Source organism: Dioscorea cayenensis, chromosome 7, assembly GCF_009730915.1.
Source record: "Dioscorea cayenensis subsp. rotundata cultivar TDr96_F1 chromosome 7, TDr96_F1_v2_PseudoChromosome.rev07_lg8_w22 25.fasta, whole genome shotgun sequence".
NCBI classification, from domain to species: domain Eukaryota; kingdom Viridiplantae; phylum Streptophyta; class Magnoliopsida; order Dioscoreales; family Dioscoreaceae; genus Dioscorea; species Dioscorea cayenensis.
The window spans coordinates 11,081,163-11,189,748 of record NC_052477.1 but is presented as its reverse complement, the minus strand read 5'-3'; the positions used below and the strand labels follow the sequence as shown (position 1 = coordinate 11,189,748).

The 108,586-nt window shown below is 36.4% G+C and overlaps 2 protein-coding genes and 2 non-coding genes across 6 annotated transcripts; all 4 read left to right on the top strand.

Moving 5' to 3' along the window:
* Window positions 1–4,429: 4,429 nt before the first annotated feature.
* LOC120265074 (putative laccase-9) lies at window positions 4,430–55,978 on the top strand. Its single transcript, XM_039272990.1, has 8 exons — window positions 4,430–4,579; window positions 4,829–4,978; window positions 5,063–5,308; window positions 53,939–54,090; window positions 54,201–54,445; window positions 54,548–54,676; window positions 54,770–55,753; window positions 55,848–55,978. The coding sequence occupies exons 1-8, from the start codon at window positions 4,430–4,432 to the stop codon at window positions 55,976–55,978; spliced, it is 2,187 nt and encodes a 728-aa protein (XP_039128924.1).
* Window positions 29,191–29,297, top strand: LOC120266074. Its single transcript, XR_005537917.1, has one exon. It is a non-coding gene; the product is annotated as a small nucleolar RNA R71 (small nucleolar RNA).
* Window positions 33,739–33,845, top strand: LOC120266204. The gene has a single exon (XR_005538046.1). It is a non-coding gene; the product is annotated as a small nucleolar RNA R71 (small nucleolar RNA).
* Window positions 55,979–58,759: 2,781 nt separating the features above from the next.
* Window positions 58,760–62,413, top strand: LOC120265782. Of its 3 annotated transcripts, none has more exons than XM_039273744.1 (4): window positions 58,760–59,170; window positions 59,999–60,044; window positions 60,788–60,855; window positions 62,106–62,413. In XM_039273744.1, exons 1-4 carry the CDS (start codon window positions 58,801–58,803, stop codon window positions 62,150–62,152), a joined length of 531 nt encoding a protein of 176 aa, XP_039129678.1. In that variant the 5' UTR covers window positions 58,760–58,800; the 3' UTR covers window positions 62,153–62,413. The 3 variants fall into 3 exon arrangements, 2 of the variants coding, with proteins under 2 accessions (XP_039129678.1, XP_039129679.1); XM_039273745.1 differs by lacking the exon at window positions 62,106–62,413 and adding an exon at window positions 61,914–62,096; XR_005537734.1 differs by lacking the exon at window positions 58,760–59,170 and adding an exon at window positions 59,233–59,283.
* The last annotated feature ends 46,173 nt before the right edge of the window (window positions 62,414–108,586 follow it).

The window sequence follows — 108,586 nt, the reverse complement described above, 5'->3', positions numbered from 1 at the left end:
CTCCAAAACCTAGCTAAAAGCCTCTCAAACCCTAGTCGTGGATGTCTCCAGCGGTGGAGAAAAGAAAGCCAAAAGATGGAAAAAATGATTTTTGAAATCGGGCTGAAATCGCGGACGTAAATAGGGATGGAATCGGGGCATCCACGGGTGTGTGGAATTTCTACAAGCCCGTGTGAGTCACCAGGAAATCGTTTATCTGCGGCATGTGAATAGTAACTAATACAATAAATTGCTACAATGATTTACTACAGTACTTCGCCAAAAAATACTCCAAAATCCACACTTTTCATCGAGGCAACATAAACGGCCACACACACTGTAGATTGCGTTGCATCTTCAAATAAAAGCACATTTGACGACAATCATGCTAACTTTGTAAAAATCGGAACACATGAGTGTGACTGCCTTTGTGCCCTCCAATTTGCATATTTCCTTGAACACCACGGAGATTGGCACATACTCACATGTCTTTAATCACAACTTGTGTCTTTAAGTTTGTTCACTCCAAGATTTCATCAACTAAGTGCACTCGCAATCTACTTTGGCTTCTTTCTTGTATATTTGTCTCCTGACCACCTTTGCACAAAAAAAACAAATACACATGCATTAGCGATAAAATCTGAGAAAAGTAAAGCTCATAGTAAGAAAAGAATACTTCGTATTACTAATATACAAACACTTATCACTTTGATGTTTCACGCAAAGTGCTTCTACACTGACAATCCACAATGCTTTCATAGTATCTCTATAGTGGCATTTATAGTGATTTTACAATGATAACAAATAATACTTTTATAGTGTCACACACAGTGTTTTCTATAGTGTCATACAGTGTTTTTAATAGTGTTTCTCATAGTGCTTCTCACGGTGACAACACACGAGGGGATTCCATAGTACATCTGATCTTGCTATAATAATTGATTACGACCTTCTCTTCATCTAGTCGAGGATCTTTCATCCTGTGCCGATACTACAAGCGTTCTGGACATATGAAACGGCAGTTTAATAAGCTTTAACAACAGTAGAATCAACAGTCTTGTTCTTTGTCTTCTCCTTCTATTGTCTCTCTATCCTCCCATGCTGCTTCAGTCTTAGCTCCTAATTTTTCTGCTGATCTACTCTCTCAAGTTGCTTAGCTTACCAAGCAAATCGATGCCCTGTAGTGTGTTATGTAATCTAGTATTTCTTCGGTTATGTCTGTTGTCTCTGGTATGTCTTCCTTTATTATGCCTGCTGCCTTTAGTATATCTTCCTCCTCCTGGATTTAGATTTTGGTGCAACTCATCATATGACTGCAGGTGCATATAGTCTAGTTTCTATCTCTACCCCTTCCCACTTTTCACTTTGTCGCACTACTAATGAGAGTATTTACCACATCACGCTTGGTGCTGGTCATATTCGATCTATTTCATTTGACATTCCCGATATACATCGACAGCTCTAAATCTTATCTCGGTTAGCTGACTCACTGATCATGGTCTCATAGTAACCTTTTCTTCTTCTGCTTTGATAAGTACTTGTGTATAAGTAATATGAAGTATTCTTTTCTTACATTGAGCATTACTTTTCTCAGATTTTATCGTTTATGCATGTGTATTTATGTTATTTTGTGCATTTAGGGTTGTGGAGACAAGTGTGGAAAAAAGAAACCAAAAAGTAGATCGCGAGATGCAATTTTTTTATGAAGTTCTTGGATTGAACAAACATGAAGACATAAGTTGTGCTCAAAGACATTTTGGGTGTGCACCAACCTCCATTGTGCTCAGAGAGTATACAAATTGGAGGGCATAAAAGGCGATCATACTCATGTGTTTTGACTTGTGCAATACTAGCAAGATCTTACGTCAATGTGATTTCATTGAAGGCGCAATGCGATCTACCGCATGGATGTGAGCCCATTCATGTGGCCTCAATGAAGTATGGATTCGGGAGTATTTTTGGTAAAAGCAATACAGCGATCCACATGTAGTAAAATCACTATAGTAGTTACTATTCATAGCTCGCAGGAAATCAACTCCTGGAAATTCACACGTGGGTGTGGAAATTCCACATGCCCATGTGGATACTCGACTGCAGCCCTTATAAAAGCCGCAATTTCAGAAATTTTAGAGGATTCTTTCCCTATTCTCTTCCTATATTTTTTCCATCTATGGAGGTATTACGTGGCTAGGGGTTTAGATAGGCTTTGGCTAGGTCTTTGGAGTGGTTCCTGACCTTCGATATCAAGTTCCTTTGGAAGATTGTTATGGGGGAGCTTTCATCGGCTTCGATTCAATGAGGTGTGCCCTAGGCTTGCCGAGGGAACCCTTGGAGAAGATGAGGCAACTCCACAAGACCATCGATCTGAGACTACTGAGGGGTTTACTTATTGATTACATGCTTTTTATATTCGATTTTCATTATTGATTGTATCTTGCTCCATGGAGAGCTAAACCCTAGTGGGTGCTTGGATTTGTAAATCCTAGGATGATTTTGTTTCATTAATATTATATTTATTTAATTGATGTTTTATTTTTAGTTCCAACCGTGAATTCTTGTCGCATTGATTTTACCTTAGAGTGAGACTAGGATTGAGAATCTATCTTGGTAATCTTTGTGCATGAGTGAAACACCATGAGGGATTAGAACAAAAGCAAGGTTGGAGAGGGTCGAGAGGGTGAGTCGAGAGGTAGCGGAATGTCCCCTTTCCTTTCTGATGTGATTTATCCTACCTCCATATTCCAGGAGTTCTTTGTGGTCATGATAGAGTGAAGTGCTAAGAGACAAACTTCGCTGGGGATTAGTTGCGCAAGTAACAGAGTGAAGCGTTGAAGTAATCCTTAGTGCTGGGGCGTAGTTGTGACTAGGGGTCTTTCGCTTGGACCAAATGGTTAGATCTATATTAGGAAATAGGGTTTATCACTTAGAGTCCCGAGATCTTCATACAACCCACTACGGTGTGGCGTCGAGAGTATCCCTTTCCACTTTGGGGCATAGTGTGAGGGTTAGTCACGATTGAGTATCCCTTTCCCTTTGGTGCCCCATCTTCTATCGATTTGCCCTCTCCTTATTCCTATTGTGTCTCTTCCTTCTTTTCAGTATCTTCATTTGCACTGATATTTTTCACACAACTCTTGAATCATCTTCACCACAGTTAAATAGCAATTCTTGTGTTTCCAAGCATTATTCCATGTGGATCGACTACCCACTCGGTAGGGGTACTTTATTAGCTTGATAACCCATAGCACTTACAATACGCACTCATAAGGGGTGTGTCATAGCTTGATACATGTGGGATCATCTTACGAGGCGGAGGATTGGGACCGGGCGTGGGATTGGAGGGACTATATCACTTGGACCATCTTCATCATCCCATTCCTCGACCTTTTTGCAATTGTTGCATCTGTGTGTTCTCTCCATCATTGGCATCATCGTCTTGGTCACCTGTCTAGTGCTTGCCTGAATCTCTTAACTACTTCAGGTATTCTTGATTCTAATTCTACTACTTTTTTACATCCATGTATGGGTTGCCGACTAGTTAAAACCGCGACTCTTCCTTTTCTCATCATGTGAATCTCTTTTTAGATTCTTCTTTTAACCTTATTCACTCTAATGTCTGGGGTCCAGCCCCACTCTTATCTCTTGGTGGGTTCTCCTACTATATCAGTTTTATTGCTGATTTCTCCCGTTATACTAGGCTTTAACTAATGCGTTCTCAATCTGAAGTCTTTGCCATTTATTCTCAATTTACACAAATAGTAAATGCTCAGTTCAGCAAACGCATTAAATTCTTTCGCCCTGATGGGGCATGTGAGTATCTCTCTACAATGTTTAAAGAGTTACTCTCTATTCACGTTACTCTGACTCAACAATCATGCCCTCACATACCTGCTCAAAATGGTGCTGTTGAGCGTAAGCATTGTCATATCTTGGACACTGCTCATGTCCCTTCTCTTGTCTTCTACTGTCCCTCAAACTTTTTGGGTTATGGCTATTTTTACCTCTGTCTATCTCATTAATAGAACTCCTTCATCTTCTCTTTCTAGTATCACACCTTATGAGCATCTTTACTCTCAATCTCCCTCTTATGGTTACCTTCGTACCTTTGGTTATACTTGTTTTTGTGCTTTTGCCCACTATTGAGTGAACCAAAATCTCTCCTCGTTCTGCCAAGTGCATTTTTCTAGGCTATAGCTCTGAACACAAAGGCTATCGTTACTATGATCCTTTATCCTACCGTCTTCGCATTTTCCATTATGTAACCTTTCTTGAAGACACACCTTACTTTTTTTCATCTTATCCGAATCATTCTTTTCTTCAGTCTTCCTCTAGTGCATCCTTTTCCTTCCTTGATAGTATTCGAGGTTTTACCATCACTTTGTTAATTTTGTGCATCCTCCTATAATCTCCACTAACATTTCCTTTATTCCTCCATCCTCTGGGTACATTGATGGTTCTGGTGATTCGCCTCCTCTTCCTTGCTGGCTCACCTTCTCCTGAAGATGCTCTTGATACCTTATATCATTACCCAGACTGCATTCGTCATCCTCCTGCTCAGTATGCACTTTCTCTTTCCTCTACCTACTCCCAAGAGTTCCAGGTATTCCTTGTTATTGTTCACTCCCATTGAGAGCCATAGTCTTATCATGAGACTGTGAGTTATCCCCATTGGAAGTAGGCTATGACAGAGGAACTCGAAGCTCTTTAACGCATGTATACATGGGATCTTGTTCCACTTTTCTCTAGTATTACTGCTATTAGCTGTCGCTGGGTCTATCGAGTCAAAAGCCGAGCTAATGGTAGTATTGAGTGCCACAATGTGCATCTTGTTGCTCGTGGTTTCACTTAGGACTATGGCATTGACTATGAGGAGACATTTGCTGATGTAGCGAAGTTGACTACTGTTCATATTTTTTTCACTATTGCAGCTGCTCATCACTGGCCACTTTATCAGTTAGATGTGACTAATGTCTTCTTACATGAGGATCTTTCTGAGGATGTTTATATGACTCCTTCTCCTGGTTTCTCTCATCCTCCTCAGCATGCATGTCATCTTCATCAGGCTATTTATGGACTCAAATAGGCTCTTCACACTTGGTTTGAACAATTTCGCAGTGTGGTCCTTGCTCTTGGTTTCACTAAGAGCTCTCCTAATTATACCTTCTTCACTCGGCAGATTCCTCAAGGCCTCACTATTCTTCTTCTTTATGTTGACGATATGGTCATTTCTGGTGATGATGTTGATACTATTCTTTCTCTAAAACAGCGGTTACACACCGAGTTTCAGATGAAAGGCCTTGGACCTCTTCGTTACTTTTTGAGTCTTAAGGTCATTTATTCTCATCGAGGTTACTTGGTATCTAAATATAAGTACATTTTTGATATTTTTCGATGAGCTGGCATTACTAATCTCCGCACTACCTTCACTCCTATTGAGTTGCATCATCGTCTCTCTTCATTTGATAGTGAGTTATTAACTAATCCTACCCGCTATTGAGCACTTATGGGTGCTCTTATTTATTTGACCATCACTCGGCCTGATATTGTGTATGTTGTTTGCATCCTTAGACAGTTTGTCAGTGCTCCCCGATCTACTCATTATGCTGCACTTCTACAGGTTCTTCAGTACCTCCATGGCACCATCACTTGATCTCTACTTTTTTTGTCACGTCCTCACTTGAGTTGCGCGTATATTGTGATGTTGACTGGGTAGGTGATAGCTTGATTGGAGATTTACTAATGGTTTTACGCATTTTCCTTGGAGATTCACTTATCTCTTAGAAAAGTAAGAAACATTCTACTATTACTCTTTTCAGCTCTCGAAGTTTGAGTATGGTGCTATGTCCTCCATTGCTATGGAAGTTCTTTGGTTGCATCGGATTTTTGATGGACTTTGGTGTCTCCACATACATCCCTCTCTGCTATCTATTGTGATAACCAAAGTGCCATCAAAATTGCTGCAAATCCAGTGTTTCATGAGTGCACAAAGAATTTTGAGGTCTTGGTTCACTTTGTTCATCATCATTATCTTGCTTGTAGTATTCTTCTTCCAGTATCTTGCCTCTACTTGTACGTTCTTTGATTGTTTTACTAAGGCCCATCTGTTGCTCAATTTCAGGTTCTAGTTGACAAACTCTTGGTTTTACAACCCACCGTGAGTTTGAGGGTGCATTAGAGTAATATACATTAGAGTAATATACATTTTATGTATAACATATATGTACCTTGTATCTTTCTGTTCATACATACTCATACACACTCATGTATCTATATATTGGGTTTGTTACCCTAATGAGAACATTGCCTCTTCTCACATTATCTTACATTGTCCATCAAATTTCTTTTGATCTATACTGCTTGTAATTGATAAGAGATCGATTCATTGGGTTTTCTGCTAATCTGAATCTCTTAATCTATGATGTATATGATTTTGATGATTTTTTAAGGAAATTAAGAAAACCTTTTCCTTTTGTAGGGAGTGGTTGAATTACACTTTTGAGGCATTTTGGATATTTTTCCTAATAATAATTCATTCGATGGAATTAAGTTCAATTTTGGTTAAAATAACCAATGATTTACGATTCACCAATCATACAGCAGTAATTCTTGCTTTCATTTATGCATATATTTTTCTGTTGGTAATTCTTGCTTTAACCAATCACATAGTTAATTTATTCTTGTTCCTTATCATGCAATAGGAGGAACTTCTTTCATTAATTCCTTTGCAAGTAACTTGTCTTGATTAAAAGAAAGGGAGATGACACCAAGTTTGTTGCCAAGGTATTTTTTCTTTAATTGGAGAAAAATGTTTTTAGTGAAACTACCTTATCCTCTATATATTCTAATAATAATTGTTTACAACCAAAGTTGAAGGATTGTAATGAGTTATACTATTCATATAAAGCTGTATCTGCTAACCCAAGTTTGTATTTTTAAAGGCAATTCAAAATATTAAAGTCAAATTTATCTCTTGTGCTAGTGACTTTCTTACCTATTTTACTTGAATTATTATGTTTTGGAAATGGTTCCAGTTTGTATTATGTTTTTGTGATGATAAAATTAGTATAAATGGTTTGATATTACCTTTTTGTATGAAATTATTTTGATGTTATTTTTATATTTAAAACTAAGCATGCTATGAATTTTATATTTAAGCATTTAATACTTCATTATTTGACTTTAATTACAATTATAGTGCTTTATTTTACAATGCTTATTTACTTATGTAGGATAACTCATAGTTAAAGATCAAGAGATTTGAAGATAAGGAGGCTATAAGAAGCTCTTTACTTTGTATAATTAAGCAAAAATACATTGTAATAGAGGTAGATAAATTAAATGGTGTGAAGTTCTTTACTTTGTGTAATTAAGCAAATTATATTGTACTTGAGATGCTCATGGCTTGTTAATAAAAATAAATGAAATTGAAGATAGGATATTTATAATTTTCTTTCAAGATTTGTCAAAAGCTTTGCTTATGATTAGCAAAGGAATACACTAAATTCAATCTAGCTAATGAGCAAATTTTAGACGTGGTCATAACTGTCTCTAATGGCAAAAGTCGATAGTTTTGAAGCGGTTATAACCATCTTTAAAATAAATTATTAGTTTTTTGAGGGTGATTATAACCACCTCAAAAAAATTCTAAAAACATTAGTTTTAGTGGTAGTTATAGTCACGAGTGCGAAACCATGGAGGAGTTTAAAAATTATTAGTTTTTGAGGGTGGTTATAACGCCTCTACAACTTATAATTTTTAGAGGCAATTATAACTACCTCTAAACTAGCTACTAGAAACTACTTCCAAAGCTAAAACTTACCCTAATGGTTGATACAAATCGGCTTTAATGTGTAGAGCTAACTTTATTTATCTAGGGTGGTTTATAGTTGGTGAAAAAGACTAGTACTAAAGCTATAGAGGTAGTTAAATCTGCCTCTATAGGGTTTGAAAGCCACTTCTAAAACCCTTTTCTAGCGTAGTGGTTTTTATCTTGCTTTTTAAGATTTACTTAGGGATCATTTCAAGAAACCCTTATTAAAGGTGAATCAACATTTTGAAATAATCCAATCAAAGTGTTTTTACCATTGATAATGGAGATTTATAATGCTTTTGCTTCAAAGGGGTTTTGAATGTCTTAGATCAAGATGTATAATACCACCTCCAATTTAGAGTACCTTCAGGTGATGATATTTCCTCATGGAGCTTCTAATGTAATAAGATCGCGAGCCTTCCTAGCTATATTCTAGAGGTAGCTCCATTTGATGATCCGATCCCTTTCATCAGGCTTCACATCTCCAACACAATAAAAAAAAAAACAAAATGGATAGTTTTTAGTCATGTAATTAAAAACAAAGAGTGAAAATGCATAAATAAAAACAAAGAGGGAAAATGCATAAGAAGAGTTCTTAAGTCAAGGAGGCAAGTAGTTTATTCGATGAGGGCGAGTGAATTCGAGTATTAAAGATTTGTAAACCTTGAACACAATTAGCGGTTTTAGACATCGGCCTCCATAAAATAAGGTAGCAATCTGACTCTCTAGAGATGTTCAGAGTCTGAGTGAGATAAGAAATGACAATATCAAAATCCATTTGAATGACTTCAAGCTTGAGGTATCCTAACATGATGTCTTGGTAGATCTTAACTCTGTAGTAAATTTCTTGGAGAGCTTAAATTCTTCAATTATTTCAATAGTAAGCCTTCGGTTGGTTGTGTAAGTTTGCATAATCCTTGTACTCCATCACTTTCTTCAAGTGGATAGAAAACTCTTTATCACAATCATCGGAGAACTTAAAGTCCTCCTTTGTATGGTAAATTCCATTTTGATTAGCTTTGTTTTTTTGTACCTTGATGTTGGGGTTTAGGAAGTCATCATACTTTTGATTGGGTAGCAATAGATCAAACTCAGACTTTAACTCAAACCAGGTATGCAACTCTTACTTTAGTCTCCCTCATTGTTACCTCTGTTACGATTATGCCCTTGAATGCAAACGAGAATACTTGTATAGGGAATTTCATTTTGTATTATACATTCTTATTATTAATAGTTATTTGTTTTAATGTTGTGATGTCATTTTTAATTAGTTTTGAACATTATAGTTCTTTTGTATTAAGTTAAACTTTCTACTCTTTATGGGATAAAAATGAGTGCACTATAAGGGTTTAGTACTTATACATTTAAATAGTTCACAAATTAGAGAATCTTTAATTAGGTGTTAAGGATTCATAAGAATTTATATGATAAATTCGTTGACAAAGAATGTTAGTTAAACACTATGGGATAGTGGGAGCATTTGTCATAAATACATTAATGGGATTGATGTATTTGAACATGACTCATAACAATCCAATCACATGGGTTTTACTCTTCGACCGTCAATGATTGGGATTGCTGGTTATGATTATTTGAGTGAACCTTAGATCTGAAGTATTGCTTGTGATTATAATGTACTTGTGGCATCTACTCGTTATTAGAGTTGTTTGGCTAAGTTTACCCTTTTGTAGGGCTGACCTCCAAGTGTTATGTCTGGCAGATAATGGTTTTTAGTGATTACCAAAAAGGAATTTGTTCTCTCAAAAGTAAATGAATTAGTATCCTATGCCATCATGAGTAGATGATATTAGCAGACCTTAGCTAAGGTAGTCAAACTAATTGTGTGGGACATGAAGGGTAGTTTGGTAATTTTACTCTACTATGGTTATTTGCATATGATTGAGCTAGTGAGTATGACGATTACCATGACTCTCATTCGGTTGGGACACAAGAACAAAATATTTATACACATATAGTAATCATAATTTGGAAGGTTCAAAATGATCTATTCATTCATGTTCAATTGGGGCCACGTGGCTAGCTAGGTGTCACTAATGTCCTTGATATCCTCCCATTGCCAATTGAAATGAGCTTAGAGAGTCACACTTAAATGAATTAACAGTCAACCTCGTTTTGAGTATAGGGGTGAAATTATCAATTACTTCATTGGATGAGTGAAATTGTAAATTGGTCTAGGGTTTTTGTCATAAGTTTAAATTTTGATTAAAGTTTGATGGAGCTGAATAATTAATCAAATTATAAGGACTTGACGACAAAAATGGTTTTAGTTCTTTTATGACTAGTATTTATAATATGACTTCATAATAGTATAATATTTATCATGTTTATGAAATTTCATGTTTCTAATAGGACTTCATAAAAGGATAATATTTATCATGTTTTATGAAGTTTCTAGAAATATGATTCCTCTCTAAGACTATATGGCAAGAAAAATCAATTCTATTCTCTGGTGAGATAAATCTCCGATCTCCCTCTCATGCTCTAACCCTAGCCACTATTTGTGGATGAAGAGGAGATTGTTTTTGAATTCTGGCATGTGATCTAGAGGCGTGGTATTTTTTTGTTCGGTGCTAGAAGATCTATGACAATCCAAGGAACAAATTTGGCACATCAAAGGAAAGGGTTTAGAAGATTCAGAGGTAATTTTCTAGACCTTTTAATTAAATTAGGATGTTCATCAAATCAATTAATTAATATCACAATTTTGGTTTTGCTTTTGCATGTTTCTAATTATTTTATATAATTTTGTGACATTTATTCCTAATAACCACTCTCTTTATGACCTGGGCATAGGGTTTCTAAATTACATACATTTAGCATAAGTTGTTTTACCTTAACATCGAGCTCTGTAGATCTTGTGAGAAATAAAAAAATAGAAAGGGTAATCATGTATAAGAATTATGAAAAATGTAAGAGTGAGACGAGAATAAAAACCCCAAGAAGTTTTACGTACACGATGTGGACTATAAGATAGTGGACCTGGAGATCGACACTTGGGAAAATACTCTTCGTCGTAGAGTAGACTACTCTTTGTAAAGGACTAATCATGTTACCTGGCACTTGATTGTTCCCCCATACTACTTAAACTCCATACTTAGTTGCCTGAGCTCAAGCACTTATCATGTATTCTATTTTTTATCGGTTTTATTTGCTTGAGGACAACCAAAGCGCTTAAGTGTGAGGATATTTGATAAGTGCTAAATTGATCATATTTTCTATAACATTTACACTGCACCTAGAATGAAATTGTACTTTTTTAGCATCTCATTAGGAAGAAATTTCATTCTTTTGTTCACAATGACCTTTATTTATGTTTTAGGAAGAATGAAGTGAATTCGAGGATGTCTTGAAGCAAAATGAAGCAAGTTGCAGAATCAAGGCTTTACCACGACTCACAATGGGCATAATGGGAACTTACAACGCCCGTTGTCTACACTTACCACTTTCGTGATCAAGCCGTGGCAACATAAGCTCACTGGTAGCAACATAGAAGCCATAATGGCCTCACAATGGTCATTGTAAAGTCTATAACGGCCATTGTCAAGATGTATAATGCCCAAAGACAGTGCAAGGACACAACTTGGAGCCCAAACAACTTACTCACAACGGACATCACAACGCTGTGGTGAGGGCGTGGCGGAGCCGATTACTATAAATACCCTAGTTTTCTATAAATTTGAGGAGATTCTTTTTCCAAAGAGCTGGGGTGGCCGGATTTCTGAAGAGCAAGAGCATTGGAGGCAATATTCATCTATATTTCAGCGGATTCTGATGAGTTTCTCAAGAGATGATCAATGATTATTAGAGTAGGGCGTGCATGACACACATCATCCAGACAATATTGGGATCCACTAATTCCCAATTTTTGGAGAACTATTGTAGGGAGTTAGTCTAGGAACACATTGAACGTTTATTTATTATTTGGTCTTATGGCTCTCTTTGCACTTTGATGGTTTACTTTCTTTGATCCATGAGAACCTAATTCTCGGTGAATTATATATCTAGGTCCCTCGGTTATTGTTTATGAATTTTGATCGATCAATATATATATCGTTCTAGTTTTGATAATCATTGCATGCTTTAATTGTTTATCTTTATTAATTTGGATGAGGAAGATATGCCACTGCATTAATGACACCCATGCTATGATAGATCTATGAATGTTATAAGAAGTTAGGCATAGCTAGGTTTCCGGATTAAGGATTGATTTACCCTAAGACTTAGGGTTTGATTGATTTCTTCTCGTAGGGCTCATGTACTTAAGGCAAACATAGGAGGCTGAGGATGATTAGATTCCATTTGAGTGACGGGGTGGAGGAAATTCATCTTAAGTTTCTATTAATTTAGACCTAGTAGCCATGGCTTATTGGGGCTAGCAAGCCTTTGAATTCTCCCGGTTCGATCCTAGAACATAATTAATACTTAATCCCTATCATAATTAGTAATCAAGATAACCTTCATACATATTCCCGCTCCTTCCAAGTGTGCTTAATGACATCTCCAATTGTATTGTATCCATAATTTGCAATTATACTAAAGAGATAACGTAAACATTTAGGCTATTGATTAAGCGAAAAGGAAGTAATAGGAGCCTCTCGCCGTTCTTGGGGAAATACAACCCTCGTGTTCATCCATGAGATATTACTTGATGACCTGTGCACTTGTGGTATTATAAACTTGATTACAATATTTTATTGTGTACTTGCATACTTATATATTCATATATTCATATTTTCACACACCCAACACCAGTAAGAAAGCGTCTATCAGTAGTTAATAGTAACATTGATAGAATATTTATGTCTTACTGATAAGTGCTTGTGCGATATGAATGCGAAGTGTTCATTCCTTATGTTGAGCATTACTTTTCTCAGGTTTTTATACTAATATGTGTGTTTTTATGTTACTTTTATGCAGGTAGGGTTGTGAGGCCGAGTATGAAGGAAATAGGCCAATGTGGATCATAATGCACCTATTTTGGAGGAAATCTTGCAAAGGGTCAAACGCGAAGACATAGGTCAGGTGTGAGATGCTAGAGTGTGTGCCAACCTCCTCGCATTTGAGTGAGCACATCCATTTGGAGGGGCACAAAGGCAGTCACACTCGAGCATTCCGACTTATGCACATAAGAACAAGAGCTCCAGCAACATGTATATCATTGAAGAAGCAAGTGATTCACGATGTAAACGTGTGCCCGTTTGCGTTACCCCAATGAAAATATGGAATTGGGAAGTTATTCAGGTAGAAGACTGTAGCAGAGCACTGTAGTAACACTGTAGCATGTATTGTAGCAGCACTGTTCACAGCCGGCCGAGAAATCAGAGAAACAGAGAATCCACACGGGCGTGTGGAAATTATCCATGGCCGTGTGGAAATTAAGCACGGGCGCGTGTACCGTCCACGCCCGTGGAGTCGCCCGATTCCAACCCTATTTAAAGCCGATTCAGCCCCGATTTTGGTATTCTTTTCTCCATCTTTTCCCTAACTTGCGATAGGGCTTCGGCTAGGGTTTTGAGGGGTATTGGCTAGGTTTTTGGAGAGGTTCTATGGCTTCGACATCCCGCGTCATTTGGAAGAAGGTTATTGGGAGAGCTTTCGTCGGCATCGATCCGGCGAGGTGTATCCTAGGCCGGACAAAGGATCCCTTGCGACGAGTAGAGGACTCTCCACAAGACCATCGACATGACCATCGAGGGGGTTTCTTTATGGATTCATTGTTTTTAAATTCGATTTCTTTGATTGTACCTAATGAGTGCATGCAATACAAATTTTTGATACAATAAACACATGTAGTAACCTTGTCTTTTAGCATGAATTTCTCTATTTTTTATGCTCTGTTGGCTATTTGGCGTTTATTGAATAGGTAATTAGGCATCAAGAACAAAAGGGAGGAAAATTAGAGTGAATCAGAGTAAAACGAGCATCAAAGTAACTTCCTAGAAAAAAAAAGCATGGCATAAGCACAAGTGTGTTATTGGGTTGCAAATCACTATTAAAGAGAATTTGAAGAACACTGCTTATGTATGGTCTTCCTCCACAGACCATGATCTTTTTTAAAGATCACATGCTTTGTTCTTGGCCTTGTTTATTACTAGAGTCCCGAAAATTGTGAAGATTTCAGCACTGAGGGTTGCCAGCAATCAACACGAGTGAAGCACACAACTTAAGCATGGACTTGCACTATCTTTTTACCTTAAATAAAAAGCCCGATAGCTGGGATTTAAAGGGACTTTTGGCGAAAGCTTCACAGAGGCTAAGGTTTCAAGTGAAGGTCGACTGTCACTAATCCAGGACAAGTTGATGCTACCACTTCTTTCAGTCCTTTGGGTACTAGATTTGACAACAACATCGATCCCAATATAAGATTCCATTATCCATTCGAGAAAAGCTATGTGGGAGTTCTTTATATGTTTTCATTAATATCTCTTGTTTTAGATTTTGTCATGGATTCTTGTATGATAAAAGTCTAAACCTTTGATGGTTCTTTGGATTATTGAACCTTGAGATGATTTGTAGATGATTTCCCTTTTTAATTATATTGACTATTTGAGTTATTCTTATGCATCTTTGATACGCTCCTTGCGTTTACACATTAAGTGCATGGGTAGTAAGAAGTAGTAAAGTGTACCCAAAGGTCGGGTAGATGAATCTACAAAGACTAGCCCACATAGTACTAATTCATCCTCTATTATCTAGCGGGAAGAAATGGATTCATGTTGTTAACCCTAATTAAGAAATTTAAAAGTTAAGAAGGAGAGATAACAAATTTCAGGTAAGATCTGTAGATGAAACAGTGCCTCAGACTCAATACCCTCAAGACATCCTTGTATTGATTTTTTATATTGGCTATTTGTTGAGCATTCTTGGACCATGGAGATTCCTAAATTAGTTTATTCCTTTAGTCCAGTCAATTAACCCTAATCCCATATGGTAATAAATCATTACCGTATGATTGCATAACTCTCTGTGAATCACTCTATTAGGTTTAACTCTAATTCAGAGAGTTTGATATCAGATTCCCTATGTCTAGGTGTGCACTCGACCTCTAATCATGTGAATCATATATGCAATTGGGGCTCTCACACTAACAATTGCAAGCATGAAGCAACCTAAAAGATTCAGAAGAATACTCATAGGAAATACAAACAAAAGTGTATCAAATACAAATAGTCTTGAGATTGATGGCTTGAGACACCAAATGAAAGCTTATCCTCTGATGTTAAGAAGTATTGAATTTTAAACCAAAACTAGATACAACATTGAATTCATAGTAAAAACTCCCTCAAAACTCAATGGATGTGAGGGAACTCCGAGGTTGGAATTGTTAAGATTATGCTCCTGAATGGCAAAGAGGATACTTGTGTTAGAGCATCTCATTTAAATTATGCATTCTTATTAATAATAATAGGAATTTATATTAATGTCCATATAAGTCTTGTGACACCATTTTAATTAGTTTTGAACATTATATTTGACAACGCCCTTTTGCGTGTGAACCGCAAGTGCACGGGTTTGTCGAAGTAATAATACCCTGGTGAGTGGATAGTCGTATCCATAGGGAATAGTGATCAGAAACACAAAGATTGCTATTTAACTAGAGTGAAGATGAATTGATAGTGGTGTGAACAAAATCATTGAGAATGGAAATAAAGAAAGAAGAAGGAAGAGAGCCGCTATAAAGATGACAGGAAAAGCAATCGATAGAAAGTGGGTTACCTGGACATTGCTCCCCCTAGGACAATTGCTTCAAGTGCAAAAACAACTATTATGTCACCTAACTGATGCTTAATGAGTCGTGAAAATCCTAAAATACACAGTCCCAAACCTAAGGTCAATCGTGACTAACCCTACACTATGCACCAATGGAGAAATCACTCAGTCTCAACACCTCACACTGTGTAAAGTTGCTTAAAGCTCTGGGGGCTCCAAGTGATAACCCTATTCCCTAACATAGATCTAACCCTTTGGTCCAGGCGAAAGACCCCTAGTCACAATTAATACTAGTACTAAGGATTACTTCAACGCTTCACTCTGTTGTTTGCGCAACTAAGCCCCAGTGGAGTTCCTCTCTTAACACTTCACTCTATTGTGACCGCAAAGAACTCTTGGAACACAGAGGTAGAATAAATCACACCAAAGGGGAAAGGGAGACATTCTGCTACCTCTTGACTCACCCTCTCGACCCTCTCCAATTTTGCTTTGTCTAACCCTCATGGTGTGTCACTCACTCACAAGGATTACCAATGTAGGCTCTCAACCCTAGTGTCACTCTAAGGGAAAACTCATTCAACAAGCATTCAAGATTGGAACTCAATTAAAGACATCAATTAAAGAAACATAATAGAAAGGTTAAAAAAAACAATATCATCCTAGGATTTACAAGTCCAAGTACCCACTAGGGGTTTAGCTCTCCATGGAGCAAGATACAATCAATAATAAAATTGAAAGTAAAAGCATACAATCCATAAGTAAAACCCCCTTGGTATTCGTGTCGATGGTCTTGTAGAGTGGTTGCGTCTTCTCCAAAGGTTCCCTCGTCAAGCCTAGGACACACCTCACCGAATCAATGTCGACAAAAGCTTCCCCAATAACTCTCTTCCGAAGGAACATAGTGTTGAAAGCCATAGAACCAGTTCAAAAGCCTTGCCAAAGCCCCTCTAAACCCTACCCGCGAGCGCCTCCAAAGATGGTGAAGAGATGAACAAAAGATGGGAAAAAGATTTTTCAAACGGGCTGAAGTCATGGCTTTAAATAGGCTGGAATAAGGCATCCACATGGGCGTGTGGAATTTTCACACGCCCATGTAAATCTGTAGGAATTGATTTTCTGCGACCTGTGAACAGTGACTACTACAGTAAGTTAGCTACAATTATTTTCTACTGCACTTGCTACAGTACTCTACCAAAATACTCCCATATCCACACTTTCATCAAGGCCACATGAACGGGCACACATCCATGCGGTAGATCGCGTTGCATCTTTAATAAAATTACATTTAATGACAATCTTGCTAGCATTGCACAAGTCAGAACACATGAGAGTGACTATCTTTATGCCCCTCCAATTTGCATGTTCACTCAAGCACAATGGAGGTTGGCACACTCATATGTCTTTGAGCACAACTTGTGTCTTCAAATTTGTTCACTCCAAGATTTCATCAACAACGTGCATTCACAATCTACTTTGGCTTCTTTATTCTATACTTGTCTCCACAACCTTACATGCACAAAAGTAACACAAATACATATGTATGAGCGATAAAATCAAAGAAAAGTTATGCCCATTGTAAGAAAAAAATACTTCATATTACTAATACACAAGCACTTATCAATATTCCATGTGTCTTAAGTTAAATGTTCTACTCTTTATGGGATAAAAAGGAGACCACTAAGAGGGTTTAGTACTTATACACTTAAATAGTTTTAGAATAAGAGAATCTTTAATTGGCCGTTAAAGATTCGTAAAAATTTGTATGGCATATACTTTGACAAAGAGTGCTAGATGAATATTATGCAATAGTGGGAGCATATGTCATAAATACACATATGGGATTTGGGTATTCGAACATGACTCACAATAATCCAATCACATAGGGTTTTTACTCTTTGGATATCAATGATTGGAATTGTTAGTTATGATCATATGAGTAAACCTTAAACCTAAAGTATCATGATCATGATATTCTTGTGATGTCTAGTCTGTTAAAAGAGTAGTTAGGATCAATTTACCCTTTTGTTTGGTAAGTAGCAGTTGTGAGTGATTCATCAAGAAGGAATTCCAAAGATATAAAAAGGAAAAAAGATAATTAATGATATTGAGGAGAGTTATTAGGGTTTCCCTGGGCATGGAGAGTGACGATGCCGCTCTTAACGTGAACAACACAATCATTCCAAAGACAACATACATCCTGTAAATCAAGAAGAGTACAATGTGAAGCTCAAACACAAAATAAAGTGTTGAAATGAAATACATAAAGTACTATGATAAATAGTTTAGCAGGGGACTCCCCTTGCCAGTTGTATCAAAAGTACAAGTCCAAAAGTGAATACAAAGTCCGTGAACTGAAATAAAATATTGAAATGTAAAGAAAGGGTGATGATCAGTTAGACTCAGACTTAGTAACATATGGGTCGTCAGAATCAGTGTCATCAACAGCAGCAGCGGACTCATCTCGAGATTGAGGTTCTCCCTCGCTCCCTGAAACATCGCAGCTCTCAGAGTTAGAGGCCTTGGACTCCTTTAACTCCAAACCAGCTGTATTGACCCAACATGTCATGGTGCGGGGGTTGGAGAAGACGGTGGAGGTGATAACTGTACACTAAGGTGGGTAGTGATCCTTATAGTGCTCTTGCCTAGCCAACGTCAGTAGAGTGCTGAATTCGTCGACGATGCGGTATGGCTGGTGGAGGGTCGAGTCGGTGGCATTAAGGAGGAGCAAGGAGTTGGAGGTGATGGAGGAGATGCTGCCACAGTAGTGGGTGCAAGGCCACCAATAACACAAAAGTGGATCTCGTTAGCAGTCCTAATCGGTTACACCATCCTTATGGCCCGGAGGGTGTCGAGGGTAATCGGGGTGCTACCATCCTCGATCCTCGTACCGCTGATATCCTCTTGAAGGCCCATCTATCGAATGATCCGGGTGATGTATGGACCATCAAATATGACTCCCATTATAGGAGCAGCCGCCTAATGATGAAAAGCGAAGATGACCTCATGACCTAGGTGAAGGTGGAACCCATCGACCATGCAGAGAAGGTAGTCAAAGTCTCTCAAGCTCACCACTCTGGTGCTATCTCCAGGTCATGTCAAAGTATAACCCAGGAGATAATGGATGTACCTGAGAAAGGGGGAATAAAGGCTGGTGGCCTTCGCTAAAGGGGAGTCATACCCACTAATGGTGCTAAGTTGGTACTAGTAGGACTCAAGTGACTGCCCCGGTGGGCTCTCGACCAAATGGGCATCATACTCTGGTATTTGAGTAAATGCCTCATCGTAGAGTCCCAAACAAACTGAAAACTTTGTTAGACTCATACGATGCATGGCTCTGAACACCTAGAATTGTGTTGTGTCGGCCCTATGGAAACTGATCATCCCCCGCTCAAGCACAAAAGTTGCTAGGAATTCTAACGTTAGCTCTCTGTGTGTCATATCTGGGATAGAGAAAAACTTACGCCAAGGCCCAACACTCAGGAATCCCCAGACCTCCTTGGCGAGTTCCACATCATGCAAGATATCCCAATCAATCTCCCGGGACTCACTGATGCATTTAGTGCACAAATAATTATATTGAAGCTGATGGGCCGGTACACCAAACCGAGACTTCAAAGTGGCTGCCTAAGAACTGCTCTCGTCCTTGGCCAGCTTGGGCATGGGCCCAGATGTATGTGTCTTCTGCCTCAACATGATCCTTTGCTCAAAGGAGAAAAAAAAAAGATGGGAGAGAGTTACTCTGAGAGGAAAGCTCAAAAACTCAGCAAGAAAACCAAAGTCCAATAAAAAAAATGTGAGATGGAGGCTCGGAAGGAAGAACAAATACGGCGGGCCATGCCAGTAGGAAGAATTAAAAAGAGAAGAATAGAAGGGGAACGGTCGCACTAAAGCACTTCCGAATAGCACGATCATGCTTTTTTACTGGAAAAATCTACAGCACACAAAGAGAATAGCACGACCTTACAAGAAGCAACTTGCCCACGCTCTTTTAAGCAAGGACAGGGGCACGAGCAACAACACTCTCATGCTTGCCCTGGATTTCAAAATTTCTTCAACTCATAAAAACTGCACTACCATAAAGATGACCATGCTTAACCTGGAAAAATAGAGAAGCTACAGAATGAAACCAATTTACTCTATAACAACCACTAACTTAAAAACAAAGCTTTGGAATAGAACCATGAACAGCTATGAGCCGCAAATTTGCCCAAATTGCATGAGAAACTGAGTCTGAAAGCAACAAACAACCAAACAAAGAAAAACAAACAAAAATAAAAACAAAAAAAAATAAAGAGGACACCAAAGTTGCCTCCTAAAAAGTGCTTATTTAACATCACTAGCTTGACGTATCATGTAACGCTCAAGGGGGGACATGGAATTGATTTCCCCATCATTTCCTGTGGCAAGAACAAATGAATAAGGTGTTAATGTTTCGATTTAGCAAAATCTTCCCTCACTTAAAACTAAAGGATACATGCAAGACTTGGGAGTGGTAGTTGGGCTCTTTGTCTTCTTGATGGTGGCAAAGTTCTTCCACCGTTTCTTGTTTTGAGAGGTTCTATGACTGACCAACTGAAGTGCCCTCTCATGATCTTCAATGTTACCTTGGTGGTGAATCTCTTCCACTACTCCATCAAAAGGTTCTTTTTCATCCAGCTATTTGGATAATTCATCCCATATCCACGTGTCCAGCACAAAACTAGAAACATAGTCATCAATTATGTCCAAAGCATAACATGTGTTATTCGAATTCATAGAGTGATGCATAGCATCTCACAACTTAAACACGACTTCATCACCCACTCTCAAAACCATTCGCCCATCTTTGACATTGATAAGTGCTTGTGTATTCATAATATGAAGTATTCTTTTATTACATTGACCATTACTTTTTCTCAGATTTTATCACTTATGCATATATATATTTGTGTTCTATTGTGCATTTAGGGTTGTGGAGACAATTGTGGAAGAAAAGGAACCAAAAAGTAGATCATGGATGCATTTGTTGATGAAGTCTTGGAGTGAACAAATGTGAAGACACAAGTTGTGCTCAAAGACTTGTAAGTATATGCCAACCTCCTTTGTCCTTAACACCAACACACAAATAGGAGGGGCACAAAGGCAGTCACACTCATGTGTTTCAACTTGTGTAATGTTAGCAAGATCTTCATCAATGTGATTTCATTGAAGACGCAATGCGATCTACGGCATGGATGTGTGCCCATTCATGTGGCCTCGATGAAAAGAGTGGAATCGGGAGCATATTTGAAGAAGAAAAAAAAGTTTGGAAATCCGCATGGCTGCGTGGAAAATCTACACGCCCGTGTGGATGCTCGATTCCAGCCCTATAAATGTCGCGATTTCAAAATTCTCTAGAGGATTCTTTTCCCATCTTTTTCCTATCTCTGGAGGCGCTCACGGCTAGGGTTTGGGAGGCTTTGGTTAGGTTTTTAGAGTAGTTCTACGGCCTTCAGCATATTGTTCCTTCGGAAAGATAGTTATTGGGGAAGCTTTCATCAGTATTGATTTGGTGAGGTGTGCCCTAGGCTTGACGAGGGAACCTTTGGAGAAGACAAGGCTACTCCACAAGAGCATTGATACGGACTATGAGGGGGTTTAACTTATGGATTGCATGCTTTTACATTCGATTCATTGTTGAGTGTATCTTGCTCCATGGAGAGCTAAACTCCTAGTGGGTGCTTGGACTTCTAAACCCTAGGATGATTTTGTTTCATTGATCTTTTACTATGTTTCTTGAATTGATGTTTTAATTGAGTTCCAACCTTCAATGCTTGTTGAATCGATTTTCCCTTAGAGTGACACTAAGGTTGAGAATCTATCTTGGTAATTGACAAGGTCCCCTTGCGTATATCCCGCAAGTACACGGGTTTGTCGAAGTAATAATCCTGGATGAGCGGGTATCGAATCCACAGGGAGTAGGGAATAAAAACACTTAATCCGCTTCTTAGCTATGTGAAAAATCAGTAGTGATAAGTGTGACAATGATTCAATTCTCAAAAGTAAAAACAACAAGTAAGAGAGCACGAGTAAAAGAGGAGGTAAGGCAATCGATAAAGATGGGGTACTCAGATAATACTCCGGCTAGGATAATTGTTTCAAGTGCAAGAACCCTCTGTTATGCCTCCTAATCAATGCAATGGTGAGTCGTGGAAATCCTTAAATACATAGTCCCAAATCTAAGGTCAACTATGCCTAACTCTATACGTGTCCCGGAGGAGAGATTAGATAACCTCTCAACCTCACACTCGAATAGAGTTGTAATGAGCTCTAGCGATTCCAAGTGATAAATCTCTTCCAAATTATAGACCTAACCCTTTGGTCCAGGTGGAAGGTCCCTAACCACAATTAAGCCCTAGATACTAAGATCACCTCAACGCTTCACTCCGTTGCACGCGCAACTAAGCCCCAGTGGATGGTCATCCCTTAGACCATTCACTCTATTATGGCAGCAAAGAACTCGGAGGAACGGAGGTAGAATCTATCACGCAGGAGGGGAAAGGGGGCGCTCCTGTACCTCTCGACTCACCCTCTCAACCCTCTCCAACCTAGCTTTGTCTAACGCTCGTGGTGTGTCACTCACTCACAAGGTTACCAACAAGAACTCTCAACCCTAGTGTCACTCTAGGGGAAATGTTCATACAATCAAGCATTCAAGATTGGGACTCACAACAAACATCAATTAATTGAAAGCATAATAAAGAGATTCAATGAAACAAATACATCCTAGGGTTCACAAATACCCAAGTACCCACTAGGTATTTAGCTCTCCATGGAGCTAAGTACAATCAAAGGAATAGAATGTAAAAGCAATGAATCCATAGAGAAATGCCCTCGATAGTCATGTCGATGGTCTTGTGGAAAGTCCTCTACTCGTCGTCCAAGGATTCCCTTGTCCGGTATATGATACGCTTCGACGGAAGCTCCCCTACCAACCTTCTTCCTAAGGAATAACGATGTCGGAGCCGTAGAACCTCTCCAAAACCTTAGCCAATACCTCTCAAAACCCTAGACGAAATCCTCTCTCAAGTTGGGGAAAAGATGGAGAAAAGAATGTTAAAATCGGGGCTGAATCGGCTTTAAATAGGGCTGGAATGGGGCGACCACACGGGCCTGTGGATTTTACACACGCCCATATGGAATTTCCACACGGGAGTGTATAATTTTCACACGCCTGTGTGGATTCTCTAAATTCCTGTTTTCTCGGCCGGCTTTGAACAGTGATGCTATAGTACTTTTGTTTCAATGTTCTGCTATAGTACCTGTCCTAAAATACTTCCCGAGTCCATACTTTCATCGAGGTGACGCAAACGGGTACACGTTCACATCGTGGATCGCTTTGTTTCTTTAATGATGGACTAGTTGGTGGAGATCTTGTTCTATGTGCATAAGTCGGAATGCTTGAGTGTGACTGCCCTTGTGCCCCTCCAAGTGGTTGCGCTAACTCTAATACGAGGAGGTTGGCACACACTCTAGCATCTCACACCCGACCTATGTCTTCACGTTTGAACCTTAGCAAGATTTCCTCCAAAATCGGTGCATTATGATCCACATTGGTTTCTTTCCTTCATACTCGGCCTCACAACCCTACCTGCACGAAAGTAACATAAAAACACACATATTAGTGTAAAAACCCGAGAAATGTAATGCTCAACATAAGGAAAGAATGCTTCGCATTCATATCGCACAAGCACTTATCAAACTCCCCCACACTTAAGCTTTTGCTTGTCCTCAAGCAAAAATTAAACATTCTGTGCATAGATTAAAGAAATATTGGAAGTGCTTGGCCTTAGGTTCACCAAAGTGTATAGAGAGAGCATTCTACAAGTAAAGAAAATTTCAACATTAAATACAAAAAAATCAAAGCTCTAGCTAAAAACTTGAATAAAAAAGGACAACAACCCGAAATCGTGTACGTGTGTGAACTCACTAAAAACAACCCAAGGTATACTCCTCAAAGTTCTAAGTACAAGGGACTTATTTATCTACAAAAGTGACAACAATTTCAAAGATGGTAGTAGCTTCACACATCCTCTAAGGTAGCCCTTTCCAAAGCGGCCGCTAAGGTGGCTTTTACACTTTCGAGGTGGTAGCTCTTTATACCGGAGTGGTAGCTTTCACTCATCCTATGAGATAGCTCTTTCTCTCATTAGGGCATAGCTAGTATCCGACTTATGAGAGTAGCTTCATACTACATAGGTGGTAGCTCTTTCCACCCAAAATGCAAAACAAACAAGAAAACTATTTTGTTCCTTCTTTTCATCATTCATTTTTTTTCAGAATTTAACACAAGAAACAACTATAACTAGTCCATTTAACATCGAACATGAGTTTCCAATAGAGTTTAAAGAGTGAGCAGTGCACTGAGTGTAAATCGGGTAAAAATTCCTAGAAATTCAAGCAAGAACTAGAGCATGAAAACATTCAATGTTAAAAATTCTCCTAAACTCAAGAATACAATCATTGCAACTAAGGTGAACCACCATTGGCTATGTGAGCATGTACAATCAAAACTAATATAAAAGATATGTGCACTATGAAACTCCCCCCCACACTTAAGTTGTACATTGTCCCCAATGTACACATGCAAGCTCACTCATAATGTATATCAATGAAGAATACATGTGGGAGAAGCAATCAAAAACAATACTCCCCGACTTCTAGTGTCGCGCTTTGATGGAGCTAAGTCCTTGGGAGTAATGTTCCGACGGGTTGTGAAGCTCACACGGCCAAGTGCTCGAGACAACTTGGTCGTGCCCATGACGTAGTCTCAATTCCCATGATGACAAGACCATCTCGCACGCATACACGAGGGGGTTCAGTGAAGCTCAATAAAACAAAAATAACTCGAGTATATATAAAAGATAGACAATGAATAAAACTCGAGATGCAAAATGAAAATAAACTCAAAAGAAGAATCCTTTCTGAGTGAACAAGTCTAAAATAAAATGCAAAATAAAGAAAATGCAGAAAAATAAAGTCAAATGTCGGTGTCTCGCTCTGTCGGCTCCTCTCACTCACTGCGGTGTTGGGGAAACATAAGGTGGATCCACTGGTGCTGGTATAGGAGATGGGGATGCAAGAGATGCCGAGGGGGGCTGAGGAGTCCTCGGTCGCAAGACAAATGAGGAGGTGACGTCTCGCTCTAAGATCTGCTGTAATACGCCGAAACGTGCCATGAACTCTGTGTACTGAGCGACCTGCGTAGCCCTAATCTCAGTAATCTCTGCTTGAGCCTCAGCCATCTCTGTCCGTATCACTCCCACCGCACTCTCGAGCCTCTCGAAGCGATCATGGGCTCGAGATGGTGAAAACATACATACGGAGGGAGCGTCCTCTGCCGCCGAAGGTGCCTCAGTCTATATCGGTGCTGACTGAGGCTGGGGAGCAGGCTGGGAAGCCTCGGCATGATCACCCTCACCCTCAGTTATCTCTGGAGCTGGTAGCACCAACGCATAAACCCCTATCCGAACTCTACGGACCATGCCCATCAATCTCAGTGTCTCTAAACTCAGGGGGATAGGTATACTCGTCTTCTCAGCCCCACAAATCGAATCCAAGAGACCAATGCCCAGCACTAATCTCGTAATGTAGGGGCCCGAGAAGATCGCTCCCAGTCTAGCATAATGCCCCTGATGTCTGATGTACTCTGCCATGATGTGTCCTAAGTGAATTGGTACGCGCTGCACCATCGAATACAAGTATAGAAGCTCCTACAGGCTCAGAACGTCGCCATTCACCGATCTGCTCATAATGGCATGTAAGTATCGGTATGCAGGTCGAGAAAGGCACGTGGCCTTGGACACCCCCGGCTCGTACTGACCCTGACCACATAGCACCCTGTAAGCTCTCTGCGGGGTCAAAGCTCAGGGATAATCAGTCGGTAACTGAGAGTACTCCTCAGTATCTGTGAATGTCTCCTCATACAAGCCAAGCAGAACTGAAAACTGAGTGATACTCAAGCTATGGTGGTGTCCAAGTGCTCTAAATTGAATGGTGTCCAAACTATCGAAGCTCGCGTACGATCTATCAAACTCGAATAATGATAGCACCTCCAGTGCAAACTCTCGGATGGTTGGCTCTCTAATCGTCAATAACTGCCGCCAACCACCTGCTGAAACGAGATCCTCGACCTCATTAGTGAACTCATCTCCCTGCTGTAGATCTCTCAGTATACTCGTGTCTAGGAATCGAGTCTCGACAAGCGCTCATAGCAAACCTGATGATCTTGAATTGCGAAACTCATGCCCTCAGGCTCAGGGGATGGCTCAGGGGATGACTCATGGGATGACTCACGCAGCCTCTTATCAGCTTGCTTCTTCGACCGTGTTGCCATAATCTGCAAAATTTGAAACGAAATCGATCAAACAAGTTGATAAACTAAAGCTGCAGAAATCCACACGGCCGTGTGGAATTACCGCACGCCCGTGTGGATCCACGGGGCATGAAAACCGCACGGCCACACCACAAGAATCCAAAAATATGACTTAAAAATACTTCTAACTTCGTTCTAAACATAAATCATCTTTCTAATTGAAGAAACGAAAGCATTATTAACCAGATTCATCTATGAAAATCATGAATTGATGAAGAAAATCATAAATAGGGCTTACCGACAAGTTAAAATGAAAGAACTACGAATCGGCCGGAAAACCTTGCAACAATCCTACCAAATCGGCGCTAGGAGGTCGGGGGTTGATGTGAAAGTGCTCATAGATGAATAGAGGGTGTGAGGGAGAAGAGAAACGACTATTCTTTAAAAAGAACTCGCGCCTCTTGGTGTTTTGTACATCCACACGGGCGTGCGGAAATTACCCACGCCTGCAGCGCTCCCACGGAGAGCTTCACAGGGACGTGCACGCCCCGGGCGCCTCGGGAAAAAGCTCTCATCGACTCGAGCGCTCGCGCACAGGCGTGCGGAAAATACCCACGCCCGTGCGCCCGACCCACAGGAGCAGTCGCACGCCCCTGTGGCTTCTCTAGACATCCGAGAAAAATCGCTAAGTGTTCCACACGCCCGTGCGGAAATTCCACACGGGCGTGGACATTCACATGCCCAACTCACAAGGGCACCCACACGCCCATGTGTTTTCTCGGGATGAAGAGGGCTCCTCTGCACAGTTTCACACGGGCGTGCGGAAATTACCCACGCCCGTGTACTTGTCACAAGGTCGCCCACAGGGGCGAGTTCACGCCCCTGTGTGCTCCTGGGATAATCGGCCAAACTCTGCAAGAATTCACACGCCCGTGCAGAAATTTCCCACGGGCATGCGATATTTGCATGGTCGTTCAGAGGGGCAGCCGCACGCCCCTGTGCCTTCTCTGGATGAGCTCGCAATACAAATCCATGGGCGTGCGAAAATTCCCCACGCCCGTGCGTCTTCACTGGATTTTTTAGAAAAAACCTGCAGGCTCTGCAGAAAGTTTCTAAACATGTTTACACACTCAGAGCCTGCCCTAATTGCAAGTTTTACCAGTGAAAAACATGGAATAATGCTCAAACGACATAACTTCGCCAATTCCACATGAAAACACACAATGAATATTCAAAGCTCACAAGAAAATCTCAGCACAAGCATCTAAAAATCAAGATACCAATACTTAACAAATTATTCATGCAAACAAACTAAACTAGAAGATAAGAAAACAGTAAACACTTGGGTTGCCTCCCAAGAAGCGCTTGTTTAACGTCACTAAGCTTGACGTACCTTGTCTTACCTCACGGGGGTTCATGAATGAAAGTTGCCCTCTTACCCATGGCTCGAAAGCATGATGTGCAAAGTGTCTTGAGGATAGAAGGTGAATTATCGGGCTTCGGGCCACCTAGTGATGCTTCATCCAACTCCTTCGGTTTACGGACGTCTCCAATAGCCTTGGAGTGTTTCTGGTGGCGTCTCCTAGCCCTCTTCATTTTTTGGAGCATCTTCTTCAAGATCCCCGGGGTGGATGGTACTTCTTCCGTTGAACCAAGCATCATTACTTCTTCATAATCCTCCTCTTGGTCGAACAAACCCTCGTATGGGTCCAGATTGAACATTTCCTACATGTATTCATCAATAATCTCATCAGTAGTGTCTAAGAAGTATAAAGTATCATTGAAATCAAGAGAATGCCGCATGGCTTCAGCAAGGCGGTATGTGAGCTTGTCATCTCCGACCCTCAAAGTTAGCTCTCCGCCGTCCATGTCAATCAATACCTTGGAAATCCGCAAGAACGGTCTCCCAAGTATCAAAGGTACATCCGCATCCTCATCGACGTCTAGCACTACAAAGTTAACTGGAAAAATGTACTTGTCAACCTTGATAAGCACGTCTTCAATGATGCCTCTCGGATGTCGCACTATTCAGTCCGCTAGTTGCAAAGTCATCCGGGTAGGCCTAGGCTCACCCAAGCCTAGCTTTTGAAAGAAGGTGTATGGCATAACGTTGATACTGGCCCCCGAGGCCGCCAATGCCATTTGCTCACCAAGATTGCCTATATTACAAGGAATGATGAAGCTTCCCGGGTCTTTCTTCTTGTTCGGCATGTTCTTTTGCAATACCGCCGAGCATGAAGCATCTAAAATCACTGAAGCATTTTCCTCCAACTTCCTCTTGTTAGTCAACAAGTCTTTCAAGAACTTCGCATACTTAGGCATTTGGGCCAATGCCTCAACAAAAGGAATATTGATGTGGAGTTGCTTGAACAAACTTAGGAACTTATTCTACTGTTCATCCCCTTGGTCATTTTTCAATCTAGAGGGATAAGGGATTCTTGGCTTGAAAGGTGGGGGTGCCACCTCTTTCTCTTTGCTTGTTCCCTCTTCTACCTCTATAACCTCGGGTGCGTGTCCTTTTGGCTTCTCACTCGGAAACCTACCTTCAACCTCACGACCACTCCTCAAAGTGATCGCCTTCATGTGCTCTCTAAGGTTGGTCTCTGTATTGCTCGGCAAGCTTCCATGTGGCCTTTCAGAGAGAGACTTCGCAATTTGCCCCACCTGATTTTCAAGGTTATGCAAAGAGGCGGTGTGGTTGCGAAGTGTAGCCTCGACTGATTCAAACCTTTTATTTGCAGATTACACAAATCTAGTCAAGTGCTTTTCTAAGTCATTCATTCGGGTTTCCAAACCTGAGACTCTGTTGTTCACCTGAGGGGCTTGTTGTTGTTGTTGTTGGAAACCCGGTGTCCCCATGGCCTTTTGTGGACCCTGATTACTCCATGAGAAATTGGGATGATTCTTCCAACCCGGATTGTAGGTATTGCTATATGGGTTTCCTTGAGGTCTCATGCCATTACCTACAAAATCAACGTTCTCCACCGAAGAAACATCATGGATAGAGATTGGGCAATCAGAGAGAGCATGTCCTCCACCACATCCGGTGCAATTAGTCACGGCCACCACTCTGTTTGAAGTTAGAAGATCTAGCTTCTTACTCAAATTTTCCACTTGAGCTGCCAATGAAGTTACCGCATCTATTTCATGGAGACCGGCCATTTTTTTCTTCTCCCTAGCATTCCATTGGTAGTTGTTTAACCCCATTTCTTCAATTAACTAGCGGACCTCATCGGAGGTCTTGCTACCTAAGGTACCTCCTGCTGCAGCATCCAGGAGTTGCCTTGTACTCTGGTTCAAACCATTATAAAAGGTCTGAACAATCGTCCACTCCAAAAATCCGTGTCGCGGGCACTTTCTCAAGAGCTCCTTGAACCTTTCCCATGTCTCGAATAGAGACTCCAATTCCAACTGACCAAAGGATGAGATCTCATTCCTAAGCTTTGCAGATTTTCTGGGAGGGAAATAACGGGCAAGAAAAGCTTCTACCATCTCCTCCCATGTGGTAATAGATGCTCTAGGTAATGAGTGTAGCCACTGCTTCGCTCTCCCCTTTAGGGAAAATGGGAAGGCTCTCAACTTGATGGCATCATCCGTTACTCTGTTTATCTTTAACATATCACACACCTCGAGAAAACTCTCTATATGACTGTTTGGATCCTCATCAGCCAAACCGTTGAACTGTGCGGATTGTTGCAACATGTGGATGAATGCCGGCTTCAGCTCAAAGTTCTAAGCTGTAATCGAGGGACACACAATGCTCGATTGTGTCCCCAACACTGAAGGTCTGGCATAATCAGATAATGTCCACTGTTCCTCATTCTGTTCTGCCATGTTTCCAGATCCTTCCACTTCTAAATCAGCTAAATTAGACTGTTCTTGCACAGGCTCTTTCCTTTTTCTTCTAAGTGTACGTTCAAGCTCAGGATCTCCTTCAATCAATATTGAGGGATTCCCTCGGGTCATAACCTGGAGCTGGACCCAAAAAGAAAGAAAAAGAAATCAGAACGATGATAGAATAAGAAGATATGAAATAGAATGTATGGAGAAATACCTAAGAAAACAAAGTGCAAAGTATCTCTAAACGCCTACTCCCCGGCAACGGCGCCAAAAACTTGACAAGGTTCCCTTGCGTATATCCTGCAAGTGCACGGGTTTGTCGAAGTAATAATCCTGGATGAGCGGGTATCAAATCCTCAGGGAGTAGAGAATAAAAACACTTAATCCGCTTCTTAGCTATGTGAAAAATCAATAGAGATAAGTGTAACAATGATTCAATTCTCAAAAGTAAAAACAACAAGTAAGAGAGCACGAGTAAAGGAGGAAGTAAGGCAATCGATAAAGATGGGGTACTTTGGATAATGCTCCGCCTAGGACAATTGTTTCAAGTGCAAGAACCCTCTGTTATGCTTCCTAATCAATGCAATGGTGAGTGGTGGAAATCCTTAAATACATAGTCCCAAATCTAAGGTCAACTATGCCTAACTCTATACATGTCCGGGAGGAGAGATTAGATAACCTCTCAACCTCGCACTCGAATAGAGTTGCAATGAGCTCTAGGGATTCCAAGTGATAAATCTCTTCTTAATTATAGACCTAACCCTTTGGTCCAGGTGGAAGATCCCTAACCACAATTAAGCCCTAGATACTAAGATCACCTCAACGCTTCACTCCGTTGCACGCGCAACTAAGCCCCAACGGATGGTCATCCCTTAGACCATTCACTCTATTATGGCTGCAAAGAACTCGAGGAACGGAGGTAGAATCTATCACGCCGGAGGGGAAAGGGGACGCTCCTGTACCTCTCGACTCACCCTCTCAACCCTCTCCAACCTAGCTTTGTCTAAGGCTCGTGGTGTGTCACTCACTCACAAGGTTACCAACAAGAACTCTCAATCCTAGTGTCACTCTAGGGGAAATGTTCATACAATCAAGCATTCAAGGTTGGAACTCACAACAAACATCAATTAATTGAAAGCATAATAAAGAGATTCAATGAAACAAATACATCCTAGGGTTCACAAATACCAAAGTACCCACTAGGGATTTAGCTCTCCATGGAGCTAAGTACAATCAAAGGAATAGAATGTAAAAGCAATGAATCCATAGAGAAACCCCATCGATAGTCGTGTCGATGGTCTTGTGGAAAGTCCTCTACTCGTCGTCTAAGGATTCCCTTGTCCGGTATATGATATGCTTCGACGGAAGCTCCCCTACCAACCTTCTTCCTAAGGAATCACGATGTCGGAGCCGTAGAACCTCTCCAAAACCTTAGCCAATACCTCTCAAAACCCTAGCCGAAATCCTCTCTCAAGTTGGGGAAAGATGGAGAAAAGAATGCTGAAATCGGAGTTGAATCGGGCTTTAAATAGGGTCGGAATGGGCGACCACACGGGCTCGTGGATTTTACACACGCCCATGTGGAATTTCCACACGCGCTGTATAATTTCCACACGACCGTATGGATTCTCCGAATTCTGCTTTTTCTCGGCTTTCGTGAGCAAAGGCTTTGCTACAATACTTTTGCTGCAATGTTCTGCTACAGTACCTGTCCTAAAATACTTCCCGAGTCCATACTTTCATCGAGGTGACGCAAACAGGCACACGTTCATGTCGTGGATTGCTTTGCTTCTTTAATGACGGACAAGTTGGTGGAGATCTTGTTCTATGTGCATAAGTCGGAATGCTTGAGTGTGACTGCCCTTGTGCCCCTCCAAGTGATTATGCTAACTCAAATACGAAGAGGTTGGCACACACTCTAGCATCTCACACCCGACCTATGTCTTCCCGTTTGAACCTTAGCAAGATTTCCTCCAAAATTGGTGCATTATGATCCACATTGGTTTCTTTCCTTCATACTCGGCCTCACAACCCTACTTGCACGAAAATAACATAAAAACACACATATTAGTGTAAAAACCCGAGAAAAGTAATGCTCAACATAAGGAAAGAATGCTTCGCATTCATATCACACAAGCACTTATCAGTAATCTTTGTGGATAAGTGACACACTATGAGGATTAGACAAAACAAGGTTGGAGAGTATCGAGAGGGTGAGTCGAGAGATAGCGGAATGTGCCATTTTCCTTCTGATGTGATTTATCTTACCTCCACGTTCCAAGAGTTCTTTGTGTCATGACAGATTGAAGTGCTAAGAGACAAAGTCCGCTAGTGCTTTGTTGTGCAAGCAACAGAGTGAAGCGTTGAAGTAATTCTTAGTGCTGGGGCTTAATTATGACTAGGGGTCTTTCTCTTAGACCAAAAGGTTAGATCTATACTAGGGAATAGGGTTTATCAGTTGGAGTCCCTAGAGCTTATTGCAATCCTACACAGCATGAGGCATCGAGAGTATTCTTTTCCACCGGGGTATAGGGTAGGGTTAGTCATGGTTGACCTTAGGTTTGAGACCGTGTGTTTAAGGATTTTCACAGCTCATTAAACATCAGTTAGCAAACATAGTGAGTGGTCTTGCACTTGAAACAATAGTCCTAGGGAGAGCAATGTCTGGGTGCCCCACCTTCTATCGATTTCCACTCCTATCATTTCATTGCGTCTCTTTCTTATTTCCTTTATTTTTATTTACATTGATATTCACACTACTCTTGAAGCATCTTCACTATATTTAAATAGCAATTCTTGTGTTTCCAAGCACTATTCCCTATGGATATGACTACCCACTCACCAGGGTACTTTATTACTTCGACAACCCGTGCACTTGCAGTACACACATGCAAGGGGTGTGTCAGACATCAATCAAAGCTTGCAAAGTTACCAAAAATCATCGCCCAAGGATCAAAGGAACCTTGGCCTTGTCATCCAAATCTAAGATAAAAAAATCCACCGTAAAGATGAATAGGTCCACTTTTACTAAAACAGCTTTAATAATTCCCATTGGGTGACCAACTGACCGATTGGCGAGTTGCAAAGTCATCTTTGTAGGCTTAAGCTCACCAAGCCCTAACTTCTGGAAAATATTGTAGGGCATCAAATTAATGCTTGCCCCAAGATTAGTAAGTGCGTTCTCATCTATTACTCCCTAATAGTGCATGGGATTATGGAAACCTTGCTCAAAGTGACAGTAGCTACCTCCTCTAACTTCCTCTTGTTAGTCAACAACTCTTTGAGAAACTTAGCATAGCGAGGCATTTGAGCAAGGGCTTCACCAAATGGAACATTGATATGCAAGGTATTGAACATTTCAAGGAACTTTTAAAGTTCTCCTCATGTTGATCTTTCTTCATCTTAGCTAGATATGGTAACTTAGGTTGAAAGTCAGGAATGTTAGTCCTGTCCTTGGCTTGATCCTTCTCATTTTTCTCAACATCACCACCAAAGGATAAATCCTTAATGATAACATCTTGGGGTTTAGCATATGTATTCTCACACACTTGGGTTACAGGAGGTGTCAATTCCCTTTCACTTCTCAAAGTGACTGCCTTTAGAGACTCACAAGGATTGACCTCTATGTTGCTTGGAAAAGATCCCAAGGGTCGTTTAAAAAGTGTCTTGGCGATTTGAGCCACTTGGTGTTACAAATTTTGTAATGATGCTTGTTGATTCCGCATCAAATCTTCATACCTGTGAGACGGACATCATTTTCGTGAATATACCATGCTAATAAGGTTTTAAGACTTGGCCCCTTTCCTTCTTGAAGTGGTTGTCGAGGGGGTACAGGTTAAGCTTGTGATGGCTTGAACTGTCCTTCCCTTTTTGTGGTGCACCTCTTGAGGCCCAATGAGACTCATTGCTTGCCATTAATTCAAGTAGTTTCTTGGCATCGTCAGGGTACTTATTGCTAAGAGATCCACCCACTGCGGCATCAATTAGTTGACGAGTTGCATAGTTCAACCCATTGTAGATGATCTGAATCCGTATCCAAGAAGCAAAGCCATGATGAGGGCATCTTCGAAGAAGGTCCTTGAATCTCTCATAAGCTTCAAATAGTGTCTCTGACTCTCCTTGTTTGAATGCCAAAATTTCTTGCCTTAATTTCACCGCATTGCTAGGAGGAAAATACCTTCCTAAAAATTTTTCAACCATATCATTCCATGTTTTGATCGATCCTGGCTGTAAGGATGTGAGCCACCGATATGCTCCATCTCTCAAACTGAAAGGGAATAGACGTAGCCGGATCGCATCGTCAGTCACCCCGTTTATCTTGAAAGTAGAACAAATTTGAAGGAAACGGGAAAGATGATCATGGGCATCTTCATTTGCATGACCATTAAATTGGACTGAATTTTGGATCATGCCGATGGTGCTTGCCTTGATCTCAAAATTGTTTGTAGCGATGGATGGTGCTTTGATAAGTGCTTGTGTGATAAGAATATGAAGTGTTCTTTCCTTCTGTTGAGCATTACTTTTCTCGGATTTTAACTCTAATATGTGTGCATTTATGTTACTTTCATGCAGGTAGGGTTGTGAGACTGATTATGAGAGAAAGAAGCCAATGTGGGTCGTAATGCACCAATTTGGAGAAAATCTTGCTAAGGTTCAAACGCGAAGACATAGGTCGGGTTTGAGATGCGGGAATGTGTGCTAACCTCCTCGTATTCGAGTTAGCACAATTATTTGGAGGGGCACAAGGGCAGTCACATTCAAGCATTCCAACTTGTGCATATAGAACAAGATCTCCATCAACATGTCCGTTATTGAAGAAGCAAAGCGATCCACGACGTAAACGTGTGCCCTTTGCGTTACCTCGATGAAAACCATGGATTCGGGAGTATTTTGGGCCGTACTGTAGTAGAGTATTGTAGTAAAACTGTAGCAGCAATGTTCACAGCCGGCCGAGAAAACTAGGAAAACAGAGAATCCACACGGGCGTGTGGAAATTCCACACGCCCGTGTGAAAAATCCACAAGGGCACTCACACAGGCATGTGGATTCCCGATTCCAGCCCTTTAAAAGTTGATTTCAGCCCCGATTTCAGCATTCTTTTCTCCATCTTTTCCCCAACTTGAGAGAGAGTGGCGGCTAGGGTTTTGAGAGATATTGGCTAGGGCTTTAGAGAGGTTCTATGGCTTCGACATTACACACCGTTTGGAAGAAGATTAGTGGGAGAGCATTCATCAGCACCGATCCGGCGAGGTGTATCCTAGGCCGGACAAAGGGACCCTTGCGATGAGTAGAGGACTCTCCACAAGACCATCGCCACAACTAACAAGGGGGTTTTCTATGGATGCTTTGTTTTTACATTCGATTTCATTGATTGTATCTAGTTCCATGGAGAGCTAAACCCCTAGTTGGTACTTGGGTATTCGTGAACCCTAGGATGTATTCGTTTCATTAAATCTCTTTATTATGCTTCCAATTAATTGATGTTTATTGTGAGTTCCAATCTTGTATGTTTGATTGTATGAATACTCCCCTAGAGTGACACTAGGGTTGAGAGTTTTTGTTGGTAACCCTTCTGAGTGAGTGACACATCATGAGAGTTAGACAAAGCTAGATTGGAGAGGGTTGAGAGGGTGAGTCAAGAGGTAGCGGAGTGTCCCCTTTCCCCTCCGGTGTGATCTATCCTACCTCTATGTTCCAAGAGTTCTTTGCGGCCATAGTAGAGTGAATGGGATAAGGGATGACCTTCCACTGGGGCTTAGTTGTGAGTGCAATGGAGTGAAGCATTGAGCTGATTTTAGCACCTAGGGCTTAATTGTGGCTAGGGATCTTCCACCTGGAGCAAAGGGTTAGGTCTATACATAGGAATAGGGTTTATCACTTGGAATCCCTAGAGCTCATTGCAATTCTATACGAGTGCAAGGTTGAGAGGTTATTTAATCCCTCCTCCGGGACATGTATAGAGTTAGGCATGGTTGACCTTAGATTTGGGATCATGTAATTAAGGATTTCCATGACTCATAGTTGCATCAATTAGGAAGTATAATAGAGGGTTCTTGCACTTGAAATGATTGTCCTAGGCGGATTAATATCCGGGTACCCAATCTTTATCGATTGCCTTACCTTCTCCTTTACTTGTGCTCTTTATCTTGTTGCTTTTATTTTGTTATTTCATATTTTATCACACATATCACTATTCATCTTCTACATTAGTTAAGAAACAACTTAAGTGTCTTTATTCCCTACTCTCTCTGGATACGATACCCACTCATCTGGGATTATTACTTCGACACCCGTGCACTTGCGGTTTACACGCATATTTGGACGTGTCATGCTTGCACACTAAATTCTTCTCCTATGAACTGTGGCTTTTCATACTCAGATAAAGTACGTCTTTCTTCGGCCATGATTACAGATTCTGTGTCCTCAATTTTAATGTTTCTTTCACTAGTGCTTTCACCCACTTCTCTAAGTCTTCGACCCAAGGTTCTATCAATTTCACTGTCTTGTGCAACTAAATTTGATGGATTTGCTCGTGTCATGCACAGTACCTTGCAAAGTCAATAAAGATAAATAAAGTTAAGCTTAAAAAGAATTAAGACAAATGAAAAGAAGAAATAGAAGAAAATAAAAATGGTTAGAGTAATAAGCTAGAAATTTCCTAGAATTCCTTATGTTCCCCAGCAACGGCGCCAAAAAACTTGATTGCTTGCCCGCAAGTGTACGGGATCTCCAAGTAATACCCTATGAGTGCACAGGGGTCATATTCCACGGGGCCAAGGAAGTATTATTACTCACTCTTCATCTATTATCTAGCCTACAATCTATAGTAAGAAGAAAAAATAAAACAAAATAAACTAACCTAAGCTAATCCTATGGCCGGGTAACTAGCACACTGATGTAAACAAACAAGGGAGTATCAAGCATGAGAAGGGAGTGTTTGGACAAGGAATCCACCTAGGGTTGTCAGTAAGTCCCAAACTAGGATGGTTTAATGATGCATTGATGATAGTTGAGACCTAGAGACCTCGTGAGTAGATTAGCCCCAATTTCTCGGTTACTAACTTCTAATCCCATACGAATGTCAATCAGAATCTCTTCCGGATCAACACACCTATGATCGCATTAAGTTCTAGGAGTTTCCCTAATAGGACTAAACCTACTATCCTTCAGCTTAAACCTAGCAATGGAGGGCTACCAACACCCGATCTCTCGGCGTATAGGCACAAGTATCCCCTTTCAATCTCTCCTAGATCTAGTACACGTGAGTAGGTCACATCTACGCATACAACTCATGATAGAATTATGGATTTCTCCATACATGTAATTCTAAGCATCAAAGCATGAAAGATTGAATCTCAAACAACCATCAAATTAAATGAAGAACAACATCCCAAGTTCATACACAAGATTAACCCTAGGGTTCATCCAAATCCAAACACAACAATAAGTTAATCCCTCATGATATGGGACACTTATACAATATACAAGAAGACAAAAACATAAAAGAAGTAATGAAAACCCTCTCTAGGTCATGATCTCCTTGAATGGATGAAGCATTGAATTGTGATGCAATGATGGCTTAGATCTTCACTCCAACTCCTTCTCCTTTGCTCCTCTCCCTCTTGGTGATGATGTGCACTCATTTCCCACAAGGAACGTCGTCGGAAGATGGCCGGAAGGCCTCAAGAATGTGTGGTGGCGGCGGCCCAAGAGGCCAAGAAGAAGTCCCCCCTCATTTGCCCAAGAAATAAGGATTTATACCCCCAAAATGGCCTCCATACAGGTAGTATACTAACTCAATGAGGACCTCATTGAGGTGGTATATTGGCTCAATGAGGACCTCATTGAGGCCGTTTGGGGTAGGCAAAAGTGCACACAAGCTATCATAACAGCATCCATACTGGCTCAATGAGTACCTCATTGAGCTAGTATGCCTTCAAACAAACTATCATCTTCTATGGCTATTTGGGCTCGACACGGTCTGCGCATGAGTGTGTATAGACCATGTCATGTTGAGCGAAAATTGAGTGAAATGGAGTGTCTCTGCCTGGAAACTTCAGTGGAATGGACATGGTCGTATCTTGACTGTGCAATGATGTGACACAATCGTGTCAGGAGCACCCAGCATGTGTCACCTATTCTTCAATAAAATCACCTTTGGCCTGGGTTTTTCAGGGGCATAGACATGATGGTGTCCTGACCATGTCAGGCTTGGAAGTGTCCTTCTACACAGACTTCTTGCTAGATCAACATCAGGCTAAGAACTTCAGAGGGTATGACAAGAGCATGTCCAGCCCGTGTCACTCTTGAGTACATGAACTCCTTTTGAATATTTTCTTGTTTTCTTCCCATTTCACCCCAAATCATATTGAGCCCCCTATTCTTGCACATATAACACAAATACCCATAATATCACTGATCATGTATAAAATTAAACTTGAGAACAAGCAAAATGATAAATTTAGGGCATGAAAATATGTATACAAAGTGCACTCATCTTAAATCTCTTGCGAAAGATACATGCATGATTTACTTGCTTTATAATGTTCCATCCATGCATGCATGCTTGCTTTACTTGCTTTATAATGCTCTTCTATGCCCTAGACTATTTCGCGATAAGGCACCCCATGCTCTTATCCTCCCTCAATTGCACAGGCATACTATAGTGTGCTCTAATTTATTTTCAACAAAGCATGCCACGTGATCCTACTTGCCCAGCACACTCCTATAGGTATATTAATCACGCCTGTGCTTAGTTAAAAATCCATGTTTTGACTTGCATACTAATCTTTTATTGAAGATTATGTCAAGGAAGAAGACACTGACATCTGGGCCCGCTCACGTGTTGCCCTGATAGGTGCCGAGTTTAGTAATTCTCTCTCTCTCTCTCTCTCTCTCTAATTTTTTTCTTGTCTTTTATTTTCCTTTAGAATTAAACTTTAACCAAATTTTAATGCAGCTAGATATTAAGGATTCAATAAGTATCGAAAGCTATACCAGTATCTTTGGATTCGACTACCTATCCCTTTCGGGTACACTTTAGTACTTGTTCGACCTGTGCACTTGCGGATACGTAAGGAGCGTATCATTTATTCAATAGTAAGGCTTAGGGAAAGAAAGGGGATGAATCTCCAGGTCTTTGGAGATAAATCAAGAGGGAGAAGCAGTCCACCTAGCTTGGATTAGAGAAATTGGAGCCGTCAAAGGTTGTCCTGGTGGCGTTTGTCGAAGGTCCTTGGGCATTCTAAGACAATAACCTTTTAGCACAATTGAGAAGGGGTTTTTCGTGTCTTCTTTATTTCTTGTTGCATCTTGTTGTTCAGAATTTTGCTCTCCTCTAATGGAGAGCTAATTTTGTAGATGTTTGGTTGTAAATGAACTCTAGGGTTTATTCTATTTTGACATTGATATTAGATCTTTATACTTTAATTATTTCTTAATTGCAATCCATATTATTTGATTCCAATTGCGTGCTTTCAATGTCTCTAATACTATCTAGGTGAAAGCCCTAGATTTCTTGTATGATGTGCTTTGTGGCGAGTAGAAATACCCACCTCGCATAGACAAGCCGTGATTGGAGGGGATTGTGAGTAAGACTAGAAATGGAGTACTTTAGAGTTAAAAGTTCTCCTCCCTCAATCCTCTTGAGTGAATTAACAAGTAATTCCATGCTCTTTGCAATCATAGGGAATAGATTTTTTTGGAGAAATCACATTTCTATTCTATATGAGATTAGGGACGATTTCTTTGTAAGAATGATTGTCTACTTGTGAATTCTTGTTAATGTTAGGATTATGCCCTCGAATACAATGAGGATACTTGTATTAAGGATTTTCATTTGTATTATACATTCTTATTATTATTAATAGGCATTCATTTTGATGTTCACATAAATCTTGTGATGGCATTTTAATTAATTTTGAACATCATAATTCATGTGTATTAAGTTAAGCCTTCTACTCTTTGTGGAATAAAGAGGAGGGCACTAGAAGGGGTTTGGTACTTATACACTTAAATAGTTCATAAATCAGAGAATCTTTAATTGGGCATTAATGGTTCATAAGGATTTGTATGACATATACTTTGACAAAGAGTGCTAGTTGAACACTATGGAATAGTGGGAGCATATGTCATAAATACATCAATGGGATTGGTGTATTGGAACATGACTCACAACAATCCAATCACATGGGTTTTAGTCTTGAACAGTCAATGATTGGGATTGTTTGTTATGATCATATGAGTGGACCTTAGACCTAAGGAGTCATGATTACATTGTACTAGTGATGTCTAGTCTGTTACTAGAGTTGTTAGGCTCAGTTTAACTTTTGGTAGGGTCGACCTCAAAGTGCGACTATGTTTGGTAAGTAGCAATTGTGAGTGATCACCAAGAAGTAATTCGTTCTCTCAGAAGTAAATGAGTTAGTATCCTATGCGATTATAAGTATGTGAGATTAGAAAACCTTGGCCATGATAGTCAAACTAATCATGCGGGACACGATGGTAATTAAAATCTCTACTAAGGTTATTAGCATACGATTGAGTTCAGTGAGTTTGATAATTACCATGGCTCTCACTTAGTTGGGATACAAGAATGAAGGGTTTACACACATATGGTAATCATAATTAGAAAGTTTCATAATGATCTACTCATTCATTTTCAATTGGATTATGACATGGGCCATGAAGCTGGCTAGGTTTCACCCATTGGTATCCTCCCATTGCCATTCAGAATGAATCTAGAGAGTCACACTTAAAGGGATAAAGAATTAGTCTCATTTTGAGTGTGGAGGTAAAATTGTCAATTTACAATTTTATTTCATAGGATGAGTGAAATTGTAAATTGGTCAAAGGTTTTTGTCTTAAGTTTAAATTTTGATTTAAATTCGATGTAGTAGAATAGTTAATCAAAATTATAAGGGCTTAAAGACAAAAGTGGTTTAGTTACATTAGGACTCATATTTCTAATAGATTTCTATGATAATATTTATCATAATATGAAGGTTCATATTTTTAATAGGACTTCATGATTAAATAATGTTTGTCATGTATTATAAAGGCTCTATAAATATGACTCCTCTCTAACCCTAGAGGCATGAGAAAAATCCCCAAGTTCTCTCTTCCTTTCTAACACTAGCCACTATTTGGAGAAGAAGAGGAGATTGTTTCTCAATTTCGGTGTGTGATCCAGAGGCGTGGGACTTTCGTTAGACACTAGGAGATCAACAATAATTTGATGGACAAATATGATACATCAAAAGAATGGTTTTCAAACATCAAGAGGTAATTTTCTAGGCCTTTAAATTAAAATAGAGTATTCATTAAAACAATTAGATCATATCACAATTTTATTATATATCCTAACAGTTAATTCACATTGAGATTTCATAAAGTGCAATGCAGTTGAGGGGTGTCTATATTAGCACTGTACTGAATTAGTTACTATTCATCTTTGCAAGAGGGGTTAAGTATATTGTCAGATTTCTCTCGTTTCAAATAGTATTGCTATACTTATGCAACTTTTGTCCTAGACTTATAAAACCCTAAAGGGACTTGAAGCCAGAGCATCTTGTTTCCTTTTGATTCTCAACAGATTTCATTCTTGTATTCTTGCTTTTTATTCTCTTTCATCTTAGTTTATTCGTACACATCACAACTTTTGGTTAGGTTAGTTTTTGGAGTTAGGATTAGTAATAGTACTCTTGATTTTTCAGGTGGATCGATACCCTGCCTCTGTACACACTTTACTACTTAATCGGTGTGTACGCTTGCACTTCACCTTTATCACTTAGAAATAGGGTGCATGGTGTCGAACTCTCGGATTAGGGTTAAACCTAATAGAAGGATACAAGGGACGCTTTAATGAAATCATAGGAAATTGTCATTATTATATTGGATTAGGGTTTGATTGCCATTAGCAAGCAGTTAAACTACTTTATGAGTCTCCACAGGCGAAGTATACTTAATTACTTAGCCAATATAGGGAATTCACTACAAGATACTCTCAAAGGGATTTGTCTAAGGTACCATGTCTTTATTTTGATTTCATCCTAGCTAGATTGACCATCTTAGTCATTTGATTCTTACTTTCTTAATTTAGGGTTTAGGAACCATCACTATATTGTGTTGGCTAGGTAATTGAGGATCAAATAGTACTAGGAATGCTAGTACCTGTAGATCCAACTACCCTAATCCTAGGGAACACTTTACTTCTTGGGCTATCGATATAGTTAGGGATTTCAACAAGATCTTCAGAAAAGAAATTATTAGGTTTTAAAATAATTAAAAAAATAAAAACACTATGACATCAATTAAATCAACCAAATTATTATTCAATTTTGACCACCTTATAATAGAGTAGTTGGTATGCCATTCTCCTCACAACTCAATCACATTAAGGGTGTATTTGGTTTGCAAAATGGAATTGAGAGGAATGGGATTAAGGAGAATGAGATTAAGGAGAATGAAAATGAGGCAAATAAGAATATTAATAAAATTATGTTTGGTTGGAGGGAATGGGAGTGGGGAATGGAAAAATATATGTAAGAGTATTGTAGTTAAATTACATTTTTTATCCTTGCTATAAATAAATAATATCGTATGAGATAATGGATGATGTTTAATTATAATTAAGTATTTCAATTAAATAATTCTGATCCTTTTTAATTATTACATTTAAATATTTAAATAAAATAGTTCGTGTAAATTTTTTAATTAAATAATTCACTTTCATTATCTTCTTCAATTTATTTCAATAATATTTAAAGGAGAGAGTGAAAAAATAAGACAGACAAGTAGTAAAGATTAAGAGCAAAACTGTAATTTGATAGTTAAAAAATTAGATTTCTGCCAATTTTGGTGGGTGATATGCAAGCATGAGAAGGAATTCTATTTCTTCATAAAAACAATGTAGACTTTTTTGCTGGGTACCAAACAAAGGTTAACAACGGAAAGTAAAAATATTACCATGCTAATAGTTGTTATTCCCAAAATCCAAATGCACTCTTAGGGTTTAAATCCTACATGTGTCTTGTTCGTATTTCTTGAAATTATAAAAAAAAAATTGCATTTTGGCTTAAAGATAGACTTAAATTATTACACTAGTGAATGTTAAAACAATAAAAAAGAAAAATATAACAGTGAGATGAGTTTAACAAGCTACTAAATAGTATAAATTAATTTCTTTTCTCAAAGTGAAATTATAAATAGACCAAAATCAACTCAATATGCACATGAATTAGCTAATTTTAAAATTCATAAATTTTATAATTATTTGTTTGAAAACAGCAGTAAATATAAAAGAACAAAAAAACAGTAGTAGAAGAAGATCGTAATACCTCTGACCATTTGTGCTTGAGCAAGTCCCAATTAACCATCTAAAATTTGTACAGACAATTGTTTATGGGTAGGAAACTTCTACTTGTTCTTCTTCTAAAAACTAATTGGTGATTTTGATGGAAACAAAAGCCCTTATATAGACAAGACTAGGGACCCTCTTTTATAACTCCCAAAACCTTTAGACTACCCTCATCATTCCCTCCATCAAAGAAAAATAATGTGGCTTTAATTTGTAACTCATTCACAATTAAGGATAATTGTCTATCTCCATAAAATGGCAACTCAAGAGCCAAGAAATGTGAACCACCTTTAAGGAAGGCTAAAAGTTTTTTTTCCTTACATTCTACCACTTAGTTAACATATTAACTTTATGAGATAGACAAAACTAGAATGGCCAAAATTAACTCATTAAACATGAATATATATATATATATATATATATATATGAACTCCATCATGATTTATTGCATACAAACCATGGTGGTATTACCCTTGAAAGCGAGACCTTCTTTCCATGTGTCAATATGCGTAACAACCCTAAATAGAGTTCTCAGAAATAAACTTTATAAATAACTAGCAAAAGTCATTCGGTCCATTTTAATATCCCTAATAGATGTAATATATTCATAAATTTATGCACAAAATTTAAAACAGAATAAATATTCACATAACAACACAAGAAAAATTACACTTTAAATAGGCGTATATGACCCTAGAACTATTTTACTAGTTGTGGGCCACTCCCAAAAGATTTAATTTTTTTTTAATTTCCGTGTGTTAGCCAATTATGTTTTAACATTATTATATTTTAATTTAATTTTTAGTTTGAAAACCCTAATCTCCTCTTTTTTTGTTTTTTTCTCTCCTTGGTTGTGTGTGGTGTCGGTGGCGAGAACGGAGAAAAGCTTCATCATCAAGGGTTTTGTGTCACTTTTGTTATTGATGTAAGCAAGTTATGGAATTTTCATTGTTATTTTCTAAATCTTGATCGTTAATGTTGAATGTATGATTGATGGGTTAGCTTCTTGTTTATGTATAGAGATTAAGTTTAATTTTTGTTGTCTTAATTGAATCTTAGATTCCACTGTATTTTTTTTTCGATTTCCTATCCTTGACTCAGTGTTTAGGGATTTCTCTAAGGTGGTGTCAGGCGCATGTATGCATGATGGTTGTTTTCAAAATCTTGATCTGTTTTTGAAAACCTTGATCTGTTGTATAGGGATTGAGTTAATGTGTGAAATTTCTATAAGCTTGTATGTTTAGGTCAACGTATTTTATCTCCTATTTGTCAACTCAGCTTGAAGAAATTGGAAAAGGAATGGTTTATTTTCTTTTTGGAAAATTTAGTTAAATAGCCATTAGAGTTGCTGTTGAGTGGAAGGTGATCATAGCATTGCTTTTAATGCAAAAAGTGTTCATTTTTGCAGATGTGTATATATATATATATATATATATATATATGTTTGATGGATGGAGGAAAATTGGTTCAGGTTCTGCCATCCATTTATCAATATATATATTTATATATGTTTGATGGATGGAGCCAAATTCGTTTCAAGTTTTGCCGACCACTTAGCAATATATATATATATATGTTTTTTAATTGTGGGATGTTTAAGTATTGTGCTTGTTAATGTGTGAATTTATTTCACTGTGTATTCTTGTGTAAGTTTAGCATATTTAGTGTCTTAAAGCATTGGTAATTGATAATCAAGGGTCATTGTATGTATTTAAGTTTTGGAATCTAAGTCAAGATGTAATGTTTGTGTTTTAGGACCTTTGTTTCGAATTGTGATTTTAGTGTCTAAGAGGAGTCTATAACTCGGAGATTTCTCCAGGTAAGTAAATCACCTATAAATATTAATACATGTATGCATTTTTGACACTTACTAAATTTTTAGTTAAATTATTTATTTTATTATTTTTTAATTACTTTGTTATTTTATTAGTAAATTATTTTTTTATTAACATAAATTAAGGAATTATTTTTTGATTAATTTCTGAGTATTATTTATTTTATTTTTGGAGTTAATCCATAATTTGCTAATTTCTAGTTTATTTTATAATTATATTGTTTATTTTGGTTAATTATGGGCTTGTTCTGCATTATCAAAGGAAACAAGATTCTAACAATCATGTTCTTTTCTGAATTATTTAATAATTTAATTATTTCTTAAAGTTTTATATATTATGTTTTACTCAATTAGCTAACTATTTCTTTAAGTTCTAAGTTATTTGTATTTTTCTATAATATTTTTGGGCGTTTAATTATTGTTCAAATATGATTGAAAATATTTGATTATTTTGATATAAAAAGAGGATCATATAAATACTGAAATTTTTGCTTGGCAGATTTCTTTGTACTTTTTTGCTCTTGACTTGGATAGTTTGTTGTTTTGTGGACATGGAGTATTTTGATATAGAAAATTAGTCCCCAATTAACTATGCATTAACCCTATCACTGGGGGTTAAACATTGTCCGTGTCGATGTGTACTTCTGACATAAAAACTATAGTTTCACATCGTTTTGTCGATGAAGAATAACGGCCTCTGATATTCTAGCTCGGGTCACTGAGGATAAACAAATGAATTTTAAAATTCGACTCGGGTCACCGAGTTTAAACAAATGAATTCTGATGTTTTGTTTTGGCAATAGTTATTTGGGTGACTTATATGTTTGTTCTTTTGATAAATTATATCTGTTTTGAAATATTCTAATTTCTAGGTTTTATTCTAATATTTATTGTGCAATGTCACATCTGAGTATGTTTTTTGAAATTATTGAATTTTATGTGATCCAGATATTTTTAGTTGGTTGCTATGATGTCAAGCTCATTAAGTTGTTCTCTTACCCTTTCAGATAAGGAGTAGGGTTGAGTGGTGGACAGCTTAATGGGGTTGTTGAGCAAGCCGATGTCTAGTTGTTAACGAGTTATCAAACTCCCTTTCTTGTGGACTTAGACCTTCTTGTTTTTATGTTTGATTGTTATGTCAGGCATTGATATTTGACTTCATTGTATTTCGAACATTGTGGCTTTCCTTTGCTTTAAAAATTTGGTATCTCTGTTAGATGTTGTTGTTCTAGTGTGAGACAGGTATTGAGGCCTTGCATGCCTACTTGGTTACAGCCTTGTAGGTATGCGGTCATTTGTTGGCGCACTGGGTCCGCTGAGGCTGGTTCGGGCGTGATACTAGTAAATCTTTAGTCATAGGATCCACTATCATCAAGTTTGTATTGGTGCGCTCAATAAACACGACATTATTTTTTTATGCTATCTCTCACACTCAAATACTCAAAGTTGTTATGCTTACTTTTATTCCTACTATTATTGTATTTGAAAAAGAATACTGTAGTGGTATTATCACAAAGGATCTTTATTGATCCTTGAATAGTATTGACAACTTTAAGTCCATCAATTAAGTTCTTTTCAACCAAATGGCTTGTTTTGTCGCTTCATAGGATGTAATAAATTCTGCCTCTACAGTAGAAGTAGTAATAACTATTTGTTTAACACTCATCCAAGATATAACTCCTTGATAAGTGCTAGTTAGATCATATTTTTTTTCAATATCATTCACATTGCATTTATCATAGAATTTTATTTTTTTTAGCATCACATTAGTACAAAATTTCAATCTTTTGTTCACCACGGCCTTTATTTCTAGTTTAGGGGAAAAAAAAGCAAATACATGAGCACTTTTGAAGTAAAACAGGCCAAGTTGTTGAATCAGAACTTCACAACGGCTCACAACAGGTGTGGTGACAAGTTATAACATCCGTTGTCTACACTTACCACCATCGTTATGAAGCCGTGGCAGCGTAAAACCATTGGAAGCAACATTCATCGAGCTCACAATGGCCATTGTGAAAACTCAGAACGCTAGTGATTTAGTCACATAACGCCCAGAGACCGTGCTAGGACTCGACTTAAAGACCAAGCAACAACTTACATACCACGGGTATCACAACGCCCGTGGTGAGGCCGTGGCTGACCCAATTCTATATAAACCCTGGATTTCTATGAAATCTGGAGATTCTTTTAACGACGAAAGTAAGGCGGCCGGAGCTCTAGAGATCTGAGTGGCTGGAGATGGGGTTCTTCCATATTCCAATAGATTTCAGTGAGGTTTCTCAAGGATAATCCAACGATCATGATTAGAGGAAGGCGCGAGTGATAGGCACCATTTTATTAATCTTGGTATCTTCTCATCCTCAACCTTGGCGGGCCTATTGGAGGGAGTTAGTTTAGGAATTCTTTTGAAAGCTTATTTATTCTTTGGTCTTATGGTTTTCTCTTGATTAAATTGTTTATTTTATGATCCATAATAACCTAATTCGAGGGGAATTGTATGTCTAGGTCCCTTGATTATCATTGCATGCTTACTTGAATGATATTCTTGTTAATGTGGATGTGGAAGCTATGTCCCCACATTAGGAGACCCATGCTTTGTTAGATCTATGCATGCTATATAAGTTTAGGTATTAATAGATCTTTGGATTAGGGATTGATTACCCTTTAGGCTTAGGGTTTGATTGATCCTTTTTCGTGGAATTCCTACACTTAAGGAAACATACGAGGCTAGGGTAGAAGTGATTCCATCTTAAGTTCCTAGTGATTTAGACCTAGTTGCCAAGAGATTGAAACTAATAGGCCTTTGAATTCCTTTAGTCCAATTCGAGAACACGATTGTCACACTAAATGCCTACCATAAGTAATAATCAAGATAACCATCATAAAATCCATTAACTCCTTCCAATTGTTCTTAATGGTTCTTCAATTGTATTGTATAAAAGATTGTAGAAGTAGATTAAAGAAAGAAAGTAAACTGTTAAGCTATTGATTAAGTGAAAAGGAAGTAATATGAGCCTCTCGCCATTCCTGGGAAATACAACCCTTGTGCTCACACACGAGGTATTATTTGACAACCAGTATACTTGCGGTATTAACGAACCAATTACTTTCATATTTATATTTGCATATTTTCACACACAATAAAGTGTCCGCCACTCCAACGAGAAGAAAAATATATTTAGCAGTAGATTTTCTACTGTCTACAAAACTGATAAAATTTGAATTTAAATAACTGGACACTTCTAAATTATCTTTATGCCTGAAAGTCAACATATAGTCCTTAATAATTTGCAAATACCGTATTACCTTTTTTATAGGTATCCAATGTTGGAAACTAGGATAACTCTGAAAGTGGCCCTATAATCTAACTGCCAAACATATATCATGATGGGTGCAAATTTGGGCATACATTAAGCTACCCATTATAGATGTATAAGTTATACCTTTCATCTGTTCTTGCTCCAATGCATTTTGAGATGACTGACCATTGTGAAATTTATGACTTGGGATTATAGGAGCTATAGATGGTTTACAATTTTCATATTAAACCTATCTAAAACTCTTTCAATATAAGCCTCTTAAGGCAATCTTAAGATTCTTAATTTTGCCGTCTCTATGAATCTCTAAGCCAAAGGCATAGGAAGCTTCACGCAAATTCTTCATTTCAAGTTTTTGACAAAGAAATTGTTTAGTATTAAATAGCAAATCATATTTCCTTGGGAGTTCATTGTCAATCCGGGTAGAAGAAGTTTGAGGGAGTTTCTAAGTTTTATTTAATGTTTTCTTTTTCTCTCCTATATTGGATTGTTGTTACACAATAATGGGGAACTACTTTGTTAGTTGTTTGGGCATGGGCTTTTGAGACTTGGATGTAAATTCTCTCAAACTTCTTTATTGCAACACTTGAATTGAGACTCAATTGTGTGTTTTATTTTTTCTTGATTTCTATCATTGAGAAAGTCAAGAAATCTGTGTATGATTCACGTGAGTGGTTCACCCTGCGTGGGTAGAGCATAATTGAAGAGAATCGTGAGTTCATCTAGAGATAGGGCACTTTGGGATCGTTTGGCGATCCCCACACTTGTTCTCTATATGGGATTAAGGTTGACTATCTTGTGAATGGAATTAGCTGATGTGAGAACTCGTGTTGATTTCTTGATAGATTCACAAAATGTTAATACAATTATAGGGAAGTTTATTGATGAGTACATTTTATATAGATAATTTGTATACCCTATTGCATGATTCTCTTATCCTTTTTGTATTCTTTTATTATAAATCGATGCTTCTTGGGGTATATTTGTTAAATGATGCCGATAATAAGGTCTTGTTTTGAAAGGAATGAATAAAGATGAATTCTGGCGTGAAACGGAGTTGGATTGCACTTTTCAGAACAAGCTCGTTCGGGAAGCATGCCCATGCTTACGACCTTGCACTTTTCAGGACTTAGAGAAATTCAGCTCAATTGAGGAAACACACCCGTGCTTATGCCCGTGTACTTCACTAGAACTTGAGTAAACTAAAGAACACGATTTCACTACCCCTAGCACCATCATATTCTTGAAGCACGAGTAGGAAGCACAGTCGTGCTTATACTAGTGCACTTTATTGGGATTTTCACAGGCAAAAGAGCACTGTTCTAGGACTCCTAGCACCAGCATGCTCTTCAAGCATGGGCAACAAGCACGGGCATGCTTACACCCATGTACTTTTCAGGATGGGCTGTAATCATGCCAAAACAAGTTCCAAGACACCCAGAAGAAATCCTGCTCAAGAGCACCTAGAGCACTGTACTTGCATTGGGAAAGATATTTTTAAGCCCTAAAGTTAGGTTTTGAAATGATCTTCTCTCTCTTCTTTGGAAACTATGGCTAGGGCAGAGATAGACACCATTCAAGGTTGGATCTAAGTGGGTAGATCATCGTGGAAATGGAGGAATGCCGGCAACAACATTATAGATTGCAATCTGACAAGGATTGTGAAGCAAGAAGGGAGTTTTATGGATATCATTTTTTTCTCTTATTGATTTTCGTTGATGTATTGTAGAACCATGAAGGGTTAGCCGTCATTCTATGCCCCGGATTATAAACCTCGACTTGTGATGTATTGACTTAGTTGCTTTAGTTATTGAGTTTTCTTGTGATCTCCCTTATTTTTTATCTTGATTGTTCATCTTTGTGTTAATTGCCTTGATGTTTGTATGTTGCAAAACTCAACATTGGAATTGATGCTATCTGCGTGAGCATTGATGTGGCTTCCATGTTCCCCGTAGTTGCAATTGTAGTTAAGAAACATATTAACCTTAGTTGGGTATCTTCTGTCTAGATAGTTATTGAATGATCCATTTAGCTAGGGCACACATTAGGAAAAGGTTGAATACGCTCCGAGTCTTGAGGGAGGTCGTACATTGTCAAACCATCCGTAGGTGGTCACTACGGTCCAAGGAGATATACATGTAATTATTTCCTAGTCATTGTATTTATTGAGGGGATTAATTTGGGGCAGTATCCTTTCCACTGCTGTCTTTTCAACCCAAACTTTGTCTCTCTTTTTTCTTTATCTCTGAATTTCTTTAATTGCTTTAACTAGTTTTCATCTGATCACTTGATTCTGTTAGATATTAGAAATAAAGCAAGTATCGAGAGCTATACCAGTCCCTGAGAATTCAATTACCCGACCCATTCGGGTACACTTTACTACTTGTATGACCCGTGCACTTGTGGATACGCAAAGGGCGTATCATTTATATCATCTCCGTATGGGCCTAGGTTCTATTCACCTTGAGAAAGGGGATAGTACATTGTAAGATTTTCTCGGTCTAATCTGTATTGCATGTTTGTATTACATCTTCGTTTAGTTTTACTATCAGTCATAGGGAGAGTTTATACCCTGACACATCTTGTATCATGCTTGGTTTATCCTTAGGAGCCAGTGTCACTAGTTGAGTTCTTATGTTCTTAGTTTCTTGTTGTTTTCATTTGATAACCACTTTGATTATGCTAGATAATTGGGTAACAGTTAATACTATATATAGTACTTCCATGTTTCTCGTAGTTCTATACCTCTGCTTTCATGCACGCTATATTACTTGATTAGCAAGTGCACATGTATTAATGGTGATATTAGTCCTCGATCATTAGTTGTCTATTGACTGGTTTATTTGTTCTTGTGTTGTTTGTGGTGTTTTTGTTTATTTCCTGTTATGTTTGTCCTAAGTTCTCCTTTCTTTTCCACTGCTAGTCTGCTAGTGAATGTTTTGCCTATATTTGAGTCTTCCGTCGTGTTTCTATTAGTTTCTTAGCTCTTTATTTCATTCGAGTCATAGTCATGGTCTTGTATTTGATATTTTTTTTAAGAAATTATGATTTCTTCACCTTATTAAAAAAGGAAAAAAGATATGAGTTTTTTTTTGGCATGCAATAAATTTAAAATCCTTTAACCGATGTTTAATTTATGGGAGAGCTCAGTGACAGAAATGGTGAAGTCAAATTTTTATAAAAATTTTATTATTAATGAGAAGTGTAACTTTTGATTGTTGGGTAAATTATATACGTGGAGACGTAAAATAACATATTCATGAAGATTTTAATAATAAAACTGTTGCATAAAAGTGGGATGCATGGGTGCATAACTAAACTTTTCCGTAATCTAAACATATAATATTTACGAAAAAAATTGTATGTATATATCAAGAACAATTAAATCCAATCAAATTTAATTATGAATAGACAATTTGATTTCACTAGGGCCATTGAAGTGCCATTAGTTTTATATTTGCTATTGTTATGTATCGACTGAAATAATATAATTGTTTCTAAATGTGTACGAAGGATTCACATGCAAATAAAGTATATATATATATATAATTTTAAGCTTTTTTTAGCAACATATATTGTAAATGGTATTTTTTTTAAATGATAATTAAAAGGGTTTTAAAACAGTTTCGAATTAAGTGGAATTTTGTGTTATTGTAAATAATTTTAATTAAAACTTTTACCACATAAAATTTTGTTTACAAAATTTAAAAAATAAAATGGGAAATCATATTTCTTACCTTGCCTATTTGTCAAAACAAATATTATAAAATTTGTTTACCAGCTAACGGCATTTTAGCAAAGTTGTCAGACCCGGACCGGCCCGACCGTTCAACCAGAAAAATCGGGAACCGGCTATGTGGCCGGCCCGGGTATACCCCATTCAATCGGGTATGAAAAAACCCCATGTTAACCCGGTGACCCGGGTTATTCAACCGGGAACCAGTTGACCCGGCCGGGTCAATCGGGTCACAATGTTTAAATTTTTTTTACAATATTTAATAATTTATTATTATTTTCTCATTAAAAACCACAAAATTGTGTATATTTATTAATATTAATTTATAATTTATAATCAATAAATAGAATTACAATATATATATATATATATCATAAATATATCAACAAAAATTAACATTTAAAAATAAAATCTATTAATATGTTATGTACATACTTTCTAAAATTTAAATTTATTAAAAAAAATAAAACAATAAATATGTGTAATTTTATTATAAAATATAAAAATAAAGTATTCTAATTAAATACAAAATATAAGAATTTAAAACGAAATAAAAACACAATTGAGATATTAGAATTAGTGAATTAAATTTCTTATTTATTTTAACAAAATCAACCAATACACAAACAAATAAATAAATAATGCCGAGAGAAGTTCGATAATTATATATTAATATATTAAATTTGCAAATATTTAAAAAAAATAAAAATAAATGACATAATTAGAAAACACTACTGTATATAAGGTTATTTATCAATTTAAATATCAAATTTGAGTAGTTTTTTATATTATAATTATAGCTTTAATATTATATTTGCTAATTATTAATTATTATAATATTTTTTTATATTTTTATTATTGATCCTGGTTCAACCCCGGTTCGACCCGGTCGAATCCATTGACCCTTGACCCTTGCGCTTAACCGGGTCATTGCCCGGGCCGGGTCTGACAACCTTGCATTTTTAGCTTAGTGGCACCAGAATCCCTTTCACAGGGATAAAAACATGGGATCGAGTCTCCGCACTTGCATAGCGTCATAATATATGGTTTGTCCATCTTATCAAATAATAATAATAATAATAATAATAATAATAATAATAATAATAAAAATTAGTTATTGATTTTTATGATTTCACTTTCGAGAATAGCACGGGCTTAACATGATGAATAAAAATCCGAATTACAGAACAGATCAAGGAAGATGTACATGAGCTGTTACGGAATTCTTCATTTTTGGTGGGCAACCTAAACCATGAGTTTTTATTTTCAAACATGTATGGAAAGAAATACGATACATATGTTAAAATTTTATTAATTTTTCTATGACCCATAGCAGCAAGAGGTCGTAAGAATGAATTAGAGTAGGAGAAGATTGGTTCCTAGCAGCAAAGCAGATCCAAACAAGTTGAATTAATTGACCATGTCACCTAAACACATAAAATGAAAATGTGATTTGTCAACCATTTGAATCTGTCTTGATGAAGGCCATTTGAATTGGCCTATATGTCCTATAAAGCTCATGACCAAATAATCAAATATACAATGAGTATGGAGATCTATGAAGATAATTATAAAAAAGAACATGGAGTGAAGAAATTAACTGGGCCATTTATTCATTCAATCAAATAAGTAAAAGGATGTTGACTTTTAAAGGGTTTGACCACTGCCTCACCGAACTTGTATAAAAACCATTATTAAAGAAATTAATTCAGTTAAGCGATTCTGCAACTAACATACATCTCCAGAGTTTCTTCTCTTCACCAGAATAAGCTGTGCCTTACTTCTTCCTTTCCTGCTTAAAACTAATCAACCAGTTAGGCATTCTTTGGGTTCCAAAATGAGATTGATTGTGAAGTTATTGTGGCTTTTGTTGTATGGACTGCTTTGCTTGCCTGTTTCAGCCAACACTCATCAATACGAGTTTGTTGTAAGTTGTGTGTTATAAGCTAGCTTTGTATTTAGCTTAATCATTTTTGGTGACTTGTTCCTTTGGCTGCTTAGATAAAAGAAGCTAACTATACTCGGCTTTGTGAGACCAAAAGCATTCTGACAGTGAACGGGCAGTTTCCGGGGCCAACAATATATGCTGGCAAAGGTGACAAAGTCACTGTCAAGGTTGTTAACCATGCGGAATACAACATCACATTACACTGGTATATATATATATATATATATTAAGATAACCATGCATGCAACTGTGTTCACCACATGCAGTTGTATTGCCAAATTCCTGTAACGGTCAGTGTAAATCTTAATATTACAGGCATGGAGTTGATCAGCCAAGAAACCCTTGGCACGATGGTCCTGCGTACATCACACAGTGCCCGGTCCCCCCTGGCAGTGAGTTCACCTATGATATCATTCTCTCTGAAGAGGAAGGCACCATGTGGTGGCATGCACACAGTGACTGGGACAGGGCTACTGTCCATGGCGCCATCTTCGTCTACCCAAAGCTTGGCTCATCCTTTCCCTTCGCCAAACCCCACAAGGAGATTCCCATCATACTCGGTATGCGTATGTCTCTAGGATCATAACAATACCCGTGCATATATAATTTTTATTAGCTCATGGATGCTAATATTATTATTTTACACTTTTAAAAATATATAGGAGAGTGGTGGAAAGGTAATGTGAGTCAAGTATTGGTCGATGCACTACGAGCCGGAAATGATCCAAACATCTCTGATGCCTACACCATCAATGGTCAACCAGGAGATCTCTATGTTTGCTCCAAGCCAGGTATAATTAATTTATACCGAAAAGAGTATATATACTATACATGATCTCTATATCAAACATTAAATCTAACATGTCACAACTGCCCATCTTCAGAGACCTTCATTGCACAAATTGAGCATGGCAAGACTTACCTCCTCCGTGTCATCAATGCGGCTGTCAACAATGAACTCTTCTTTGCCGTTGCTGGACACCGACTCACAGTGGTGGGGACTGATGCAAGATATACCAAGCCATTTGACACAGACTTCATCATGATCACCCCCGGCCAAACAATGGACCTGTTGATTGAGGCCAATCGACCACTCAATGCATCATCATCATCATCCAACAACCGCTACTACATGGCAGCTAAGCCTTATGCAAGTGCACTCGGAGTGAAATATGATGATACTACCACCACTGCTATCTTAGAGTATATCACTCCTCCAAGAAACATGACAAACATAGACTCATCACCAGTTTTTCCATCTCTTCCAGCTAATAATGATACAGATGCCCCCACCACGTTCACTGCCCAGCTCCGGAGCCTGGCGAGTGAAGACCACCCGATTGATGTCCCGCAGACCATTGATAAACGGGTGATCATAGCAGTAGCGATGAATGTATTGCCATGCAATGAGAATAATACATGCCTTGGTCCTTTTGGCAATAGGATTTCAGCCAGCCTCAATAACATAAGCTTTGAAACCCCAACTATAGATATACTAGATGCTTACTACCATCAAATTTTAAGGGTTTATGGAGAAGGATTTCCTTCTGAGCCTCCACTCATTTATAATTTCACGGGTAATAACTTGCCGAGATTCTTATTGACACCAAAGAAAGCGACGGAGGTGATGATGGTGGAGTACAACACAAGCATAGAGGTGGTGTTCCAGGGGACTAACCAATTGGCTGCAGAGAACCACCCCATGCATTTGCATGGCCAAAGTTTCTATGTTGTTGGGAGGGGCTTTGGAAACTTTGACAAGGAAAAGGATCCTCAGGGTTACAATCTTGTCGACCCTCCCATGGAGAACACTGTAGGCATTCCAAAGAGTGGATGGGCTGCTGTAAGGTTTCGAGCCAATAATCCTGGTGAATACTCTTACATTTATCTTTAAAATAATCTATGATAAGACGATACTCTTCATTTTTATAATATGTGATTTCTTTTTTAATGTTTACACAGGTGTTTGGTTCATGCATTGCCATTTGGAACGTCATCTTACGTGGGGGATGGACACTGTGCTCATTGTAAAAAATGGCAGGACACCTGAGTCTAAAATTCTATCTCGCCCAATGAACATGCCCCAATGTTAAAAAGACATTTTGGAAAAGGGAAAGACATGTGAGGAGACACAAAATTTCACTACAAAATTAGCATAAGAAATCTATAAAATTCATTCGGCTGGTATTTATTTTCTTGATAATTTCTTAATTTTCTAGCTAGTTTAGAATCTTATATGTCTATATATGTGTGTATTTTTTTGCTATTGTTGAAAATATTCTGTTGTTTTAAATAGTGGAGCAACGTCAAGCATACGTCTGTAATCGATCGAGCTCGAGCTCGACTAAACATTCGGTGGTCGATACTTGGCTCGAACCCGATCGAGTATTTATTTTATAGCTCGAGCTAGAATTGATATACAAATCAAGCTACTCGAACTTGCTCAATTAAGCTCAAAAAAGGTTGAAAATCACCACAGACATTCTTATGCTCAAGCTCGAGCTCAACTTGAGTTCAAAAGGATAAAATTGTAATTTTATAATAACTCTAATAATATATATACACATATATACTCAATTAGACTCGTGAGCACTTAAGTCAAGTATCAAAATACTCAAACTCGGTTAGCTCAATTACTCGACCTACTCGAGCTCAAGCTCGACTCAACCATGACCGAGTTATAGTTTTCCACAAGTCGATTGAGCCCGAGTAGGTTGCGAGTAGAACTGTATCATTTACACCCCTAAATAGGCATAGAAGAAACATGAGTTTCAAAGACCACTAGATATATATATATGAAACAAATTAGTTATATATGTAACAAACACTAAACATTTAAATATCAAGGCTTATTGTGTTTAATTTGCTTCATGTTACAAAATTCATTTGTTGTTCTAATGATCTAATTAGCTGTAACTTGTAATCAAGTATTATTTTATTATTATTTTCAAGTCTTCTCGCTGGTTTTACATATAGGCTTTTTTCTCACTATACAAGTTGCAATAAATTTGTTTTCTAATGAATTGATTACTAAAGACGGTACCCTATGATAAGAACAGAAAAATGGTAGTTCATTTTCTTTTCAAGTGAAAGATTGAGAATTTGACTCTTTTCAAACTCAAAAGTTGAAGATTGAGAGCTTGTCCATATTTATTTTTTTAAAAAAAAATTTTAAAAATGGTCCATAATAAAAGAGATGGGACAACTTTTAGTTACAACATTATTATTAAAGGCAATAAAAAAATGGAAATTTGAGGAAGTGGATAGATGCTGATGGGTGCTTGAGCGTGCATATATTGTTGCTATTATTTTTTACACTTGGCATGCTTATTCAATGAATGGTGGCCAAACTGGGGTTTAATTTGTTGTTTTGTTGTATTCAAGGTACATGTGGACTATATGCAGATGAAGGAACAATTTAAGGCAATTCTGGAGCAATTCAAGGCATTCCAGATAGCCATACAGGAAAGATGAAGATCCCTTTTGACAGCAAGATAAGGAAATCGAGCCAACACAAGGCCTTACGCCCAAACTTACTGTTGTAAGTCCAAAATAGAAGAATTTGTGGATGGACTTACGCCCGTAAGCTTGCACTACAAGAAATACAGGAAAATACAACGGAAAAAAATTACTACGGACATATTTAGTTGTTATTGTTAGACATTGGCGACGGAATCTACATCAGATTACCAATGGAATAAGACTTCACATGTTCTTCTTGTTTTATTACATTACCAACGGAATTTTAAAAATTAGCGACAGAATATAGATGAATAGCAACGAAATGGTTCCATTGATATTCCGTTGGTAAAACTTATGCGCCCTAAATTTGTTGGGAATTTCTATTGCAACTAAATTACTACAAAAATATTCCGTGGTTATTATTAGACATTGGCGATGAAATCCGCGTTAGGATTACCGACAGAATAAAACTTCATAGGTTCAACTTGTTTTTATTTAAATTACTGACAGAATTATAAAGAATGGCAACATAATATAATTGAATAGTAAGGAAAATGTATGAACAAAATGGTTCCATTACTATTCAGTTGGTAAAACTTACACGTCCTAAATTTGCAAGGAATTTTCGTTACAACTAAATTGCTACGGAAATATTTTGTTGTTATTATTAGACATTGGAGACAGAATTCTAAAGAATGGCAACGGAACATAGTTGAATAGCAATGAAAATGTAGCAACGGAATGGTTCGGTCGCTATTTTGTTAGTAAAACTTCAGAGATAAAACTTCATATAAATGATTATAATTTTTATTTTAGTGTGAGTATTTATAAAATATTTAAAACATAATTGTAAAAAAATAATTATTTTAATCATAATATATATATATATATAATTATTATATAAACCTAATAATAATGTAAATTTAATTATAATTCATATGATTAATAGTTTACTTACGAATTTCATCTTGCTCAATAATTTTATTATCATTATTATTATTATTTTAATTTCATTGTCTTGTTTCTTTTATTTCATTAAGTATAAAAGCTAAAACTAATTAAGATTAGACCCATTAAATGACTATGGGCCTATGGCTAACTAACTATCTACACAAATAATTTTTTTTATTAGCCTTACATTTTAATAATACGAATGAACTTATAATAAAAGAAATGTATATATATAATCATTTTAATTATAATAGAATAAATAAATAAATAAATATATATATATATATATATCAAAATGAACATAATAGTAATATATAGTATTTGAAACCATCTATATTTATTAATATTTGGGTCTTCAATGTTATATAAATAAACACAATATTATATAAAAATAAATATTTATAAGGATTAAAAATAATAATAATAAAAAAACAGAAAACCCTAAAATCCCTAGCCTCTTCCTCTCCTCTCTATTTTCTTTTTTCTCTCCTTTCTCTCTTGTATGGGGCGGTTCTTCTATACATTAGATCGGCGGCTCCTCCACCATGCTCTGAAATCGCCTCCGCCGCCTTATCACCGACACCTTTCGGAGGCTCTCCGACCATTGAACCCCGCCGCCAAATACCACGCCGGAGCCCTAACCCTTGAGCATCCAAGGATGCCGACATCGGAGAAGTGGAGAAGAAGGCAAAGAAGCACAAGGGGAAGCATGACAAGCCCAAGCCCTGGGATGATGACCCCAACATCAATCATTGGAAGGTGGAGAAGTTCGATCCCTCGTGGAACAATGGAGGGATGCTTGAAGTTAGCTCCTTCTCCACCCTATTTTCCTAGTACCAAGGCATGGGCTTCTCCTTCAAGCTCGTTTAATGGTTTTCTATGCTGAACTTGCTCTTCCATTTTGAAATTAGGGTTTGATGATTTGTTCTCTTGCAGAGAAGTATTTGCAACAAGCATGGCCCATTGTGAAGATAGCATTCAAAGAGTTCGGGATTTCTTGCGAGCTCAATCTTTTGATTTGATTTGTTGTATGATTTGATTTAATCTTTTGATTGGATCTCTCTTCTGAGAAGGAATTCTCTCATTCATTATTTTCTCTAAAATTAAACAGTGCATCCATCTATAAATTATAGCAACCAAGACCATGAATGTAGTGATTACTTCATCTGAAACTTAATATAACCACGAATGTAGTTATAACTAACTAACACCCTTGACACACGCCCATAGAAGTAAAAATGAAAATAAGTGGAAGTGTTTACATTTAGAGGTTAATTAGTTAAAAGTGAAGGTGTAAGGAACATATTGATAGGAAGAATGACAACCACAAATAAAATGCTGAGATTTAAAGAATATATGGTTAAATTGGTAGGAACTTTGGGTGTCACAAGTCTAACAAAAGAGTTACTATAGTACATTGGTTTGTCTCTGCTTTCATTCTCAGGTTCTTTCATGACAAATCTTTAGCATCTCATCAATATACAGTCTTGTAATTGGCCCAAGGTTTGCATTGTTTGCATGTTACTACTTTCTTAAAAGAACTCAACTGTGTCCTATTGCAGTTTGCTTGCCTGAAGAACATGTAAAAAGTTGAGACCCAAAAAGAACATGCCAATACAAGAATTTTGCACTGATAGTTTCTTCCTTTGTTTTTTTCCTTGTAATTTCTTATTTTATAGCTAGCTTTGACTCTCCCACAGATAAATACAGCAGGTGGTACTCAGACGGATGCAACCATCAATTGAGGTAATAGGTTTGCCTCAAGCTTTTTCTAATTGAATTTAGCAACTTTGAAGTTGTTTTTGCTAGGTTTGTAACACTTCATTTTGTCTTCAGTTTTTCAATGGTGTTTAGTGGATGGAAATCTTTAGTTCGCATTTTAGCTTAGTAGCTCTATTAATGAACATATTCTTTTAGTTGGAACTAATGTTAATATTTCTTGAGTAGATGAAGAATTTGTTGAGATTGTTTTTTTAATATAATTCTTATTCATTTTTTCTTGCGGAAACCCGAGCAGTGTTGCTGAGAATTAGGTTTTCATCAGTAAATTAAAGAATGACTATAATTATATATTTGACCTGTAAATTGCATATGAAAGGATGATTTTGTTATAGGGTGGATGCTTTGTCTTTAATGTTATTTATGCTCAGCAGTTCTCCAGTGTATTGCTTTGTGCCTTGATGCAGTTCTTCCTTGTTGTAGGAAATCTTAACTTATAAGAAGTTTTATGGAACTTTGCATGAAGAAAAATTATGAAGTAGCTTGCAAAACACTTGGTTTATTAATGCACTTCAAAGTACTTGGAGCTAATTAGATAAATATGTTGTTCTCTAAATCATAAGATATGCAGAAATATTGGGATATTTAGGATGAGTTCTTCTAATGTGGAGGAAAATTTATTGAATTTTTTTTGTATTAAAGAGCCTTGTAGAGACAAAAATTTTGATACAATTTTAGTGACTTACATGTATCATCTGCTTATATGGCAGTGGTGGACCTCTACTTGACCCAGAAGGAAACTTGATTGGGATTAACACAACAATATTTACACGAACAGGTATGATTGTTTTCTCATAATCTTACAAAAATTTATGTTTCTTCATGATTGAGTTATCACAATCTTGGTGTATGAGTGGGGTAATAATAAAACTTTGGTTGGTTTGGTGCATTTTCAATCTACTAAGATAATTATTTACATTTATACATTGCAAGCATTCTTGCCTTAGTTTGCAAATTGTCATTGCATTTCATGTATAAACCTATTGCTCAATTCATCGTCACCTCTGTTGTTATATTATTGTACACTTAGTTGAGGGTAATTAAGAATCTATTAATTCAAAAACTATGTCTCTGTGTGTGTATTTTTATATATTTGCATGACATTTGTTGTTGATCATGCTAATATCGTTTGGGCCTCTATAATAAATGAGACTAAGAACTATGCTTCACTTTCTTATTTGATTTTTTTTTTTATTTTTTATTATTTTTTATTTTTATTTTTTATTTTTTGCTGTCCAACTGCTCCATATGCATGGTTCGGCATTTTATCTTATCCTAATCCGCTAGATTCATTTTATAAAATTAAAGATTAATTTAAACTGAAAATTAATGGGTGAGACACTAAATTAATGAGTGCACTTCATAGAGATCAACTTCTTGTTAAAATATTTCATCCTATTGTACTTGTTTCTTCTTCATGACTGATATTTACTGTGTATGCAATTGGACTGTATATATATGGTTGATCATGAAGTAGGTATCTATCTGAGCTCACATTAATGTTATAATATTCATGCATGTGCACTGATCTTTTGGCATCCAAAAAACTCTATTAACCAATTTGATGCCAAAAACTCTTAACCAATTTGAAAGGTGGTGGTGTTGTAAGTGTTTATAAACTCAAATGTTATCAAGAGATACAAATTTATAGACATTCTTGTTTACCTTAACATGATGTACAAGCAATGATCATGCAAAGCATGCATCACGGAGTAAGAGATATGTTTGGAGCATGTGCATTGATATTATAATATTCATGCATGTGAACTGATCTTCTATTTTCCTGATCATACAATCATACTAATGAACCAATGATAACAATACATATTACTGCAGAAGCATATTGATGCTGGAGATGATATTACAGTATCATGTGTGCTGATGAATGAAAGATATGATATCTTCTCTAGTTTTCTCAAGGTGTCATGCAATGTTGATAAATTCTTTATGTTATATGGAAGTCATGCAGAGAGTTGACAATAAACACAAGGAAAAACTCTAACTAATTAAAACAATTTTCTTATGCAGAGATTGACACCAGTGTGTTTGGTTTGTCTCAACATAAAGCTCTGTGATATCCTTATATTGCATCAATTGGAGTCTATGTTTTCAGAATAGATGTTCCCCAAAAGCCGTCTGACAGCTGTGAGTTGGATTCTTTGTGGTTTTAAGTTCTAAGGTTTAGTTTTCAAATGGAGATTCAAAAGTGTTTGGTTTGTTGTCATGGAATGATGGATCATTTGTATGGATGATTCGTATTATTTGTATGAAGCAAATGATGGATTTCTGTACTTAATAACACAATTCTTCTATGGATTATTTGTATGGATAATTTATATTATTTGTATTTGTATGAAAAATTTGTCTTATTTATATCATTCGTGTAGAGAATTTTTACTATTTGTGCAATTACTCTTGTAGTTTGTGAAAAAAAAAATCCATAGCTAATAGAAACAGTAATCAACAAAGAAAATAGTAACGAATATTCTATTGCAAATAAGAAATAACAACAGTACTTATATGAAAATTTCGTTAACAAAAAATTATAGCAACAGAGGTTCCTTTAGTAATATTAAATTGCAACGGATAAAAAGATAAAATTCGTCACTAATAAAATGCAACAGATATTGGACATTCCATTGCTAAAAAAAGAAAAAATAATGCTAGTAAAATGAAAATGTATGACGGAATATTCCATTGCTAATAGAAAACCGCAACCGAAAAATAGCAACGGAAATTTTGTGAAACCATCCAAAAATAAATATTTTATTATTATATTAATGACGGATTGTTTTTCTTTTACAACGGAATGTTCCGTCAACAAACAATAAGATATAGTGGTAGAAGTTTAAATTACGGATGGAATTTAAAATACGACTCGAGTATACCTGTCAGAATAGTTCCGTCGCTAATTCCGTTGTTAAATTTTTATAGTGACGAAAAGTTTATTATTAGCAACGGAAAAATCCGTTGCTTTTTTCTTGTTTTTCTTGTAGTGTTGGGCATAAGAGCAAGACAAAAGAACTTACAAGCAGGATATACGCTCATAAGCATGACCGTGAGGATAAGGAAACAGAGTCTATCGGTTAGACTTACGCTTGTAAGCCTGGTTGCAAAGACTTGATATAAGACCTTACAGACTCATTTAAGCTACATACCCATAAGGCTCGAGATTTTTGAGCTTCGATTCTATATGACTCAGATTTATATTCGTAAGAAGTTCCTAATCAAAAGGGTATAAATAAGGCTTTCAAAGGTTTTTGAAGGGAGTTTAGGTTGCTCGGAAAGAAGGAAGGCAATGAAAGGCTTTAAGAAGCTTTTCTTCATCAAATCTAGGATACAATTAAGCTAACCAAGGTTGTAGGGCATCAAGGAAGCCGTTGAAGAAAGATCTTAGCAATGTTTGTGGAAGTTCCTTGGGAGTTCGTCTACAATCGGGGGAGAAAGGGACTTGAGGGTGTTTCAGTATTTAATTCTTTTATTGTTTTTATTCTCTTTTGGGTTGAATTGTTGTTCCCATTTTATGGGAAACTAATTTGTTAGATGTTTGGGCAAAAACAAACCTTAGGACTTATGTTTTTTTTTTGAGACTTGACTGTAATCTTTTTTAATTTTTCATGTTTCAATACTTTCATTAGAATTTAACTATACATACTCTATTGTCATGCTTTTTAATGTTGTGAGACATGCAAAATTCATGTATGATTCACGAGTAAAGATTGAGAGATCTACTACGTGTAGGTCTACCAAAGTTGAAGAGATTAGCGAGTCCACCTTGAGATAGGGCACTTCGGGATAGATGTGCAATCCCAACTATTCTCCTAAGTGAAATTGATCTTGTTATGGTTCTTTAATTATGCATGCATCATAGGGAGACTTGGTTAGGAAGAGATTACAATCGGTATCTGTATGAAGTTAGGGCTAATTACCTTGAGAAAATTATCAACTAATGAAGGAATCCATGTTTGACTTTTAGATTACATTACAAAGAGAGGTAATGTTGTCATAGGGATGTTTGTATCAACTCCCTATGCGACTAAATGCTAATCAATTAGGAACACTATAAGAAAAACTATGTTTTTCTATAACTAAGTACCCTCATAAAAAGGTAACTGTCATCGCAATATAGTTTTTTGCGACGGCATATGGCCATCATATGTCATCGTATCTGCTTCCATCACAAAAGATAATTTTTGTAATACTTGAATTTTTGGATACATGTAAGAAATTATATCCAGGGTATTATTACAGTTGCAGTAAGATTTTCCTATAGAGCTGGTTTGTTAAGAAACCCAAATGGAAAGCTTGAAGGACCTAAGTGTGGAAGTTTATAGAAATTTTGGGTTCACAAGTAATGAAAAGGTGTGATCTGAAGTGTTTTTGGAAACTAAGGACTGTAAAGTAAGTTTGTAGGGACCTTTTGGAGATACTATTTCATGATTTAGGACCATTAGTGACTTTTAAGGGATCTTTTTTGTAAGAAATATTATTTTCAGGGACCAACAGTGAATTTTGGCAGAAATTTAAGTTAAAAGATAAGAAGGTTTTGGATAAGGTTTTGGATGAGGTTAAGCTCTCTTCTTCTTCAAAGAGCTTCTAACCGGTGAAAAAAGAAATGAAAGAAGAAAACATGAGATGAAAGAAAGGAAATGAAATAGAGAGGCTTAGAGATGGTCGGAGGGAGCTCGCCGAAGGGATGACCTTGCTTGGTAAGGATTTTAATGGTTTATTTGGTTGTGTGTGTGTTTGGATGTATGTATGTATGTGTGGTTGGTTTGATGAAGAAGAAGATAAAGGATTGGAAGAAGGGTTGATAGAGAGGATGAAGGCTTATTGTTATAAGATGATTTTGTGTGGTAAAACCCCAGGTTGTTAAACCCGGACCGGCCCGGCCGGTTCAACCGGAAAAACCGGGAACCGGCCATGAGGCCGGTCCGGTCATACCCATTAACTCGCATGTGAAGAAAACCGGCCAAAAGGAGGGTGATCCGGTCGGTTAACGGGCTGGAAAAAAAAATTTCAGGAAAAAAACAAAACAAAAGAGAGGCAATGAGAAGACAAGAGAGACTCAGAGGGCGGTTGTGTGAGAGAGAGAAAGAGGAAGCTAGGGAGAAGAGAGGGAGAGAGGGGTTGAGAGAGAGAGAGAGAGGAAGTGGAGAAGACCAGAGAGAGGGGCGGCTGAGAGAAAGAAACCAGGGAAAGAGGGCGGCTATTATTATGTTTTCTTTTATGTGAGTTTCAATGTAACCCTAAGGAGATATACATATATATTTAATGTTTTATATTTTTTAAAAACCAATGATAAATGATAATATATAATAAAACTAAAAATTTTAAATATTAAAATTATCTTTTAGATATTTTTAAAATAATATATATATAATTTAAATTTTAAATCTCATATTAAATTAATTGTGTTTTTTAATTATTAAAATATAAGTTATATTATTTTTTATCATTATTTATTATTATTGTAATTTTTTAATATTTTATTATTGACCCCGGTTTAACCCCGGTTCGACTCGGTTGAACCCATCGACCCCTGACCCCTGGACTTGGCCGGGTCTGACAACCTTGGTAAAACCATTGTATTTGAGTGGGATTTTGCATGAAATGGAGGATGAATTTTCAGGTTTACTGTAAAAATTACTGTAGCAACCGAGAATTAGGGTTTGATTTGATTAATTAAGTGGATGATAATGATAATTAAGATGGTGATGATGATGGTTGGAATAGAGTTGGTTGAGTTTAATTGATTTAGTTGAGTTGGGCTTGATCAAATCAAGTGAAGTGGGCTTGCTTTGAATTAGTCAAGTTCATTTAATTGGATTGGAGTTGGGTTTGGCTAACCAAGTTGGAATAGATTGGGTTCATTTGGGTTTGAATGAGAGTAAAGAACTGGTTTGGTGCAACCAAATAAGGATTGATTTGATTTGGACTCAATGTGTAATTGAGTTGGGTTCAATTCAGGTTAAGTTGGTTGAGGTTTATTTGGGCTTGGTTCAGAATTTGGGCTAATGACTTTGTGGTGAACCAATTCAAGGAGAATTGGGTTCAGTTGAACCAAGCTGGTTCAAGAGATTTTGTATAATAATTGAACTTGGTTCAGTGAAATTGAGGTTGGTTCTTGTTGGTTCAGGTTGGTTAAAGAGTGTTTAGCCCAAATTGAGTTGGTTTGAATGCAATTGGAGACTAGGTTTGATTATATAAGGTTGGGTTTGAACCGATTGGAGTGAATGGCCTAATTAGAGAGTCAGTTATTAGTTTTTTATATTTTCTTTTGGGTTCAATTATGTCTTTAGTTTTCATATTTATTTATTTTTTTCCCCGTTCTCCTCTTAGGTGTTGTTCAGCTTGGGAAGGAATTCTAGGTCTAGCGGGAAACCCAGGGAGACCAGGTAAGTTGGTGGTGGCTACTATTTTTAATACTTGGTTAATTGCTATTATTTTGAAATAATTATTTAATGGCTACTATTTGGAGATAATTGTTTAATTATTTCATTTTATATTATTTAATGATTTATATTGTTAAAGGTTACTTATTTTAATTTGCAGTTTGCTATGCCATAGCAATCGTATTAGTATATTCAGTTTCGTACAATTATACGTAGTTTCAACTGTGGAAAATACATGTCTATGTTTGAATTATTATTTTCAGGCATTGATTTTAATGGTTATATGTACCTTGACTTTGTAATGATTTGTGAATTCATGTGTGCATATTAAAACGTTTTTACTGTCAATGCTTATGGATTTGATTTGCATTCCTGGTATAAGAATGGTGTCCTGGATTTGGACATGTGTGTGATGATTTCCTCAAGTTGGGAATTGGAAAGAATTCCATTGTTGCTTTGGCTTTTGATGGTGACTACGGACTTTAGTCCGACACTGCAATGTGGGGTTTCACGGTTCGACTTGATGGGAGGCGACGTGGTCAACCCTAAGTTTACCCTGGTCAAGAGGTGTACGGATCCATTGACAGGGGGATCCTTTATGTGAGAAACCCGGGGTCACCACACGGGGATCTTAATGGCCAATGTCAAAGTTATGAAGACCTTGGCGGCTCTCAACTTAGTCGTGATGGTGGCTAAGTCGGGGAGTGTTTTTAGGCCGATGATTTGAGAACGATTTTACAGTTCAGTTGTGCAAAGATGTTAATTTTGGATTGTGATGAGGGGCGAAGCCCAACTATCGCTCTTAGGAGGGCAGGCTCTCACAAAAATTGTATTTCCTTGGAAAAATTGATTTGGCGGTGATTTATGATGAATTTATGTTTTAAAAGCTCTTAAAAGTTGTATTTTGCCAAAATTCTATTATTTGGGAAAGTTAGAAAATTATTTGAGAAATGGATCTTGATATACTTTATTTACACTATATTTAATTATTTGAAATTATTGAACTATTATCGACCAATTGAAATGTATTGCAGTTGCAGGAGCAGGACCCTACTAGTTTACTTATGCAAGTATAAAGCCAGTTAGGGCTGAGTTTAGGGTTGGAGTGGGTCCCTTTTCCTTCTATGTGTTAATGTCGTGATCTTGTAGCGGTTGTACCCGTAGATTGGATTAATTATGTTTGTTGTATTCATGTATTTGAACCTGTAGGTATGTAAAGTTGTTAATCGTGTTCTATAAATCTGATTTGGTTTTTCATATGTGTTAGTTTTCTAGTCAAATTGGATTCTAACTGATGAGTGCCATATTTACCTCGGTAAAAGGGATAGGAATGACAATTTTTGTAACCAATCGTTACAAAAAAAATTATTATGCGACATCAAAGTGTTGTCGCAAAAAATTGAATATCTAATCACAAAAACATTATAATGCAATGGATAAAGGCAATGAAATGCTTTTGCAACGGCAACTAGTCATTGCAATTGTTGTTATTTGTAATGACATATTATGCATTGCCAAAGGTATTATTTGCAACAAAGAGTAAACCATCACAACAAATTATTATTTGTGAACAATTATTATCTGTGAGGAATGAATATTTTTACAACTAGCTTTGGATCATCGTAAATGAGTATTTTTTGAGACCAATGGGCAATGGTCACAAATGAATATTTTTGCTATGAATTGGGGTCCATCGCAAATAAATCTTATTTGTGACCAAGTTTCATCAAATGCTTTATGCAAAATGGCCAGCATACATTTCATTAATTAGGCTCCTATAGTATAATATAATTTAAATTATATAACAACAATCTTACACATAACAAACTCATTTACCCAACATTAGCTCAATTTAACATGTGAACCCAATAGTACGTTAACATGAATTCAGGTCTGACAAAATTAAGTATTATAGACTTCTATAAAACATTGATAGAATAAAAGTTCAAAATATGAAACTAAATAAGTGTACGAAATTAAGTATTAAAGACTTTTATAAAACGTTGACTCGATAAAATTTTTAAAAATGAAATTCAATAATTGTTGAAAATATTTAAATCTTCAATCATCATCATCATTAACTTCACCACAATCTTCATTTTCATTGGCATCAGTATCATTAGTATCATCATCATCATCATCATCATCATCATCATCATCATATTTTTCAGAATCTTCTTTTAAGCTATTCACATCGTCATTTTTTTCATTAGCATTTTCATGAGGGGCATCTTTTATATTTTCTTGAGAATTAGCTATCACATTTCTAAGACCATTATCACCTTCCTACACACAAATATAATAAATGAAAAAAAATTTAGAAATCAATACTACACTATTCAAAGGAAAAATGTGCATTAAAGCAAAAGATGCATATTGATTATGTACAGGTATTAAATAATATTAGTGATGAGATAGTTAATTATAGGATTTTGGATATACTATTAACATAATAGTATTAAAGAAAAAGGAATAAGATGACATAAATCAAAATTGCATAATGACAATGGATATATAACATTTGAGATGCCATAGTCATTTAATAGTATTTAATACTAATCATTATTGACTATCACATCCCTAATTTTTTTTTAGGAAAAAGAATGGGAGATCATACATTAAAATAACATAAAGAAATACTTTACATTAAAAATAATCTAAATATCATATAAACATAATAATTAAAAACATTAAATAATATTATTATACATGAGTAGCTAATTGTATATTAGATAATCCCAAACTTTACAATACTACTTGAACCATAACGGGTACTTATTGTTGCAATTTATCAATAGTAGACTCCATTTTCTTGAAACGGTCGTCCCATTCTTTTTTCCTTCTTCTTTTGAATTTCTTTGCATCTTTTGCTACATGTTTGAGAGGAACCACTACCATACACATCTTTTTCTTGAGTACCTTTACCTAATCCAAGTGCACAACCATGGCTAAATTCTCCAGTACCATTAAACCTCAAATGTTGCAATTAATCTAATATTATCCATTTTATCTTAACATTGAAAAAATAATTATAAATATTTAATAAAGTAGTTAGAGTTAAATGATAAAAAAAAATTATACCCATAGATTTTTTTTGCTTTTTCAATAGCCCAAGTTTCTCCATCTTTTTAGCGTGGAATTTTTTAAAGAAATCATTTGGTCCTAGATCTGAACTGTCTCTTTAACTTGAGGTAAATCATAGGGACGAATCGTGGTCACCTACAAAAAGTAATTGTACATGCAGATCGAGTAATAAAGTGTACTAAGAAGTAGGGTATTACTCCACAAGGAATTAGAGCCTATTAGTACTAATTCCAATCTGAAAATTAATATAATCAAATTAGTGAGATGTGAAAGTAAACTAAAAAGTAGAATCAAAAGTGTGAAAAAAAGTACGGTTAACCAAGCATAAAAGGGGATGGCCGAGAATAGATTTCCTCTGGGGTTTGTTAGGTCCTAGACTATGGTTGTATAAATCTAGCAATTTAAATGAACCGAGAGAGTACCTAAATTATACTACCCCTTTCTCAAGGTAAATAATAACTGGTCCCATACGGTGTTGATACAGACAACCTTATAATCGCAATGCACTCTATGAAATCTTAACAAGAATAAGCAAGTATAGATAATTCTCCTCTCGAAGTAATTTCCAGTAATCCCATTTAAAGTAGAATTGAGACCTCTCTCTGAAACTACTTCCTACAATTGCAATACGAATGGAATTCCTTGTTAATTCACTAGACAGAATTATGGAAGAAGAACTCTCAACTCCAAAGTACCCTATCTCTAGGGGTACTCATAACCCTTTTCAATCATGGTTTGCCTATGCTAGGTAGGTCTCTGACTCGTCACACAGGCATATCAAACATGAATCTAAGGCTCTTCTTGTTAGGTAATATCGCAAAAATCAAATAAATTAATAAGGGCATGCGGAAGCAATCATATATTTGCGATATATTTTAATTGTTTAAATGAGCACCTTAATTTAATTAAAAGCGTAGAAAATTACCTCTTAATGATTTTCTTTTCTTTGATGCGCCGAATTTATCTCTTAGATTGTCGTAGATCTCCTAGCGCCGAACGAAAGTCCCACGTTTCTAGATTACACGCTGGAATTAAGAGACAATCTCCTCTTCTTCTCCAAATAGTGGCTAGGGTTAGAGAGGAAGAGAGAGCTTGGGGATTTTCTCACTAGAGAATTAATTGAGTTAAGTCTAAAGTTCGAGAGGAGTCATATTTATAGAAACTTCATGAAATATGATAAACATTATTCAATTATGAGTTCTATTCAAAATATGAACCTTCATAATAGGATAAACATCATTCAATTATAAAGTCCTATTCAAAATATGAACCTTCATAATATGATAAACATTACCATAGAAGTTCTACTAGAAATATGAGTCCTAATCTAACTAAAACCATTTTTTTCTTTGAGTCCTTATAATTTTGATTATCTATTCGACTCCATCGAATTTAAACTAATTTATAATTTCACTCATCCCATAAAGTAAAATTATAAATTGACAATTTTACCCTATACTCAAAACGAGACTGATTCTTTATCCCTTTAAACGTGACTCCCTAGGTTCGTTCCGATTGTCAATGGGAGGATACCAAAAGACGTGGGTGACACCTAGCCAGCCCTGTGGCCCCACGTCATAACCTAATTGAACACAAATGAGTAGATCATTACGAACCTTTCCGATTATGATTACCATATGTGTATAAACCTTTCGTTCTTGTATTCCAACCAAGTGAGAGCCATGGTAATTGTCAAACTCATTGAACTCGATCATATGTAAATAACTATAGTGGGGTGAGATTACTAAACTACCCTTCGTGTCCCACACGATTAGTTTTACTGCCTTGGCCAAGGTCTTTTAATCTCACATACTTATAATTACATAGGGTACTAACTCGTTTACTTCCGAGAAAACAAATTCCTTCTTGGTGATCACTCACAACTGCTACTTGCCCGACATAGTCGCACTTTAAGGTCGGCCCTACCAAAAGGTAAACTGAGCCTAACAACTCTAGTAACAGACTAGACGTCACAAATACATTGTGATCATGATACCTCAGGTCTAAGGTCCACTCATATGATCATAAACAACAATTCCAATCATTGACTGTCAAATAGTAAAACCCATGTGATTAGATTGTTACGAGTCATGTTTGAATACACCAATTCCCAATGATGCATTTATGACATATGGTCCCACTATTTCATAGTGTTCAACTAGCACTCTTTATCAAAGTATATGTCATACAAATCCTTACGAACCTTTAACGCCCAATTAAAGATTCTCCAATTTATGAACTATTTAAGTATATAAGTATCAAACCCTTCTAGTGCTCTCCTCTTTATCCCACAAAGAGTAGAAGGTTTAACTTAATACACATGGGCTATGATATTCAAAACTAATTATAATGCCATGACAAGATTTATATGAACATCAAAATAAATGCCTATTTAATAAGAATAAGAATGTATAATACAAATGAAATGCCCTAATACAAGTATTCTTGTTGGTATTCGAGGGCATAATCCTAACACTTCCATCAATAGAACTCAAGACAATAGATGGACGCAATTGAATTCAATAATGAAGGATTGCAATTAATAATCAATGTAAAAGCATTCAAGATTCACAACTAATGCCAATCAAATCATAAACCCTAGAGTTCATCTATGTCCATACACCTACAAATTAGTTCTTCATCAAAGTAGAACAATCAAGAATTCACAAGAAACAATAGATATGATTAAAAGCATTAAACCCCATTCTCTAATCTTGTTCCTTGAGATTGTGATGGATTCCCCACCGCCCCCCCAACTTCCATAAACACCACCAAGGTGCTCCTTGATGAATTCAATGGTATTCCTAGAAGGTGGGTGAGTCTCCTCTCTAGAATGGTTTGCTTGAGAAAGCCTGGAGAAGTTTCCCCCTCTTTTCTCTAAGCATGGCCATCAAAAAATCCCTTCAAAACCTTCATCAAAATCTTTTATACCTAGCCACTTACGAACTTAAGAATGAGGTCGTAAGGAGCTGGAGATGATGCGTCGTGTGCCTTGCGGGAAGACTTACAGCACTAAGTAGCACTTGTAAGGTCTATTGTCTTGATATTATGATCCAGCTTACGACCATAAGTGCTGGACCATAATCTTCTCTAAATGGCGCTTGTGTTTCCCCTTATGGACGTGTGTTGCTCCCTGTAAGCTCCTTTAGATAGCCCTTACATTCTGGCTTCTGGGTGTAAGTCATGCCCATAAGTCCCTCTGTTTGATCTATATTCTACTCTTAATAGGCAGAAGTAAACCCGCAAGGTTCTCAGGATGAGGCATACAATTGTAAGCCCAATCATAAGACGACTATAAGGTGTTCAGTCTGGCATGTTCTTTAGCAGTTGATATTGAGAGAACTCTATCTTCTTCATTTTGGCTCCAGTTTTTTTTTTTTGTTCTCTCTCCTCCTTAACTTTTGCTCATTACCTGAATAATATAATTTTCACCATGTTTAACATCATCTTTCAAATGAATATTCTAGTACATACCAAATAAGTGTACAAAAAATACAAAATGATGCACACATATACACTTATCAGTAATTCAAAAAAATGCTAAATTTGAAAGACATAAAATATGTATCCATTAGATAATATTATATACTTAGACACAAATATTAGTTACCATGTCACTCCTATGCTTGGTCATCAAAACTCTGGCAGTAGTATGAATTATTTGAGATTGTGATCGATTAACATTATTCTTATCACTTTTGTGCTGCATACATTCCAATAATATTTTTCACATAGCTTAATATAATGAAAACGGAAAAATAATTTACTATATATATATATATTAAACCTACAAATTATCTCCCAGAGTCAATCATTTCTTTCCACACACTAGTAGGAATAAATGAAGGGTGTTTGTAATGATCATCTCAAGTTTCATGATTCTGGAAAATTGGTGGCCTTATAAGCGACATCCAATCAGAATATCAACACTTTAGTAAATTCTCAAATGGTTTCTTAACTTCTCCTTTTGGTTAACTGTGTGAGACGCCATGGCCAAATATCGAGCAAAAATAATATCTAGCTCTAATTTTGGATATTGAGAATAAGATATCCATCGCTTGTTAATTTTTGGATGTAAAAGAACATGTATTTCACTAATAACTTGTGTGGAATCGAAACCCATTGATATTGTAACCTGGATAATAAATTACTCTTCATTTAGGGCCCTGTGCCAAAGCAAGCATATTTATATCAATTTCTTCAACATTTTTATTATATGCATCACTAATCTGCGTAATATACCGAAGTTTCAAAAGTTTAGTAAATTTCCAATTTATGGAATTAGGGAACAAAATATAACAATAAAATAATTGACTTACACGTTTCTCAAACCAAGAAGAGAATTCACATTTGTGAATTTCATCAATATTTCTACCACCTTTTTCTGATAGAACGTTCTTATGTTCACTATAAAAATCATAAAATGATTTCAACATTAATTTTATTAATATCATAATATAAATATTTATACAAATATGAAGTTTGAGTTCCTAATAAATGAATGAACATATTCACAATGTTTGAGGATGTAAATAATAACTAGATAAAGTAAATCATTACTCAACTCTTACATATCTGCTTTTCCAAAAGGTTGCCCAAGCACATAAAAAATTTGCAAGGATTAGGTATTTCTTAATAATGAATCTCCATCATAATTTCGTTTAGGATGATTAAATTTTGTTTTGATACCATGAAGTATCAAGAACAAAATGTCAAGCATTCCTCTGCTATATATCGTACAACAAATGGATCTCTCAGGTGCTAATTTGTTATGAGCATACCCTTAAGTTTATGCATATATCTCATAAAAAACACTAGTTATAAATATTTCAAAATATTATTAAAAAAATATAGTATGAGAAGTTATTTGGATATATACCTTTCAATAGAATACATCTATAGATAATTCACAAAGCCACCAACTTTAGCCTCCCAAGCTAAGTGAATTGGTAGATGTCCCATAATATCAAAAAAGGATGACAAAAAAGTTTTTTACAACTTACAAAGTGTCAATGTAATTTTCTCATGTAGACGATCCAAATCTTCTACTTTTAAAATCGTAGAACACAAAACTTTGAAAAATATGCTTAATTCCATCAAAGCATCAAAAATAACTCGAGGTAATAAATCCTGCACTTCTAATGTAAGTAATCTCTCTAAGAACACATGACTATCATGTGTTTTCATTCCAGAAAATTCTACCATCTTTCATGTTTACACATCTTGATAAATTTGCTGAGTAACCATCAAAAAATTCGATTTGTTGCAACCACTGACACAAAGCTCTTTTCTCATCATTTGATAATATATAGCAAGCAGTGGAAAATACTAACTTGCCATTAACTTCTTTTGGATGTAATGATTGTCTGATACCCATCTCTTGTAAGTCTAACCGGATTTTTAATGAATCCTTTGTTTTACCTTCAATATTCAAAATTGTACTAATAATATTATCAAAAATATTTTTTTTAATATACATGACATCCAAATCATGATGAAACTTTTACCTATCCCAGTAGGGTAAAGTAAAGAAAATATTGTGTTCTTTCCTATTATGCTTGATTCCTTGTTGAGGAAGTTTTTATCTCTTTTCTGCTTTCCCAAATACTATTTTCTTTATATGACGAAGTTGATTTAGAACATCATCACCATTTAACTGTTCTGGTGGCGCACACTTTTCATTTTTACAATCAAATTGTGCAGTTTGCTCATGCCATTTATGATTCATTGGTAAAAATTGGAGATGCCCCATGTAACAAATTTTGGAACTATTCCTCAGTTGATAATAGCATTTTTTTTTTATTGCAACAAGGACATGCTATCTTTCCTTGAGTACTCCAACTAGAAACATAGTCATATGTAGGAAAGTCATTTATAGTCCACATTGGTGCCGCTATCCTTTGAAAATTTGCTTTCATTGAGGCATCATATGCATCCAACCCAAGCTCCCACAAATCCTTTAATTCATCAATCATTACCCTCATGTAAACATCAATGTCATGTCCTAGGCCTTTAGGCCATGGGATTAGTAAAGTTATAAATCAGTATGACTCTTTCATGCACATCCATGGTAGAAGATTGTAAGGAAACAAAATAACTGACCAAATACTATATGAAATGTTCATGTTTCCAAATGGATTGAATCGATCTGTAGCAAAACCAAGCCTTACATTTAGAGTTTCCAAAGCAAATTCATTATAAATATTATTAAAACTTCTCCAAGTCTCCGCATTCATCAGATGATGTAGGACCCCATCATTTATGTGCTTTCCACTAGTGCCATCTCATATCTTTAGCCATTTTTGAAGACATAAAAGTTCTTTTTAATCTTGGTGTAATTGGAATATACCTTAATACTTTATTAGCAATCTTTTTTTCTTTTGACCCACCACCTTAATCTGGTTACCACCTTAAAAGACCACAAATTAGACACTACATTGCATCTGAATGTTCCTTGTAATAGATAATATAGTCAATCTTGCATGCATCTATTTTCTCATAATGTAGACCAAGATAATTTACTATTTTCTTTACTTCTTAGTTTGAGGTTGGCATTATTTTACACATGGGAAATGCATCCTTAAGCAAAGTTAGCAACATGTCAAACAAATTATTTCTCCAAGAATTCATGCACTTGATATGTATTAATTTCACCACAAAGGATAACATGGAATACTTATCACAACCAGGAAATAAACGTTGTTTAACATCATCTAATAATTTGAAAAAAAAATCTGCATCATTGTTTGGTTCTTGGGGGCCATTAGTGCTTTGTTATATTCCATCTGCCATATGGGGATGGACTTCCTATATCATATCAATCATATCATCAACTTTTTCCATTTCCACTTCACAAAATTTCTCATCATAAGGCACTCTATCACAAACTTCATCTCCACTATCTTCTTCCCCATGTAAATACCAAAAAGTATAACTCAACATGATTCCTTTGTATGATAAATGGATGTGCACTTCTTTAATCAGCCAATATCTATTGCAACAGTCTACTCAAGGGTAGTTGATTTTCATGTTTTCATCTTTCACATCATAAAATGCATACTAAAGAAAATTTTCCGTCCTATTATAAAATTCTATACATGATTTGGTAGAAAGGCTCATCCAATACTTATCAAGTAAATTTTTTGGGTGAGTGCTAAACTATAGCTATTTTTCATTTCAAGCATCAAACTTCAATTGGTATCATTTTGGGCATGTAAATTTAATTTGTGTTCACTGGGATGGTACCAACAAGATTCTGGAGAGAATTTGATGACATATATACCTGATTTTCTATGTCAACACTAGTTCTCATGTCATCCGCATATGTAGATATACTACGACATCAAAGAAAGCCACATGGCCATCCTTATTAACTAGTCCACAAGGCTGACGTGGCATGTGAAGTGTCAATAAAAATGGCTATGTGGCCCTCTCTAATGGCATGTCATGTTCGCATATGCAGATGGCACATTGAACCGGTGTTAATGTGGTAAATTCAGCATGCATATCATCAAATTATCTCTATAATTCTCTTGGTACTCTTCTAGTAAACACAAGTTAAAGTTGAGTGACTAAAATGACACAAATTGGAGTTCAATGCTCAAGATAAAAATGACTATAGTACATAAACCACTCAAGATATTTACACAAGACTTATCAATAGGCATGCTGGTTTCTACAAAATTCAAAACCATTAAAAAACACTTTTTAGCATGTGATTAACCTATAGCATATTTGGTTGGTGCATTTTTTATGCATTGAGAATAAGAATATAAAGAAATACCAATAAATGAATGCTATCATTCATAAACCTATGGAAAGAAAATTATAAGAAAATAATCCTACACTAAAAATCATTGTAAATAATACCAATTATTTAAAATAATCTTAACATTAATTAGAGTTGGGTTAAAAATTTAACGTAAACATGTTAATAATTTATCCACTTAGTATATTATAATTATAACTTAATATAATCTCTTATCTAATGATTTGCTTTTATTTATAAAAAGAGATTAGAGACTATACATAACATAACTTTTGAAGAGTGAACAATTGTTCATTATTTTACATCATTTTTTACAATCATTAGGCATATTAGAGTTATATTTTGGAATTTGACATTAAACATGTTGTATTTGGTATTCTCAGGCTTCGGGCAGTGGTTAAAGATGAGAGAGAATCAAAAGAACCATTCTAGTGCCAAAACAATGAAGATGGAGCTCTCTTGGCATCAATTGAAGAAAAACAAGGCAAAACAAGATTGCTTACGGGCACCTTATGGCCACAAGCCTTTCCAAAGAATCCTGCGGGCATGCTTATGCTCGTATTGAGGAGCATAAATTACACAGAGGAATTTATGGACAGAACTTACACTCGTAAGTCAGACTATAAGGATCATCAAAAGGAGCTTACGAGCATAGCATATGCCTATAAGGGTGGTCACGAGGGGCATACAAAGAAGCTTATCGTCCAGCGTTTATAGTTGTAAGATGGATTGTAACACCATACTAAAGACCTTACAGACTGGACTTATGGATGTAAGTGATCCCATAAGCCTCACGATCGAGCATGCCCAGCTCCTTACACCCACGTCCTTACACCAATAAGCAGCCTGTAAGCAGCATAATATAAATAATCCTGTTGAGGGTTTTAGGGCATCTATCATTCTATTCGAAGGTGACGCTTAGGGGAAAAAGAGGGTCAAATCCCCAGGCTTTGTAGGTGACTTTGGAGTGAGATTCAATCCATCCATCTTGGAGAGGAAGGATTGTAGCCATCAAGACTAGCTTGGCGGCATCGGTGAAAGGTCCTTGGGCATTCTCTGGCAATCATCTTCCAACACTATTGAGAATGGGGTTTTCATGTCTAGTTTTATTCTCTTCATGTCTTGTCATTTGGATGCTTGCCCTCCATTAATGGAGGGCTAATTTTGTAGATGTTTTGGCATAGTTTAATTCTAGGGTTTGATGATTGTTGACATTGGATATGGATTTAATGCTTTAATTGTTTCTTTATTGCAATCCAAATTATTTAAATCCAATTGCATGTTTTGTTTGCCTTGATTGCTATTAAGGAGAAAGCCCTAGTTCTCATGTTTGATATGCTTTGTGACTAATAGAAATACGCACCTAGCATAGACATGCCATGATTGAAGGGGATTGTGAGTAAGGGGATGTTTGGTTTATAGAAGTGGGATGGAAGTGAGAAAGTAAGGAACTCCCACTTCTGTAGAAGTCCCACTTCTATATGGAAGTGTCACTTCCTGCTGTTTGGTTGCACACTAAAGTTCATGCACTTCTATCCCACTTTTCATGTTTGGTTTATAGAAGTGAAAGCTTGGAACTATCACTTCAAGACTTCCATGTGTTTGGCTGGCATAAAAGTAGGTATAAAATCACTCATTTCTTATAATGGTGTAGTTACCAACCAATACCTAAAAATTTATTAAAAATAATTTTTTATGTAAATTTCTAAATTGTATAAATAATTTGTTTTTCCATTGTAAATTTTACAAAAACTACATTTGAATATGGTATTCAAATGCAAACAAATATCTAAGTGAACATCAAAGACATTAGAATCACTCAAATTTCATAATTTTTTTATAAGATATCCGAGGGTTTTTCAAAAAGCAACAACCTAGGCACTAATAACTCGAAAAACACCAAGAAACTCCGTGTTGAATTTATAAACATACGGCAGTATTTAACATATCAATAGTAAATATAATAATGATATGAAAGACAATTTATAACAACAATATAATCCTATTGCCATTTGAAACAAGAAACCTATCTCTTGTAATCACATATGACTCGAGCATCCTTTCATTGACAATCAATGTGCCAATAACATCTTTTATATCCATGTCACAGACAATAAGAAATAAACATGAATGTAGACATATGACAACATGGCTCAACACTTCCTGCATAACAGCCATCACTCCAAAACATGAATAAATTCATCCATTGATTGATTCATCCAGGAATAATTCAAAAATAGGATGCATATAGATTATTATTGAGTCATTCAAACACAAAATAAAATAAACAACACAAAGGAGTTGATAGTTAAAGTTCATATAAGCATTGTCTATGACAACATCATGGCTAATTATTCAACATAAATAAAGCATTCCATATTACATAGCATATCAGGCCATGGGAGAACTAAGGAATCTCTCGATCCAAGCTTTTCTCATATCAAGCTTTTTCTGGACAAACCTCCGACCTTCCCCCTCATGTGCATCAAGGTAGTCAAACACCTCTTCCAATTGATTATCCTCAAATCCCTCAACTTCGAACACCTTGTTGTAGATCATGGATGTCATAAGTGCAGGATTTTCCATTGCTGCTCCAATTCTATCAACTGCACGTATCAAGTCTGCTATAGAAGCACCATTGACTTAAGCATTACCTCTTCTTGTCCCTCGTTGGGTTCTAATGGGTGTCGAAGGTAATGAGCTACTATGAACTGGTGGGCTTATGTTTTGGTCACCATTATCTTCATTGTTGACAGGTATTTCATTTGGCTCACCTTCTAACTCCATGTCTTCTTCTTCCAATCTCTCTTCAATATTTGCAAACATAGAGGTCGCATAGGATCCAGTAGCATTATCATCTCCACAAATAATGCATAACCCATCATAGTTGCTTAGTGGCTTGTTAATAAATGGTATTGCTGCTGGATGAGCCTACAATACTCAAAGAAAACATATATAGTACACTTATTATCAATGTGTGGAAGCATTTAAATTTATTTGTATTTAAATTACCTCTGTGTATGTTTTTCACACTTCTGCGGAAAGGGTGATTATCTTCTCTGCATCATTCCAACCAGCACCACTTAATCCTTTTGCTTTCTTTATCTCGCAGAATCGTGCCTTCAATGTTCTATAGTGATTCTCAACATTGTCAGCTGTATAATCTGTCTTAAACCTAGCATTGACAGCACTTGCAGCATATACAAATGCCGGCTTCTTGAAAGTCTTATCACATTTCATGCCTTTCTTTACCTGTTCCACAAGAACAGGAATGAGAAAATCATCATACTCAGGTTTCCAGCGCTTGTTGGGTGTGCCACGTTTGGCACGTGCCCCAGATGAACTACCAATCTCCACTGTGGTGCCATCCATCTTGTTGTGAGCTATAAAAATCCTGCATTATCAATAATGATCATGTATGATATAAACAACCATAATCACACATGAATATTAAGCTAATTAAATAACAATTATTCTCCAATGTTGACATGAAGAAAATAAACATGAACATCAAACATATCAAATATTATTTACTCTCCAATACAATAAACATAGTTATATTGACAAAACAATAAATTACAATAAACATAGTAATGGCCCAATCTAAGAAGTTGTATAATGTAACCACATCTCATTGGCAATCTTGTCTCTCAATTCAACCCACAGTCTATTTTCTTCTCTTTGTTCACGTTGGGAGCGGTTTTGAGAAATGATTGGGACATCTTCAATTTCTAGATCTGGAAGTTGAATGATCTGGTCATTTGGGTCAACACATAAAATATAATTATGCAGGATACAAGTAGCTAGTACTAGATTCACTTGAGTCTTAAATGGATAGAATGGCTGTGAAGTCAGAATTTTGAAACGGTTCTTAAGTATACCAAAGGCATGCTCGACTCTTGTACGTAAAGATGCGTGTCTTAGATTAAACAATTCTTTAAAATTTGTCGGTGCACGGCCATTGTGCTCCTTCAAATGATACCTAACTCCACGATAAGGTGCAATAAAACCGGACATTGTGGTGTAGCCAGCATCAACCAAATAATATTTTCCTACACCAAGCACCTAAAGTTTAGAACATTTCTTTATATAATTGTTTCCTTCAAATATTTTCTACATACCTTGTATAATCCTTAACCCCTCAGGTTGAGGGCGTGATATAGCATCTTTCAAAACTGTAAAATCATTTGCTGACCCTTCCTACCCTGCTAAGACATAAGCAAATTTTAGATTTGGGTCCACTACAGCAATCACATTTTGGGTTGGTCCTTTACGCCCACGGAAACGTGGTAACTCTTCTGGTGGGATAGATTCCACTATATGTGTTCCATCTAATAATCCAATGCAATCCTGCAATTAATTATTTTATATGAGTTGGCATAACTACATTAATTTTATAAGATTGTAATTTTTAAGAAATGTTCACTTACTTTAAAAAATGGATACCAACTAGGATTGGTCTCTATGTCTGGATGGCAACTATGTCGTGGAGGTTGTACAAAATCATCTCGAATGTAACAAACTGCTCGTAGAACATCGTTGAAGTATCTACTAATAGTCTCCCCCGATCGTAAAAATTCAACTCTCATAATTCTATTTTTGTGTTGTGCCCAATCATATACAAAAACATAGCCAATTGTTCTTCTATGGACACATTTCTTGTATCACGTAAGAGGTATTTATCACGCATGATTGATGCAAGATGCATAAAGGGCCCCACATCCATTCTAAGGTAGCTCACACAATAATCTTTCCCGTTCCTTAAAATATGGTGCATGTGTCGCTTCCTAGTCAAGTCTCTAAACACAGAAGGCTCCTTTGACCTAGATGATGTATGCATCCCTATCTGTTCATTTATAATCCAAATAATAACTACCATCATTGTAAATGTGGTAGCATAATATTTCCCCCTTTTGTTTGAGATCCAATTATCCATCTACATAACAGGCAATTTTCTTGTTAAAGTTATGTATCATTGAACATTGAAGTGCAAACAAGATGATATAAATGTTCATCAAATTAGTGATATACATGTTTACCATTTTGTCATTAAAGATATCAAAAGATGGACAAGTGTTTATTATTATTATTATTATTATTATTATTATTATTATTATTATTATTATTATTTAAATAATGTTTTAGTTTTACATATTAAATCATTTTTCTTTTAGTCAATAATATTTATATATAATCATTTTTGAATCACATTGCTGTAAACTTTTATTTTATAATGTATGTAGCCTATATATATATAATCTCAGTTTAAAAAAACTTTTAATATTATAAGGAATGTGGCCTATATATATATATATATATATCAGTTTTAAAAAACTTTTAATACTATAAAGAATGCGGCCTATATATATATATATATATATATATATAATCTCAGTTTAAAAAAACTTTGAACATACATGATAATCTCCATTTATATGACTGAAAAAATTCTAATAGTATTGTTTCAAAAAAAATATATAAAAGCATCAGCAACATCAATTTTAATATACCAAATCATCACAACACAACATATAACTTAAAGTTTAATGAAATCTATTCAGACAATTACAAATGAAATATCTAAGCATCCTAACAATCATTATCATATCCAATAACATTATTTAAAAAAAAATCAACAATATGAACACAGAATCATCACAAACTTTTAGATCTAATAAGATTTGATGAGATATATTCAAACAAATGAAATATCCATATTATTAAAAAATAATCATAAAAACCCTCATAAAATATGAAATATGTACATGATCTAAATTTTTTTTAAAAAAATTACGGATATGAGTTAAAATTAGTAAAACAAAACCATATCAATATCTCAACAATATACAAATTAAATATAAAAAAATGTAGATTAAGTATTTTCTTATCAGAGAAACAGAAATTTAAAAAAAAAAATTCAAGGAATTAAAGGGGAAAAAATGAAAAATAACACTTTTGGCTATGGGTTTTTAGATTTGGGAAAAAACTCACCTATGAAGAGAAGGTTGAGCTAACCGCACTCCACCGCCGGATTAAAAATTCAGTCAAAACCTGATAAACAGGAAAGAAAATTTTTTAACTCTTGCAAGAGCTCAAATACAGAAAAAGAAGACTTTAATGGTGGTTTAAAAGTAGATCTGAAAAGATGGGAAGAAAAAGGCAGCAATCAGGAGACGATGGCGTGATTAGGGTTTTCAGATGGGAGGGTTATCGCAATGACGTATATTACGGAAGTGGGAGTTCGGTGTCATTTTAATAAATATTTAAAAATATTTAAAAATATCACGGAAGTTGGACTTTTGAGATTTTTTCTCCGAAGTCAAAACCCAGAAGTAACCTTTTTTAGAAGTGTGACTTCCCACTTCTAATCTCACTACCATGAACCAAACTCATGGAAGTGTTCAGAAGTGAGCCACTTCCATCACTTCTGGGCTCACTACCATGAACCAAACACACCCTAAGCCTAGTAATGGGATACTTTGGAGTTGAGAGTCCTCCTCCCTCAATCCTTTCAAGTGGATTAACAAGTTATTTCCATGCTCTATGCAATCATAGGAACTAGATTTTAAGAGAAATCGCATTTTTATTTTATATGGGATTATGGATAATCTCTTCACAAGAAGGATTATCTACTTTAGAAATTCTTGTTAATCCGCAATGAAATTTCATAGAGTACAAAGAGATTGTGAGGTGTCTGTATTACCACTGTACTGAATCAGTTACTAATCACCCTTGCAAGAGGGGTTGAGTATATTTTAGGATTTCTCTCAGTTCAAATATGATTGTATGCTTATACAACTTTTGTCATGTACTTAACAAACCTTAGAGGAATGCTATACCCGGGCATCCCTTCTTCCCTTCGTTTCTCAACTTCTTTCATTTCATTTCTATTTATTTTCAGTTTGTTCACACACATCACTATTTTCGTTTAAGGTTAATTTTTGGGGTAGGAAGTACTTTCAATCTTCCCTCTGGATCGATACCTTGCCTTTGTGCACACAATTACTACTTGATCGACGCGTACAATTGCTTCCCTATCACTTTGTCAAATATTTCATCAAGAGTAATTAATAGACATGAGCTTCTAAATGTTGGAAACCATGAAATAAACATATATTTGTTTATCTATTAATAATAAATTGAACTATTTCTTATTATGATTGTTAAAGGTTTGTAAGGCAGCTAAAGAGCTATCATGAGCATTTATTAAAAACTTTTTTCCTTGAAATTGAACTTTCTTTTGTTGGTTAAAATATAACACTTTACATCTCTCACCTCTAGCAATATATTGAAAACAATGTCATGGACTTAATGTTGATATTATGTTGAATGGATGCTAATAACTTGAAACTAATAAACAAATAAATATTAAATAAAATATTTAAATTTTGATTAATTTAGCTAATAAAACAATTTCATGTAATTTAGATAATATAATAAACACAATTTCATACCCAAAAAATAAGATATGTAAATAACTTGATTAGATGAAAATGCCTTTTCTTTGGCTGTCATTAATTTTTGGAAAGTCAAAACAAAATAAAAATAGTTAATAAAAAAATATATAATTTTTTTATTGACAAACTATTTTAGAGCAGAATGATTTGTTTTATTAGTCACAATTTACACAAACTGACTAGTCTAATTAGATCTTTATATTATAAACCTAACATGTTTAGATTTGACAACATTAATTAATTTATTAAATAAATTAAATCATCATGTTTTTCTCGATAACATATTTAGTCTAGAATATATAACAACTATTAAATAAAACACATTAAACAAATCTCAACTCATTTAAACTCAACTCCAATTCACCTAGTGAAAATGCTAATGCTATATGTATCTTTCTTGAATAAATAACAAATTTATCAATCTTACAATAGCATCATTTACAAATTATAATAATATCGAAGTTTAAACAATGAATACATAGAAAAGAGATAATTAAAGAAGACATAAACGCAAACTAACTTTAAAAAAGATGAATCCCTGCAAGTTCCAATCAATTGAAGTGCTTAACAATCAATTGTTAACAATTGTAATGTATCCCTACAGCAAAGAGACAAGTATGGATATTCAAACTGGTTGCAATGTGAAAGACATAATGACAACAACTAAATGACTGCAATTTGAAATATTATAATTAGTTTAGTAGGGTTAAAATGAAATTTTCTATAACTAATACTAATAGCTTATAAATTAATTTAAAAGTAAGTTATTTTTTTATGCAAGACTATCATTCACTTGAATTAGATCAAATCAATCATGATCAAAATGCAAGTGATTAAGAACTAATCAAATAGGTTCTCATGAATGATTGTCAATGTGATTGTCAATGTAATGATTTTTTATATATATTTGGCATGGTTTGAGATTTTTATTTCCACACAGTAGTTGAAGCTCTGTTCTCAATCCGCCATCCTCTAGGCTTCAGGGAGTTCATACAACTTAAGGAACTTCATAATCCATCCAATGGCTATATTATTGCTGACACTTGTATTACAAGAGCGAAGTATTCAATTTGAGATGCTAAACCTATTTGTAGTTGTGTCACAACAACAAATAGGTTGTGAAGACCTATTTGTTGTTGTGATACTGTTAAAAAAGGAACAAACTCGCACATGACCACCTTAATACTATGGAACTCCCACTAAATTTCAAGTGCACCATCATAAATCACAACTTGGCAAGTAAAAGAATACAATGAATCCTAAACCCCTCCCCCACACTTAAATCATACATTGTCCTCAATGTGTGTAAAAGATGAATATGCAAGACAATGTAAACAAAAAAAGGAGGTGAAAGAAAAATGGGTACTTCCCCGGTTCATATATGAAAGTTCATTGATCCGTGAAACCGGTTTAGTGTGTCCATTGAAATGCCCAAACAGTGGGGGTCACTCAAGGTCAAGAATAGACCAATATGAGCATCCCCAATATAATTGAGGATATTGGGTGTTGCAACAAACTCATGTGAGTACAATGGGAAGACATTAAAGATCAACAAAATAAAAATAACAAAAATAGAAAATAAAATGCACTAAAATATCTCATAATATGTACAATACTAGGTAGGGCCAACCCTTGCCATAAATAATGAATAAAAAGTCTAAAAATGAAGATACAAAGTAAAATGAAAAAAAAAATCTAAGGTTTAGATGTATTGGAGAGCGCATAATCGGTTGGTGGATGTGGAGTCGGTGGAGGTGTAGATGCCCGTGGAGTAGGATCCTAGGAAGGGACCAGACGAGCACGAATGTCTAATGCTCAGCCAAGGTCGGGCTACAGTTGAGCTTAGGTCGCTAAGATAGCCTACTCACCCTCCCTAAGCTATTGGACCTCAGCCCGCAGCTCATGGATCACAGATAAGCATCTAGGAAGAGCTGCTATAGGTGCGATGCTACCGATCGTGGAAGGGAGTGATGAATCATTGTCAGAACCATCATCTAACTACTCGCCCTTATCCTCACCCCCTCTAGTGGCTGCTCGGTGGCACTTGGGGTGAGGACCCATCTGGAGCTTTGGCGGACCACCATCCCCATCAATCATAGACTGTCTATCATTAGGAGGGTTGTACCACCGATAACCCCCTATCCTTAGAGTCGAATGCCATACCCATACTAATACGCCCCTTGCTTATTCGCAAGTGCATGGATCATATAAGTAGCAAAATTTTCCCAACAGAATCAGGTAGTCAAATCCATAGGGACCGGAATTGCTCTCAATACTTGTTCATTTCCTAATATCTAATCGACTCAAAGATTGGTTTGAATTGAATAAACTACTAAAGGAGAATAGAATAGAGAAGGAAGAAGAGACAAGGTTTTGGGTTGAAGAGATAGCAATGGAAAGTACAGTGCCTAGACTAATCCCCTTGATAAATACAATGACTAGGCAATAATTCAAAAGCTTCTTCTTGGACTGTGGTGACTACTTAAGGAGGGGTTGATAATGTGCGTCCCCACTCAAGGCTCAGAGAGGACTCAATCCCTTTCCCTAATATGTGCCCTAGCTAGACAAATAGAATCTATCCTCTAGAGAGCAGGAAGGTAATCTAGGGTTAAATAGCAACTTAAATTGTGATTGCATTGAAGGAGAACTAGCAATGAAAAATCTTTTCCATGCTTGTCTCCACTCCATATCTAGCCCGCAACAATGATGACAGCTGCCCTAACCCGCGCCTCTAGAAAGAGATAAGAAGATCATCTTGAAATCTAACTTTAGGGCTTAAATAACCCTTTCTCAATATAAGAACGACCATGCTGACAGCCATGCTAATGATGGTGCTTGGCTCCAAATCCTAGGAATTAATTTCGGCACAATATCAATAAATCTCATGGGGCTAAATCCACTGATGCTTACGACATGTGCTCTAAGAGGAACTCGTGCAAGGAGCATAGTGCCCATGCTGATATTCCCAAGAGATTTTCAATAAAATGCACGAGGTAAGTACGCTCGTGCTTATCGACCGTGCTCCCTCAACATGATGGTGCTAGGGATAGTGAAACCGTGCTTCTCAATTCTGTGCAGACTCTAGTAACATGCATAGGGCTCAACACGTCCTTGCTTCCCACCTTTCTTCCAAGCACGGGTGTGCTTCTAACCATGCTTATCCTGAAACATGTATTCCAACGCTATTTTACCTCAAAATTAGTCTCTTTTCACTCCTTTTGGTCCAAACCCTAATTATTTGCAATATTTAGCAAACATACCTCAAGTAGGATCGGCTTAACATAAAAATATGCTAAAAGGATAGCTAAGACACACAACATGGTATATAAAATATTTGTATAAAATGCACTCATCACATACCTTGAATAAGTCATGTAATGTGTGCTGGAGAAGATCGTACCAAGGCATATGTGCTGACCCTGATGAGCTATGAAGTCCACTAGCACGTAGTCCAAGTAGATGTGGTGATGCTTAACCAGGCTGTACAGGAATAAGAGCTCTTGTCGCCCCACCACTCCAGTGCTATTGGCTTTTCCTGTAAAAGAACGAGCCATAACAGTGTGGACATACCTATGAGCTAGGCATGTGAAGAACAACGCCTTCGTGAGGTCCAACTCGTAACTCCATCTACGGCTCAAGTGCTGCCAAACTCCCTTGGCTTTAATGCCTAAAGCAAAGTCAATCAGTAGCTACTCGTACTGTGGGATATTTGTGTAGTAACCAGAACTCGATTTAGCTCTGGCTCCTCTGCTCATCATACAGCTAGAAGTGAATGGTGCCAGCTCGATCAAATCCGACTAGCCTTTGGTGCAACGCAAATGTACTCAGGACCTCGAAGGTAGTGTCTTGGTGGACGGTTTGCTCAAATGAAAATAGTCAAATCTAGCCACCTGATTGCATCATCCCCCCGACCACCTCCTTAAGCCCCAACTGAATTAGGAACAGCCAGTCCACTATGTGGGACTAGCCAAACCGCTTCTCTCTCAAGTGGGTAAATGGCTCTCGGAAGTGAAATGTGAAAATGTATGGGCTAAATGAACTAGGAGTGCCGACATCTCCTTGGCCGCTGGTTTTGAGGTGTATGCCTTGATCCTCCGTCTCTTGGCCGGTCTGGACGCTATCTTCTTTACTTGAGCCATCCTACATAAGAAAAATATAAATTTTAGGTTCAAAATACAAACTTCTACTTGAATAAAAAGAGCTTACAACCTGCTTACGAGCAGGCTTACGACAGTAAGTCTTGAGGAAACTCACCTTTAAGCCAATTCTTATAGCAGTAAGACATGGGCTCAGGCCGTAAGGACTCCTCCTGTACAATTGAGCTAAAAAATTTACAAATTTCATAATAAAATTGACTGACAGTCAAGCATTTGAATGACTAAAAGCCAGAGAAATCATAGAAAAGATTATACCTTTGAGTAAGAAGAAAAAAGCAAAAATTCGACCAGTGAGTAACTAAAGCACTAAAAATTTGCATAATCCATAAAAATTGATAGAGGAGAGCAAGAGCAATAGAATGGTAGAAGAAAGAGGTACCGGTAACCCTAATCCAGTGAAGAACAAAAAGAAATGAAGATCAAAGGTCGCTAGCGGTGCTTAAACCCTAGGTACTTAGGGCAGGTTATGGGCTTGAGCCTTGACTGTAAGTCTCTCTATTTGAGCATTTATGGGGTGCTTATGGACGTAAAGCCTACACCGTAAGGGTTATATCTCCTTTATAAATTAAGTTAGGACTTTAAGAGTCTTTACATTGTAGCATGTAAAGTTCTCTAAATTATTCTTACGGTCTATCTTATGAGAGTAAGTAGCCCGTAAGTAACCTAAGTTATATACCATGAAGGTTACTGGCTGTAAGGGTTTTTGGGTATACATGTAAAGAACTCTAGATGAACCTTACAACTCTCTTTACGGGCATAAGTTGCTCGTAAGGTACCTTTGAATTGTACTCTTCAGGATTTATGGGTCATAAGTGTGCTCATAAGACTCTCTAAAACCCCCTTGCGGGGTGGCTTACAGGCATAAAGATGGCAATAAAGCTCTCTGTTGAGGCATTACTGTCATATCCCGACCCATGAGCCCTACGACATGACAATCGCCGCGACAACCCAAGGAGGAATACCCACCACTCAACCCTTGAGTTGCCACAAGGCTAAACAGAAACACTGGATTCCACAATGCAGAACACAATTAATTCAAATACAACAAATACTCAAAGCATAGAATTGAAAAGCAACACAATTGTTCAAAAATCGAGAAGTTCTAGTGGATCCATGAATCTTACAACATATAAATATAATCAAAGATTCACACAAGGTGATTGAAATGAGAAAATGCAACAACAACATGAGTCAGCACTCAGCTCTCCACCGTGCTGCGATGTTGCCAACAACTAAACCTAGAAGGGAGGGAAAGGGTGAGTAACTAATGTCACTTAGTGAGTGGGTTAGCATAATTCTAACAGAATATCAAAGAAAACCCACAAATTTGCAATAAAAAGAGTTTAAGCAGCAACACATATAGACATGAAGTCTTTTAACAAATAAAATACTGCAAACTTGTGAAATAATAACCATTGGTGCTCAAAAATCCCAAATGTAAACTTACACAATTGCACATAAGGCAATAAAGCTTTCCAACAAGTAAAGCAAATACAAGTATATAAATCTCATAAAGCACATAAAACACCATTTGCATCAAATATGGATTTCAACTTTCACAATTACTTGCTCGGGATAACATGAGTTTTATAAAACATCTCAAAGACCTTATCAATGGCCTAAAAACACTCTCCAGCTTAGCCACTAACACTACTAGGTCGAGAGCCGTCAAAGTGTTCATAACTTTGACGTTAGCCCACCCAGAGACCATGTGGTAAAATCCTCACAAGTTCAATGGATACATAATCAAGAATTAATATGATCTCTAATCTAGGACAACAAGTACAATATCAGGTAAAAGATCTCCATCTGGACAATATTAACAAACTTTCCACTAATAAGAAATATACACATCAAGCTTATGAATTTTACTCAACTATATTTATATTCATTATACACATCCCTTAGATTAATTACAACCTCAAACTACAATCATTCTCCATGCACTTCACTAATAACATTATACCTGAAAACTTTATCGATTTTTCAGTATAAGATTAATTAGATTTCTTCATAATGCACATAGTCTTAAACAAGCTCTATTATCAACCACATAGAAGACTACTCCATAGCATATATCAAATTTACCCATTAATCCTCCTCATTAACAACATGATTTATAACCATAGATTGGTTTGTTGAGATGACAATCTAATTAATCAAAACATATATGATTGATCTCCTTCATATACAATAATTGTATTGTAATTAATATGACATTCAACAATCCCCATTCATTTTAATATATATATATATATATATATCCCAAAATGTTCAAACTTGACCATCATATCTCAAAGCCATAAAAAGGTTTTCCAAAGAATTTAAGATAAAATGCTTAACACCATCCTCATCATAAATATACTCTATAGAGGCCAAACCAACACCATTTAAAAGTGATCCAAACATCAATATAATTCGATAAAGCCAAGAAATAATTTTAAATAAACAAAGTCAGACATTTGAATATCCAAGTAGAATTATGCAATCAACTTAACCTACTCACAACTTAGGCGAGAAAAGATCTCGGTGGTGTCACTGCTCCGCCGGCTCCTTTCCTTGAGATGAACCTTCACCACCTAACCAACCATACCCACACACACAAAGCGACAAAAAGAAATTAAACAAAGGAGACAAGAATGAAAACGTAGATTATCAAGCAACGCAACCCTAACAAGACCTAAAGTTGGCTCAAAACTGAGTTTCAAGGTCACCAATGAATTTCTAGAGGTTGGGGCTTCACTCTAAACCAAAAGAACTAGAAGGATTAACCTAGTTCTACCGATACTACACTAACTCCAAAAACAAGGAAGAAGAAGATCCAAGGATTTCACTAGATCAAAGCAATACAAATCAATGTAAATACTCCTCTCAAGTTCCACCAAAAATAAAAAAAGAAGAAGAATAAGGATCAAGCTCCAATTTAAACTCACAAACCAACCCTAGATTTAACCATCTAACAATGAAGAAGGAAAGAGAGAATGAAAGCTTACCTTGAGCAAAGAATGGATCGATCTCTAAGCTCCATAATCAGGCCCAAGAAATCATCAAAACCCATCCTTTAAACTCCAAAAAATGGCAAAAGATGAGAGGATGAGAGAGTTTGGGAGGATAAACTCAAGAAAAAGGCCTTAAAGGGCTTAAAACGACACCCCATGCATGTGCAGGGCCTAGTATGCAGCCCACATAAGAGGCCGTACACCTCCTAGCCTGGGATGTGAGGCATGGTGTGTGGCTTGCACACTAGGCCTGCACACCCGATAACCTGGGGTATGCGGCATGTGGACAACCTGCACATGCTCTGTGTGCCCTGTGAACATCCCATACACCTTTAAAACTTCAGAAACACACTCCAAAAAGCTCGATAAAAGGCACTAGTCAACACACAAGAACAGACCGAAATCTTATACTCTACACAAGAAAGAAAACCGAAATACCACAATTATGGCCTAGCTTATTAGTGTAAGTTGCCCATAAGCAATCTCGAAAAATTTGAGCAGGGTTTCCCCTGTTCTAACAAGAAAGCTCAAATACAACTATGACCTAGTAAGCACACAAATGAGTGTCTAAAACGACATCCAACCATCAAAATCAAGAAAAAAAAAAGACATGCCAAGCATTTTATTTCTAACTCAAACAAAAGCAAACAACTACAACTAAAATGCCAACTAAACAAAAATATGAAAAATGTTTGGGTTCCCTCCTATGAAGCGCTTGTTTTACATCACGAGCTTAACGTATCTGGAGTGCGCAAGTCAAGAAGGTTCCAAATAGGAAATACTCCTCTTACCCAACATGTGTATCTCTGAAATAGTGCCCAAGTGTGAAATCAGAGAAAATCGGAAGCTTACTAATCAGTTTGACCAACTCGGATATTACCTCCTTGAGTAAAGGTTTCCTCTTGCTTTTCTTAAGAGAAGTGACTTCTTTCCAATGCTTCTTATGTGCGTGTTCCTCAACTGAATTTGTCAGAAACAAAGGGAGTGTCTCCTTATCTTGAGAGTTATCCAATGACTCCTAGAAAGGCTCTTTGCGTATCATTTCCTACACAAAATTATCAACAATAGAGTTAGTCATGTCCATAAAATAACAAGTGTCATTTGAAGTAGGAGGATCTTTCATAGCATCAGATAAAGCAAAAACAACTTCCTCATCCCAACCTTAATAGTCATTCTATCATTGCTCACATTAATAAGGTCTTGGGATGCGGCTAAAAAGGGCTAACCTAAGATGATGGAAACCTCAACATCCTCATCAACATCCAAAATACCAAAATCAACCAGGAAGATGAATTTATCGACCTTAACCAAAACATCCTATATGATACCCCTAGGATGCCTAATGGAATGGTCCACTAACTGAAGGGTCATCCTAGTGGGTTTAAGGTTGCTAAGTCCAAGTCTCCTAAACATGGTGAAAGACATGACATTAATACTAGTTCCTAAGTCTGCTGGAGCTTTCTCATTTACCAAATCATCAATGTTGTAAGGAATAGTAAAACTCCTTGGATCTTTTTTCTTCCTCTGTAGTCAATTCTGTAGCAATGCCAATCTTTCTTCACTCAATGTAACAGTCGACACCTCCTCAAATTTCCACTCGTTTGTTAATAGGCCATTGAAAAACTTCACGTACTTCGTCATTTGGAAAAGGGCTTCAACAAATAGTATGTTGATGTGCAACTACTTGAGCAAGTCCAAAAACCTTTTGAATTGCTCATCGATATGATCATTTTTCAATCTAGAGGGCTATGGAAGTCATGGAACATGCTCCTTTACCGGTGGTGACACACTCTTCTCTACAAGTAGAGTAGTACCTCCCTCTTTCACAGATTCTTCAAGAACTTCAACTACCGGTTCTTGTTCCTTCTCCATCATCTTTTATCTATTCATTCCCACTTCCTTACCACTCTTAAGAGTGATAGCCTTGAGGTACTCACGAGGGTTCACCTCAGTGTTACTAAGTAAACTGCCCTGTGGTCACTCAGATAATAACTTCACAATTTGGCCAAATTGGTTCACCAAGTTCTAGAGAGAAGCTTGTTGGTTCCTCATTGTAGACTCTATGCTCTAGAACCTAGCATCCAACTGCTGAAATTTTATGTCTGTGGTTTGTATGAACTGAGAATTGTACATGTTTCTAAAGAGTGGGCTTCCTATATAACTGTGGATGAGGATGAAATCTATGTGGGTGCTTCTACTGCTACCCTTGATTTTCACAAGAGAAATTGGGGTGATTCCTCTGCCCTGTATTGTACATGTTTCTATAGAGGTTAGCTTGTGGTTAGAAGGCACTCTCAATGAAGTCAACCTACTCTATGGTTTTGTACGCTGCTCCTATGATGGGATAATTGATCGATGTGTGCCCTCCCCCACACGTATCACATGCCATAACTGTAGCTGGTTTACAGGTGGATAAGTTGTTGATATTTTTGCTCAAAGCCTCCACTAGATGACTAACGATATCCCATATGGGTTTCATATCTCTAATACCCCTATGATTGCATTGGATATAAGAAATCTCTAAATCTAGGGCAAAACCCTAATGCGGAAGCTTATCAACACCAAGAACCTTCGGTGTCTGAGTACAATGACACCTTATTAATCTAAGAATGATGCTATATATGCAAACATCCTGTTCTACACATACAATTCAAAATCAACAAATGAAATCCATCTATCATAGATTAAACATGAAGCAACATAGATTAAATCTAAAGAACAAGCCAACAAGTATTAATAAAGAAAGTAATCATCAATTCAACATTTTCCTCACAAGGCTCACCGATGCCTAGTAGCCTTCAGAGTTTAGTTCGACATAAATGATTAGGGAATCACAAAATCAAGAAGAAATAGAAAAGAACTTATAGTGAAAATCCCTTTCCATTGACTTGTCATGAAGGTGGAAATGCTCATTGGATCCCAATGATATTGTCCTTCAAGAATCCCCTAAAGGAGGTGTTGCTTTGCTTTCCTCTCCATCCAATCTCCAAGGATGAATCCCTTGATATCTATTTTCCTCTCTTTTCAATTTGAGCTCAAAGGAATCTCTTCCGAAAGAGCTTTGGAAATAGGAGTGTGTCGAGTCAAATAGCGACCAACACCCTTTCCAATATGTTCTTTTATACTTCCCCAAGTGTGCAAGCACTTATGTGGCCTCATGGGGGGGCCCCATGAGTAGCAAAAATAAGCTTTTGGTGAAGATAGGGGTTCATGTAGCCTCTTTGCGGGCATATGAAGGTCGTATTGCTTTATGGACAGTTCATGTGGCCTCTGTGAGGGCACATAGCTATCACATGGTATTTTGGACAGGTTATATGGGTATTGTGCACGCCTCAAGCGGTACCGTTCACTACTACAGTAACCTGCTACGGTAGTCCATCTTTAAATTTGCTCCCTTTTCATCCTGAATTGATCCAACATATGTCCTTGAGCTCTTGATTACCTTTTTATACCCTGTGAATTAAATAAAACCAAATAATGCATAAAATGAGCATTGATCCAATGAAAATACATGCATAGTGTATAAAATGTATATGGAAAATATGTATATTTAGGCACTGATCAGAGCATCCCCATACTTAGGCGTTTTCTTATCCTTAAGTAAACAAACATGAAAAAACAAGAGAAGATGATAAGTGGCTAAATATACTACCCCATGCTCAAAAATAAAAAAAACACAATAGTAAGGGTAGAACCCAAGACGCTAAGCTATAAACAACCAAAAAGATAGTTTTGATCTGATCAAAGGGAAATAATCATGAAGTGTGTGCAAACTCCTATTTTGTCCACCATTGTCCAAGTCGATATAGCAACTCTTTGAAAGCCACTCCAGATGCAATACTCATGCCACATACAATGATGATCGGCCTTGAAATGCTAGGTAGCTCTCTGGTGGGCTCCTAAATCGCATCGGACTCTAAACAATAAGCTTTCACCCCACAATAAGAACTAATACACTTTAAGGGATTAGTAGCACTTTTTTTTACTAACATGAACTGAAGAATCCCTTTATGAAGAGTAAATATCCTGGTTATGCACAAAAACATCCAGCTTACTTGGAGGATTACAATTTCACATATACATGTTTGTTCTTCCATAGATTTTAGCTTAGAAGACTCTCTGATTAGAAGCCCAAACAACAAGTTAATAATATCCTCTCAGCAGAGGACCACTATCCTTATTTATTCTAAAGACTATCTATGCCATATCCTTTAATTAAGCAAAAATTTTTGAAAAAGGCCTAAACTCTTGTTAGAGTGAGAAGTCCTTAGGAGTCCACTAGAGATGGAACCTAACAAGTCAACGCAAGACACCAAAGTAATTGGTTAGCATCAAAGAGGGTCAAAAAATTAGGGCCTTTCCTAACCTAGATGGCCGGAGTCTTCATACAAGGATTATATGCGGTGATGCCTAGAATGGAACAAAACTTTCAATATAAATAAGGTTTTGAAAGAAGCCTAGTATCTATCATAATTCTACACTATCATACTCACAAAATAAATCATAGTCATCCTTAGTTCACTAGCATGGAAATAGAAAAATTTTCAAAAATTGTTCACAACATCCATCCAAACACTTTGAGTCATACGTTGCCCTCAATGTACCTAAAGCAACAGCATGAACATAAGATACAATAAAAAAACAAGGATGATTAGGTTTCATGAACTTTCCTGATTCCTAGAAATATGACTCTAGAAATGTGTGAGGTAGGGGTGGTCGCCTGTGTTTCTCCGAGATAAGATCAGGGAAGGTTCATCCAATGCCCTTTTCAACCCTCTAAAGGTAAAAAAAGGATCATCATCTCAAGGGATCAACACAACAAAATAAAAATAAAAAGGAAAAACTAGAAATAAAAAATAAGAGTTTAGAAGGGATGGTCTCTTTCTAACTCAACAACAAATAGAAATAAGAAAGAAAAGAAACATAATACACAAAAGCATAAGGTGTGGACGCTCAGGCCCAACTGTCCCAATCATTAACACCTGCTGCTGGTGGTGTAAAAGTAGGAGTTGTAGGTGGAGGATGGCGTTGAAGAAGTGCAATGATGTCCTACTGCTCCTAAAGAAACGCTCTAATGTCCTTCCCATGGCATCATTGAGGCTCTCTAATCTCCTGTAACTCACAAGGTAACTCCACAAACTCGATGTCTTGATTTCTAGCTTGGCTCAATCACATGGAGTATAATGTCACTGTCTTTGCGCCGAGCTCATCATCTTGCTCATCCTCCTTTCTTTCCTCAGTCTCACTCTCTGGATGTCTAGCAAGGACAATATCTAGACCCCGACACGTAATAATCCTAACATGCAAAGTTATCAATCCAAGTGGTTTATAGCCCCTATTTACTTCATCGATTAGATACAATCTAATAAACCATACCCCAAACTAGGAGAGTAATGTACGATCCAGTAAAAATGGTGCCTAGCTTGGGGATCTGCTTTTATTGAATGATAAACTCTGCTATCTACCCCCGGTCTATCTTAATGATTTCTGATCATCCAGCTAAGTAGTGCATGAACTTAACGATGTGCTGAATGCTGGATACAAGACGTTGTCTTAGAGCCTTGACTGCCACCTCTAGTAATCATGTCCCATACCTAATAAGGAGTGACATATGCCGAGAAGTCCACTACTAATCTTTAGTACTTTAGACTTGATGTGAAATCATTGTTCTGGATACCTAAGTAGATGGCAAAGGTTGAGAAGCTAAGGGACTGATGCTTGCCATGGAATTAGAAGTGAATTCCTCCAGGGTGGTGGAGTCTAACCATGTTGCTATCAATCTCGAATGTGCTCAATATTTCCAATGTTAGATCCCAGTAGACTAGCTCGTTGATCTCAAAAGCTTAGAGCCAATGGTCAAACTCAACCAATCTTTGGATCTTATCAACCAATCCAAGGTATTTTAATGCTTCCTAATCAGTTGTCCTTGTTTGGCCATACAACTTCATCTTTAATAGTTCATATTGCTTTTGAAGTTGAGCCTCGGTGAAGCGTGGTGTCGAAGATGATCTTGCTCCTCCTTGTAGTTGTTTGAATGCTAAGCTTTTTGTGTTTGGCATGGTTCCTATGAAAAAAACAAACAAGATTAATCCAAGAGTGTCCGAAATTACAAAATAAGAAAAATCCCAACAAATCGAGTCAATTTCATGCCAAGCAAAATAACCTTGGCTCACAGCCAAGGGCGTGCGGCAGAATGGAGGCATCACGTAACGCCGCCTTTGTGGACCCTACCCCATTTAAGTATTTTTTTTACTTTAATATTTTAAATTTTAAATTTTATGTAACCCTTGATCTTATTATTATTATTTTTCTAATCTTTCTGATCTTTCCTATTGCATAACCCCCAGGCCCTTTATCATCACGTTCTCGTTCTTGTTAGAAAAAAAAAAGTTGAGATCTATCCCTAGCTTGTCCGCCTCTTCTCCCATCTCCTCCTAATACTCTGATCATGGATTTTGATTATGAATGAAATCGCTTCTGCATTAGGGCTTGTCAGAGCTAAGGTTTTGTCGTCTTGTTCTTCTTTTCTTATTGTTTAGGTTTTGATGCTAGTTAGGGTTAGAGTTTCCTTTGTAGCTTGATTATGGATCTTTAAAACTTGTGATTTTCATTAGAGAGATGAAGTTAAATTCTTATGCTTCCATCCATGCTTCTTATGTGAAAGAGTTTAGTTATTTGATGATAATTATTAGATTGAGAAGTATTCTGGTAGTATAGCAGGGATCCCTAATTAATTTGGAGAGCTAGAGACATATTTTGGAGGATATCAAAATATAGAAATTGTAGATAGTGATCTTGCTTATCTTACTACCAAATTTAAAAAAAAAAATTTATGTGTATCCTACAAGATATAGGCTCTAAATGTAAGTACCTCGGATAAGATTTTTGTGCAAGCCTTCAAGTGTTTTTAATTTTTTTTCATGATTCTAGAGTTTGAATTAGATATAGAGAATTATATGAATGTTTTAGATCTTGATGTTACCTAATTAGCTATGAAATTTCAGATTTTATACATGTGTGGTTTGAGGTACTACCCTATTAGTATAATTGTCTCGGATGGAACTTCTGTGCAGAACATGAAGATTGAAGGTTATTTTAATGGTCATGAAGATTGAATTGGGTAAGGTAAAAATTAGAAACTTGTTCCTTTTTAGGTTGTATAATTGTCAGTAAAATATTACCGATTTTAAAATTCTAGGTTGAGTGATATACATGTTGGAGTGGGGTATGTCTTAATAATAAGCCTGAAGAAATAGCTGAGATTAAATTGAATGCTATAATTTGAGTAGTACTCTAAATTATGTGAATTTCGGTTATGTCATAGTCTTAGGTGTTTATGGTTCTTAGAATCTTGAAATTAATGATTTGGAAAAGTATATGTGAAGTAATGAGGGATTTAGTACTCAATGTTCATGTTAGCAATGTTGTATGCCCTTTGGATTGGATAATTGCTTTTATACCCCCTGAAAGAATCTGGATTTGGGAAGTAGAATAATAATTTGATCATTTTTGCTTTTACACCCTTTTGAAATCTCTTTTTGTGTTATCCTTGCTCACTAACCCTTTACCATTGTAGAATTATTTGTGTCTTGGAATCCTTCTTACATACCTTTACATTATGTAAATCTATCCTATTGGTGTTTTATTAGGCTTTCTTCCCTAATTATAGGGCATGTCAAAAGCTTTATGGTGTCAAAATTAAAGTTTACCATGTGAGCAAGTATCAGGTGAGTAAACCACATATAAATATCAATATATATATATATATATATACTTTTCAACTCTTGTTAAAATCTCATTTTAAATTGTTCATTTATTAACTTTTTGATTATTTATATTTTTCTGAATTATTTAACAATTCCTTGAATTCTTTCTTATGTAATTTTTTATTAAATTTCCAGTTATCATATTTTCCTGAGTTATTTAAAATTTTTAATTATTTGAAGATTTTTATGAATTATTAGTCTAAGTTTAGATTCAAATAAATGTCTTATTTTGATATTATAGAATGGGATCATGCAACCACTAAAATTTTCTTTGTGAATTACCATGTACTTTGCACAATCTGAAATATGATATTTTTGTTGTTTTTGCAGACATTAAGTATTTTGACATAGAAATTTAGTCTCCAATTAACTATGCGCTAACTCTATCACTGGGGGTTAAACACTAATCGTGTCAACATGTACTCTAATAAGAAACTATAGTTTCACACCATTCTGTCGGTGAAGAATAAGGGCCTCTAATATTCTGGCTCGGATTACGAGGGTAAATAAATGACTTCTCAAATTCTAACTCAGGTCACCGAGTATAAACACATGACCTTTGATATTCCGTTTTGTTCATGGTTTATTTGGAGATATATACTTTTGAAAATTTTCTAAGCTCTGACTATATTTTTGTTAATTTGCATTGATTTCAAGATTTCAAATTTTTATCAATATTATATTCCAGTATACAATATATACTATGATTCTCAAGATACTATTTTGATACGTCCTATATGGATTTCTCATTAATATTTGAATATGTATTGCTGAAAATATGTATGATCCCAAAATGTTTTTAGTGGGTTTGATTGCTTTCCCGCAAGTGTACGGGATCGCCAAGTAATACCCTATGAGTGACACAGGGATCCTATTCCACGGGGCCAAGGAAGTATTATTACTCACTCTTCAACTATTATCTAGCCTACAATCCTTAATAAGAAGAACAAATAAAACAAAATAAACTAACTTAAGCTAATCCTATGGCCGGGTAACTAGCACACAGATGTAAACAAATAAAGGGAGTATCAAGCATGAGAAGGTAGTGTTTGGACAAAGAATCCTCAGAGGGTTGTCATTAAGGCCCAAACTAGGATGGTTTAAAGATGCATTGATGATAGTTAAGATCTAGAGACTTCGTGAGTAGATTAGCCTCAATCTCTCGGTAACGAACCCCTGATCCCTTACGAATGCCAATCAGAATCTCTTCCGGATTAACACACCTATGATTGCATTAAGTTCAAGGAGATCTCTAATAGGAGTAAACCTACTCTTCTTCAGCTTAAACCTAGCAATGGAGGGCAACCAACACCTAATCTCTCGGCGTGTCGGCACAAGTATCCCTTTTCAATCTCTCCTACATGTAGTACGGGTGAGTAGGTCACATCTACGCATACAAGTCATAATAGAATTATGGATTTCTTCATAAATGTAATTCTAAGCATCAAAGCATGAAAGATTCAATCTCAAACAACCATCAAATTAAATGAAGAACAACATCTCAAGTTCTTACACAAGAATACACCCTAGGGTTCATCCAAATCCAAACACAACAATAAGTTAATCCCTCATGATAAGGGGCAATTATAAAACATATAAGGAAGACAAAAACATAAAAGAAGTAATGAAAACCCCCTCTAGGTCGTGATCTCCTTGAATGGATGAAGCTTCACAAGTTTGTCGATGATGGCCTAGATCTTCACTCCAACTAATTCTCCTTTGCTCCTCTCCCTCTTGGTGATGATGTGGGCTCGTATCCCCCAAGAATCTCCGCCGAAAGATGGCCAAAAGGACACAAAGAAGTGTGGTGGCGGTGGCCCAAATGGCCAAGGAAAAGTCCCCTCTTTCTGCCCTAAAAGTCTGCTTTTATACTCCCCACGGCATACGGGCCGTATAGGGGTCATATGTGGGCCGTATAACACTCAAAAACCTAAATTCGCACTTCATACGGGGTTCATACAGGGTCCATATAGGGTCCATACGGCCTCCATACTGGGTGGTATGGGGGTCGTATGAAATTCTGGGCAGACAGCTTCAAACTGTCACGATGCTACAGTGTTGCTACAGTCGATACGGCCTCCATACTGGGTGGTATTGGGGTGGTATGAAGACTATTTTCTTTTCTTTTCGCCTAAATGATATCATCGTGTTCTCCATGGCTTTCTTGTGCCCTACAAAGCAATTAGTAGATGATTAAGCATAAAACGGGCATCAAACCTCACAAAAGTACATGCAAAGTGTATAAGATACATATATGAAAATACCTACATTTAGACACTTATCAGGGTTACTTACTAAGCTAGAAAGCTCATTATCTTGTTTTATTTCCTTTTAGATCAGGGATAAGGTTGGCTGGTGGATAGCTACGATTGAGTAGCAACGGTATCTTTGGTGTAGTTTAGGTTCCTAATTTTTTTAAACCTATATTAACCCGAAACTTTGTATTTATAAAACTTTCTATTTTCTGAACTTCATTTTTTTTATTTTCGATATCGGAAATTCTATATAATGTTTGCTCTATTTTGGATCAGGTTTTGAGGCCTTATATGTCTACTTGGTTTCGGTTATGTAGGTGTATGCAAGTTTGTCAGCTTCCCGGGTCCATTAAGCCGGGTTCGGGCATGATAACCTTCCTAGCAGAAAGTGCATGGGTTGTCACGTAATAAATTTCTCCAACGCATGAGAGCAAGAGTTTCATATCTTTAGGGTCTCAAGAAGTACTATTATTACTTGTCACTATTTGGTCTATCAATCGAGAGAATGATGTCATAATTGAAACTCAAATAAATAAAGAAAAGAATGCCACCAAATAACTTAATTAAAGTGAAGATTCTATGAACGAAGTAGGCCTCAGGCAAGGATCCCGTGGGGAGTACTAACGATGCAAGGATGATATGAAGATAAAGTAGCTATTGATATTACTTTTAATCCTAGCCGTTGATTTTGTTTTTAGTTTCAAAACCCTAGCCATCGCTTCACCTCCTTTAGTTTTAGATCACCATTTAGAAAAACAAAAAAAAAAAGGAGAGATCTAGCCTCATCTCTTTCTCTCCCTATTTGCGGGTGGTGTTGGTGGCTAGAGACGGGAGAAGGGTATCATCGTCAATGATTTGTTTCACTTTTATTGTTGAGGTAAGATTCTGATTTATTATGTTTATGCTCTTTCTTATGATTGTTGTGACATGATACTAGTTAGGGTAAGAGTTTGGTGAGAATGTTGATTTGATTTAATTTGAGGATAAGATTTAAAAATTCTTATCAGAATAACATAAACCCCTCTTCGATTTTAGAGGTCTAAGAGGATGAATTTGGAAGAGAGTAGAATAAAATACTTGTAGAGTTTGACGTTGCCTAAGTACCTACAAATTTCATAATTTTTCCATAAGTCCTATAAATTATAAGCTTTAAATGCAGGTGACGCGGTCCGTAATTTTTGGGCAGCCTTGATCCGTTTCTTATTTTGTTTCATGATTGAAAGTTGTTATTTAGATTTAGTTTATGTAAAAAAATTTTAGAGGATGACTTTATATTTGTCTCTGCCAAATTTTAGAATTTTTACCCCTGTAATGTGTGAGATATGATCAAATTTATGTAGATGCCCTCAATGGCATTTCTGTTGGAAGCATGAAGATTGATTAGAGAATTTAAGGATCTTAGAAGTTGAATCATGACTCATGTTTAATATAAAAGTTGTATATCTTGATGTTACCTAAAGACCTGAAAAATTTTCAGATTTTATAATCCTGTATTTTATGAGATATAATTTTATTAGTAAATTATACTGGATGGGATGTCTGTGCAGAACATCAAGATTGATGGCCATTTTTGATGGTCATAAAGATTGAATTGGGTAAGATGGAAAAATAAAAAAAGTCATTTAATATTACGTTAGCTGATTGTCAGTAAAATATCTCTAATTTTGTAGTTATATATTGATATATATATATATATATGCATGTTTAAAAGGGGTATGTCAGAATTGCAAGTCTGCAGGAATAGTTGGGCATTCAAATAAATATTATGCATTAAGTAGTGCTCTAAATCATGTGAATTTTGGATATTTCATAGTCTTGGCTGTCTAATATCCTTACAATTTTTAATTTGGTGATTTAGATAAAGATAGACAAACTTATGTTTAATTTAGTACTCATGGGTCATGATAGAAGTTTAATATGACCATTTGAAGTGGTTAAATACTATTACATCCTTGGAAATAACCAATATTTGGGAGGGCAAAGTGATAGCTTGACCTTTTGCATTTGTATCCTTCTTTCAATTTTGTTGTTTGTGTTAAATAGGATTTTTGATATCCTTGAAAATTATTCTCAAATATAGGGTATTCTGAGAAAACTTGTTCGATTTGGGATTTGGAGTTTTGGGCATTAATCAGGTAAGTACCCACATATAAATTATATAATATGTATAAACTCGAAATTTTTTGGTTTTTCCGAACCTCTGAAAGTGCCAAAAGAGAAGAAAAGGAAATTATTATCATTATTATATATTATTATTGGTGCTTGGAAGCTTGGATATTTAATGTCATTATGTTTATAATTTTTTTTCTTATTCATTAAATTATGTATTATTGAAATTCTATGTGAGATATTTGTTTTCTTAAATAAATGGACATATTTTTAGTGAAATTGGGATCATTTGAACCTTGGTATTTCAACTTTTTTGAATGTTTGGATAAAAAATATTTTGACATAGTACTCGTAGTCCCCATATTAACTTTGCAATAACCCTGTCATTGCGGGCAAACACTAACCTTGTCAACATGTATTCTATTAAGAGACTATAGTTTCGCATCATTCCGTCGGTGAAGAATAAAAACCTTTGATTATTCTAGCTCGGGTCATCGAGAGTAAACAAATGAGCGCTGATATTCTGGCTCGGGTCACTGAGGGTAAATATATGAATTCCGTTATTTTGTTTTTGCAATAGTTGTTTGGGGGACCTATATGCTCAATTTTTGACATTTGCGTTTATTTGAAATAAATTTGAATACTGATTTTTTATTTTGATAAATTATGATTTTTGTAAATGATCCCTATATTTTTAGTGGGTGTTTACTGGGTTGTCAAGCTTATAATGTTGTTGATATCTCTTTTCAAATCAGTAGTAGAGTTAAGTAATAGATAGCTTAGCGGGGATAGTTGGGTAATCTCCGAATAATTAGCATATAATAAGTCCCGTTTATTATGAGCCTACATTTTTTTAAATATGTTTGTATTGTTTTTGCAAAACACTTAGTCTGTTTCTTTGTTCTGTTTTGGATCGGGTTTTAGAGGCCTTATATGTCTACTTGATTTTGGGATTGCAAGTGTACGACCGTTTGTCGGCATCTCGAGTCCATTAAGCCGGGTTCGGGGCATGACAATTCTAATGTTGGCTACCTGGAAAACATTTAATGAATAACCCTAATCACATTCGGATTCCGTCTATCAAACACCTTTAAGATTGCATTGGGTATAAGGAATTTCTAAATCTAGAGTAGAATCCTAATGAGGAAGGTCATCAACACTGGAAATCTCAAGTTTGTAAGTACAATAAAACCTCATTAATCTAAGTATGACCTAGTATATACAAATATCTAATTCTACACATACAATTCAAAATTAACATATTGAATCCATCCATTGAGATTTAAACATGAAGCATCATAGATTAAATCGAAAGAACATATCAACAAGCATTAATAAAGAAAATAATCATCTATACAACATTTTCCTCCAAAGGTTTGCCTATGCCACGTGGCCTTGGGAGTTTATTCCAATATAAATGGAAGGGGAATAAAAAAAACCCAAGAAGAAAACAAATAGAACTCATAATGAAACTTTCTATCCATCGACTAGTGATGAAAGTGGAGAAGCTTCTAGGATCCTAATGATGTCACCCTCTACGAATCCCCAAAATGCAGCATTGCTTTGATTTATTCTTTGTCGAAGCTCCAATGATGAATCCCTTAAAATTTATCTTCATCTAACTTTAATTTGAGCCCAAAAGAGCCTCCTTTTAGTGAGATTTGAAATTAGAAGTATGTGGAGTCGAATATCAGCCAGGACCCTTTGCAAAACCCTATCTTTGCCCTTTTATACTTCCCAAAGCCTGTGGGCATTTATATGGGCACATAGGGGCCGCATGGGTAGTAAAAATAAGCTTTTAACGAAGTTGGGGGTTCATGCAGCCTCTATGCGAGCGCTGGAAGGTAGCATAGCTTTTTGGACGATTCATGTAGCCTCTGTGCGAGTGCAAAGCAATCAAATGATATTCAAAATAGGTCATATGGGTACTGTGCAGCCCACATGTGGGCACTATTTACTGCTACATTAATCCTACTATTTTACTCCATCTCTGAATTTGGCTTCTTTTCATCCCGAATTTAGTCCAAAATATGCCCTTGAGCTCTTGATTCTCTTTCAATGCCCTATGAAGAAAATAAAGCCAAATAACAAATAAAATGGGCATTGATCCAATGAATGCACATACATAGTGTATAAAATGTATACGTGAAAATACAGATATTTAGGCACTCATCAACAAATCTCCGAAAAACCTACAATGTGGACACTAAGGTACTCATCCTACATGCCTCAAATTGAACCATCTAGATGGTATTATCTTTGATATCAAAATTGTTTACAGTGACTACACGCCTCACAATACTCAACTTTATTCCAATCAATGAGGATTTTGCATAATCTAATGGGCCCCTTTGTTGTTTTGTCATGTTTACTAATCCTTCAATTTCTAGCCTCTGATCAATTTGGCTTATTTCACTCGATAAAGCTTCCCTTAAACTTCTACAAAGCCTATGCTTAATTTCTCATTCTTGTTTAAACAAGTTTGTTAGAGTCCTTCTGGTCATCCACCAAAAAAAAAAACTAAACAAGGGAAAGTAAGCATGATAAAAGAAAAATAAATGACTACATTAATAAAATATTAGTGTTCCTAATACCCCAATCCCCAACAATGGTGTTGAAAAAAATTGATGCTCACCTTGCACAACTAACTAGCCAAGGGCTAGTAAGTACACTAGTCATACAAATAATATAATGAATGAATATGGTTGACGATTCATGAATGCACATTATAGACATGATTTACATATATTTTACATGCACTTTGTTTGTCTTCTTCTATTTATTTTGATAGTTTAGTGCTACTTTGGATAGGAAGATAGGTTCCGTGCCAAAAGAAGGAGAATACGTGCAAATTAGAGCTAAACAAAGAAGAAAGCGCATGTTTGAGAATACCACATTCGTGCAGATCAAATATAATAAGAATTATGAATGCATGATTGAGCATGGGCCAGCTTTTCTCTCCATGGCCATGTTTATTCTGGTTCAGTTAATAGGTTTTTGAAGAATTTAATAGGTACGGGCAACTAGCTCCTTTCACAGCTGTGCTCAAGGCTATGTAAATCTCTGGAGATTGATTTTTACATGATTCAAGCCTCGTACTTTGCTAGTAAAGTATACATCCATAAACACTCCCCATGCACGGTTGTGCACTAGTTGAACCTGCATATTTAAACCCAAAAGCTAGACTATTAGGGGAATTTTGGTGGAGAATAGGGAGGAGCGCTAGGGCTTGGAAGAAAAATCCAAAGGCCATCATTCAATCATTGATTGAAGCTGCCCTTATGGTCTGGAGGTAAGTGATTGATGATTCACCGTTCTCTATCCTTGGATTCCATTACACCCATTGAGAGGAGCTTAGGAGGGTTATCATTTGCTTTTTGTCATTAATCTTGGATTTTATCTTTTTGTTTTTGAATATGAGAGGCTAAACCATCATTCATTGCCTTGGACCATATATATCAAGCCTAATTGTATTTTATTTTCTTACCTTTTATTTTAGCTATGTGTATTCTTGTGAATCTTCTATGTTACTTCATGCTGGAAATTATATTGTGCGAGAACTTTAATTGTATATTTGATTGACATGATTAGGATTTAGAAATCAATCATGTTAAGTCATAGATTACGACTAGAGATAAGGTATATGGTATCGAACTCTCTAGATTACAGTTAAACCTAATCAAGGGATTTATGGAGTATCATGCAATCATAGGGTAATATTCTATTACCGTATGGGATTAGGGGTGATAACCTGGGCCAAAAGGATCAACTACTCTAGGAATCTCCAAAGTCCAAGAGTGCTCTACTAATAGCCAATTTATGAAATTTTTACAATTATCTTGAAAGGAGTGAGCCTAGGGTACCGTCCCATTCCTTGATTTCATTCCAAGTTTTTCATCTCACCGTCTTAGTTTTAGATTTTCTCAATTAGGGTTAGCAATATCAATCGAATTTATCGGCCTAATAATAGAAGGTGAACTAGTACCGGGAGAATTGGTCCTTGTGGCTTTAACTGCCCAACCTTCAGGTATATTATACTACTTCTTACAACCTATGCACTTGCTGTATATTGCCATCTGATGAGATCTAAATATATATATATATATATATATAAAAGAAAGAAAGATTTATGTTTAGAGAATAAATCCAAGTTAAACTAGTATTCACATAAATTTTTAAGCATCTTTCATAGAGTAATTGATTACCCCATTTCCCCTTCAACTAAAAAATTAAGGGTTCAAATCCTACATATAGCCATAAATCTTCAACTATTTTATTGGAAGAAAAATTGCACGTTGAATATTTTATTTATGGTAGAAGCCAAATATAGTGCTTTCACTGGTAACACTTAGCACCAAATACAATAAAGAAATAAATATATTTTGTATGTTAAATATAATCAAATCAATGGATTTAGAACCATATATCACCGCCCTCTCGAATAAGTTTCTTATTGAACAAAGTTTCATAATATGCAAGATAATGCAAAACTGTTTAGAAATATAAAAACTATAGATAT

What these genes read in the sequence shown, in the direction of transcription:
- LOC120265074 (XM_039272990.1), top strand. Translation starts at nt 4,430, where the DNA reads ATGGTTCTGGTGATTCGCCTCCTCTTCCTTGCTGGCTCACCTTCTCCT. An exon ending in GGAGATTCCCATCATACTCG is followed by an intron (nt 54,446 to 54,547) that starts GTATGCGTATGT and finishes AAAAATATATAG; the next exon opens with GAGAGTGGTGGAAAGGTAAT. An exon ending in GTTTCGAGCCAATAATCCTG is followed by an intron (nt 55,754 to 55,847) that starts GTGAATACTCTT and finishes ATGTTTACACAG; the next exon opens with GTGTTTGGTTCATGCATTGC.
- LOC120265782 (XM_039273744.1), top strand. Translation starts at nt 58,801, where the DNA reads ATGGGGCGGTTCTTCTATACATTAGATCGGCGGCTCCTCCACCATGCT. An exon ending in GGATGCAACCATCAATTGAG is followed by an intron (nt 60,045 to 60,787) that starts GTAATAGGTTTG and finishes CTTATATGGCAG; the next exon opens with TGGTGGACCTCTACTTGACC. An exon ending in AACAATATTTACACGAACAG is followed by an intron (nt 60,856 to 62,105) that starts GTATGATTGTTT and finishes TTTCTTATGCAG; the next exon opens with AGATTGACACCAGTGTGTTT.